This window comes from Rhinolophus sinicus, linkage group LG16 (genome assembly GCF_036562045.2).
Source record: "Rhinolophus sinicus isolate RSC01 linkage group LG16, ASM3656204v1, whole genome shotgun sequence".
NCBI lineage: Eukaryota > Metazoa > Chordata > Mammalia > Chiroptera > Rhinolophidae > Rhinolophus > Rhinolophus sinicus.
This window is the reverse complement of record NC_133765.1, coordinates 1,519,769-1,663,947: the sequence shown is the minus strand read 5'-3', so window position 1 is coordinate 1,663,947 and position 144,179 is coordinate 1,519,769. Positions and strand designations below refer to the sequence as shown.

The 144,179-nt window shown below is 38.8% G+C and overlaps 1 long non-coding RNA gene across 3 annotated transcripts; it reads right to left on the bottom strand.

The window, feature by feature from the left end:
• Window positions 1–83,772: 83,772 nt before the first annotated feature.
• On the bottom strand, window positions 83,773–143,926 carry LOC109438144 (uncharacterized). Of its 3 annotated transcripts, none has more exons than XR_012492670.1 (5): window positions 143,806–143,926; window positions 142,786–142,934; window positions 86,797–88,328; window positions 86,647–86,701; window positions 83,773–86,313 (listed from the first exon to the last, which is right to left on the bottom strand). It is a non-coding gene; the product is annotated as an uncharacterized LOC109438144 (long non-coding RNA). The 3 variants fall into 3 exon arrangements; XR_012492671.1 differs by lacking the exon at window positions 143,806–143,926 and adding an exon at window positions 143,625–143,785; XR_012492669.1 differs by lacking the exon at window positions 143,806–143,926 and adding an exon at window positions 143,023–143,293.
• Window positions 143,927–144,179: the final 253 nt, after the last annotated feature.

Sequence of the window (144,179 nt, the reverse complement as noted above, 5' to 3'; positions counted from 1 at the left end):
AAATTTCCAAGTGTTTATTATTTTATAATAAAATATCTGAAGTCATTCTTTTCCTATCAATTTGTTCAATCATTATCAATTTGTTATGAGAGGACACCCAACAAGTGCTGAACCAAGTGTGGGACCATTGCAGGCATGACGGTGAAGAAGAAGGAATGAAGAGTGCTCACTGCAGACGGTCAGCAAATGCGTAAATCAAGATGTAGTAAGTCATCATCTTGTACATGCACACAAAATAATGAGTCTGTGTTTGGTACTTTGTATGTATTACCTCACTTAAGTCTCATAACCCTGATATAGGTACACACATTATCCTCATTTCACAGAAATGGAAACTTAAGCTTGAAGAGATTTTGAAATTTACCTAAGGTTACATATAGCTAGGAAGTGGCATAAATCCAGGCTCAAAACCATGTTTAAGCACTTCACAACTTGCCTATCATGTTTCCTCCTCCAGCCTTTTAGGAAGATAAATGCCACACTGCTTTTTAATTCTTTTTTTCTAATTTAATTTATGTGTGTTATGAAAAAAGATTATGTTCATGATCACAAGAATATAGATTAATGTCTTTGTAAAGTGAAAAATCAGCAAGTACTATGAATAAAGTAATGAACTAGAAAACTAGCTTCTAATCATAACTTGAGCACCAAGAAGTGTGCAAGTCTTTTAAAATCTCTGGTTTAAAATATAGTTTTAGTGTTTTACCTCTAAAATTTATTTCATCATCACAAAGTGACTCAGACTAAGAGTGGTTTCCTCCTGGATTCAAGGCCTAATTTCACTGACTGTCATAAAATATCTGGGACTGCTCTTTGGTATTGACTCAGAAGGACCAGTAAAACAGAGCATTATCTCATTTAAAGCTCCAATACTTGGCATACTCTTCTTTTTGACATCTTTGCTTTTAGGATTTCATTCGCTGCTTTGGATCTTAAACGTCTCTTCTCCTTGACCTTCCCTATGTCTATCCAGTCTCACCTTATAACCAGAGTATAGTTAAAGAAGCAAATTCTACAACAAAAATCATCTGCTTTGGCTGTCTGAGGCTGAGGACTCACTTTGAAATCAAAGATATTATTAAATTTCTGACTACTCTACCTAAGAGTGATATTCCTTGGCATTTCTGAGAAACCATAGCATAATACTATTAATGGTGATCAAATCATTTGAGATTATTAAGGAGAAAATAAACGCATTTCCAAAGTTGGTCATGGGAAGAGGGTGAAGGGGGGATTTTATCCTAATCAACAATTATCAATGTTCTTTTCCCAGGAAAATAATCTGGTTTTTTTTTTGTTTTGTTTTGTTTTTTATGTTCTGTGGGAAATGTTAACTTCCAACTCTTAATAATGGAGTAAGGGAGTATAAAATGACATCAGCCCTGTGGCGTTATTTTCATTCTCTCCAGTATTACTGGATAGTTTCTTGGCTGATAAAAAAAAAGTCACAGCTTTCAAATTTCCCCAATGGAAAATTGTCTAAATCTGACTTATGAATACACATTAATGTTAATTGAACTGTCTGAACTTGCTGTTAGGTTAAAGCTGATGAACAGACCAATCCCTTACATTGTCAATTTCAAAAAGATTAATACTCATTCTTAGTACAAGGCAATTTTCTGACTGGTAATTGACTACATGGAAAGTCAAAAGATATCACTCCCCCCCCCCCAAATTTTGATAATACCAAATTATTTCCCCCAAGTGGTTCTCAAAGAAGGAAAATAGAAATGCCACAGGTACTACATAGAATAAATTTGAAAGCCAATATTTCAACCATTGCCAAACTAAGAGGAGTTTATTCACTTTTTTTTTTAGATATTATTGATTGCTTACTTTGTGTCAGGTGATATAGGTAGTGCATGCTATTCTTGCCTCAATTTCACAGTGAGCTGAAGGAGATAGTGAAGTAATCAGACAATTCTAATTTTGAGTTGAGTACTCACCAAAACCCAACAATCCCCCAAAGAGTTGGAAAAATTCTAACTTTAGGAATCAGCTCACACCAGCTCCTTGAACAGGTGAATCTGCAACTGGAAACCACAAGATTAGTGGTAAAACTTTATTCAGACATCTGTGTAACAATTACTTAAGCCATCAGAGGCCCATAAGAAAAGACTGGAGCTTTGTTGGAGAGTCTGCTGCCAAAGCTTCTTGCTGTGTCATCAGCATTAACATCATACCTCCTCAGCATCTCAGAGCAAAGTTCAATTCTGATATCTTCCCACTAAGAGCAAGTCAGATACAAAAAGTAATATTTGTGTTACTGACATGTCAACCTCTTGTAACTATCTTACATCAGTCAGTGTGCTGTGCTTTTCCTACAGCACTCCTCAGTGTGAATCACAGGCACTTGAAAAAGAAGACAGAAAGTAACCCTCATGCCATGGAGTCCATCCACAGGAGATGAGTAATTTGTGAGCAAATATTAGGGGTTCTGAATGTCTTCATCCCATCCTCCCCTACTTTCATATATAGTCTTGCCAGCCCATGCATTTGATTTCTTCACACCCTTTGACCTGATGAAGAAAAGCCTATAGAATTTGGCTTTACTGCTCTCCTCAAGGACAGTGCAGCCTTTGGTTCCAATCTACTAGCCCTTCAGTCAGGAAATCACTAATTTGCTTCCATTAGAAGTTTTCCCTTCATAGCTTTAGGGTTTTTTTTATTTTTTTCAAGATAACCACCTGAGGTCCATGAAAGTCTGCTCCAAACTCTTGGGAATGTTCAAACACTGATTGAAAAGACCCAATACACAAGAATCTCTTTAGAAGATACCCAAGAGAAGATGTCTTCCAACTTCAAAATGTACAAAATATTATTCTTCTTCTTCAAGTTAGAATTTTTCATACCTCACCATCTTACAATATCTATGACTATTACAAAAAGAACTTAAGTTTTATATCTATATTAAATGCTTATTTTTTAAAATTTCTGAACATAAAGGTAAAATCGTCAATAATCCTACCTTTCAGAGATAATCAACAATTGCTAAAATTCTGTTTTCTTCTTATTGCCCTGTCATTGGCAGGTAACAACTCATATTGAGGACAAAAAGGGATCAAGTGCCTCATGTTCCAGAGAAAAATGAAATTATTTGGTGTTCAGCACTTCCTCAGGGCCTCTAATTATCTCACATACATACAACAACAACACGCTGCATAGACTGGTGAGTGTATAAGCAAATTACTAAGAAGAAAAAAGACGTGGGTCAGGATTCAAAGAATTGACTAAAAATGTGGTTCATAGGTCTCAAGGTAAGTATGTGGCTTTTTTCCTCTCTTATTTCCCACCGAGCCAATGGAGGAAGCACCAATGACTTTGAGAAAGGAAAAAGAAAAAATAGTTACTTGGGCTTGCTGTTACTGGGGAGAGAATAATTGAAGATAACTAGTATATTGGAAATGAAATTTAAATTTTAAAACAAATTAAATTCAATAGACGAGGCTGTATTAACTAATAACGGAAAGCAAACAGAAGCAGTATCTGTCCAAGATATTGTTGTGAGGTAAAAAAGAGTAGTTTGAACAATACCATACTAAGTTTTTAATGCTCTTGAGAAAGCTTTTGAACATAGAAAATATTATTTTTTGTTTTAAAAATTTGCCTGCTATTCAATTTATTTAAATTATAAATTCAAAAACCTCATTAAGTTCAAGTTACAAATTGTATTAGTCATTTATACATCTGATAAGATTTGATGACTTTTAAGGGTCTATAAATAACGTTTGGTCCCACTTATGAATGTAGTTAGTTGACACTTTAAATATGTTAAACCCAATTTGTAGATATTCTAATTCATTTCTAATATATAGTTGTAAACTCTACAAACAGAATCTTTATGAGTACTAAATAACTCTTATATGTCTTAAACAACTCTTATAATTTAAAAATATAGTGACCCTAAAATCCTGTTAAATGTCCCAATACTTTGCACAAGATTTCAACTTAAACCACAAGTGTAAATTAATTACTCAATTCTATCATTTAAAACTCTCATAAGGCTATTAATCTAAAAAATTCTATAAAACATGTAAAGTTTATGAAATATATAAGCAGATTCCTTATTATTATAAATATACTTATGATTCTTATTCTTTTATATACTTAATTTAACATTGTCCTGGGAATAGAAGATGGACCATCACTCAAGAAAGACAGTTACTTGAGGTTGTCTACACATAGAGCAAGATGCATCCTAGTTAACTGAAATTACTTGTAACTAGAGATTTTGGCATGCTAGAAATCATAGAGCCCTGGACTTCTGAGAGAAATTCTTCTCACCCACTTCAACTATATGTAACACTAAGCTCTTCTTTGTAATATTATAAAATGTTTTGGATTCTGACTACTCTCAGAAATGCATAACTTCCTCCTAGACTAAACACTTGATTAGAATTTTTATTTTTCTTGCTCCCAATTTATGGACATGCATATTTCTTTTTTTTTTTTTTAATTAAAGTTTATTGGGGTGAGAATTGTTAGTAAAGTTACATAGATTTCAGATGTTCAATTCTGTATTACATCATCTATAAATCCCATTGTGTGTTCACCACCCAGAGTCAGTTCTCCTTTCATCACCATATATTTGATCCCCTTTACCCTCATCTACCACCCCCCGCCCCCCTTACCCTCTGGTAACCACTAAACCATTGTCTGTGTCTATGAGTTTTTGTTTCTCATTTGTTTGTCTTGTTTTTTTGTTGTTTTTGGTTTATATACCTAACACATATCAGTGAAATCATATGGTTCTATACTTTTTCTGTCTGACTTATTTCGCTTAGCATTATAATCTCAAGATCCATCCATGTTGTCCTATTTCATCTTTTCTTACCACCGAATATTATTCTATTGTGTATATATACCACAACTTCTTTATCCATTCATCTATCGAAGGACATTTTGGTTGTTTCCATGTCTTAGCCACCATAAGTAAAGCTGCAATGAACATTGGAGCACACGTGTCTTTATTTATAGATGTTTTCAGATTTTTGGGGTAGATACCCAGGAGAGGGATTGCTGGGTCATATGGTAATTCTATTCGTAATTTTTTGAGGAACCTCCACACTGCCTTCCATAGCGGCTGCACAAGTCTGCATTCCCACCAACAGTATATGAGGGTTCCTTTTTCTCCACAGCCTCTCCAACACTTGTTACTATTTGTGCTGTTGATGATAGCCATTCTAACTGGGGTGAGGTGATATTTCATTGTGGTTCTTACTTGCATTTCTCTGATGATTAGTGGTGTTGAGCATTTTTTTATATATCTATGTGCCATTTGTATGTCCTCTTTGGAGAAATGTCTCTTCAGGTCCTCTGCCCATTTTTCAACTGGGTTGTTTGCTTTTTTGTTATTGAGTTGCATGAGTTCCTTGTATATTTTGGATATTAGCCCCTTATCAGAGGCACTGTTTGCAAAAATCTTCTCTCATTCAGTTGGTTGCCTCTTTATTTTGTCGATGGTTTCTCTTGCTGTGCAGAAGCTTTTAAGTTTGATATAGTCCCATTCGTTTATTTTAGCTTTTACTTCCATTGCCTTTGGAGTCAAATTCATAAAATGCTCTTTGAACCCAAGGTCCATAAGTTTAGTATCTACGTTTTCTTCTATGCAGTTTATTGTGTCAGGTCTTATGCTTAAGTCTTTGATCCATTTTGAATTAATTTTGGTACATGGTGACAGATAGCAGTCCAGTTTCATTCTTTTACACGTGGCTTTCCAATTGTCCCAGCACCATTTATTGAAGAGGCTGTCTTTTCTCCATTGTCTGTTTTTAGCTTCTTTGTCAAAAATCATCTGTCCATATTTATGTGGTTTTATTTTCTCCTGGGTATCTACCCAAAAAATTTGAAAACATTTATCCATAAAGACACGTGTGCTCCAATATTCATTGCAGCTTTATTTACGGTGCTCAAGACATGGAAACAACCAAAATGTCCTTCAATAGATGAATGGATAAAGAAGTTGTGGTATATATACACAATGGAATACTATTCGGCAGTAAGAAAAGATGATATAGGAACATTTGTGACAACATGGATGGATCTTGAGAGAGTAATGCTGAGCGAAACAAGTCAGACAGAAAAAGCAGAGAACCATGTGATTTCACTGATATGTGGTATATAAACCAAAAACAACAAAAGAACAAGACAAACAAATGAGAAACAGAAACTCATAGACACAGACAATAGTTTAGTGGTTGCCAGAGGGTAACGGGGGCGGGGGTTGGGGGGGTGGGAGATGAGGGTAAGGGGGATCGAATATATGGTGATGGAAGGAGAACTGACTCTGGGTGATGAACACACAATGGGATATATAGATGATGTAATACAGAATTGTACACCTGAAATCTATGTAATTTTACTAACAATTGTCACCCCAATAAATTTAATAAAAAAAAAAAAATACAAAGAAAGAAAGAAAAAAAAAGAAAAAAAAAGAAAAAAAAAAAAAGAAGTTGTGGTATATATACACTATGGAATACTATTCAGTGGTAAGAAAAGATGAAATAGGACCAATTTTGAAAACATAGGTGGATCTTGCGATTATAATGCAAAGGCTCATTCTTGAGACACACCTGAGTATCTCTCTCCAGATGACACTGAGATGGATTTTATTGTGTTTAGATATTTTTGAAGCAAACTGAGAAAGATTTATCAGCCAGGCCATTTATACTAGTCATATTCTTAGGCACAAGACAATTGTTTGGGATGAAAATTTGGTATTCCACAGCAAATGTAACACAATATAGATACTATTGTTAAGAAAATCTTGTTTTTAAAGTGATCAAAACTTCCAATAATTAAAGGAAATCAAGTAGTATTATTTGGGGTTGCTTTTGGCATAATTTCTCAGTGGATTATGTAGATGAAATATCGCTCTCTTCATAGGATATCTTAGAATTCAGTTTACTGTAAAATATGAACTCTAAAGTTCATAAACAGGGTGGCATTTGGTTCCAAGTATTGAATATTTACTGATAAAATATACAGTAATGAAAAGGATTTTCAAATAGGTGATAAATCATATGGTCTGAGCTTTGTATTAAATATTATTTTCATGATGGGAAAAATGAAACTTAGACCAAGGGAAAAAGTTAACCCAATGTTTTGGATCCTGGGGCTGAACTTGTAAAGATCACGATGTTAAATAAATGACAGAGATATTATTTAATCTTTGAAATGATTCATTTATTTAGTGAAATAAAGAATGCTAACATCCCATACTTCTCTCTGCCATGGTTATTTCTTTATTTCTTTCACAGCCCTCTCCCAACTAGCCTTTCCCATTCCACGCATCTTTTCTACCTTTAGGAATCCTATTGCACGACGGTTAAGAGCATATGCCCTAGAGCTAGCTTGTCTAACTCAGTTTTATTCAAATGTTTACTCTGCCAATTCCTTCTGTGTTATTTAACCTCTCTGTTCTTCAATTCACTCATTAACAAAATGAATATATTAATAGTACTACATCATAGGTTCTATACAGATTAAATATATATACATATGGCTATCCACTAACACATAGATTTTTTTCAGTTGACCTGGGCAGCGCAATTGATCCATGCAGTTCAAACTGGCATTGTTCAAGGGTCAACTGGCAGTTGGGAATTCACCTATGCAGCAGGCTGAATTAAGTTATGTGCAAATTTTGGATGGAACCTGGTGGTCAGTGCCCCTAACCCCCATGCTGTTGAAGGATCAATTGCATATGTGTATATCACTTAGAACACAGCCTAGAAAATAGTAGTCTGCATATTATTGTTTTTCATCCTCCTCTTTAATTATCCACCTTACCCATCTTTCAAAACCTAACTTAATTCTTTAATGAGCTCTTTGATCAATGCAAACCTTCCCTAAATGTGCATAACCTCTTAAACCTGTACCTCTATGTGTTAATATCTAATTGCTTATTATGCATTATTTCAAATTGATTTCTGATTTTCCTAATACATCATTCTCCTAGAGAGAGGGAGAGACAGGGACTAACTTTCTTTTTAAAATCCCTTTCAGCTGCATATACCTCGAGTATAGGATGATATCTGTAGTATGTACCCACAAATTTTGCATTTATGGAGAGCCTACTATGTGCATTCCGCTGAAAACTGAACACAACTCAAAATCCTTTAGCTTGAATAGTAAGGGAGATGGGTGCAAAGTGTAAAGTAGGTTCCCTATGTGCTGGCTAACACTTGGTTTGAATAGATCTGCTCTTGATAAACTGTTATTTAAGTTGGATGGATGGATGGACCAACATGAGACCTGAGGGGAAAAATCCTGCAGAACAAAAGGGAAGATTTTGCCTCTGGAAATGATTTACTACACAAAGCAGAAGTAACTTTCAGAAGATGTCTGTTTCACAATATTTGTAAGGCATAGGAAAAGGCTATGGAAGAAGATTGCATTGAGATGAAAATCCAACAAGCAAGATGCTGGTTAGGAATACTGAGTCAAGAGAATCATTGTGGTAGAGAAGTAGAGGTGGTGGGGGAGAGAGAGAGAGAGAGAGAGAGAGAGAGAGAGAGAGAGAGAAATTGATACTGTAACACTACTCTGCATTTTAATTCTATTTCCTTTAAGTGTTCATAGAGAGCAGCTAAGTGATTTTCTGCAGTCTGAGACTTATGTTCTTAATTAGACTCATTTATGAAACAACATTAAGAACATGCAACAGACTGGTGGAGGCAATAAAAATGGGGAACAGTTGAAGGTCAATGCTTTGCCTAGGTAAATAGAGATAATAAGAATGGCTGAGTGTTATGCTCTCTTTTCTTTATCATTATGGAGACAAGAAGCCATGAACAGAATCTCAGGATCATAGGTCATGATCAAGAACATTTTAGACATGTCCCTGCTTCAGGATAGGGAGGCTTCTTTTAGGTCATATCCAAAAGATAACTTTCCTTCTAAGTCTCCAAAGAAGGAGATTCTGGTCTCATAAATAGGTTCTACAAATGGAACTATTTTGCCAACCATATTTCTGCCTAAAATCCTATTTTCTGCAAAGAGGTTTTCCCAATATGTGAAAGCAAAATACAGACTGGTGGCAAAAGCTCATAATAATCACTAGAGGGAAAGTCGTACAACCTGAATTTTAGTTCCATCTTTTTCTGTTAATTTCTTCAGTGATTCTGTCCAAACCACCAAACTCCTGAGGCTTGGTTTCCAGAGCCTGAAAAGGACAAGCATAAGCTCTATCTCTTGAAATAAAAGTGGGAACCACTACGCATTCATCAGCACTTTATAAGGCACAAAGCACTTTTGGTATGCATAGTATTTCTTCTAAAAATGATAGATTTAAATGTTAAACAGTTAAAAGGTAAGTTTCAAAATTAACAGTGGAAGTTCAAGTGAGGATAGAAATTATGCAAACATGCTAGTTTGCTTCCCCATTCAGCACCACTACCCAGCTCTATCCAATGTCTCTTGCAAATTAAACTCCTATATTCAACCTTATAATTTGATTTGCAAGTTTCCTGGATCCTTTTATACATCCTGTATATACAGTATATCTACTTATTTCTGTTTGACTATATCAGTACACATTCCAAACAGTTTGTCCCCAGAGGGAATATCCCATGGTCCCATAATGACAGCTTAAGTCTACAGAATACATGGCTGAAATGATGACCACAATGATGAGAATGGTGATGCTATGTTGATGACAGTAACACAGAGTGATGGAATCCTATCATGTATTTCCAAAGGAAGGTAACTCTAACATTGCCTGTGTGACCTGAGTTTCCAAATCTTCCTTGAGGTTCCATTTAAACACACAACAGATGAACACAAAGCTTCAGCAAATACCAAATTATGCTATTTTAACTAGCAAACCAAATCTGAAAGCCTTAGACAAAAGTTTTCACAAAGAGCATTAGGAGAAATGCCAGTTTAGATGATCGTAGAAGTTTTCATTAAGGGTTTGCCCTTAAATAAAGGGTTTGCATCTTAAATAAATAGTGACCCTCTATACCACGCAGAATGGTTTTTCCTTGAATGGAATTATTACTCAATGGAAAGACAAACACTGAAATTTGAAGCAGAAGTGTTCTATGCATTGATATTAAACCATAAGAAATAAATCAAGAAAATAAAGAGGTAGCAGCAGCTCCTTGTTTCCTGCTGCTTCTCCTTGGTTCCCACACCCACAATTACCTCATGCCATTTTACAATTACCTCATGCCTTCCTTTTGCCTGGGGTGGACCCCTTACCATTGCATTGCCTCCTGGTAAATTCCTCATCCATCTTCAAATATTCCTTTCTCTATGAAGACTGTTCCAGCTCTCTCATCATTACCCTGTTTTCATAGCCTGCATTTGTGATTCTATCATAGCTCATCTCAGGAGGCAACAGCACTAGTTCTGGAGTCAAAATCCCAGGCTTCAAATCCAGGCTTTCCCTTATTTGGGTAGGTTACTTAACCTTGTATCTCATCTTAATTTAGGATAATAATAATTGACTCCTTGGGATGTGGTGAAGTATAAAAAGACAATATATGTCTAAGATTTTGTGCAGTATGTAATAAAATAATCAAGCAATAAATTGCTTGTGTTTACCATATTTTAAAAAAAATTCTTTCTTCAGGTATATTTTGTTCATCTTTGTATCCCCAGCATCTAGCATGGAACCTAGCACAATGTGGGAATTTTAAAATTATTTTTTTCCATTTAACAGATGAATGAATATTATAGTGCTTCACACTTTAAAAAGAACTTTTGGTGTGTGGTCTCATTGGCAGTTCCTACTAACCCTCAGACAGAGGCAAGGAAGGCCCAGCTTTCCTCCTTGGAAAAAATGCCATTCTCTGTTTCCATATGTACCTGTCAATCATGGGACACCTTCTGAGCTCAAGGATGAGCATAGGACCAGACTGGACCAAATGAAGTATTTCTGGTGATGTTATAATTTGAAGAAACCAAAGGACGAAAAACGGATGGAGCTATTTCAGTCGATGGTGGCACTCCTGAAAGTTTACCAACTCCCGTACTGAAATTTCAGAAGCTGTCCTTATTTGTTCCTTCCTTATCTTGTGTTTCAGTTCTTTCTGAACAATGCTACTGAGTCACATGACACAGTAGATGGAGCGCTGAACTGGGCATCACCAGCCCTGGGTTCTAAGTCTGTCACTACCATTAGTAACTGAGAGCAGATCTCTTCAATTCTCTTAATCTCAGTTTCTATATCTATGGAGTGGAACAGGTGGTAACCTGTTCTGCTTACTTCATTGGCTTGTGGAAGGCACAAATAAGACGATTTCTACAATGAGTTTATAAACTCCAAAAGAAATATAAGGCAGTAGTATTCCCTGATTTCCAGGCAGTAGATCACTTCCCTTGGTGTAAAAGGTAAAAAAAAAAAAAAAAAAAAATAGGTTAGATACAACTCAATTCCATGTGGCCAACACCTACTAAATACAGAATCTCTCACACTCTTGCCAGATTCCCCACCTATGTCCTGAATCCTTTTGCTTCTGACCCACCTCCTAGTCTATTTCCTGACTCATTGCTGATCTTGATCCCTAACCCCTCGATATACTTCAGTCGTAGTCTGAAATTCTCCCCATATAGATGACATTTGATATTGCTCCTCTAGGACTGCTACCTTTGAATAATGAATATGGCAAGAACTTTTTTCTTTTCTGAGTACTTATGTAGCAAGGGTGGGCCTAGAGAACCAAGGCATAGGCCAGTCACACAGTCAAATAGGGGCTCTTCCTTCGGTCACACTTAAATGCATGACCTTTTATTCTCCTTGCTCAGAATATATTTTAAAAAGGATTTCCTATTAGCAAAAACTAAGTCACAATGATATGATCCCAAAACAAAGTCTGGGTACAATTCATGCTGGGAAATCTTATTAGTTTTCTCTAGCTACATTTTTTTATACTTATATTTTTATTTTTTATTCTTTTTTAATTTATTGGGGTGACAATTATTAGTAAAATTATATAGATTTCAGGTGTACAATTCTGTATTACATCATCTATAAATCCCATTGTGTGTTCACCACCCAGAGTCACTTCTCCTTCCATCACCATATATTTGATCCCCCTTACTCTCATCTCCCACCCCCCACCCCCTGCCCCCTTACCCTCTGGCAACCACTAAACTATTGTCTGTGTCTATGAGTTTTTGTTTCTCATTTGTTTGTCTTGTTCTTTTGTTGTTTTGGGTTTATATACCACATATCAGTGAAATCATATGGTTCTCTGCTTTTTCTGTCTGACTTATTTCACTTAGCATTATACCCTCAAGATCCATCCATGTTGCCACAAATGTTCCTATACCATCTTTTCTTACCGCCAAATAGTATTCCATTGTGTATATATACCACAACTTCTTTATCCATTAATCTTTCGAAGGACATTTTGGTTGTTTCCATGTCTTGGCCACTGTAAACAAGCTGCAATGAACATTGGAGCACATGTGTCTTTATGTATAAATGTTTCCAGATTTTTTTGGTAGATACCCAGGAGAGGGATTGCTGGGTCATATGGTAATTCTATTCATAAGTTTTTGAGGAACCTCCGCACTGCCTTCCATAACAACTGCACCACTCTGCATTCCCACCAACAGTGTATGAGGGTTCCTTTTTCTCCACAGCCTCTCCAACATTTGTTACTATTTGTCTTGTTGATGATAGCCATTCTGACTGGGGTGAGGTGATATCTCATTGTGGTTTTTATTTGCATTTCTCTGATGATTAGTGGTGGTGAGCATTTTTCCATATGTCTATTTGCCATTTGTATGTCCTCTTTGGAGAAATGTCTCTTCAGTTCCTGTGCCTATTTCTCAATTCGGTTGTTTGTTTCTTTGTTGTTGAGTTTCGTGAGTTCCTTGTTTATTTTGGATATTAGCCCTTTATCGGAGACACTGTTGGCAAAAATCTTCTCCCATTTAGTTGGTTGTCTCTTTACTGTGTCGATGGTTTCTTTTCCTGTGCAGAAGCTTTTAAGTTTGATATAGTCCCATTCGTTTATTTTAGCTTTTACTTCCCTTGCATTTCGAGTCAAATTCATAAAATGCTCTTCGAACCCAAGGTCCATAAGTTTAGTACCTATGTTTTCTTCTATGTAGTTTATTGTCAGGTCTTATGCTTAAGTCTTTGATCCATTTTGAATTAATTTTGGTACATGGAGACAGACAGCAATCCACTTTCATTCTTTTGCATGTGGCTATCCAATTCTCCCAGCACCGTTTATTGAAGAGGCTGTCTTTCCTCCATTGTATGTTTTTAGCTCCTTTTCAAAAATTATCTGTCCATATTTATGTGGTTTAATTTCAGGTTCTCAATTCTATTCCACTGGTCTATGTGTCGGTTTTTCTGCCAATACCATGCTGTGTTGATTATTGTAGCCCTGTAGTACAAGCCAAAGTCAGGGAGAGTGATACCTCCATTATTGTTCTTTTTTCTTAAGATTGCTTTGGCTATTCGGGGTTTTTTGCAGTTCCAAACAAATCTGATGATTTTTTGTTCTATTTCTTTAAAAAATACCATTGGGATTTTGATGTGTCATTTAGGGCTGCTATTTCATTATTTATTTTCTGTTTGGATGACCTATCCATAGCTGTCAATGATGTATTTCAGTTCCCTAGTATAATTGTGTTTTGGTCAATTTCTCCCTTTAGTTCTGTTAGTAGTTGCTTGGTATATTTCAGTGCTCCCTGTTTGGGGGCATTAATATTGATGGCTGTTATGTCTTCTTGTTGTATAGTCCCCTTTAATATTATGAAATGTCCGTCTTTGTCTCTTGTTATCTTTTTCACCCTGATGTCTGTTTCATCTGATATCATTATGGCTACACCTGATTTTCTCTTTGTACCATTTGCTTGGAGTGTCTATTTTCACCCTTTCACTTTGAGTCTACGCGTGTCCTTGTAATTGAGATGTGTCTCTTGGAGACAGCATATGGTTGGGTTTAGTTTTTTGGTCCAATCTTCTACTCTGTGCCTTTTTATCGGTGAGTTCAGTCCATTTACATTTAGGGTGATTATTGATATGTGAGGATTTCCTGTCATTCTATCTTTAGTTTTCTGGTAAGGCTGTGTCTCCATTGTTTCTTTGCCTTTTTGTTGGTGTCTATTATTTCTGTGTGGTGGTATTCTATGATGTTTCCCTGTGTTTCTTCTTTTATTGCAGTACATATTTCAGTTTGGATTTCTTTTGAGTGGTTATCATTAAGTTTATGTAAAAGAAAGTTTGATATTTAGAGTATTCCATTTTCTTCTGCACGCTTACTTTCTCCATTCCCATATTCCTGTCCATGCCTTTACTCTCCCCCACTTTATGTTTCGGTTGCCACAAATTGTCCCTGTTGACGGTGGTTGAATAGCCTCCTTTACTATTTCTCGTAGTGCAGGTCGTGTATTAGAAAATTCCCTCAGCTTCTGTATGTCTGGAATGGTCTTGTTTCCTCCTTCATATCTAAAGGATACCTTTGCTGGATATATTATTCTTGGCTCATAATGTCTCTCTTTCAATAGTTTGAATATTTGGTTTCAGTCCCTCCCGGTTTGTAGCGTTTCTGCTGAAAAATCTGATGATAATCTAATGGGCTTTCCTTTGTAGGTTACAGTCTTCTTTTCCCTGGCTGCCTTGAGGATTCTTTCTTTGTTGTTGATTTTAGGCAGCTTCAGTACAATGTGCCTTGCGGAAGGCCTGTTGGGATTGAGGTAATTAGGTGTTCTATTTGCTTCTTGGGGTCGAGGATCCAGTTCCGTCCACAAGTTTGGGAAGTTCTCATCAACAATATGTTTGAATATATTCTGTGTTCCCTTCTCTCTTTCTCCACCTTCTGGTCTTCCCATTAGTCTTATGTTGCTCTTTCTGATGGAGTCTGAAAGTTCTTGTAGAGTTCTTTCATTTCTTTTAAGTCTCAAGTCTCTTTCTTCTTCCATCTGTGTAATTTCCAGGTTTCTATCTTCGATGTCACTGATTCTTTCCTCCATCTGGTCAACTCTACTACCTAAGCTGGTTATTTCATTCTTAATTTCTTCTATTGAGTTCTTAATCTCCAGAAATTCTATTTGGTTCTTTTTAAAATTTCAATCTCTTTCGTAAAATGCTCATGTTGTTCTTTGATTGTGTTTCTGAGTTCATTAGACCACCTTGCTGTGTTTTCTTGCATCTCGTTGAGTTTTTTCAGAATTGCAATCTTGAATTCTCTGTCATTTAAGTCACATATTTCCATATCTTTAAGTTCCTCTTCTGGAGACTTTTCACTTTCTTTCTGAGCTGTTTTGTTGCCTTGGTTATTCATGGCAATTACTGATTTACTATTTCTCTTCCCAGACATCTACAGGAGTGGCTTCTGCAAAAGGTTGATAGGAAGAGGTCTTTCTTTTGTTTTCCAGTACTTGGTAGATTGTTTTATTTTTTTTCTCCGACTGCAGCCTTTTTTTTCTCTCTCACACAGTAGTGCTATGTGTTCTCTGCACTATGCCACCTTCTTACACAATGGGGTTATTCCCTGGGAGATGGGATTCTCCTCTGTTAATAGTTCATCTAGGTCACAGGGTGCAGTGTCCGTGTGGGTATGCGAAGAGCTTTTGAAGTTCCAAAGCTCTTCCTGCACCAGATTCAGAGCCCGTATGTTTCAGCAGTTCTGTTTACTGCTGCAGGGATCCACCCAGATAGGTGGGGCCAGGGGTGGGGTGAGTTGTGAGTGGTGGCCTAGCGCAATGGCTGCGACCATCACCACAGACAGTCCTGCTTCCACATCTCCCTCCCCTTTGCCGGAACTAGTTGTTCTGCGAATCTGTGTCTGCAGTCCACAGTTCTCAGAACAGCAAATATTCTGTTCTTTTGATCTGACACTGCTACTCTTCTGTTTCTAGCACCAGCCTGGTGGGGGCGGAGTGAGTTCTGGGAGTGTAGGGAGGGGGCGGCTAGTTTCAGTGCCTAAGACTTCTGTTCTCTGCTTGGCAGTCTGGGTTTAAACCACCGTTTTCAGCCTTCTTCCCTCAGTCTTTTCTCCGAGGTCTATGCCATGAGCGTTGGGTTCAGCCGTGTTATTTGCTGCCCCCTCAGCCCTGTCGGCCATAAGTGGAGCCCTAGCAGTCCGAGTTCTTCCCTCTCCCTCAGCTGCGGTAGTTCCGGGATCCAGCGAGCTCGGAGCTCTGAGCTAGGTCTGAGTCTTGTGCCCACGCGGCTCCGTTTCCGCACTTCTCCCTTCCCTCCTCCCCCGCTCACGCGATTCGCCCTCCTGTAGGTGAATTCTGTAGTGGGCCTCTTCTTCTTGCCTGTCTGCTGTGCAGGGAGTCCTTTGTGGAGTTATTGTTGTTTGATTAGTTGTAAATTCCAGGGGAGATTTGCAGAGGTTCACCTTATGCTGCCATTTTGATGACATCTCTATTTTTATATTTTTGATGAGGAAATTCTGATGAGGTCAAGTCACCAGGTAATGTTTCCAGAGCTCAAGCCATTCTTTTTCTCTAGATAATATTGAATGGAGAGAAACAGCACAGATTCTCTTCTCATGCCTGGGGCAAATATTTCAGTTGCAATTGGGAGCATGTCCCCTTCACCTCTACCAAACATTCTTTCAAAACATTCTTTGGCTTCAAGGATTTTGGCTCATTTCTGCTGGAGACCACAAAACATTTCTTTTAGGTCCTGAGAGACAATCCATAAGTAAGAGGTAGCCAAGGGGTGGTGTTGTCTTAAGAGGATAAAGTCACAATACTCCATAAGGAAATCTATTAAAAAGTTGAATGAGGTCTTGGGGAAATTTGTTCTGTATCTCAGGTAATTTGGTTCTGTAAGTCCTATAGACCAGTTCGTTTCCATCAGATAAATGAGGAAGGCAATGGAGGCCCTGAGAAGGAAATGCAGAAGCAACTCCTCCATACTGACAAGTCTTCCCACATGTGACCTCAGACACTGCAAGCCAGAGTGCACTTCTCCAAGGATCCCATTACAGTACCAGCCCTCCAGCTGTCAGCAGCTCTGTGTCTTCCAGCTCCTCACAGCTGGCTTTTCAGATAAAAATGGACTCTCTCTAAGACAGTTTTCCAGAAGAGATTGTTTCAGATGTACAATGTGGTTAAATGTGATTTAAAATGCAGTTATTAAACTAAATGAATTGCAATGTTGAATATAAAGGTGTGCTTGGCCCAATGCATCACAAGTAGGAGGTACTCACTCAGTGAATACAGATTTTTCTTTCATTCCTTTGGGTCTTCTACTTTTTTCATGCGAAATGAAGAACAGTTGGAAATAGTGTGAAAGTTTTTTCCCTGGGGGACTCGAGAGATTTCATCGCATGTGCTCATTTGTGCTTGCATGGTGCAAACACGTGTGGGTGCCTGAGTTTGATGAGGAAACTACCTGAAACACAAATGTGTGTGCATACATAAAGCATGCCTTAGAGTATTTTCCTAATATAAATCATGTATATTTTAAATTCAAGGTTCAAGACCCTGTAGGAACAGAAGGGGTTTAAAGGACTTTTCCTCATGAAAACAGCCTAGAAGTTGAGTTCCAAGTTTATGAGGTGGATTGGGTTGGTTCAAGGCAATGTCTGAATTAGAAGTAAGTCCTGGAGCAAACAATAGTTCACCCAGTATTCTATTTTCATTTAAATCAGAAGGTTTCATGTGTTCTTATTGACATATATTTTAACTACTGACTTCTTGTTGCTTTGAGTATGAATCTTACATGCCCAGGAAAATTTCGTAGAATAATCAATGGGGAGTTGTTGTTGTTGTCTAAAATGTTTTAAATATTATAAACTTCCAAGCTGCCTGTTTTTAAAAGTTTAGTTCATGTCTATGCTGGGCTGCTTATTCAGAGCTTAGTAATTCGAACAGACAGCAGTGGGTAATTCTGAAACATGCATTTATATTAGTTTTCTCTACTCCCCCCCCAATACTCTTCCAATTTTTGCATCCTCCTGGGACCTCAAACTATGGTGAATTTGCCCGTTTTTCTTTCCTTCCTTCCTTTTTTCTCTTCCCTTCCTTCCTGCCTTTGCCTTACTCTCCTCTTTTTATTTATTTCCTGAGCACTGGCTTCTGTCTCCTGACATAGCCTCCCTTTTGCCAGATTACATAAATACCAGGCAGCCTGTTCTCCATCGCTTTGTGAAACACCTTCTCCAAACAGCATTTTGCATAAGATTTATCTCTACAAAAGTAGTAGGGCTCAGGGGTACTGAGAGACCTAAGAATGAGGAAAGAGAGAAAATAAAGACGCTGTTTGGTAAAATCACAGCCCACTCTCCGCTTTTGCCACCCCCACCCCCAAAAAAACACACTAAATCTCACCAAAGCCCTTTTCAAATCTGGAATTATTTTCATGCAGCTGAAGAAAGTCATGTTGAGTTTTTCCTTCCAGCTTCCTTGATCCTCTCCCCTCTCACACCCTCCTCCACCGCCCACCTGTCTTCCTCACTGAGCAGAGAAACAGAGAACACCGCCAATTAAAAGAAGAAAATGGACAATATAAGAAATGATTTCAAAACCTAAGGAAAAACAATAAAACATTTGAAAAGTTGAAGTCAGGAACAGAACCCAGAAACAAGGTGGTTAATATTTCCCCTGGCCTTGCAAACCTTTTGTCTTTGAGCCACTAGTTCAGGCTGTGAATTCTATTATCCCTGGTAGAGCCCCAGCCTGGGTGGATTCCACCTACATTCCTTCATTGCCCTCGTGGGAAGGGGGAGTCACGGGGGACTCAGGGGAGGAGGAGGCTGGGCAGACCCTGGGGTTTGTCGGACATACAAAACTGCTCTGCACCACAGCTATGACTTCAGCCTCCTCATTTTGAAGTTTACCCAAAGTTGCAGAGTTAAAATGCCTGAATTTAATACCATTTCCCTCACCACATGCTCAGCCTCATGTCCTTGGCTTTTCAATAGACCTAACCTCTTGGTACTATGGAATCTTGATGTTTCGTGTTCTCTTTTTTCAGATTTTTAACCCTCAACTCACCCTTCTCTAACTTACACTTCATGTCACCTAAATGCCTTCCTGGAAAGAGCGCCTGCCTTTCCTCCTCCTACCTCTCCTCCTCTTTCTGTCTCTCCCATCATTTTTTCTTTCTTTCTGTATTTCACTTTTCAGGAGGAGACGAGGAAAGCAATGAAGGAACCCTTGGAAACTCTGCCTGGGGACATGGTATCAGAGTAATGTTTCCAGTGGAGGTGGTGCAATGTGGGGAGGCAGCACCGGTGATGGTTTAGTCACTCTGCCCTGAGAACAGAATCGCCTTTCCCTACAGCTCCCCAATTCCTTTTTGCTATATTTGTTCAAGTAGCTTCAGAAAGCTACAAACTAATCTTTATCCCCAGGGTTGTTCCAGGCTTTGGCACTGAACGTAGTCTTCAAGTGTTGCTCTTGAATAGCAAAAAGGGTTTATTGTCCTATTTTTGTCTTTGATATTGAGTTGTTCCCTTGCATCCTTAACAAATGCACTTCTGTAGACCTCTCGGTCAGTGTTTACTACAACGAAGTCCCTTAGTTTCCTGCCAACCAGGACTAGTGTTAATTTTTTAAAGTTTACATGCTTTTCATAGCTTTGCCTCCACTTTTTAACCATTCTGAGTTTCTTTCCCCTAGAAAGTCCAGTGGACCTGCCAAAGTTCCCAGTCTTAGTGAAGAACAGAGCAGCAGTAAATATTAACATGCACCATATGTGCATGTACACACAGGCCATGTCTCACTGAAGACAGTGGATCAATTATTGTAAGTGAGCCAGAGAGTGTGATTTTATGCATATGAGTATTTTTCACAAAACCAACAAGTTGTGAAATCATAGAATTCATACAATAGTTTTGGAGGATTTTTGTTAGTTTTTCTCATTATAAAGCCTGAATTTACTCTTATACCTCAAGTTGATGTTTCTAGATTTCCATGTCTCTTTAGCAAGAAGCTCCTTCACGGAGTTTATCTGCAACTAGCTTGTTACATTTCATTCTTCACGCATACTATCGATAGTTATTCTTATTGTGCTTCTTGGTCACTTTCTATGTATGACTTCTGACAACTAAGTTAGTGAACTTGTTGCAATGATGCTACTATCCCTTTTTTGATATCAGAGGGATTATTCATTATGAAATTGTAACAACTCGACAAATAGTTAACTAAGTTTACTATTTGGAAGTGCTGAAAAGGCTGTGTGAAAAAGTTAGATGAGAACAACCTAAACTTTTCGCGAACAATTCATGGCTCTTGCATAACGACAATGCACCAGCTCACACGGCACTGTCTGTGAGGGAGTTTTTAGCCAGTAAACAACTATAGCAACACCCTCCCTACTCACCTGATCTGGCCCCAATGACTCCTTTCTTTACACAACGATAAAGGAAATACTGAAAGGAAGACATTTTGATGACATTCAGGACATCATGGGTAATACAACAGCTCTGATGGCCATTCCAGAAAAAGAGTTCCAAAATTGCATTGAAGGGAGGACTAGGCACTGGCATTGGTGCGTAGCTTCCCAAGGGGAGTACTTTGAAGGTGATCATAGTGATATTCAGCAATGAGGTATGTAGCACTTTTCTAGGATAAGTTCACAAACCTAATTGCCAAACGTAGTATTATGCCATACTCTAAGGAACTTATACACACTGTCTTATTTAATCTTCCAAATAATCCTAGTGGGTACTATACTAATTAATTTTACAGATGTGAAAACTGAGGCCCAGATAGGTTATGTCACTTGCCTAATGTCTTTGGTCATTTGCCTATGTCTTCAATTATCTTGTAAGAAGCATAACTTTTCCTTTCTTACCCACTGCCCACCAGATAGCATGTTATCAGCTCTGGACACAAGGGATGCTGCATTAATATCTGTGAATGTCCATTTCCCAAGAAAAAAATTTTAAACTAAAGACCAAGAAACATCAAGCAGAATTGATTAGATCAAAATTGCAGCGTGAGGTGAGCCTCTGTAAATCTCCCCTGGAATTTACAACAAATTGAATAACTCCACAAAGGACTCCCTGCATAGCAGACAGGCAAGACGAAGAGTCTCACTACTGAATTCACCTAAAGGTGGGCAAATTGCGGAAACTGTGGAGGGGGGAAGGGAGAAGTGCGGAGACGGAATCGCGCGGGCACAGGGCACAGGATGCAGAACGCAGATCTAGCTTGGTGCTCTGAGTTTGCTGCATCCCGGAGCTACCACAGATGCAGGGGAGGGAAGACCTCGGACTGTTAGGGCTCCATTTATGGCCCACAGGGCAGAGGGGACAGCATATAACACAGATGAACCCAATGCTCACGTCAGAGACCTCAGCACAAAGACTGAGGGAAGAAGGCTGAAAATGGTAGTTTCAGCCCTCACTGCTGAGCAGAGAATGGAAGCCTTAGGCACTGAGACTAGCCGCCCCCTCCCAACCCTCCCAGAGCTCGACCCACCCTCAATTGCCCAGTGCTAGAAGCGAAACAGTAGCAGTGTCAGATCAAAACAACAGAATATTTGCAGTTCTGAGAACTGTGGACTGAAGACACAGATTCGCAGCCCAACTTGTTCCTGCAAACAGGAGGGAGCTGTGGAAGCAGGACTGGCTGTGGTGGTTGTCGCCACCAGTACTCTGGGCCATCTCTCACAACTCACCCCACCCCTGTCCCCACCTATCTGGGCAGATCCCTGCAGGAGTAAACAGAAATGCTGAAATACAAGGGCTCTGAATCTGGTGAGGAAGTGCTTTGGAACTTCAAAACCTCTCCGCATCCCCACAGGGATACGGCACCCAATGACCCAGACAAACTGTTAACAGAGGAGAAGCCCACCTCCCAGGGAATCTCCCCATGGTGTGAGAACCTGGAATAGTGCAAAGAAAACATAAAATTCCAGTGTGAGAGAGAAAAAAAAGTCAGCAGAAGAAAGGAAATTATAAAAATCAGAGCAGAACTAAATGAAATAGAGAACAAAAAGAAAATAGAAAAAATTAATGTGACAAAGAACTGGTTCTTTGAAAAGATTACCAAAATTGACAAACACTTGGCTAGAGTCACTAAGATAAAAAGAGAGAAGACACTAATAAACAAAATAGAAATGAAAAAGGGGAATTTATCACAGATGCCACAGAAAAACAAAGGATCATCCAAGAACACTATGAAGGACTATATGCCACCAAATTCAATAACCTAGAAGAAATGGACAAGTTCTTAGAAACATATAGCCTTCCTGGGATGAACCATGAAGAACTGGAAAATCTAAACAGACCGATCACCAGTAATAAAACTGAATCAATCATCAAAAACCTTCCCAAAAGCAAAAGTCCAGGACCAGATGGCTTCACTAGTGAATTCTACCAAACCTTCAAAGAGGATCTAATACCAGTCCTGCTCAAACTCTTCCAAACCTTGAAGAAGAGACAGTATTCCTTAACTTATTTCATGACACCAACATTACCCTGATACCAAAACCTGGTAAGGACAATAAAAAAAAGGGAATTACGGACCAATATCTCTGATGAATACCGATGCAAAAATCCTAAACAAAATCCTAGCAAATCGAATACAACAATGCATTAAAAAGATTATTCATCACGACCAAGTTGGGTTCATCCCCGGGGCACAAGGATGGTTCAACATACCCAAATCCATCAATGTGATACATCACATAAACAAAATAAAGGACAAAAATCATATGATTATATCAATTGATGCAGAAAAAGCATTTGACAAGGTACAACATCCATTTATGATTAAAACACTTAATAAAATAGGTATAGAAGGAAAATACCTTAACATAATAAAGGCCATATATGACACACCTTCAGCTAATCTCATAATTAATGGTGAATAACTGAAGCCCTTTGCTCTACTTTCAGGAACACGACAGGGCTGTCCCCTGTCACCTGTGCTTTTCAACATAGTGTTGGAAGTCCTTGCCAGAGCAATCAGGCAAGAGAAAGAAATAAAAGGCATCCAAATTGGGAATGAAAAAGTTAAATTGTCACTCTTTGCAGATGACATGATGCTATACATAGAAAACCCTAAAGACTCTACCAAAAAGGTATTAGAAACAATCAACAAGTACAGTAAAGTTGCTGGCTACAAAATCAACATACAAAAATCCATTGCATTCCTATGTACTAACAATGAAATCTCAGAAAAAGAAATAAAACAAAACAATTCCTTTTGCTCTTGCAGCAAAAAGAATAAAATACCTAGGAATAAACTTAACCAAGAATGTGAAAGACCTATATGCTGAAAACTATGACTTTTCTTTTTATTTTATTTTATTAAATTTATTGGGGTGACAATTGTTAGTAAAATTACATAGATTTCAGGTGTACAATTCTGTATTACATCATCTATAAATCCAATTGTGTGTTCATCACCCAAAGTCAGTTCTCCTTCCATCACCATATATTCAATCCCCCTTACCCACATCTCCCACCCCCTACCCCCCACCCCCCTTACCCTCTGGCAACCACTAAACTATTGTCTGTGTCTATGAGTTTCTGTTTCTCATTTGTTTGTCTTGTTCTTTTGTTGTTTTTGGTTTATATACCACATATCAGCAATCCCTCTCCTGGGTATCTACCCAAAAAATCTAAAACATTTAGAGATAAAGACACGTGTGCTCCAATGTTCATTGCAGCTTTGTTTACAGTAGCCAAGACATGGAAACAACCAAAATGTCCTTCGATAGATGAATGGATAAAGAAGTTGTGGTATATATACACAATGGAATACTATTCGGCGGTAAGAAAAGATGATATAGGAACATTTGTGACAACATGGATGGATCTTGAGAGAGTAATGCTGAGCGAAATAAGTCAGACAGAAAAAGCAGAGAACCATGTAATTTCACTGATATGTGGTATATAAACCAAAAACAACAAAAGAACAAGACAAACAAATGAGAAACAGAAACTCATAGACACAGACAATAGTTTAGTTGTTGCCAGAGGGTAAGCCAAAACAATCTTAAGAAAAAAGAACCATAGTGCGGGTATCACACTCCCTGACTTTAGCTTGCACTACAGGGCTACAATAATCAAAACGGCATGGTATTGGCAGAAAAACAGACACAAAGACCAATGGAATAGAATTGAGAACACAGAAATAAAACCACATAAATAAGGACAGATACTTTTTGACAAAGAAGCTAAAAACATACAATGGAGGAAAGACTGCCTCTTCAATAAATGGTGCTGGGAGAATTGGACAGCCACGTGCAAAAGAATGAAACTAGACTGCTATCTGTCACCATGTACCAAAATTAATTCAAAAAGGATCAAAGACTTAAGCATAAGACCTGACACAATAAACTGCATAGAAGAAAACATAGGTACTAAACTTATGGACCTTGGGTTCGAAGAGCATTTTATGAATTTGACTCGAAATGCAAGGGAAGTTAAAGCTAAAATAAACGAATGGGACTATATGAAACTTAAAAGCTTCTGCACAGCAAAAGAAACTATCGACAAAATAAAGAGGCCACCAATTGAATGGGAGAAGATTTTTGCAAACAGTGCCTCCGATAAGGGGCTAATATCCAAAATATACAAGAAACTCACGAAACTCAACAACAAAAAGCAAACAACCCAATTGAAAAATGGGCAGACGACCTGGAGAGACATTTCTCCAAAGAGGACATACAAATGGCAAATAGACATATGGAAAAATGCTCAACACCACTAATCATCAGAGAAATGCAAATAAAAACCACAATGAGATATCACCTCACCCCAGTCAGAATGGCTATCATCAACAAGACAAATAGTAACAAATGTTGGAGAGGCTGTGGAGAAAAAGGAACCCTCATACACTGTTGGTCGGAATGCAGACTGGTGCAGCCATTATGGAAGGCAGTGTGGAGGTTCCTCAAAAAATTATGAATAGAATTGCCATATGACCCAGCAATCCCTCTCCTGGGTATCTACCCAAAAAATCTGAAAACATTTATACATAAAGACATGTGTGCTCCAATGTTCATTGCAGCTTTACTTACGGTGGCCAAGACATGGAAACAACCAAAATGTCCTTCAATAGATGAATGGATAAAGAAGTTGTGGTATATATACACAGTGGAAAACTATTCGGCGGTAAGAAAAGATGATATAGGAACATTTGTGACAACATGGATGGATATTGAGAGTATAATGCTAAACGAAATAAGTCAGACAGAAAAAGCAGAGAACCATGTGATTTCACTGACATATGGTATATAAACCAAAAACAACAAAAAAACAAGACAAACAAATGAGAAACAAGAACTCATAGACACAGGCAATAGTTTAGTGGTTACCAGAAGGTAATGGGGGCGGGGGGTGTGGGATGGGACATGAGGGTAAGGGGGATCAAATATATGGTGATGGAAGGAGAAGTGTCTCTGGGTGGTGAACACACAATGGGATTTATAGATGATGTAATACAGAATTGTACACCTGAAATCTATGTAATTTCACTAACAGTTGTCACCCCAATAAATTTTAAAAAAGAAATAAAAAAAAGTGTTTAGACTATAATTTCACTGCTCTCCTCCAGTGTATTTTCCTAATAAGGTCACAGTGCTACATTCTCTGACTTCACCTACTCATCCTCCAAGAGTTTTTTTTCCCCATATCCACATGGAATCTTTTTGCCATCCTTCCTTTCAACTGCTATTTCCTGAGGGCCTCTGTGCTCAAGAAAGCTGACATTTGGGATACAAAGTGATCCAGACCTACCTGATGATCAGTTCCTTTTCTATCCCATTTGGGAGCCTTGGGCCTTCCCCCATTCCTTTTGCTGCTCTCCTCACCCAATCAATGGCACAGAGGGAGACATCCTAAGCATGTCTCAAAATGGAATCTCAAAGAAAAGATGCAATGACCTTGAAGAGAAGGCCACACAAATAACAAAAGAAATTGAAAAACAGGAACTGTGATGAAAAACTACTGAAAATAGGATCAAAGGAAAGTCTGGGAAAACTGAGCAAAGAGAACCTAAGAGCTCTGAGATAGAGAAGTAGAGAAGAGAATAAAAGTTCCTGCCCAACAGTTCTGCCTGATTTTACTTCCACTAAAGCACAAAGAAGACTTTTTAAAAAACCAAAACTGGAGTATGAGAACACTGATTATGAGCTCAGGTTCTGCCTGATTCCCAGCTCTGCCTCTCACAATTAGGTGATCCAGGAAGTTGTTGAGCTGCATGTCCCTCTCTGTAAAGTGGGGATAATCATATTTCCTTCAGGAATATTTTAAGGTTTAAACAAGATCATAACATTAGCACTTCTACAGCACTGAATGTGTACCAAGTATTGTTAATTAATTAGTTTGCCCAAGGTCACACAGCTAGGAAGTGGCAAAGTTGTGATTTGAATACAGAAAGGCTAGCTTCAGTCTGTGTTCTCATCTCTCATACCTCTCAATATATGTGTTCTTATCTTCTCTGACTCTCAATATAATGCTCACAAATCACTCTGCCCAATGCCTGGCATGGGAAAATCGTGTTGTAAATGTCAGTTATCATTTTATTATTACTATCCTCACATAGGACATAAGAAAAATCTTTTTGTCAATAGAGATTAAGGAACGGAAATCTGTTCTGGAATGCAATACTTGGAGGTCTGCATGCCCGAGTAGTTTTTCTGGGAGAATTTGGAAAGAACTCATCAAAGATGTGTTGCTTCTCTGTGGAGCTGTGTGGAGCTCACACAAGTATTCTTGGTTTAGTACCATCATCTCTTCTGTTTTCCAAGATTGACTTAGAGCTCTAAGTCTCAGTGGAGAATTATAGGTTATCCTCACCCTTTCATTTTGTAAACAAATAAATTGAAGATCCAAGTTATAGTATTTTATTATAGAAGAAATATTAATACTTGAACAAAAGTCTCTCGATGCCCAGAAAATGTTCCATCTTTTAAATCTATAGCCAACACATACACCAGATTTCTAGATTTCACAATTTCTTGTTCATCATCTGCATAAGTGCAGTTCTATTGGCCAAATAAATGATTCAATTATTGATTTGAAAAATATGGTTACAATAATGATTCATCACATGGAAGGCAGTTACAGAGCTTCTTTCTCTATATACTTCTAATGGCCTGGAATGAGAGTGCAGGGCAGGGAAAATGGTGATGCTTAAATCAAAATGTCTCTAATTACCTACCACAATCTTCTTGGTTTTCAATGGTTTTGAGGTTTAGGAACCTGTTTGCTAATGCTGATACCCAAAAAGCTCACACAGAATTAGGTTGTTCAAGTGCTCCAGACAGGACAAGAAACATTGAAATCGGGACCTCCTCCCACTCCCCCAAAAAGATCCTTTTCCTTTAAGGCTCCTTTTAAAAGGCAGCAAGTTTTCTCTGATCCTCCTTAATAAAATACCCCAGCAGCAGTGCTCCCCTTCCTTATTTCAGATCTGTGCAGTCTCATTAAATTTGATGTGTCGCAGAGGGCTTGGATATGTGAAAGGGAGGCTGTGGGAGCAGAACTGGAGGTTGCCAGCTTTACTAAGGAAATGTAATTCATTACGGCTTTTCAAAATGGACGCCCCTCTGGCTTCCTGCTCCATTGATTTTTTTTCCCCCTTTGCAAGTAACAAGTGAAGGGCCAGCTCAGCCTGCAGATTTAACCCTTATTAACAGCTGTTTAAATTAAAGATGCGGTTTGATGGAGACACAGGAGCCTTCCTATATCCCCACTCAAAGGAAACCCAGAAGAGGTGATTAAAGATGAAAGCGTGAAAACATCTGATGCTAGACTGGCAATGCAGCATCTACCCCCATCAGAGGAGGGCCTAGCACTGCTATTAAGTAGTTTATCCAAATAATGTGCTCCTACTTTTCCCAGATTAAATATTCATGACCTCCTTTTACCTCCCCCTCCTTCTTTGCAATAGTAATGGAGGAAGCAGTATTTGCTGTGCTTATGTGCAGTGATGAATACTAGGACAACAGCAGACTGCCAGCACATTGAACGCTGCCACCTCAGAAAGATTGATCCGGAACAGCTAGGACTACGAGCCTGGCTACAGGCTTCCCCGAGACCTGAGAGTAAAAGTACTGATTGCTTTGGTGCTTCTGAGTGAGGCTAACCTGTTCTGGAAACAGAGCTTGCAGAAAGAAGACAAGATTCATTATGCAAATGCAAGCTTTGCCTCTGCCTGTGGGGACCAGTCCATGCAGGCGCCCCACAAACTAACCAGGAAGCCAAATAGCAATGTCAATGGCAGTGCTTTGATGAAGGGAAGGTGCAGACAGTCCTAGATGAGGCTGTTTATCTAGCCTCTGTTTCTGTTTTATTCAGAGCTTCCTAAAGCCTCAGATTCCTTAAGCCCCTAACCCTATACACTAGTAGGGGTGTTGTCATTGTTGTTCCTCTAAATTTCTCCTTGAGAGAAGAGTGTGGGGATTCACACTGGGTATTTCAGACAAAACAAAACCTACCTGCCCACTGGGAAAATGCACCATGGGAAAAGACTATTTTAAGGAAGGGATGGGGACAAGGTGCCCCCTCGAACATTAAAGCCCACTTTGTTTAGAATTTTGCTCCCCCCATTCATCTAACCATCTTCATCTTCCCTCAAAGATAAATAAAATAATCCCAAGAATTTGGGTCACTCACACTCTTTAGAAAATGCACACAGATATGCTGCTATGAAAAAGAATAGCATCGAGGCACCTGTTTCATGTTCATACTCTATAAATTTATTTTCCTGACTTGCAGAATCTAACTCAAGGAATCTGAAGAGAAATATTCTATGACAGAAACAAAATAAGACAGGACTAAGTAAATCATGTGCTGACAGCACTGGCATTTACATATTAAGTGAAAGAGGATGTCAGCTTACTCCATTCTTATTTTACTTTTAACTAAAGTGTATAGATTTTTTTCTGGAGTCTAAATTTTATCATAGCTATTCAAAGTGCAAAAACCTTAGTATACCCTAGTTTTTACTCAACAAGGAGTAATTCTTCACCACCACCACCACCTCCACGTCCCAAAATAGATAAGAAATATATAGAAAACATGATAGTGCCACTCTCCATCCTCCTCAGTTCACTTCGGTGACTTTTATGCAAATTTTTTTTTTCCCTGGGAGATTCAAAGTATAAACAGAGTTTGTTATAAACAGGGTTTTCTTCAAACTGTTTGAAACAAAGTTTTCAAGTATTTTTAAAGTATTCACAGTGTCAGAGAAACTCATTGCCAGCTTATGCTTGACATAAAGTACGGAACTTTGGAAATATAGACCTTCAACTTTTTTTTATTAACTGACCCCATCATGGAAATTTAAAAAGATGAAGCATTGAGAAAACAAGCTATAAATTTCCAATGCATGTCCTGTCTAGTGACAGATTAAGGGAGGTGCATGCTGTAAGAGCTGCCAAGAACTTTCAGGTTCAGAACAAGTGTCCAAGCACAACGCAGACTTGGCAAAAGCCATTTCCTCTTAATTTCAAATTCACCCATATGTATAGGGAAATGTAATCCCTGTTTCTTCTGAGAAGATTTCCCTTTCTAGAACATTCAAGCCCTGCTTTGCAAGCATTACGGCATGAAAAAGAAGCTAATAACATGGAGGAAACTTGCCTGCCAAACAAGGAAGTTATTTTTATATATGTTATCTCATTTCATATTCACAACAACCCTATAAGATCAATTACCTTGTTTGGTTTTTCACTTACAGATGAAGACACTGAGGACCAGATGAGTTGGGTAACACCACCAAGGTTTAAGGGGCTCAACTAGGACTAAGATCACAATCTAATTTTTTAAAAATTTTATTAGGGAATATTGGGGAACAGTGTGTTTCTCCAGGGCCCATCAGCTCCAAGTCACAGTCCTTTAATCTAGTTGTGGAGGGCACAGCTCAGCTCCAAGTCCAGTTGCTGTTTTCAATCTTTAGTTGCAGGGGGCACAGCCCACCATCCTATGCGAGAATTGAACTGGCAACCTTGTTTTTGAGAGCCTGCGTGCTAACAAACTGAGACATCTGGTCGCCCCTCTGGAAGCTCAGCGCAGCTCATTGTCTTCAATCTAATTGTGGAAAGTGCAACTCACTGGCCCATGTGGGAATCAAACTGGAAACCCTGTTGTTCAGAGGTTGTGCGCTAACCAACTAAGCCATCCAGCCGCCCCACAGTCTATCTAATTTTAAAGTCACTCACTCTATTTACACTATATAAGATTATCTCCAATGGCAAGGATCCTTAGAAACCATAGAAGTAAACATTACCAAAATCATAAAGAGAGTGGAAACCAGACTCTTGATTCTTAGCTCAGTCTCATTTGCCATTATAGCAGAGTGACCAATGCTATGTTTGCTTCAAAATATTTGTTTGCCCCATTAAACTTCTAAAATAAGTCTAGCATTCTGCTGTTACAATTCTTAATGCAATGCAATATACAATCAGACACAAGACATACAAGTACTATATAATAATGATGACAGTAAAAGGGATTCGTTGTATGGATCGATTATTTCAACAAATATTTACTGTGTCCACTGTACTACAAAGCTCTTAAGGTAAAAGAAAAAAAAATCCATACAGGCATAGCCTCAGCCTGGCTTCTTATCCTCACTCACAATACCTTTTGCCTGCCTTCCATCCAATTGTATTATTACCGGGAGCAAAAAAGACATTGTCAAAGCAAAAACATCGTATGTTGACAGATATTCACATAACACATCAGAGGGGATGGCTCAAATTCCCACAATGAAGGTAGAATGAATGCCTAGTCACCACTCTCCTTCTCTAATCACTAACACAGGTCTACAACCGTTCCCTGGACACAAACCCAGTCTAACTTCATTCAGCTCTGGTATACATACTTCCAATCTAAGCACAGACTCCACCTACCTGTCTTCTTCCCCTGCTTTCCCATTCAGTCAGCCACACTTACATCAAAACCAGTTTTCCACACACACATGGCCCCCGTACTCCATACTATCTTCTCAACTAGTCTCTTCTTTCATGTTCTGTGGATTCTTGTTTTCTTTTTAATGAGCAAACTCCCGTAGAATTGCAAACCCTTATACCAACATCCTTTTTGTAGCACTGTCTAAATGGAAATATGGCTTTCCCTTAAGTATGAATAGTTTTCTAACCCCCTTCCTCAAGAAGCTGTTTTCTCTTCCCTGACCTCAACTCATATGTCACACTTGCTCTCAACCTGCCTTGCAGAGCTTTGTTCTGCAGCCACTGCACAAGAGCCCGTCTCCTTTGCATCTCTTCCCTCACTCCTTGATGTAGTCTTCTGATTCGTGATGCCTTTAGCACCTGTTCACCTAAGACTCCATCAGCACCCTAAGCTTTTATTGGTGAATGATGACCTTGAACTTTCAGAATCTTAAGCTCCTCAACATCAATAACTTTCATTTCTTTTCTGTTTCACACAAGGCAGTGGCTCTCAAAGCCTGTCTTTAGACCAACAGCATCAGTATCACCTGAAACTTGTTAAAAGTGCAAATTCTCAGGCCCTACCTTAGACCTGTTGAATTAGAATCTCTAGGGGTTGGGCCAGAAATTTGTGCTTTCACAAGCCCTCTAGGTGATTTTGATGCACAAAAGTTTGAGAACCACTATTTCAGAGGATGGCCACGCCATGAATAATGGCATCAATTGGAGCTTTGCTACTCTAAGTTCTCTCTGCTTCACCTCCTTGTCATCACTTTTCTACTCTTTCAACATTGCTAATTTAATATTTGTCATGGTCAAGAGGTCAAGAACCTCTTCTGGCCTCACCTTTACTCAGTCTAGATGCTGGTCAGTGATTTGCATGATGCCCCTAAGCTTGCAATTGTTGCTTAACTGGTTTCTCCTAAATTTGGACTTTTAGCAAAAGCAATTAAATTGTGCTGATTGAATCCAACCTACATATCTTATCTGGACCATTGCTGCTGGTTTATAATCATATTATTCATTTATTTTGGACTTGCTAATTTGTTCTTTACAATATATATATATTTTTTTAATTAAATTTATTGGGGTGACAATTGTTAGTAAAATTACATAGATTTCAGGTGTACAATTCTGTATTACATCATCTATAAATCCCATTGTGTGTTCACCACCCAGAGTCAGTTCTCCTTCCATCACCATATATTCGATCCCCCTTACCCTCATCTCCCACCCCCCACCCCCCGCCCCCGTTACCCTCTGGCAACCACTAAACTATTGTCTGTGTCTATGAGTCCTTCGATAGATGAATGGATAAAGAAGTTGTGGTATATATACACAATGGAATACTATTCGGCAGTAAGAAAAGGTGATATAGGAACATTTGTGACAACATGGATGGATCTTGAGAGAGTAATGCTGAGCGAAACAAGTCAGACAGAAAAAGCAGAGAACCATGTGATTTCACTGATATGTGGTATATAAACCAAAAACAACAAAAGAACAAGACAAACAAATGAGATACAATATTTTAATACCCACTTTCTTCAAGGTTTACATTTCCACTTAGTCTTTCTCACTTTTGTCAGATGAACTTTACTTTTACTTCATTAAGAACAAAGTTACTGAACTGAGTTCCCTCAATTTTTACCAACTGCTGTCCAAATCATCTCTATAGCTTCTCCTCCTCACTCTGAAGTAGAGGTGACCATCCTCCTCTCTTATGCTCATGAATTCTCCCTTCTCCCTCATGACTCCGCCAAAACCTTGCCTCAGGAATTAGTGGTTACCAGAGGGTAAGGGGGGTGGGGGGTGGGAGAAGAGGGTAAGGGGGATCAAACATATGGTGATGGAAGGAGAACTGACTCTGGGTGGTGAACACACAATGGGATTTATAGACGATGTAATACAGAATTGTACACCTGAAATCTATGTAATTTTACTAACAATTGTCACCCCAATAAATTTAAAAAATAAATTCTAAAAAAAAGAAGTTTAATACCATATCTTGCCAGAGGGTAGAGGAGATTATCAATGATTAATAAAGTTGTATGCCAGAAATAAATCCAAAATGATGAAACTGAGCAAAGGCTATTTTGTTGTGTCCACTACTAGATAATTGAGTTCAAAATTACTGTTTTAGTAGAGAGGTGAGGACAGAAGACAGATTATAGGAGAATGAAGTAAGCATGTGAGGGTATGTGCAGCTCACCATCAAAAGAAATGTATCCATATAGCAAAAGATGACAGTAGAAATGTAGCTAAAGTGACTGAAGACTCAGTGGGCATTCTTATTTCAACCATTGGTGATGTCTATGCTGGGTCTATGCAAAAGGCAAGCAATCAGTAGACAGGGACAGAGTAAAGACACTAGAAGATGGGATATTGAAGGATAGACATCTGGTAAGAGACAGAAAGAGATAGAATAGAGAGCAAACCTGGAGGGACTTATTCATCAGGACTCTTGGTTGCAAGTGACAATATACCTTTATCAATGAACTTAGGCTAAAACAGAAATATATGGACTCACACAACCAGCCAGAGGAGGAGTGTAGCTGAAGATGGTTGTACCCAGAGATTTGATGCTTCCAGGACCAATGTCTCACATCTGTTGGAAAGATACATGCCAGTAAAAGCCCATTGAATGAATCTAGCTTATGTTTGTCTTCATGGGAGAGAGTACAGAGGTTATCTTCCATATTCTCTCCCATGAAGACAAACATAAGCTAGACCCATTCGGTGGGCTTCAACTGGCATGTATCTTTCCAAATTTTTCATCACAAAAGGAAGGATTTCTCCTCAGCTCCAGTTAAATGCTATAAAGTCTCTGATTAGTAGAGTCTGAGCTTGGTGCCCAGCATGATGGTCAGGGAAAGAGCATTAGGGCTCATGGTCTCCATTAGAAAAATATGCATGGATGAAGAAGAAGCTCTTCTTTACTCTCCCACAAAAGGTATGGCACTTTGTCCCACAAGGTAGGGAGAAATGAGGTACAGGGCAGACAGAAACAACCTATGTCAACTTGTCATGGTTAGCCTTGGATAGGAACATAACCTCCTCTTCTGACACCAGGATTGGTATGAATGTATATATGTGTGTATGTATATTTTATACACAGAGGGTGCCAAAAATATATATACACATTTTAAGAAAGAAAAAACTGTATTAAAATTATGCTAATGGTAACCACTTTGAGCACCTCCTGCAATTGCCAAAGTCAAACGTGACTTGTATTCATCTTTTGTTCTTGGAACATATTGAGCATTACAATTTTAATACAGTTTTTCCTTTCTTAAAATTTGTAGACTTATTTTGTCACCCTTTGTATATACATACGAAACACATTTCATCTAGTTGTCTGTATATATACATATATAACGTATTATAATATGTGTATATGTGTATATGTACATGTATATATGTGTATATACAGAGGGTGCCAAAAAAGGTATACACATTTAAAGACAGGAAAACTGTATTAAATTGTAATATTCAATATACACCAATAACAAAAGATGAATACAAGTCATGTTTGACTTCTGCAATTATAAGAGGTACTCAAAGAAGGTACCATCAGCATCCAGACACTTCTGATTATAGCAAACTACGGATTGAGCAACATTGACCAAAGAGTCAACATCTATAAAAATATACATACATTTTTTTGGCACCCTGGTATATAAACACATGCCTACATATACATATGCAGTGTGATCAGAAAATATGGTGAATGTTTAATTTTTTTTTAAAGTTTATTGGGGTGACAATTGTTAGTAAAATTACATAGATTTCAGGTGTACAATTCTGTATTACATCATCTATAAATCCCATTGTGTGTTCATCACCCAGAGTCAGTTCTCCTTCCATCACCATATATTTGATCCCCCTTACCCTCATCTCCCACCACCACCACCCCTTACCCTCTGGTAACCACTAAACTATTGTCTGTGTCTATGAGTTTCTGTTTCTCATTTGTTTGTCTTGTTCTTTTGTTGTTTTTGGTTTATATACCTCATATCTGTTTACGGTGGCCAAGACATAGAAACAACATCAATAGATGAATGGATAAAGAAGTTATGGTATATATACACAATGGAATACTATTCGGCGGTAAGAAAAGATGATATAGGAACATTTGTGACAACATGGATGGATCTTGAGAGAGTAATGCTGAGCGAAATAAGTCAGACAGAAAAAGGAGAGAACCATGTGATTTCACTATTTCATTCTTAATTTCTTCTATTGAGTTGTTAGTCTCCAGAAATTCTATTTGGTTCTTTTTTAAAATTTCAATCTCTTTCGTAAAATGCTCATGCTGTTCTTTGATTGTGTTTCTGAGTCCATTCAACTTCCTTTCTGTTTTTTCTTGCATCTCATTGAGTTTTTTCAGAACTGTAATCTTCAATTCTCTGTCATTTAAGCCACATATTTCCATATCTTTAAGTTCCTTTTCTGGAGGCTTTTCACTTTCTTTCTGAGCCGTCTTGTTGCCCTGGTTATTCATGGCAATTACTGATTTACTATTTCTCTTCCTAGACATCTACAGGAGTGGCTTCTGCAAAAGGTTGATAGGAAGAGGTCTTTCTTTTGTTTTCCAGTACTTATTGGTAGAATGTTTTATTTTCTCTCCGACTGCAGCCTTTTATTCTCTCTCACATGGTAGTGCTATGTTTTCTCTGCACTATTCCAGCTTCTCACACAATGTTGGATTTCCCTGGGAGATGGGCTTCTCCTCTGTTAATAGTTCACCTGGGTCACAGGGCATGGTGTCCATGTGGGTAGCAGAGAGCTTTTGAATTTCCAAAGCTCTTTCTGTACCAGATTCAGAACCCGTGTGTTTCAGCAGTTCTATTTACTTCTGCAGAGATCCGCCCAGATAGTTGGGACCAGGGGCAGGGTGAGTTGTGAGAGGTGGCCCAGAGCAATGGCGGCGACCACCACCACAGCCAGTCCTGCTTCCACAGCTCCCTCCCCTTTGCCAGAACTAGTTGGTTTCTGGATCTGTGTCTGCAGACCACAGTTCTCAGAACTGCGAATATTCTGTTCTTTTGATCTGACACTGCTACTGTTCTGCTTCTAGCACTGGACAGGTGGGGATGAGGCGACCTCTGGGAGGGTGGGTGGGGGCAGCTAGTCTCAGTGCCTAAGGCTTCCATTCTCTGCAGCAGTAAGGGCTGAAACCACCGTTTTCAGCCTTCTTTCCTCAGTCTTTGCTTCAAGGTGTCTGCCGTAAGCATTGGGTTCAGCCGTGTTATATGCTGTCCAGTCAGCCCTGTGGGCCATAAACGGAGACCTAGCAGTCTGAGTTCTTCCCTCTCCCACATGTGTGATAGCTCTGGGGTGCAGCAAGCTCCGAGCACTGAGCTAGGTCTGCATCTTGTGCCTGCGCAGCTCTGTCTCCGCACTTCTCCTTTCCCTCCTATCCCGCTCATGCAAGTCACCCACCTTTAGGTGAATTCAGTAGTGGGCCTCTTCATCCTGCCTGTCTGCTGTGCAGGGAGTCCTTTGTGGAGTTATAGTCCTTCCATTTGTTGTAAATTCCAGGGGAGATTTGCAGAGGCTCACCTCATGCTGCCATTTTGATGACGCCTCTATCCTAAATTTAAAATATATATTACAGTAAAAGACACATTGCCATTTATCCTCAAAATATTCCCCCTTGCTTCCGACATGCTTTCCCATTGTTCTTGCCACTTTCTGAAGCAATTCTGGAATTCCTCTTTCTTGAGTGTCTTTAGTTGTGCTGCCATGGCTGCCTTCATGTCCTGAATAGATTCAAAATATTTACCTTTCATGGTCATTTTGACTTTGGGTAAGCGTCAGAAGTCTCAGTGCCAGATCCGGTGAATAGGTAAATAAGGACACACCATAATGTTTTTATTGGACAGAAATTATCATAGCACATGTAACATTCTCAAGGACAGACCATATATTGGGACATAAAACTACCCTCTGCAAATTTAAGAAGATTGAAATCATACAAGTGTATTCTCTGATCACAAAGCTTTAAAACTGGATAACAACTGTAAAAAAAAAAAAAAAAGCAAGAATAAACACAAATATGTGGAGATTAAACAACATAGTTTTAAGAATGACTGGGTCAAAGAAGAAATAAGACAAGAGATCAAAAGAAACAAATGATGATGAAAATGCATGCTACCAAAATTCTTGGGATGCAGCAAATAGGAGTTTTAACATGGACATTTATATCATTACAATCCTGTCTCAAGAAACAAGAGATATCCCAGATAAATAACCTCATGTTACACACCTTAAAGAACTAGAAAAAGAAGAACAAATGAAACTAGTCTGCAGAAGGAAGGAAATAATAAAAATTAGAGTAGAACTAAATGAAATAGAAAACAAAAAGAGAATAGAAAAAAATTAATGCAACAAAGAGCTGGCTTTTTGAAAAGATTAATAAAATTGACAAACCCTTGGCTAGACTCACTAAGATAAAAAGAGAGAAGACACAAATAAACAAAATCAGATATGAAAGATGGGAAATTATTATGGATGCCAGAGAAATAAAATGGATCATCCAAGAATACTATGAAGGGACTATATGTGAAACCAAATTCAGTAATCTAGAAGAAATGGACATGTTTTTAGAAACATATAGCCTTCCTAGTTTGAATCGTGAAGAACTAGAAAATCTAAATAGACCGATCAACAGTAAGGAAATTGAATCAGTCATCAGAAACCTTCCCAAAAGCAAAATTCCAGGACTAGATGGCTTCACTAGTGAATTCTACCAAACCTTCAAAGAGGATCTAATAGCTGTCCTACTCAAAATCTTCCAAAAAATTGAAGAAGACACAATACTCCCTAACTCATTTTACGAGGCCAACATTACCCTGATACCAAAACCTGGTAAGGATAAAACAAAAAAAGAAAATTATAGACAAATAGATCTGATGAATACAGATGCAAAAATCCTAAACAAATTCTAGCAAATCGAATGCAACAATGCATTAAAAAGATTATACATCGGACGTCATAGGAATGGTGGCAGCGAGGTGGTCTTCTTGGGTTCTCCTCCAGAACTTACAACAAATTGAACATCTATAACCCATCAAAGGACTCTCTGCTCATCACACAAAACAGCTAAGAGACTCGTACAATGATTATTTGAAGGTGGGAAAATTGGGAGAGCAGGAGAAGAGGGAAGGGAGCAAAGTGGAGATGCGGCCCCCATCCATGGCTGCAGAGATGCAGGGGGTCCCAGGACAGAAGAGAGACCACAAGAGCCAGGAGGTGGGCTCTTTCCCTGCATCCCACAGCTGATCTCTCCTGCCAGGAGAACAGCATATTCAGAATTTGAGGCAGTAACCTCAGCTGAGACCTCCAGCTGGGCCCTAGGTCAGACAAAGGACTTAAACACCATACTTGGGCTCCTCCCCCCACTCTCCCAATTTAACACTCACCCTTCCAAAGACTCAAACTGGCCCCTGAACTGAGGAGTAGTGTCAGACTACAGAGGAGCCATAGCACTCAGGATCTGACAAGACCCAGCTTGCAGCTTGGATCCAGGGAAGAGGCTGGGAAGAGTGTGGCACTACTGGGCTGGGAGAGAGAAGACTCCTCCAACCCCAGCCCCCACCTTTTCTGGCCTGCCTAGGGTAGGGCAATTACAACTGTGGTGACACACCCAGTGGTCAGCAGCAAGCAGCAGATGCAGCTCTGGGCTTTCAGCATCTCAGAAATCACCCACCGTCCACACACACACACACACACACACACACACACACACACACACAGAAGGAATGTCCTAAAACTCAGGAGACCCAGGCACAGGGCTGGTTGTGTTACTCTTAGTGCACCTATGTGCAGGCAAGAGCAGAAACTGCACTGACTTTGTAAAAACTACCATCCAGACCCATACCCCCACTCATCTAGAACTGCAGTCCCAGGGTCACTCTGGTTACCACGTGACTGAATCTACCTGTACAAGACGCAAAGGACTCTTTGGTACAGCGGAGGACAACCAATACTGGTGCTGCTTTTTTGTTTTGTTTTGTTTTTGTAATTTTTATATTTTTGCCTGTGTTGAGTGTGGGATATTTTTACATATGAATGTATTTGGTTTTTTTCTTTGCTGCTGTTGTTGTTGTTGTGTTGTTGTTGTTGTGCTTGGTGATTTGCTTTGTTCTGAAATTGACCTACACAAGAGCCCAGCTCAAGAGGCACAAGATTCAACATACCCAGAGGCCAACTCCAGACCAAACCAGAGTATTACAGGTTTGACCTACAAGTGACACACCCAGAGGGAATTCTCTACAGACACAAGAGCCCACAGGGGCCAAGCCTCATTTGAGTAATCAACCCTCACTCAGCAGAACATTCACTGTGGGCAGAGAAAAGTCTCACAACTAGTCAGCCTAGGAGTCAATCCCACCTACTGACAAGCCAAAAGCAATTAAAGATCAACTTTAACAGAACAATATACACAACACAAGAGTCACCTTTGGAGCACATGCACAGAAGAATAAAGAAGTGGTGCAAGTCAACTATAAAGGTCACATACTACACAAGACAACCCAGCAAAAACCAAGAACCCTAGGGGATCTACCTAACACATCAAAGCAAACATAGAGAGTCAGCCAGAATGGGGAAACAAAAAAACATGCCCCAAATAAAAGAACAGAAGAAAGCTGCAGAATCGGAACCAAATGAAATAGAGATAACCAACCTATCAGAGACAGAGTTCAGAACACTGATGATAAGAATGTTTAAGGAGCTTAGCGACAACATAAAGAAGGAGAGAGAAATCATAATGAACAACCAGTTAGAACTAAAGAATACAATAACTGAAATAAAGAACACACTTGAAGGAATTACCACCATGTTAGATGAAGCAGAGGATCGAATCAGCGACTTAGAAGACAAGTTAGCAGAGATCGCCCAAACAGAACAACAAAAAGAAAAAAGAATAAAAAAACAATGAAAATGGTTTAAGAGACCTCTGGGATAACATCAAGCGCAACAACATGTGCATCATAGGAACACCAGAAGGAGAAGAGAGGAAGCAAGGGATTGAGAACATATTTGAAGTAATAATGTCTGAGAACTTCCCTAACCTGATGAAGGAAACCAACATACAAGCCCAGGAAGTGCAGAGTTCCAACCAGATAAACCCAAACAGGTCCACACCAAGACACATTATAGTTAAAATGGCAAAGGTTAAAGACAAAAAGAGAACCCTAAAAGCAGCAAGAGAAACACAGCGGATTATATACAAGGAAACCCATGTAAGACTATCAAATAACTTTTCTACAGAAACACTGAAGACCAGGAGGGAATGGCAGGAGGCACTCAAAGTGATGGAAAACAAAGTCCTACAACCTAGATTGCTTTAACCAGCAAGGCTATCATTTAAATTTGAAGGAGAGATAAAGGACTTCCCAGAAAAGAATAAGCTAAAGGAAATTATTACCACCAAGCCAGCACTGCAGGAAATATTAAAAGGGCTTCTGTAAACAGAAGAAAGATAAAAAAAATCTAACTACAAATAAAAAAAAAATGGCAGTAACGATGTACCTGTCAATATTCACTTTAAATGTAAATGGATTAAATGCTCCAATCAAAAGACATAGGGTGGCTAGGTGGATAAGAAAGCAAGACCCTTGCACATGCTGTATACAAGAGACTCACCTCAGATCAAAAGACAGGCTGAAAGTGAAGGGTTGGAGTAAGATATTTCATTCAAAACAAAAGAAAAGCTGGAAAAAACTGGAGTTGCAATACTTATACCCGACAAAATAGACTTTAAAATGAAGAATATATTAAAAGACAAAGATAAGCACTATATAATAATAAAAGGATCGATCCGACAAGAGGACATAACCCTAGTAAACATCTATGCACCCAACATAGGAGCACCTAAATATATAAAACACATATTGACTGACATAAAGACAGAGATCAACAATAACACTATCATAGTAGGGGACTTCAACACACCTCTGACAATAAGGGGCAGGTCTTCCAGACAGAAAATCAATATGGAAACAACGGTCTTAAGTGACACATTGGATCAGTTGGATTTAATCGATATTTTCAGAGCATTACACCCCAAAGATGCAGAATACACATTCTTCTCAAGCTCACATAGAACATTTTCCAAGATACATCACATGTTAAGCCACAAAACAAGTCTTGATAAATTTAACAAAATTAAAATCATACCAGTTGTCTTCGCTGACCACAGTGCTATGAAATTAGAAATGAACTACAGGAAAAAAACTGGAAGACACACAAATTCATGGAGGCTGAATAACATGTTACTAAATAATGAATGGGTCAACCAGGAGATCAAGAAAGAAATCAAAAGATATCTTGAGACAAACGTAAATGAAAACATGACAACCCAAAATCTATGGGATGCAGCAAAAGTAGTCCAAAGAGGGAAATTCATAGCACTGCAGGCCTACCTAAAGTAACAAGAAAAATCACTAATCAACTGTTCATCTTCACATTTAAGGGATCTGGAAAAAGAACAGCAAAATAAGCCCAAAGGGAGTACAAGGAAAGAGATAATATAGATCAGAGCTGAAATAAATGAAATAGAAACCAGAAAAACAATACAAAAAGATCAATGAATCCAAGAGTAGGGTTTTAGAGAAGATAAACAAAATCGACAAACCTTTAGCCAGAGTCATCAAAAAACAGAGAGGACCCAAATTAATAAAATCAGAAATGAAAGAGAAGTGACAACAGACACCACAGAAATACAAAAAATTTTAAGAAATTACTATGAGCAACTATATACCAACAAATTAGACAACCTGGAAAAATGGACAATTTTCTAGAAGCATACACCCTTCCAAAGCTAACTCAAGAAGAAACGGAAAACCTGAATAGACTGATTACCACCAGGGAAATTGAATCAGTAATCAACAAGCTCCCAACAAATAAAAGCCCTGGACCAGATGGCTTTACAGGTAAATTTTACAAAACTTTCAAAAAAGCATTGTCACCTATTCTCCTCAAGCTATTCCAAAAAATCCAGAAGAAGGGAAGGCCCCCCAACCACTTTACAAAGCCACTATCACCCTGATCCCAAAATTACATGAAGACACTACAAAAAAAGAAAACTACAGGACGATATCTCTAATGAACATAGATGCAAAAATCCTCAACAAAATATTAGTGAACAGAATTCAACAATACATTAAAAAGATCATACACCATGATCAAGTGGGATTCATTCCTGGTGTGCAAGGGTGGTTCAGCATCTGCAAATCAATTAATGTGATACATCACATTAACAAAATGAAAAATAAAAATCATATGATCAGATCAATAGAGGCAGAAAAAGCATTTGACAAAATCCAGGAGCCATTTATGATAAAAACTCTTAAGAAAGGAATAGAGGGACCATATCTCAACATAATAAAGGCCATATATGATAAACCCACAGCTAACATCATATTCAATGGGGAAAAGCTAAAACCATTCCCCTTAGGATCAGGAACAAAGCAAGGTTGCCCACTTTCTCCACTTCTATTCAACATAGTGCTGGAAGTTCTAGCCGCAGCAATCAGACAAGAAAAAGAAATAAAAGACATCCAAATTGGTAAGGAGGAAGTCAAATTGTCATTATATGCAGATGACGTGATACTATATAGAGAGAACCCTAAAGACTCCACCAAGAAACTATTAGGGCTGATAGATGAATTTAGTAAAGTAGCAGGATACAAAATTAATATTCATAAATCAGTTGCATTTGTATATAATAATAAAATATCAGAGGGAGAAACTAATAAAACAATCCCATTTACAATTGCTTCAAAGACTATAAAATACCTGGGAATAAATTTAACCAAAGAAGTAAAAGATCTGTACTCAGAAAATCATAAGACACTGAAGAGAGAAATTAAGGAAGATACAAATAGATGGAAACACATACCATGCTCATGGATAGGAAGAATTAATATCGTTAAAATGTCCATACTGCCTAAGGCAATATACGGATTCAATGCAATTCCTATCAAACTACCAAGGACATTTTTCACAGAAATAGCACAAAGAATCCTAAAATTTATATGGAACCATAAAAGACACCGAATAGCCTCAGTAATCTTAAGAAATAAGAACAAAGTGGGAGGTGTAATGATACCTGACACCAAATTACACTACAAGGCTACAGTAATCAACACAGCATGGTACTGGCATAAAAACAGACACATAGATCAATGGAAAAGAATAGAGAGCCCAGAAACAAATCCATGTCTATATGGTCATTTAATCTACAACAATGGTAGCAAGAATTTATGGTGGTGTAAAGACAGTCTATTCAATAAATGGTGCTGGGAAACCTGGACAGATGCATGTAAAAAAAATGAAGCTGGACCACCTCCTCATACTATATACAAGAATAAATTCAAAATGGCTTAAAGACTTAAATGTAAGATCTGAAACCATAAAATTCCTGGAAGAAAATATGGAAGAAACTTTAAAGACATTACCCAGAGTAAGATTTTTACTGATATATCCCCTTGCATGAGGGAAGTAAGAGAAAAAATAAACATGTGGGATTACATCAAACTAAAAAGTGTTTTCACAGCAAACGAAACCATCAATAAAACAAAAAGTGTATGGGAGAACACATTTGCCAATGATATATCTGATAAGGGGTTAATATCCCAAATTTATAAAAAAACTCACTCAACTCAACTCCAAAAAAACAAACAACCCAATTAAAAAATGGGCGGAGGACATGAAGAGACATTTTTCTAAAAAGGACATACAGATGGCAAACAGACATATGAAAAAATGCTCGACCTCACTAATCATTAGAGAAATGCAAATAAAAACCACAATGAGATACCACCTCACCCCAGTCAAAATGGCTATCATCAATAAATCAACAAACATCAAGTGCTGGCGAGGATGTGGATAAAAGGGAACCCTTGTGCACTATTGGTAGGATTAAAGGTTGGTGCAGCCACTATAGAAAACAGTATGGGGGTATGGCAAAAATCTGAAAATAGAACGACCTTATGACCCAGGAATTCCACTCCTAGGTATCTATCCGGAGAAATCCAGAACTCTAATTCAAAAAAATGTATGCATCCCTATGTTTATCGCAGCACTATACACAATAGCCACGACATGGAAACAATCAAAATGCCCATCAGTAGACGACTGGATTAAGAAACTGTGGTACATTTACACAATGGAGTATTACGCAGCCATAAAGAAGAAGGAAATATTACCATTTGCAACAATATGGATGGACCTAGAGAACATTATGTTAAGTGAAATAAGTCAGAGAAAGACAAATACTATATGATCTCACTTATATTTGGAATCTAAAGCAAAGAATAAATGAATAAATTAATCAGAAACAGTCTCAGAAATAGAGGAAAAACTGAGGGTTGCTAGATGGAAGGGGGGTGGGGATAAGGGGGAAGGTGAGGGGATTAGAAAGCACAGTCCGTAACCACAAGATTGCCACGGGGAAACAAAAGTCAATTTGGGGAATGCAATCAATAATGTAAAGATTTTGTAGGGTATCCGATGGACACTTGTCTCATTAGGGAGATCACGTGAGGGATGACATAGATGCCTGATCACTGCACTGCACACCTGAAGCTGAAGTTAAACAATAATGAATGTCAACTACAATTTTATATCTATCTATCTATCTATCTATCTATCTATATATATGTATGTATATATATATTTACAAGAAGCAGAATACAGCATTAAGAATAGAGACAATGTTTCTCATTTGTTTGTCTTGTTCTTTTGTTGTTTTTGGTTTATATACCACATATCAGTGAAATCACATGGTTCTCTGCTTTTTCTGTCTGACTTGTTTTGCTCAGCATTACTCTCTCATAGACACAGACAATAGTTTAGTGGTTGCCAGAGGGTAAGGAGGGCGGGGGGTGGGGGGTGGGAGATGAGGGTAAGGGGGATCGAATATATGGTGATGGAAGGAGAACTGACTCTGGGTGATGAACACACAATGGGATTTATAGATGATGTAATACAGAATTGTACACCTGAAATCTATGTAATTTTACTAACAATTGTCACCCCAATAAATTTAATTTAAAAAAAAAAAAAAGAATAGAGACAATGGAAATATAATGGCTGTGTGTGATGTCAGATGGGTAGTGGATGGGGGCAGGGGGATTGTCACTGTGTAAGGGATATAAATGATAAATCTCTAACTATTACATTGTTTTGTGCACCTGAAACTAATAACAAAAATGAAAAAAGAAAAAAAAAGATTATACATCATGACCAAGTGGGGTTCATCCCAGGGGCACGAGGATGGTTCAACATATGCAAATCAATCAATGTGATACACCCCATAAACAAAATAAAGGACAAAAATCATATGATTATATCAGTAGATGCAGAAAAAGCATTTGACAGGATACAACATCCATTTATGATTAAAAGTAGAAGAAGATGTAGTATTATATACACAATGAAATACTACTCTGCCATAAGAAAAGATGAAATTGTGCCATTTGCAACTACATGGATGGATCTTGAGATTATTATGCTAAGTGAAATAAGTCAGACAGAAAAAGTCAAGAACCATATGATTTCATTGATATATGGGAAATAAAACTGAAAGCAACAAAGGAACAAGACAAAAAAACAAAGAAACAAAAACTCATAGACACAGACAATAGTTTAGTGGTTACCAGAGAGTAAGGGAGGAGGGGGCTGGTAGATTAGGATAAGCAGGATCAAATATATGGTGATGGAAGTAGAACTCTGGATGGTGAACACACAATGTGATACATAGATGATGTGTTACAGAATTGTACCCTGTGTAGCTTTACTAACCATTGTCACCCCAATAAACTTTTTTTAAAAAGTACCTTCTCTCAACCATAGCTCACACCTAACTCATTGAACTGAATAAGCTGAAACTTATCACACACTATTACTAAGATTCAACACGCCACTTTCCGTATTGATCCCTGCCTTTCCTTTGGATGTCACTCAGCAGCAGCAGTCACTGTATTTTTTTTATCACACCTCGTGTAGTTATATGGTTCAAGAAGTATGTCACAGGCCAAATACTCTCTGAAGGCAGATACTGAGACAGTTTGGCTTGCAAGGTGTTTATTCAGGATCAATGCCTGTGAAAGGTAGGAAGAAGCTGTACTTGGCCAAGAGAATACTGCAAGGCAGACCTCCTCAACCCTGGGAGAGAGAGTGTTGCTAGTAGTGAGAGTTGTCTTGTGTAAGGTAGAAATGGCTGGACCAAAGTGCCTAGACCTTTATATACCTGTGTCACTCAGTCACTGGATGTGAGCTTCCCTATGAAAGGCATGACCTCAGGAGAGAGTATACTCTCCATAGTTGAGGCAGACTCAGAAGATGCTGACAGCTAAAAGTTACTCTCTGCATTCCACAAAACTGGGCAGCAGGTTTTCCATAAAGAGGAATCTAGACAGTGTATATCCATGTCTACCGTATAAGAGTAGAAGAATGCAGAGCACAGAGGATTTTTAGGCCAGTAAAACTACTATGTATAACACCACAATGGTGAATACATATCATTATACATTTGTCCAACCCATGAACACCAAGAGTGAACCTTAATGTAAACTATGGACTTTGAGTGATAATGATGTGTCCATGGAAGTTAATTGATTGTAACAAATATCCCATTCTGTTCGGGAAAGCTATGCATATGTAGGGGCAGGAGGTAAATGAGGAAATCTCTGTAACTTTTTCACAATTGTGCTGTGATCTTAAAACAAGTGCTGTTAAAAAATGAAGTTGTTTTTGGTTTACATACCTATTGATAATTTTTAAAAAATGTATAGCAAAAAATGTCATAACCCAGACCACAGAGCAGAGTGTGGTCCTTTTACTATGTCAGTGCCAGTATGGGAGCAGCAAAGGCAAGCAGAGGGTATTTGGGCCAAAGTTAGCTTCCAATGAATCCGTAGAAAATAAAGTCCAAATTTTAATATAGGTATGTGTAATAAACTAAAACTGCAGTAAATTCTTTGACACACATTTGTGAAGAAGTAGAGTCTATTTCCCCTTCTCTTGAATGGGGCTGCCTTATGATTGTTTTGAATTCTAGAATATGTCAGAAGAGACACTATGTTATTTCCAGGTCTAGTCTTTACAAGAACTAAGTATGTGGGAGACCTGAGGAGTCCAATTACCATGTTGGAGAGATCACATGGAGGGGCTCTGAGATTACTTGAGGATGAAGAGGAACCCAGCTAAGCCCAGCCTTCCAGCCATCTTCACAAGGGTGCCAGGCATAGGAGTAAAGCTAGCTTGGACTCTTCAGACCAACCCCCAGCTTTATAATACCAAATGGCCCAGTTGATGCCAACCAGCCAAGTCCTGACTGAATATATGACAAAATTGTGTGATATGATAAAGCAAAGTTTTTAAAACTTCTAATTTCAGAGGTAATTTGATATGCAATAATAGAGAACAGGAACAGTAGGCAAAAGCAGATTCAAGAATATGACAAGTTCTGGAAGCCATCAACAGAAGACTGAAAAGTCACAATGCAAGGACAACCCACAGAGGATCAGAGATGGACAAAGACTCATAAATAAGCAAGTTGATGAAAGCAACATGTGACAGATCTGATCTGACTCATGCTGAGATGAACACTGCTGGCTTCCAAGCTCCTAGTGAAACAGCAAATGAGACAATCTGCTGATGTTAATAGCTAGGAGAAAATAAGATAGTGACTTGGAGAAGACAAAGAAACTTCGGAAAACTGTAGAGCAACAAGGCCAGGAAAAATGCAAGATATGAATAACAAGGTCACCAGCAAGGGCCCACTGAAGTCAAATGGCCTAGATTTTGGTCCATGTTGTCAGAATTTTGAGACCCTCTCACATGATGCTGTGACACTAAGAAGTAAAATTGTGGTAGAAACCACAGCAGGTCAAAGGAGTGAGGATGTCAAGGGACTGAGATGCAGGAATGAAGATGACCTAGATGTAGTAAAATGGCTAAATGAAAAGGCTGAGGGCATTGGCATCTTGATAAACACAAAGATCAGTGTCTTAGGGAGTGGTTCTGAGTAAAAGAATTCATTCATCATTCATTTATGCATTCAGAAAATACTTATTGAGTATCTACTATGTGTCATGTATAATGCAAAGCTACTCAGTTTCTGTGCTGAGAATAGCAACAACAACAACAAAAAAAAGAAAACATGAAATTAACTAAGTCCACTGAAGAAAAGTTGAAACTAATGGACAATATAAACTTCTGCAACATCTATGGGATTGAATTGTATTTCCACTGCCACTAAGAATAAAGGGTTTACCACTTCCTAATTATTTAAACGCATTGTAAAAGAAAGGGAACTTACAGCCCCTGTTTGGTTCCAAGTATAGGATATAGGCTGGCCTCGGAAATGTATCATATTTAGAAGAATTTCAAATAACTTTTTAAATGGCCCAGGCCCTTTTACAGACCACCTAGAAAACTTGACTTCTGACCAGTGCTGTATAATCAAGAATAAATAACCTTTCTGCACTTCCATGTAATTATCTATGGCAGATAATGATCCTGACCACTCCTGTTCTGAGCATTCGTTAATTACACTCGTTTTGTAAACACTTACTGAATACCTAAGTATGTGCCAGATTTTAGGCTGGGCCAAAAGAAACAATGGTTATTGACACATGTTGCTTATCTTCAAGGAAACCTTGGTTTAGTAGGAGAGGAGGAGGAGAAATTACACTAATTGAATGACTACAATTTACTACATAATTTATATATGTAATCTCATTTATTCCTCACAAGAATTCTACAAAGTAAATATTACTTGCGCCATGCTCTGTGGATCAAAGGAGAAAGTAACTTGTCCAGAGGTAGGTATGTTAAAAATGGTTGAACTGACAGAAAAAGCAGAGAACCATATGATTTCACTGACATGTGGTATATAAACCAAAAACAACCAAAGAACAAGACAAACAAATGAGAAACAGAAACTCATAGACACAGACAATAGTTTAGTGGTTGCCAGAGGGTAAGGGGGGAAGAAGATGGTAGATGAGGATAAACAGGGTTAAATAATGATGATGGAAGGAGAACCGACTCTGGGCGGTGAACACACAATGGGATTTATAGATGATGTAATACAGAATTGTACACCTGAAATCTATGTAATTTTACTAACAATTGTCACCCCAATAACCTTTAATTTAAAAAAAAATGGTTGAACTAGGATCTCTCTCTCCAAAGCCCATACTACTTTATTTATACCCAAAGCCCATTACCCAATAATTCCCCAATATGTGTAGTAGCCTCATAGGGTACTATATTTTTATTCATGTCTATCTCTTAGATTAGATTGTACTCTTTGGGAGTAAGAATCTTGCCTGACTCATCTCTATTTCCTTCTATGCATGCTTATATATTAGTTGAACAAATATGCACTTCGTAACTTAAAATAAAGTACAAGTTTAACAAAAGGATGTTTCCTAGAAGTTTATAATTGGCATTAAGTTATTATTTATAAGAAAAGAATGAATGAAAGAGAGGATGTATGAATGAATAAATGAATGCATGAATGAAAGCCAAATGTGCTATTGTCTCAGAGCGTTTATATTTACTGTTTCCCCTGTCTGGAAAGGTTTTCCCCAAATTGTTACATGCCTTGCTCCCTCAACACTTTCTTTAGCTCTTGGCTCAAATGTTACCTTATTAGCATGACCTTCACTGACCATTCTGTGTAAATAGCAGCTACCCCTCTGGTTGTCACTTCTATATCCTTACCCAGATCCATTGTTTTCACAGCATTTACTACACCTGACCTATTATATATTTGCTAGTCCATTCATCCTGTTTCCCCCACTAGAGCTCATACTCCATGTGAGCTGGACCCTTTTCTGTATTGTGCACTGCTGCAGCCCCAGTGTTGTACTTCTCAATTACTATCTGTGAATGAGTAGACTTGAGTATTAAACATGGAGGGTAAGAGGGGTGGGGGTGGAGGTGAGGGTAAGGGGGATCGAATATATGGTGATGGAAGAAGTGACTCTGGGTGATGAACACACAATGGGATTTATAGATGATGTAATACAGAATTGTACACCTGAAATCTATGTAATTTTACTAACAATTGTCACCCCAATAAATTTAATTTAAAAAAAAAAAAAAAACATGGTCATGTAAATAAAATTTCTTCCTACTTTTCTTTTGTTAGGACTGAAAAATCAAATAATTGCATCAAGGCTTAAAACAGTGCCGTGTTCCGACTGGAGTTCCAGAAAAATGGCGGTGTGAGGTGAGCCTCTGTAAAGCTCCCCTGGAATTTACAAAGACTCGAACAACAAAAACTCCACAAAGGACTCCCTGCACAGCAGACAGGCAAGATGAAGAGGCCCACTACCGACTGAAATCACCTACAGGTGGGAGATTCGCGCGAGTGGGGGGAGGAGGAAACAGAGAAGTGCGCGGAGACAGAGCCGCGGGGGCGCAGGACGCAGACCTAGCTCAGTGCACCGAGCTCGCTGCTTCCCAGAACTACCGCAGCTGGGGGAGATCGGACTGCTAGGGCTCCACCAGGGCTCCACAGGGCTGAGGGGACAGCATATAACACGGCTGAACCCAACGCTCACGGCAGAGACCTCAGAGAAAACACTGAGGGAAAAAGACTGAAAACGGTGGTTTAAGCCCGCACTGCCGAGCAGAGAATGGAGCCTTAGGCACTGAGACTAGCCGCCCCCTCCCTCCCCTCCCAGAGCTCGCCCCACTCCCACCTGCCCGGTGCTAGAAGCGAAACAGTAGCAGTGTCAGATGAAAACAACAGAAAATTTGCTATATTTGAGAACTGTGGCCCACAGACACAATTTCACAGCCCAACTAGTTCCGGCAAAGGGGAGAGAGCTGTGGAAGCAGGACCGGCTGTGGTGGTGGTCGCTGCCATTGCTCTGGGCCACCTCTCACAGCTCACCCCGCCCCTGGCCCCACCTATCTGGGCGGATCCCTGCAGGAGTAAAGAGAACTGCTGAAACATACGGGTTCTGAATCAGGAGCTGGAAGAGCTTTGGAACATCAAAAGCTCTCTGCATACCCACCGGGACACAGCGCCCTGTGACCTAAACGAACTATTAACAGAGGAGAAGCCCGTCTCCCAGGGAATCCCCCCATTGTGTGAGAAGTTGGAATAGTGCAGAGAAAACATAGCACTACGTTGTGAGAAAGGAAAAAAAAAGCCTGCAGTCGGAGAAAATGAAAAACATCCTACCAACAAGAACTGGAAAACAAAAGAAAGACCTCTTCCTATCAACTTGTTACAGAAGTCACTCCTGTAGATGTCTAGGAAGAGAAATAGTAAACCAGTAATCGCCATGAATAACAAAGGCAACAAGATAGCTCAGAAAGAAAGTGAAAAATCTCCAGAAAAGGCACTTAAAGATACAGAAATATGTGACTTAAATGACAGAGAATTCAAGATTGCAGTTCTGAAAAAACTCAACGAGATACAAGAAAACACAGATAGGCAGTTAAATGAAATCAGAAACTCAATCAAAGAACAGCATGAGCATTTTAGGAAAGAGATTCAAATTTTAAAAAAGAACCAAATAGAATTTCTGGAGATTAAGAACTCAATAGAAGAAATTAAGAATGAAATAACCAGCTTAGGTAGCATAGTTGACCAGATGGAGGCAAGAATCAGTGACATCGAAGATAGAAACCTGGAAATGACACAGATAGAAGAAGAAAGAGACTTGAGACTTAAACGAAATGAAAGAACTCTACAAGAACTTTCTGACTCCATCAGAAAGAGCAATATAAGAATAATGGGCATACCAGAAGGAGAAGAAAGAGAGAAGGGAACAGAGAATATATTCAAACAAATTGTTGATGAGAACTTCCCAAATTTGTGGACAGAACTGGACCCTCGAATCCAAGAAGCAAATAGAACACCTAATTACCTCAATCCCAACAGGCCTTCTCCAAGGCACATTGTATTGAAGCTGTCTAAAATCAACGACAAAGAAAGAATCCTCAAGGCAGCCAGGGAAAAGAAGACGGTAACCTACAAAGGAAAGCCCATTAGATTGTCATCAGATATTTCATCAGAAACTCTACAAGCCAGGAGGGAGTGGAACCAAATATTCAAACTATTGAAAGAGAGAAATCATGAGCCAAGAATAATATATCCAGCAAAGATATCCTTTAGATATGAAGGAGGAATAAAGACCTTTCCAGACATACAGATCTGAGGGAATTTTCTAATACACGACCTGTACTACAAGAAATACTAAAGGAGGCTATTCGACCACCGTCAACAGGGTCAATTTGTGGCAACCAAACCTCAAAAAGGGGGAGAGTAAAGGCCTGAACCGGAATATGGGAATGGAGAAAGTAAGCGTGCTGAAGAAAATGGAATACTCTAAATACCAAACTTTCTTTTACATAAACTTAAGGGTAACCACTCAAAAAAATCCAGAACTGAAATAGATACTGTAATAAAAGAAGAAACAGAGGGAAACATCATAGAATACCATTACACAGAAATAATAGACAGCAACAAAGATGCAAAGAAACAATGGAGACACAGCCTAACCAGAAAACTAAAGATAGAATGACAGTATTTCCTCACATATCAATAATCACCCTAAATGTAAGTGGACTGAACTCACCAATAAAAAGGCACAGAGTAGCAGATTGGATCAAAAAACTAAACCCAACCATATGTTGTCTCCAAGAGACACATCTCAGCTACAAGGACAAGCATAGACTCAAAGTGAAAGGGTGGAAATTGACACTCCAAGCAAATGGTACCCAGAGAAAATCAGGTGTAGCCATAATGATAACAGATGAAACAGACTTCAAGGTGAAAAAGATAACAAGAGACAAAGATGGACATTTCATAATGGTGAAGGGGACTGTACAACAAGAAGACATAACAGTCATCAATATTTATGCCCCCAATCAGGGAGCACCGAAATACACCAAGCAACTACTAACAGAACTAAAGGGAGAAATTGACCAAAACACAATTATACTAGGGGACTTAAATACATCATTGACAGCTATGGATAGATCATCCAAACAGAAAATAAATAACGAAATAGTAGCCCTAAATGACACATTAGATGAAATGGACATAATTGACATTTATAGAGCACTTCATCCTAAAACATCAGACTATACATTCTTTTCTAGTGTACATGGAACATTCTCAAGGATAGACCATATATTGGGACATAAAATCAGTCTCAACAAATTTAAGAAGATTGAAATCATACCATGCATATTCTCTGATCACAAGGCTTTGAAATTGGATATCAACTGTAAAAAGAAAGCGGGAAAAACACAAATACATGGAGATTAAACAACATACTTTTAAAGAAGGACTGGGTCAAAGAAGAAATTAGAGGAGAGATCAAAAGATACATAGAAACAAATGACAATGAAAATACATCCTACCAAAATTTTTGGGATGCAGCGAAAGCAGTTTTAAGAGGGAAATTTATCTCATTACAGGCCTATCTCAAGAAACAAGAAAACTCCCAAATAAATAACCTCATGTTACACCTTAAAGAACTAGAAAAAGAAGAACAAGTAAAACCCAAGGTCAGCAGAAGAAAGGAAATAACAAAAATTAGAGCAGAACTAAATGAAATAGAGAACAAAAGACAATAGAAAAAATTAATGTGACAAAGAGCTGGTTCTTTGAAAAGATTAACAAAATTGACAAACCCTTGGCTAGACTTACTAAGATAAAAGAGAAGACACTGATTAACAAAATCAGAAACGTAAAAGGGAAGTTATCACGGACACCACAGAAATACAAAGGATCATCCAAGAATACTATGAAGGACTATATGCCACCAAATTCAACAACCTAGAAGAAATGGACAAGTTCTTAGAAACATATAGCCTTCCAAGGCTGAACCATGAAGAACTGGAAAATCTAAACAGACTGATCACCAGTAACGAAATTGAATCAGTCATCCAAAACCTTCCCAAAAGCAAAAGTCCAGGACCAGATGGCTTCACTAGTGAATTCTACCAAACCTTCAAAGAGGATCTAATACCAATCCTGCACAAACTCTTCCAAAAAATTGAAGAAGAAACAGTACTCCCCAACTCATTTTATGAGGCCAACATTACCCTGATACCAAAACCTGGTAAGGACAACACAAAAAAAGAAAACTACAGACCAATATCTCTGATGAATACAGATGCAAAAATCCTAAATAAAATTCTAGCAAATCGAATACAACAATGCATTAAAAAGATTATTCATCACGACCAAGTGGGGTTCATCCCCGGGGCACAAGGATGGTTCAACATACGCAAATCCATCAATGTGATACATCACATAAACAAAATAAAGGACAAAAATCATATGATTATATCAATTGATGCAGAAAAAGCATTTGACAAGATACAACATCCATTTATGATTAAAACACTTAATAAAATGGGTATAGAAGGAAAATACCTTAACATAATAAAGGCCATATATGACAAGCCCTCTGCTAATCTCATAATTAATGGAGAAAAACTGAAGCCCTTTGCTCTACGTTCAGGAACACGACAGGGATGTCCCCTATCACCTCTGCTTTTCAACATCGTGTTGGAAGTCCTTGCCAGAGCAATCAGGCAAGAGAAAGAAATAAAAGGCATCCAAATTGGGAATGAAGAAGTTAAATTATCACTCTTTGCAGATGACATGATGCTATATATAGAAAACCCTAAAGACTCCACCAAAAAGCTATTAGAAACAATCAACGAATACAGTAAAGTTGCCGGCTACAAAATCAACGCACAAAAGTCCATTGCCTTCCTATATACTAACAATGAAATCTCAGAAAAGAAATACAAAAAACAATTCCTTTTGCAATTGCAGCAAAAAGAATAAAATACCTAGGAATAAACTTAACCAAGGATGTGAAAGACCTATATGCTGAAAACTATAAGACATTCTTGAAAGAAATTGAAGAAGACACAAAGAAATGGAGAGACATTCCGTGCTCATGGATTGGAAGAATCAACATAGTTAAAACGTCCATATTACCCAAAGCAATATACAGATAAAATGCAATCCCCATCAAAATCCAAATTGCATATTTTAAAGAAATAGAACAAAAAAATCATCAGATTTGTTTGGAACCACAAAAGACCCCGAATAGCCAAAGCAATCTTTAGAGAAAAGAACAATAATGGAGGTATCACACTTCCTGACTTTGGCTTGTACTACAGGGCTACAATAATCAAAACAGCATGGTATTGGCAGAAAAACAGACACATAGACCAATGGAATAGAATTGAGAACCCAGAAATAAAACCACATAAATATGGACAGATAATTTTTGACAAAGAAGCTAAAAACATACAATGGAGCAAAGACAGCCTCTTCAATAAATGGTGCTGGGAGAATTGGATAGCCACGTGCAAAAGAATGAAACTGGACTGCTATTTGTCACCATGTACCAAAGTTAATTCAAAATGGATCAAAGACTTAAGCATAAGACCTGACACAATAAACTGCATAGAAGAAAACATAGGTACTAAACTTATGGACCTTTGGTTCAAAGAGCATTTTATGAATTTGACTCCAAAGGCAATGGAAGTTAAAGTTAAAATAAACGAATGGAACTATATGAAACTTAAAAGCTTCTGCACAGCAAAAGAAACCATTGACAAAATAAAGAGGCCACCAACTGAATGGGAGAAGATTTTTGCAAACAGTGCCTTCGATAACGGGCTAGTATCCAGAATATACAAGGAACTCATGCAACTCAACAACAAAAAAACAAACAACCCAATTGAAAAATGGGCAGAGGACTTGAAGAGACATTTCTCCAAAGAGGACATACAAATGGCAAATAGACATATGAAAAGATGCTCAACATCACTAATCATCAGAGAATTGCAAATAAAAACCACAATGAGATATCACCTCACCCCAGTCAGAATGGCTATCATCAACAAGACAAATAGTAACAAATGTTGGAGAGGCTGTGGGGAAAAAGGAACCCTCATTCACTGTTGGTGGGAATGCAGACTGGTGCAGCCGTTATGGAAGGCAGTGTGGAGGTTCCTCAAAAAATTACAAATAGAATTTCCATAGGACCCAGCAATCCCTCTCCTGGGTATCTACCCCAAAAATCTGAAAACATTTAGAGATTAAGACACGTGTGCTCCATTGTTCATTGCAGCTTTGTTTACAGTGGCCAAGACATGGAAACAACCAAAATGTCCTTCGATAGATGAATGGATAAAGAAGTTGTGGTATATATACTCAATGGAATACTATTCGGCGGTAAGAAAACATGATATAGGAACATTTGTGACAACATGGATGGATCTTGAGAGTGTAATGCTGAGCGAAATAAGTCAGACAGAAAAAGCAGAGAACCATGTGATTTCACTGATATGTGGTATATAAACCAAAAGCAACAAAAAACAAGACAAACAAATGAGAAACAGAAACTCATAGACACAGACAATGGTTTGATGGTTGCCAGAGGGTAAGGGGGGTGGAGGGTGGGGGTTGGGAGATGAGAGTAAGGGGGATCGAATATATAGTGATGGAAGGAGAGCTGACTCTGGGTGATGAACACACCATGGGATTTATAGATGATGTAATGCAGAATTGTACACCTGAAATCTATGTAATTTTACTAACAATTGTCAGCCCAATAAATTTAATAAAAAATTTAAAAAAAATGTTATGAGATTGCCTTTTATTTTTTTATTTTATGTCTTTGTGTGTGTGTGTGTGTGTGTGTGTGTGTGTATGTGTATACAATGGGGTTTTGTTAGAATGATATGTTGCTACATTTCCCATCTATAGGATTTAGAGATAAAAGAATGCTGTATCCATTCTCTTCCCAGTGAATTGGACGGTTAAATTGAGTGATTTCCATCTACTAAGAGGAAGGTGTTTTGACTCTCCACGTCTACTTTCCTCCTCTTGACCACTAGATTTTGGTGGTGGTTTAGAAGTTAAGTATTGTTTTATCCACTGTAATATTGGAAGAGGGAAAAGAAGAAACTCTGAAGGTTAATGTTTACTTCATAGAAGGACAAAGGAGATACAAACAGCTCAATCCAGGTTTTCCGTGTCTCCTGCAGATAACTCACAATCAAATACTTTCACTATAAAGGAAGGCCATTCACTCTTTTATGCAGGCTTCTTTTTATTATTTTAGATAATTAGACAAAGTACTTTTTCAGGACAGCATTGAAGCCTAATACTATGATAATATTCATTGCAATGGAATTTTACCTTTATGATAATATACCTAGTGGCAACAATTTCATTTCCCAATTCTCTGTGTTGCTAATTACTTGAGAAAACATTCTAACATTATGATATTTAAGGGTAGGTCCTATGGAACTAAGATATTAACAAACTTTAAAGAAGAACCTTTGGGATTCAAATAAACTATAAAATACTGAGCTCGCACTCAAAGCTGAAATAGTAATAATTCTTTGCATGACTCTCCACATTTTTCACTTTATTATCATCACCTTCTGGGTTAAGGATAAGTCAGAATTGGAATTTTCCCCAACTTACGGATGAAATTCCAAGAAGGTCATCAATGTCTTATGGTCACACAACTGGAGATGATAAAACCAAAACTAAAGCCCAAGTCTGTGGGTTCCTGTGATACCTCTACTTGATTTGAATAGCCCAGAAAAACTGAAACTGCGCCGTGGAACATGACTCCTCCTCTGGACTCTAATTTCTGGATCTCCAAGTCAATTACATGTCACTGTTTGGACCACATCAAAAAAGTAAGAATTTCTAGATGCAATTTATGAATTGTGGAAATTTTGTCCCTAGAAACCCAACCCAGGACAGTGACTACTGGGGGGCGGGGAGGTGAAGGGGGGACTATAATCATATGTGGAGAAGAAGGAAACAGAATCCCCAAATGAGCCTGTCAGAACAGCCAGTTTGAGGTCTGGCCAAGCACTTACTTTGAAACCCTCATGGATTTGGCAATAAACCATTGTTTACCTTCTTAAATTCTCTTTCCGCAATGAGGAGAGTTATTTATTTATTTTATGATTAACAATTCCCTGAAAATATTCATATAGGTGGACTTGTTTATCATCTCTCTCTTCTCTATCTCTCCCTCCCCTTCTCTCTTTTCCCTTTCCATCTCCTACCTCCCTCTTTTCCCTATTTTGTTCTGTCTTTATCATAAGCTTTTAAATTCTCAGTCTTGCTTGAGGTATTACTTTTCTACTGTTGCATTTTAAATTACCACAAAATTAGCACCTTAAAACTACACAAATTTATTGTCTCACAGGTTCTATAGGTAAGTAGTCTAGGCACAGCATGGCTTGATTCTCTGCTCAGGGCCTCACTAAGCTGAAATCAAGGTGCCAGCTGGGGCTGCGGTTTTTATCTGGGTCCTCTTCCAATATTACTAGTTGCTGGCAGAATTTGTTTCCTTGAGGCCATAGGAGAGAAACCCCATTTTCCTGCTAGCTGTCAGCCAGAAACTGCTGTCAGTTCCCAGAGCATACTCATAGTTCCTTGCCATGTGCCCCCATTGGCCATTCACAACAACGGAGTTTGCTTTTTTCCAGAGCAGCTGGACTCTAGCTTTCTGACTTCCTCTTTTGCAACCAGCTGGATAAAACCATTTGCTTTTAAAGAGTCAATGCGATTAGGTCAGGTCCATCAAATTCATATACCACAATCTAATTACAAGAGTAATTCTATCATATCCACAATCCAGGGGATTATGCAGGACATGCCTACAAGGGGCATGGAAAATCTTGGAATTCTGCCCACAACATTTAGCAACAGCATACCTCATTTGTGTGGCATGTAGTTTGCACAAAGTTTTTCCTTTTCTTTCCAAGAGATGATTTTACCCTCCTACTTGAAAAACTACATTTGTCCTCTGAAAAGCCACTTGGATCTCTTCTAACTCCTTTGCAAGCCTTTGTATTGGGTCCTCATCATCTCCCAACTTCTAAATGTTGCAGTTCCCCAGGTCTCCAACCTCTTCTTTTTACCTACATGCATTCCCTAGATATCTCATCCCACCCCAGGGTTTGAAGTACCATCTATATAAAATGGCTCCATAATTTATCTCTGTAGCTCAGCTCTCTCCCCTGAATTTCTAACTCACTTATCCAATTGCTTCCTCAATATCTTCACTTGCTGTCCAATAGGAATATCAAATTAAACATTTCCAAAAATAACTTGATCTGAAACTTCCCCAAACTGTTCCTCTTGAAGTCCTCCTCATCTCGGCAAATGACAACTCATACATTCTACCATTTTTTCAGGACAAAAACCTTAGTGTCTATATTAACACCTCTTGCTCTCACATACCCCAGACACAATACATCAGCAATTTCCTTAGCTCTACCTTCAAAATATATGCAGAATCTGGCAATTGCTTACCTCCACTGCTAATAAGCTACTTTGCCTGGGTTTTTGCAGTAGACACCTAACTACACTATTTGTTTCTGTCTTTCTTCCCACCACTCCCATTTCAATCTATTCTCTACACAACAGCTAGAATCATCCCTTTAAAATATCAAATACTTTTTTTTTAATTTTATTTTATTAAATTTATTGGGGTGACAATTGTTAGTAAAATTACATAGATTTCAGGTGTACAATTCTGTATTACATCATCTATAAATCCCATTGTGTGTTCATCACCCAGAGTCAGTTCTCCTTCCATCACCATATATTCGTTCTCCCTTACCCTCATCTTGCACCCCCACCCCCCACCGCCCAAAAAAAATAAAATAAAATAAAATATCAAATACTCGTATATCATGCCACTCCTCTGTTGTAAATGTGCCAACGGCTTTCCATCTCACCTCCCAAAGAATTCCAAAGTCTTCACTTCATTCTTTAATCCTCTGTTCCCTTTCATCTTTTGTCACAGTGTTCATCTGTCATTCCACTTTACCACAACACCGAACCCAATGCCCTTTGTACATGCCAAGCATGTTCTTTCCACAGAGCCTTTGTACTTGTTTTTCCTCCTACCCTTTTCCCTGATACCTTTCAGGCTCACTTCCTCATTCTTTCCTTCTCTGCTCAAATAAAAATATCAGATAGAATTTTCCTGATGACTTACCTGACAATCATTGGGACTCTCTATCTCCTGTCCCATTTTATTTTCTTAATGGCACTATCACTTCCTGATATATGACATAATACAATGTATGTATTTATTTCCCATAACCATTAAAATGTAAGCTACATGACAGAAGGAACTTGGTCAGTTTGGTGCTATGTCCTAAAGCCTCAATTGGAGTGTCAGGAACATAATAAGTATTCAATGGTTATTTGATAAATAAGAGAAAAGCGATCGATTGCTTACCCATCAGAGAACATAGATTTTCTCTACATGATATATATATATATATATATATATATATATATATATATATATATATATATATATCTCCAGAGATATATACAAAAAACTATATACAAGTGGACACTTTGGTCAATATTGCTCAAGCAGAAGTTTGCCATTATCAGAAGTGTCTGGACACTGATGGTAACCACTTTGAGCACCTCTTGTAATTGCAGAAGAAAAATGTGATTGTACACATCTTTTATTATCGGTACATATTGAGTGTTACAATTTTAATAGTGTATTCCTTTCTTAAAAAGTGTTCCCCATTGTGTGAGAAATTGGACTAGTACAGAGAAAACATACACTACAGTGTGAGAGAGAAAAAAAGGCTGCATTCAGAGAGAAAATAATGCATTCTACAAACATGTACTGGAAAACAAAAGAAAGACATTTCCTATCAACCTGTCGCAGAACCCACTCCTGTAAACGTCTAGGAAGAGAAATAATAACTCATTAATTGCCACGAATAACCAAGGAAACAAGACAGCTCAGAAAGAAAGTAAAATGTCTCAAGAAAATGAACTTAAAGACATGGAAATATGTGACTTAAATGGTAGAGGATCAAGATTGCAGTTCTGAAAAAGCTCAACAAGATGTAACAAAACACACACTGGCAGTATAATGAACTCAGAAACACAATCAAAGAATAACACGAACATTTTACCAAAGATATTGAAATATTAAAAAAGAACCAAATACAATTTCTGGAGATTTAGAAATCAAGAGAAGAAATTAAGAATGAAATAGACAGCTTAGGTAGTCGATTTGACCACATGGAGAAAAGAATCAGTGACATTGAAGACAGAAACCTCGAATTCACAAGGATGGAAGAAGAAAGAGACTTGAGACTTAAAAGAAATGAAAGAACTCTACAAGAACTTTCTGACTCCATCAGAAAGAGCAATATATGAATAATGGCAATTCAGAAGGAGAAGAAAGAGAGAAGGAGACAGAGAGTATATTCAAACAAATACTCTATGAGAACTTCCCAAACTAGTGGAAAGACCTGGATCCTCAAACCCAAGAAGCGAATAGAACACCTAATTATCTGAACCCCAACAGGCCATCTCCAAGACACATTGTATTGAAGCTGTCCAAAACCAATGACAAAGAAAGATTCCTCAAGTCAGCCAGTGAAAAGCAGACAGTAATCTATAAAGGAAAGCCCATTAGATTATCATAAAATTTTTTAGCAGAAACCCTACAAGCCAGGAGGGAGGGGAACCAAATACTCAAACTATTGAAACAGAGAAATTGTGTGCCAAGAATAATATACCCAGCAAAGATATCCTTTAGATATGAAGGAGGAATAAAGACCTTCCCAGACATAGAGAATCTTAGGGAATTTTCTAATACATGACCTGCACTACAAGAAAAACTAAAGGAGACTATTCGACCACCATCAACAGGGACAATTTGTGGCAACCAAAACACAAAAGGGGGGAGAATAAAGGCTGTAATCAGAACATGGGAATTAGAAAGTAAAGATGCTGACAAAAATGGAATACTCTAAAGATCAAACTTTCTTTTACATAAACTTAAGGGTAAACACTCAAACAAAAAATCCAAAACTGAAATATATACTGGAATAAACGAAGAAAAACAGGGAATATCATAGACTACCACAACAAAGAAATAATAGACAATGACAAAAAGGCAAAGAAACAATGGAGACACAGCCTTACCAGAAAACTAAAGATAGAATGATAGGAAATCCTCCCATATCAATAATCACCCTAAATGTAAATGGACTGAACTCACCAATAAAAAGGCACAGAGTAGCAGATTGGATAAAAAAAACTAAACTCAACCATGTGATGTCTCCAAGAGATGCATCTCAGCCACAAGGACAAGTATAGACTCAAAGTGAAGGGTGGAAATTGACACTCCAACAAATGGTATTCAGAGAAAATCAGGTGTACCCATACTAATATCAGATGAAACAGACTTCAGGGTGAAAAAGAAAACAAGAGACAAAGATGGACATTTCATAACAGTAAAGGGGACTATACAACAAGAAGACATAACAGTCATCAATATTTATGCTCCAAATCACGGAGCAATGAAATAAACCAAGCAACTACTAACAGAACTAAAGGGAGAAACCAAAACACCATTATACTAGGGAACCTAAACACACCATTGACAGATATGGATAGATCATCCAATCAGAAATAAACAACAAAATAGCAGCCCTAAATGACACATTAGTTGAAATGAACATAATTGACATTTACTGAGCAATTCATACTAAAGTATCAGATTATACATATTTTTCAAGTGTACATGGAACATTCTCAAGGATACACCATATATTGGGACACAAAACTAGCCTTAGCAAATTTAAGATTGAAATCATACCTAGCATATTCTCTGGTCACAGGGATTTGAAATTGGATACCAACTGCAAAAAGAAAGCAGGAAAAAACCCAAATATATAGAGAATAAACAACACAACTTTTAAAGAACAACCTTGTCAAAGAAGAAATTAGAGGAGAGATCAAAAGATACATAGAAACAAATGAAAATGAAAATACATCCTACCACCATCTTTGATCCCCTTTACGCTCATCTACCACCCTCATGCCCCCTTACCCTCTGGTAACCACTAAACTATTGTCTGTGTCTATGAGTTTTTGTTTCTCATATGTTTGTCTTGTTCTTTTGTTGTTTTTGGTTTGTATACCACATATCAGTGAAATCATACTGTTCTCTGCTTTTTCTGTCTGACTTATTTCGCTTAGTATTATTCTCTCAAGATCCATCCATGTTGTCTAACTCTGGGTGGTGAACACACAATGGGATTTATAGATGATGTAATACAGAATTGTACACCTGAAATCTATGTAACTTTACTAACAATTGTCACCCCAATAAACTTTAATTAAAAAAAAAAAGAAAAAAGAAAATACATCCTACCAACATTTTTGAGATTCAGTGAAAGTAGTTTTAAGGGGGAAACTTATATCATTACAGACCTATCTCAAGAAACAAGAATAATCCAGGAGACGTCATCAAAATGGCAGCATGAGGTGAGCCTCTGTAAAGCTCCCCTGGAATTTACAACTAATCGAACAACAATAACTCCACAAAGGACTCCCTGCAGAGCAGACAGGCAAGATGAAGGGACCCACTAGTGAGTTCACCGAAAGTTGGGCGAATCTTGTGAGCGTGGGAGGAGGGAAGGGAGAAGTATGGAGATGGAGCCGCGCAGGCACAGGATGCAGACCTAGCTAAATGCTCCTAGCTTGCTGTATCTCGGAATTACCGCAGCTGCAGGAGAGGGAAGAACTCGGACTGCTAGGTGTCCACTTATGGCCCACAGGGCTGAGGAGGAAGCATATAACACAGCTGAACCCAACGCTCACGACAGACACCTCGGAGAAAAGACTGAGGGAAGAAGGCTGAAAACAGTGGTTTAAGCCCTCACTGCCGAGCTGAGAACGGAAGCCTTAGGCACTGACACTAGTCGCGCCCTCTCTACCCTCCCAGAGCTGGCCCTGCCCCCACCTGCCCAGTGCTAGAAGTGGAACAGTAGCAATGTCAGATCAAAAGAACAGAATATTTGCTGTTCTGAGAACTGTGGACCACAGACACACATTTGCAGCCCAACTAGTTCCGGCAAACGGGAGGTAACTGTGGAGCAGGACAGGCTGTGGTGGTGGTCACCGCCATTGCTCTGGGCCACCTCTCACAACTAACTCCGCCCCTGGCCCCACCTATCTGGGCGGATCTCTGCAGGAATAAACAGAACTGATGAAGCATAAGGGGCTCTGAATCTGGTGCAGGAACAGCTTTGAAACTTCAAAAGCTCTCCACATACCCACACGGACACTGCACCCTGTGACCTAGGCGAACTATTAACAGAGGACAAGCCCAATCCCAGGGAATACCCCCATTGTGTGAGAAGCTGGAATAGTGCAGAGAAAACATAGAACTACCGTGTGAGAGAAAAAAAAAGGCTGCAGTCAGAGAATAAAATAAGAAATCTACCAACAAGTACTGGAAAACAAAAGAAAGACCTCTTTCTATCTCCTGTTGCAGAAGCCACTCCTATAGATGTCTAGGAAGAGAAATCATAAATCAGTAATTGCTATGAATAACCAAGGCAACAAGACAGCTCAGAAAGAAAGTGAAAGTCTCCAAAAAGGAACTTAAAGATATAGAAATATGTGACTTAAATGACAGAGAATTGAAGACTGCAGTTCTGTAAACTCAAAGAGATCAAGAAAACACAGAAAGGCAGTTGAATGAACTCAGAACACAATCAAAGAACAGCATGAGCATTTTACGAAAGAGATTGAAATTTTAGAAAAGACGAAATAGAATTTCTGGAGATAAAGATCTCAATAGAAGAAATTAAGAATGAAATAACCAGCTTAGGTAGTAGAGTTGACCAGATGGAGGAAAGAATCAGTGACATCGAAGATAGAAACCTGGAAATGACACAGATAGAAGAAGAAAGAGACTTGAGACTTAAAAGAAATGCAAGAACTCTACAACAATTTTCTGACTCCATCATAAAGAACAATATAAGACTAATGGTCATACCAGAAGGAGATGAAAGAGAGCAGGGAACACAGAATATATTCAAACAAACTGTTGATGAGAACTTGCCAAACTTGTGGACAGAATTGGACCCTCGAATCCAAGAAGCAAATAGAACACCTAATTACCTCAATCCCAACAGGCCTTCTCCAAGGCACATAGTATTGAAGCTGCCTAAAATCAAGGACACAGAAACAATACTCAAGGCAGCCAGGGAAAAAAAGACGGTAACTTACAAAGGAAAGCCCATTAGATTATCATCAGATTTTTCAGCAGATACTCTACAAGCCAGGAGGCAGTGAAACCAAATATCCAAACTATTGGAAGAGAGAAATCATGAGCCAAGAATAATATATCCAGCAAAGATATCCTTTAGATATGAAGGAGGAATAAAGACCCCTCCAGACATACAGAAACTGAGGGAATTTTCTAATACACAAACTGCACTACAAGAAATACTAAAGGAGGCTATTCGACCACCATCAACAGGGACAATTTGTGGCAACCAAAATATAAAAAGGGGGAGAGTAAAGGCCTGAAGCGGAATATGGAATGGAGAAAGTAAGCATGCTGAAGAAAACGGAATACTCTAAATATCAAACTTTCTTTTACATAAACTTAAGGGTAATCACTCAAAAAAAAATCCAGAACTGAAAATGTACTGTAATAAAAGAAGAAACAGAGGGAAACATCATAGAATACCACCACACAGAAATAATAAACAACAACAAAAAGGCAAAGACACAATGGAGACACAGCCTTACCAGAAAACTAAAGATAGAATGACAGGAAATCCTCACATATCAATAATCTCCCTAAATGTGGATGAACTGAACTCACCAATAAAAAGGCACAGAGTAGCAGATTGGATCAAAAAATCTAAATCCAACCATATGCTGTCTCCAAGAGACACATCTCAGCTACAAGGACAAGCATAGACTCAAGTGAAAGGGTGGAAATTGACATTCCAAGCAAATGGTACTCAGAGAAAATCAGGTGTAGCCATACTGATATCAGATGAAACAGACTTCAGGGTGAAAAGATAACAATAGACAAAGATGGATAGTTCATAATGGTGAAGGGGATTATACAACAAGAAGACACAACAGTCATCAATATTTATGTCCCCAATCAGGGAGCACTGAAATATACCAAGCAACAACTAACAGAACTAAAGGGAGAACTTGACTAAAACACAATTATACTAGGGGACTTAAATACATCATTGACAGCTATGGATAGATCATCCAAATAGAAAATAAATAACAAAATAACAACCTTAAATGACACATTAGATGAAATGGACATAATTGACATTTATAGAGCACTTCATCCTAAAACATCAGACTATACGTTCTTTTCTAGTGCACATGGAACATTCTCAAGGATAGACCATATATTGGGACATAAAATCAGCGTCAGCAAATTTAAGAAGATTGAAATCATACTAAGCATATTCTCTGATCACAAGTCTTTGAAATTGGATATCAACTGCAAAAGAAAGCAGGAAAAAACGCAAATACATAGAGATTAAACAATATACTTTTAAGCAACGACTGGGTCAAAGAAGAAATTAGAGTAGAGATCAAAAGATACATAGAAACAAATGACAATGAAAATACATCCTACCAAAATTTTGGGGATGCAGCGAAAGCAGTTTTAAGAGGGAAGTGTCTATCATTACAGGCCTATCTCAAGAAACAAGAAAAATCCCAAATAAATAACCTCATGTTACACCTTAAAGAACTAGAAAAAGAAGAACAAGTAAAACCCAAGGTCAGCAGAAGAAAGGAAATAACAAAAATTAGAGCAGAACTAAATGAAATAGAGAACAAAAAGACAATAGAAAAAATTAATGTGACAAAGAGCTGGTTCTTTGAAAAGATTAACAAAATTGACAAGCCCTCGGCTAGACTCACTAAGATAAAAAGAGAAGACGCTAATTAACAATATCAGAAATGAAAAAGGGGAAGTTATCACGGACACCACAGAAATATAAAGGATCATCCAACAATACTATGAAGGACTGTATACCACCAAATTCAATAACCTAGAAGAAATGGACAAGTTCTTAGAATCATATAGCCTTCCAAGGCTGAACCATGAAGAACTGGAAAATCTAAACAGACTGATCACCAGTAATGAAATTGAATCAGTCATCCAAAACCTTCCCAAAAGCAAAGGTCCGGGACCAGATGGCTTTACTAGTGAATTCCACCAAACCTTCAAAGAGGATCTAATATCAATCCTGCTCAAACTCTTCCAAAAAATTGAAGAAGAGACAATACTCCCTAACTCATTTTATAAGGCCAACATTACCCTGATACCAAAGCCTGGTAAGGACAACTCAAAAAAAAACTACAGACCAATATCTCTGATGAACACAGATGCAAAAATCCTAAACAACATTCTAGCAAACCGAATACAACAATGCATTAAAAAGATTATTCATCACGACCAAGTGGGGTTCATCCCCGGGGCACAAGGATGGTTCAACATACGCAAATCCATCAATGTGATACATCACATAAACAAAATAAAGGACAAAAATCATATGATTATATCAATTGATGCAGAAAAAGCATTTGACAAGATACAACATCCATTTATGATTAAAACACTTAATAAAATAGGCATAAAAGGAAAATACCTTAACATAATAAAGGCCATATATGACAAACCCTCAGCTAATCTCAAAAATAACAGTGAGAAACTGAAGCCCTTTGCTCTACATTCAGGAACACGACAGGGCTGTCCCCTATCACTTCTGCTTTTCAACATAATGATGGAAGTCCTTGCCAGAGCAATCAGGAAAGAGAAAGAAATAAAAGACATCCAAATTGGGAATGAAGAAGTTAAACTGTCACTCTTTGCAGATTGAATGATGCTATATATAGAAAACCCTAAAGACTCCACCAAAAAGCTATTAGAAACAATCAACGAATACAGTAAAGTTGCTGGCTACAAAATCAATGTACAAAATTTCATTGCCTTCCTATATACTAACAATGAAATCTGAGAAAAAGAATTACAAAATCAATTCTTTTGCAATTGCAGCAAAAAGAATAAAATACCTAGGAATAAACTTAATCTGGGATGTGAAAGACCTATATGCTGAAAACTATAAGACCTTTTTAAAAGAAATTGAAGAAGACACAAAGTAATGGAAAGACATTCCGTGCTCAGGGATTGGAAGAATCAACATAATTAAAATGACCATATTACCCAAAGCAATATACAGATTTAATGCAATCCCATCAAAATTCCAATGTAATTTTTTAAAGAAATGGAACAAAAATATTCATATTTGTTTGGAACCACAAAGACACCGAATAGCAAAAGCAATCTTAAGAAAAAGAACAATGCTGGAGGTATCACACTCCCTGACTTTAGCTTGTACGACAGGGCTACAATCATCAAAACAGCATGGTATTGGCAGAAAAACAGACGCATAGACCAATGGAATAGGATTCAGAACCCAAAAATAAAACCATATAAATATGGACAGATAATTTTTGACAAACAAGCAAAAAATATACAATGGAGAAAAGACAGCCTCTTCAATCAATGGTGCTGGCAGAATTGGATAGCCATGTGAAAAGAATGAAACTGGACTGCTATCTGTCACCATGTACCAAAATTAATTCAAAATGGATCAAAGACTTAAGCATAAGACCTGAAACAACAAACTACATGGAAGAAAACATAGGTACTAAACTTATGGACGTTGGGTTCAAAGAGCATTTTATGAATTTGACTACAAAGGTAATGGAAGTAAAAGCTAAAATAAATGAATGGGACTATGTGAAACTCAAAAGCTTCTGCACAGCAAAAGAAACCATTGACAAAATAAAGAGGCAACAAACTGAATGGGAGGAGATTTTTGCAAACAGTTTCTCCGATAAGGGGCTAATATCCAAAATACATAAGGAACTCATACAACTCAATAACAAAAAAATGAACAACCCAGTTGAAGAATGGGCAGAGGACCTGAAGAGAGATTTCTCCAAAGAGAACATATAAAATGGCAAACAGAAATATGAAAAAATGCTGAACATCACTACTCATCAGAGAAATGCAAATAAAAACCACAGTGAGATATCACCTCACCCTAGTTAGAATGGCTATCATCAACAAGACAAATAGTAACAAGTGTTGGAGAGGCTGTGGAGAAAAAGGAACCCTCATACACTGTTGGTGGGAATGCAGACTGGTGCAGCCGCTATGGAAGGCAGTGTGGAAGTTCCTCAAAAAATTATTAATAGCATTACCATATGACCCATCTGTCTGTCTCCTGGGTATCTATCCATAAAATCTGAAAACATTTATTCATAAAGACACGTGTGCTCTAATGTTCATTGCAGCTTTATTTACAGTGGCCAAGACATGGGAACAACCAAAATGTCCTTCGATACATGAATGGATAAAGAAGTTGTGGTATATATACACAATGGAATACTATTTGTGGCGGTAAGAAAATGTGAAATAGGACCATTGGTGACAACATGGATGGATCTTGAGTTTATAATGCTGAACGAAATAAGTCAGACAGACAGAAAAAGCAGAGAACCATATGATTTCACTGATATGTGGTATATAAACCCAAAACAAAAGAACAAGACAAATGATGAAACAAAAATTTCATAGACACAGACAATAGTTTAGTGGTTACCAGAGGGTAAGGGGGGAGTGGGGTGGTAGATGAGGGTAAAGGGCATCAAATATACGGTGATGGAAGGAGAACTGACTCTGGTCGGTGAACACACAATGTGATTTTTAAATGATGTAATATAGAACTGTACACCTGAAATCTGTATAACTTTACTAACAATTGTCACCCCAATAAACTTTAATTAAAGAAAAATGTGTTTACATTTTTGGCACCTTCTGTGTGTGTCTGTGTATATATATATATATACACACACACATATGTATATATGTGTGTCTATATATACACATGTATATATATATATATATACATAAACATATATATGTATATATATTAGAAAATAGTATGGTGGAAATAAGAAGACTTAGGATAACCTTAAAACTCCCTGTAGAGAATGAGCAAAGTCAACACATACAACATCAGGTTGAGGACTAAGGATGAAAGGCATTCAAGGAAGCTATATGTTTTCTTCCATCTCAAGGGCTATAGAGTAAGTTCACATGAAGTGTACTGAGCCATGATGGAAACCAGAGGATGTTTTGCCTCTCTACCCTTTTTTCCGCAAGCAAACTAGATTCCCACCTCCACATCATGGTTCCTAAGGCTCTCTCTGTCCTGCCATCACCTCAACTACTGTCCATCTTTGAGGATCCATATGAAACACAATCTTCATTATCAAATATCTCTTGATTCTCCCATGTCATGTGTGACCACTTCTACCTAAAGCCTCCCACAGCACCCTATCTTAGATGATGATCTCTGTGTACTTTCTTCCCTTCCTCCTCCTGTACTTCCCAAGCTTAGAGGGTGTGCTATTGTGTTATTATCTATCATCCATAGCACTTAGCACCATCTTATTACCAGAGAAGATGCTCATTATATATTTATGGGTTGAAACTGAACTGATTCAACTTATTGAATTTAATTGGGAAATTAAGTATTTAGCTAGCAGACTAGTTTATTGCACTTTCATGCCTTAGGGACTGAGCAACAGTCACCTGCACCTCTGGCAGTTGGCTCAATGGCTTGAGACTTCCTAAAAGGCAGGCAGCTATCAGTAAATGAGGATTCTAGGATTTTGTCAGATGCAAGGGGCAGTCAACTATGGTCTGGGGAAAAAAAATCTTATTTATAAGTACATTGAACTCTACCTATTTTCTATTTCATGCACACTAACTGTATTTTTTAAATGTATTTTTAAAAGCTTTATGAAAAGCAACATCTTTTCTATTCAAGTGGAATAACACAATCCACCCTGACGTATGGACCCTGCTAATGCTCCAGGGAAGTATGGCAAAGGGCTGCTTTCCTTTACAGCCTCTGATTTGTTCTTCCTACATCCTGTAATTTCCATCCACACCAAAGAGCCAAGTGCTGTGTGGGACTAATTAAACACTGTAATTATCCATGAGCTATGGCCCAGAAGCAGAGAGAAAATCTAACACATGTCTGATTTTAGTATCAGGTAAATACTTAAGATGTGTGACTGGTGAAATGCAAAACATTCTATTCACTTAATATTCTTGATGAATAGTGAGTTAGTGTAATCACATTAGCTATTCTATTCATCTATTAAGTGAGAGTGATTAGAAGTGAATAACTGCAGGAAAAATCCTTCTCGACTTGCAAAAATTAGACTTCCATAGCTTTATTATGTTTATTTTCAACTGAGGGTAATTGTCTGTAGATTTTCCTGAGACTCATCTATGTTCCTCCCCTGTCTTGTGCCTTGAAAGACTAAGTGCTGGTTTGGAGTGCAGAGAGAACTGGTAAGACAACACAGATCTGGCATACAAATACTCATATAGATTATAGAAACATGTAAAAATATTGATTACAAACATTGTACTTCTAAGGACATAACCATGCTATTTTTTCTCTTTATTTTTAATTGAGGTATATGAAGTATGATTTAAAAAAATATAGTGAATATTTAAATTAAAAAATGTATTACAGTAAAAGATACATTGCCATTAATCCCCCTCAAAATACTCCCCTTCACTTTGAACACAACTATCCCATTGTTCTTGCCACTTTCTGAAGCAATTCTTGAAGTCCTCTTTTGTGAGTGTCATTAGTTGCACTGTTGTGGCTGCCTCCAGGTTCTGAGTTGATTCAAAACGTTTACCTTTCATGGTCATTTTGACTTTGGAGAGAGCCAGAAGTCACACAGAGCCAGATCCAGTGAATAAGGTAGATGAGGTCACACCATAATGTTTTTATTTGACAAAAATTGCTGAATACCAGAAGTGACACATGACATTGAGCTTTTTCATGATGGAGGATGATTTATGGCACACTTTAAAACACATCTTCTCTCAACTGTAGGTCACACCCAACTGACTGCACTGCACAAGTTGAAACTTGTCACACACTGTTACTAAGGTTCAACGTACCACTTCCCGTATTGAAGATTGGATGGCACTTTCCATTGGATGGCACTCAGCAGTAGCATTCATCAGTAGTGCTTGATTATGACCAAAGGCTGTGTGTCACACATTGCTTTTGGTACGGCAATTTCTGTCCAATAAAAAAATTACAGTGTATCCTCATCTACCTTATTCACCGGATCTGGCATCCTTTGACTTCTGGCTCTTCCCTAAAGTCAAAATGAGCATGAAAGGTAAACATTCTGAATCGATTCAGGATATGGATGCAGACATGACAGTGTAACTAAAGACACTCATGAAAGAGGACTTCCAGAACTGCTTCAGAAAGTGGCAAGAACTATGAGATAAGTGTGTTCAAAGTGAGGGGGAGTATTTTGAGGGGGGATTAATGGCAATGTGTCTTTCATTGTAATAATTTTTATTTAAACATTGACAGTATTTTTTTATCACACCTCATAATTTACATACAATAAAATGTGTAATTTTTAAGTGCACAGCTCAGTGAATTTTTACCTATATATATTCTCATGTGATCACCACACAGTTCAAAATACACATTTCTTAGAAAGGATCCCATGTGCCCTTTCCAGTCAATACCCAATCCCTTCCCAGAGATAACCACTATTATAACTTTTCTCACCACACACTGAGTTAGCTGGTTCCTAACTTCATACAAATAGAATCATACGGTCCCATATTAATTTTTAAAGAACAACATGAAGTAAATTTAATACAGAAAAGTAAAACAAAGGTGTGTCCATAATCCCAACAACACCACCCAAAAAAAGGCAGAAATAATTAATAAAAATAATACACATGTATCACTAGATATTTCAGACATGAGAGGAAAGTACCCAGGAAAGCCCTCACTTTTTCAGAAGTTGTTCATTATTAAGCAAACACTCCTGAATCTTCTGCATTGGTTCTAGTCAAGGTCATAAAACACTATCCATGGTTTTATTAATATCATCCATATACTAATAATTCCCCAATTTATAGATCCATCTAAGACCTCTCTCCAGAAATCCAGACTCATATAGCCATATAACCAGTGCCTACTTAATATCTCTGCTTGGATGTCTAATAGACATCTAAAATTCATCATGTCCAAAAGCAGACTCCTAATTTTTCCCTGAAATCTGTTATTCTTAAGCTTTTACTATTTCAATAAATGACAGTTACATTCTACAATTTACTCATCTCTAAAACCTTGGGATCATGTTGACACATCATTTGTTATCATATCCTGCATCCAATCCAATGGCGAATGCTATACACTCTACTTTCAAAATATATCCAGAATCTAACCACTCCTCATCTCTTCTACTGACATACTGAGTCCAGTCCAATTCACCATCCTTTGTCATGTGGATTATTTTAAGTCTCCTGTTTCCTTACTTCCCCTCCACCCGGTTATAGTTTATTCTCAATACAATATCCAGAGTGATCATCTTAAAACATTAGTAATTTCGTGTCTCTTCTCTGCTCAAAATTTTTCGATAGCTTCTCATCTCAAAGTAAAAGATAAGAACGATTAATGGTCCAAAGCCCTACACAATCTATCTCCAGAGGAAGCTTAGTTTCTACTCTTTTCCCTATCCACCCCTGGGTATGATCATCTGGCTTCAGTCACAATCTCCTTGCTATTCCTCAAACACGGTGAAATATACATCCACCTCAGGACCTCTGTAGATCCTGTTCCCTCCACCAGAGACATTTTTCTCCTGTGTATCCACATGAATCTCACCCCCATCCCCACCCAGATGTCTACATGGAGCATTCCCTCTCTTGAGAGAAGAGGCCTCCTCAGAGAAATGAACCAGACCGCATCATATAAACGGGAGCAGCATCCCTAATCTCTTTATAGCCTCTGTACCCCGCTTTATTTTTTATGGTACTTATCAATACCTGACATAGTATATAGTCTTTTGTTTATTCACTTATTTTCTGTTCTATGGTATCAAGAGCTTTGTCTCTTGTTCACTGTTGTATTTACCAGCATTGAGTAAATGATTTTTCCAAAGCACCTATATATACAAGGTCTAAACTTGCAACAGGAGAGATGTAGGCATAGAGCTAATTATGTTCAAATGCTAAAAGCTTCAAGATAGTGTATTACAGACTTTGGGTCACTTGTTGTGCTTAAAGATCAGGATGAGTTAGAGGTGCGGGTGATGTAAGTGTACTTTGATTAGAAAGAGTTGGCTAATAAAGAGCTAATATGGAGCACTGTAAAGCCTATGCACATAATAGATGCAAAAATATTTCTTATAAAGTTTATTTAAAATTTTATATGGATGGTAATCAGAGGCAGAAGATAGGCAGCACATTCAAATGGAGCAGCTGAGGAGAATTTAATAAAGGGGCTATTTATAAAGGTGTGGGAAGGATTAAGGAAAACCAACCAGAGGTGTTAAAGCAACCAGGGATAGCCAAAGCTGGAAATTGTGACCATCTAGGCCTGAATGGTCAAGGGAAGGAAGCATTCCTACTCCTGGAGAGAGTAGCTAGCTTTAGCAGAAGGTTGTCTAATGTACAGCTATCTCAAAGCAACCCAGCAAGGAGAGATTCAGGTGAATGAACACCTCCTAACTCACTGCTGCCCTCCCTTCTACAGCTAGTGCCTCCCTTGACAGTTTTCACACTAGGGAGCCAAGGAGCCATTGATGAAGCCCACAACAGTCATCCTCTAGGGGCCCAGAGCTGGGTGCAGAGGGATACAGCAAGGATCTGAGGAGTCAATGCAGAATATCCATCAAGGTTTGCTTAGCAATAAACAACTTCTGAAAAAGTGAAGGCTTTCCCAAGTACTTTTCTGTCATGTCTGAAATATCTAGTGATACGTGTGTATTATTTTTATTAATTATTTCTGTTTTTGTTTTTTCAGTGGTTTTGGTATTATGGACTCCCCATTATCTTTTCTGTATTAAAATTACCCCATGTTGTCCTTTAAAAATTAATATGGGACTGTATGATTCCACTTCTATGAAGTTAGGAACTGGCTAACTCACTGTATGGTGAGAAAAGTTAGAATAGTGGTGACCTCTGGGAAGGGATTGGGTATTGATTGGGAAGGGATACAAGGGAAACTTTCTAAGAAATGTGTATTTTGAACTGTGTGGTAATTACATGAGCATATATATATGAGTAAAAATTCATTGAGCTGTACATGAATTAGATGAAAACTTCTTTCCTCTCCCAAGTGTGTATAAATTGAGAACTGAGGCCTGTGGCACTCAAAAATTTAGAGGTCAGGCAGATGAGAAGGAACACACACACACAAAGAAATAAATTTGAAAAATTGAGGAGGAACCGCCAGTGAGGTGAGGAGAACTCAGACAGAGTGGTACCCCAGATGCTAGTGAAGAAAATACTTCAAGGTGAACGTATGATCAACTTTGGCTAACATTGCAGATAGACGAAGCAAAATGGTGGCTGAGAATGAACTGTAACTCCTGGCAATGTGATTGTCATCTGTGACTTTGAATAGATCTGTAGTGGAGTAGTGGAAACAAGATGCAACTGGAGTGGTTTCAAGAAGTAACAGGAGTCAGGTGATATCACATTTTGGTTTTTATTTGCATTTATCTGATGATTAGTGATGTTGAGCATCTTTCCATATGTCTGTTGGCCATGTCTTCTTTGGAGAAGAGTCTATTCAGATCCTCTGCTCATTTTTCTGTTTTCGGAGTCAAATACATAAAATGCTCTTTGAACCCAAGGTCCATAAGTTTAGCACCTATGTTTTATTCTATGCAGTTTATTGTGTCAGGTCTTATGCTTAAGTCTTTGATCCATTTTGAATTAACTTTGGTACATGGTGACAAATAGCAGTCCAGTTTCATTCTTTTGCACGTCGCTATCCAATTCTCCCAGCACCATTTATTGAAGAGGCAGTCTTTGCTCCATGGTATATTTTTAGCTTCTTTGTCAAAAATTATCTGTCCATATTTATGTGGTTTTATTTCTGGGTTCTCAATTCTATTCCATTGGTCTATGTGTCTGTTTTTCTGCCAATACCATGCTGTTTTCATTATTGTAGCCCTGTAGTACAAGCCAAAGTCAGGAAGTGTGATACCTCCATTATTGTTCTTTTTTCTTAAGATTGCTTTGGCTATTCGGGGTCTTTTGTGGTTCCAAACAAATCTGATGATTTTTTGTTCTATTTCTTTAAAATATGCCATTGGGATTTTGATGGGGATTGCATTGAATCTGTATATTTCTTTGGGTAACATGGCCATTTTAACTATGTTTATTCCTCCAATCCATGAGCACAGAATGTCTTTCCATTTCTTTGTGTCTTCTTCAATTTCTTTCAAAAATGTCTTATAGTTTTCAGCATATAGGTCTTTCACATCCTTGGCTAAGTTTATTCCTAGGTATTTTATTCTTTTTGTTGCAATTGCAAAAGGAATTGATTTTTGTATTTCTTTTTCTGAGATTTCATTGTTAGTATATAGGAAGGCAATGGACTTTTGTGCGTTGATTTTGTAGCCGGCAACTTTACTGTATTCGTTGATTGTTTCTAATAGCTTTTTGGTGGAGTCCTTAGGGTTTTCTATATATAGCATCATGTCATCTGCAAAGAGTGATAATTTAACGTTGTCATTCCCAATTTGGATGCCTTTTATTTCTTTCTCTTCCCTGATTGCTCTGGCAAGGACTTCCAACACGATGTTGAAAAGCAGAGGTGATAGGGGACATCCCTGTCGTGTTCCTGAACGTAGAGCAGAGGGCTTCAGTTTTTCTCCATTAATTATGAGATTAGCAGAGGACTTGTCATATATGGCCTTTATTATATTAAGGTATTTTCCTTCTATACCTATTTTATTAAGTGTTTTAATCATAAATGGATGTTGTATCTTGTCAAATGCTTTTTCTGCATCAATTGATATAATCATATGATTTTTGTCCTTTATTTTGTTTATGTGATGTATCACATTGATGGATTTGCGGATGTTGAAATATCCTTGTGCCCCGGGGATGAACCCCACTTGGTCGTGATGAATAATCTTTTTAATGCATTGTTGTATTCGATTTGCTAGAATTTTATTTAGGATTTTTGCATCGGTATTCATCAGAGATATTGGTCTGTAGTTTTCCTTTTTTGTGCTGTCCTTACCAGGTTTTGGTATCAGGGTAATGTTGGCCTCATAAAATGAGTTAGGGAGTACTGTCTCTTCTTCAATTTTTTGGAAGAGTTTGTGCAGAATTGGTATTAGATCCTCTTTGAAGGTTTGGTAGAATTCACTAGTGAAGCCATCTGGTCCCGGACTTTTGCTTTTGGGAAGGTTTTGGATGACTGATTCCATTTCGTTACTGGTGATCGGTCTGTTTAGATTTTCCAGTTCTTCATGGTTCAGCCTTGGAAGGCTATATGTTTCTAAGAACTTGTCCATTTCTTCTAGGTTGTTGAATTTGGTGGCATATAGTCCTTCATAGTATTCTTGGATGATCCTTTATATTTCTGTGGTGTCCGTGATAACTTCCCCTTATACGTTTCTGATTTTGTTAATCAGTGTCTTCTCTCTTTTATCTTAGTAAGTCTAGCCAAGGGTTTGTCAATTTTGTTAATCTTTTCAAAGAACCAGCTCTTTGTCACATTAATTTTTTCTATTGTCTTTTTGTTCTCTATTTCATTTAGCTCTGCTCTAATTTTTGTTATTTCCTTTCTTCTGCTGACCTTGGGTTTTACTTGTTCTTCTTTTTCTAGTTCTTTAAGGTGTAACATGAGGTTATTTATTTGGGAGTTTTCTTGTTTCTTGAGATAGGCCTGTAATGAGATAAATTTCCCTCTTAAAACTGCTTTCGCTGCATCCCAAAAATTTTGGTAGGATGTATTTTCATTGTCATTTGTTTCTATGTATCTTTTGATCTCTCCTCTAATTTCTTCTTTGACCCAGTCCTTCTTTAAAAGTATGTTGTTTAATCTCCATGTATTTGTGTTTTTCCGCTTTCTTTTTACAGTTGATATCCAATTTCAAAGCCTTGTGATCAGAGAATATGCATGGTATGATTTCAATCTTCTTAAATTTGTTGAGACTGATTTTATGTCCCAATATATGGTCTATCCTTGAGAATGTTCCATGTACACTAGAAAAGAATGTATAGTCTGATGTTTTAGGATGAAGTGCTCTATAAATGTCAATTATGTCCATTTCATCTAATGTGTCATTTAGGGCTACTATTTCGTTATTTATTTTCTGTTTGGATGATCTATCCATAGCTGTCAATGATGTATTTAAGTCCCCTAGTATAATTGTGTTTTGGTCAATTTCTCCCTTTAGTTCTGTTAGTAGTTGCTTGGTGTATTTCGGTGCTCCCTGATTGGGGGCATAAATATTGATGACTGTTATGTCTTTTGTTGTACAGTCCCCTTCACCATTATGAAATGTCCATCTTTGTCTCTTGTTATCTTTTTCACCTTGAAGTCTGTTTCATCTGATATCATTATGGCTACACCTGATTTTCTCTGGGTACCATTTGCTTGGAGTGTCAATTTCCACCCTTTCACTTCGAGTCTATTGTTGTTCTTGTAGCTGACATGTGGCTCTTGGAGACAGCATATGGTTGGGTTTAGTTTTTTGATCCAATCTGCTACTCTGTGCCTTTTTATTGGTGAGTTCAGACCATTTACATTTAGGGTGATTATTGATATGTGAGGATTTCCTGTCATTCTATCTTTAGTTTTCTGGTAAGGCTGTGTCTCCATTGTTTCTTTGCCTTTTTGTTGTTGTCTATTATTTCTGTGTGGTGGTATTCTATGATGTTTTCCTCTGTTTCTTCTTTTATTTCAGTATATATTTCAATTCTGGATTTATTTTGAGTGGTTACCCTTAAGTTTATGTAAAAGAAAGTTTGATATTTAGAGTATTCCATTTTCTTCAGCACGCTTACTTTCTCCATTCCCATATTCCGGTTCAGGCCTTTACTCTCCCCTTTTTGAGTTTTGGTTGCCACAAATTGTCCCTGTTGATGGTGGTCGAATAGCCTCCTTTAGTATTTCTTGTAGTGCAGGTCGTGTATTAGAAAATTCCCTCAGCTTCTGTATGTCTGGAAAGGTCTTTATTCCTCCTTCATATCTAAAGGATATCTTTGCTGGATATATTATTCTTGGCTCATGATTTCTCTCTTTCAATAGTTTGAATATTTGGTTCCACTCCCTCCTGGCTTGTAGAGTTTCTGCTGAAAAATCTGATGATAATCTAATGGGCTTTCCTTTGTAAGTTACCGTCTTCTTTTCCCTGGCTGCCTTGAGGATTCTTTCTTTGTCGTTGATTTTAGACAGCTTCAATACAATGTGCCTTGGAGAAGGCCTGTTGGGATTGAGGTAACTAGGTGTTCTATTTGCTTCTTGGATACGAGGGTCCAGTTCTGTCCACAAATTTGGGAAGTTCTCATCGACAATTTGTTTGAATATATTCTCTGTTCCCTTCTCTCTTTCTTCTCCTTCTGGTATGCCCATTATTCTTATATTGCTCTTTCTGATGGAGTCAGAAAGTTCTTGTAGAGTTCTTTCATTTCTTTTAAGCCTCAAGTCTCTTTCTTCTTCCATCTGTGTCATTTCCAGGTTTCTATCTTCGATGTCACTGATTCTTTCCTCCATCTGGTCAACTCTACTACCTAAGCTGGTTATTTCATTCTTAATTTCTTCTATTGAGTTCTTAATCTCCAGAAATTCTATTTGGTTCTTTTTTAAGATTTCAATCTCTTTCGTAAAATGCTCATTCTGTTCTTTGATTGAGTTTCTGAGTTCATTTAACTGCCTATCTGTGTTTTCTTGTATCTCGTTGAGTTTTTGCAGAACTGCAATCTTGAATTCTCTGTCATTTAAGTCACATATTTCTGTATCTTTAAGTGCCTTTTCTGGAGATTTTTCACTTTCTTTCTGAGCTATCTTGTTGCCTTTGTTATTCATGGCGATTACTGGTTTACTATTTCTCTTCCTAGACATCTACAGGAGTGACTTCTGCAACAGGTTGATAGGAAGAGGTCTTTTTTTTTTTTATTTTCCAGTACTTGGTAGAATGTTTTACTTTTTCTCCGACTGCAGGCCTTTTTTTTTTTCTGTCTCAGAAGGTAGTGCTATGTTTTCTCTGCACTACTCTAGCTTCTCACACAAGGGGGGGATTGCCTGGGAGACGGGCTTCTCCTCTGTTAATAGTTCATCTAGGTCACAGGGCGGAGTGTCCCGGTGCGTATGCAGAGAGCTTTTGAAGTTCCAAAGCTCTTCCAGCTCCTGATTCAGAGACCGTATGTTTCAGCAGTTCTGTTTACTCCTGCAGGGATCTGCCCAGATAGGTGGGGTCAGGGGCGGGGTGAGTTGTGAGAGGTGGCAGAGCAATGGCGGCAACCACCACCACAGCCAGTCCTGCTTCAACAGCTCCCTCCCCTTTGCGGGAACTAGTTGGGCTGTGAATTTGTGTCTGCGGTCCACAGTTCTCAAAACAGCAAATTTTCTGTTGTTTTGATCTGACACTGCTACTGTTTCGCTTCTAGCACCGGGCAGGTGGGGGTGGGGCGAGCTCTGGGAGGGGAGGGAGGGGGCGGCTAGTCTCAGTGCCTAAGGCTCCATTCTCTGCTTGGCAGTGCGGGCTTAAACCACCGTTTTCAGCCTTTTTCCCTCAGTCTTTTCTCCGAGGTCTCTGCGCTGAGCTTTGGGTTCAGCCGTGTTATATTCTGTCCCCTCAGCCCTGTGGAGCCCTGGCGGAGCCCTAGCAGACCGAGTTCTTCCCTCTCCCGCAGCTGAGGTAGTTCTGCGAAGCAGCAAGCTCGGAGCACTGAGCTAGGTCTGCGTCCTGCGCCCGCGCAGCTCCATCTCCACACTTCTCTCTTTCCTCCTCCCTCCACTCACGCGAATCTCCCATCTGTAGGTGATTTCAGTCGGTAGTGGGCCTCTTCGTCTTGCCCGTCTGCTGTGCAGGGAGTCCTTTGTGGAGTTTTTGTTTTTCGATTCTTTGTAAATTCCAGGGGAGCCTTACAGAGGCTCACCTCACGCCGCCATTTTTCCGGTCTCCCCTCTGCCCATTTTTTAATTGGATTGTTTGGGTTTTTGTGGTGAGTTGTATGAATTCCTTATATATTTTGGATATTAGCCCCTTATCTCCGGTGTTGTTTGCAAATATCTTCTCCCATTCAATTGGTTGCCTCTTTATTTTGTTGATGGTTTCTTTTGCTGTGCAGAAGTCTTTTAGTTTGATATTGTCCCATTCATTTATTTTAGCTCACACCGTTTATAATGGCTATCATCAACAAGACAAATAGTAACAAGTGTTGGAGAGGCTGTGGAGAAAAAGGTACCCTCATACACTGTTGGTGGGAATCCACATTGGTGCAGCCGTTATGGAAGGCAGTGTGGAAGTTCCTCAAAATTTTAAGAATTACCATATGACCCAGCAATCCCTCTCCTGGGTATCTACTCAAAAAATCTGAAAACATTTATACATAAAGACACGTGTGCTCCAATGTTCATTGCAGCTTTATTTATGGTGGCCAGGGCATGGAAACAACCAAAGTGTCCTTCGATAGATGAATGGATAAAGAAGATGTGATATATATACACAATGGAATACTACTCTGTCATAAGAAAAGAATAAATAGTGCCATTTGTGACTTGAGATTATTATGGTAAGTGAAATAAGTCAGACAGAAAAAGTCAAGAACCATATGATTTCACTGATATGTGGGATGTAAAACTGAAAGTAACAAAGGAACAAAAACTGATAGTCATAGACAATAGTTTAGTGGGGTAAACCACTAAATAGTTTACCAGAGGTAAAGGAGGAATGGGGTGGTAGATAATGGTAAATGAGGTCAAATGTACGGTGATGGAACGAGAACTGACGCTGGGTGGTGAACACACAATGTGATTTATAGATGATGTAATACCTAATTGTACCTCTGAAATCCATGTAACTTTACTAACCATTGTCACCCAATAAATTTTAATTAAAAGAAAATAACAGGAGGTGAGATTATGGCGAAAGAGTGTGTAGACCACACTGTCAGTGAGTTTTGCTGTAAAGAAGACAAGAATGGGGTGGCAACTGCAGGGTGGTGTGGAGTGAAGGAAGATGGTTGGGTTGGTTGCTTGGTTTAAGAACTATTCCATCATGTTTCAGGTTAGCATGAATGGTGCAGTAGAGCAGTGTTACATGTTGACACAGGAGACAGAGAGAGAAAGACCTGCTGAAGGAATTTCCTTGAATAGGATAAAGGATAGACTTTCCAATGCACAAGTAGGAGGGTTTCCTTAGAGCTGATCAGAGTAGTTCTTATCTGCTTTGTATTTTGCAGCTCCACGGTGAATTTCATAAGGGAAATCATGTATTTTACTGCTAATGTTTAAAAAAAAAATTGTAACTACTTGCTTTATTTATCCCTCACATGTTCCTATGAGTTACTTTACCCCATTTTATGAATTAGGAAGGGTCATAAAAGGTATATGACTTTATCAGATTCTCAAAACTTGTATTCATATGACAACCAGGTTTCAAACTATGTCTGCCTGATTCCAAAGGCCATAAATATTCAACAACATTAGAGCCATGATTCCCCCAAAGGGTCCACTAGCTAATGAGAAAAGGAGAACATTATCTAAAGATGCCAGGCAAAAAAAAAAAAAAAAAAAAGCACAACTAACATAAAACTGAGGAATGCTATGTACAAGTGCTAAGGGGCCAAGAGAAGATTACATGCCTGGACCCTCTGCAGTGAGGCCTTTGTGGGAGATGTGACTTTTTTTATAGCTTTTAACGGCAGAGAGGATGAGGGCATCAGTACTGGACAGTGTTATGAGAAGGTTCTGAGAAGACCTGGACACCGAAGTAGGCCTGAGTAGTCAGTCCTGTGTGAACAAGAGGGAACAAAGATATCCACTTGAGCTGAAAGCGAAGGGGCATGAGTTAAGAAAAGCTATATGGGGTTTCCTTGGGTTCTTTTTTTTCCCTAATTAAAGTTTACTGGGGAGACAATAGTTAGTAAAGTTACATAGGTTTCAAATGCACAGTTCTGTAATACGTCATTTATATATCACATTGTGTGTTCACCACCCAGGGTCAGTTCTCCTTCCATTAACATATATTTGATCCCCCTTACCCTCATCTACCACCCCCCTGACCGCTTACATTCCAGTAACCACTAAACTATTGTCTGCGTCTATGAGTTTTTGTTTCTTTGTCTTGATCCTTTGTTACTTTCAGTTTTATATCCCACATTCTTTATCAGTTAAGTCAATGAACATTTATTATTTTCCTACCATGAGATGACAGTGTCGTACAGGGACTCATGCGGGGTCTCAGCTCCCGCTCCCCACATAAGAACGCAGGATATGGTGAGGCCAAAAAGGAACACCCACGGAGCCATAGATAGGGGAGTCATACCACAATAGTCTTGCTGGAGGCTGGGTTGGAGACACAGGAAGCAGGAGCCACACTATCCACACTCCGCCGTCTGCATCTCTGCAATCCGCGCTTGCCAGCCTCCATATTCTTGCTAGCCTCCCATTTTCTGCTAGCATAGCCACGGCAGTTATATTAGTCGCCAATGGCTCACTGGTTGCAGCTGATGGTGAACTAGCCACAGATGATGGCCATCCAGTCACAGTTGATGGCCACTTACTACCTGAATAAGCACCATTCCACGTGAGAGCGAGAGCCTGGAAACTGCACTCCTGGCTCTGTCCCCACACAGTTTTGGACCAAGGAAATAAAAGTAGTCATCCTCCCTGAAGTTAGTTACACAGTGAATAATTTCAATTCAGTATAAGATTTCTAAATACCTGTATCAACCAGGGTTCTCCAGAGAGACAGAATCAATAATATTAATATAGAGATCTAATATAGGTGATATAGATACAGATACAGGTACAAATATAGTCATAGATATTTATTTCTATATGAAGGGATGTATTTAAAGGAATTATAGGAGCTGGCAAGTCTGCAATGTGTAGAGTAGGGCAGCAGTCTGAAAACAGGTAGAAGTTGATGCTTCATTCTTTTTTTTTTTTAATTTTTTTTATTATTATTATTCTTTAATTTATTGGGGTGACAATTGGTAGTAAAGTTACATAGATTTCAGGTGTACAATTCTGTATTACATCATCTAAAAATCACATTCTATGTTCACCACCCAGAGTCAGTTCTCCTTCCATCACCATATATTTGATCCCCTTTACCCTCATCTACCACCCGTCACCACTTACTCTCTGGTAAACACTAAACTATTATCTGTGTCTATTTTTTGTTTCTCATTTGTTTATCTTGTTCTTTTGTTGTTTTTGGTTCATATACCACATATCAGTGACTTCGTACAGTTCTCTGCTTTTTCTGTCTTACTTATTTCGCTTAGCATTATAATCTCAAGATCCATCCATGTTGTCACAAATGGTCCTATTTCATCTTTTCTTACTGCTGAATAGTATTCCATTGTGTATATATACCACTTCTTTATCCATTTATCTATCGAAGGACATTTTGGTTGTTTCCATGTCTTGCCACCGTAAATAAAGCTGCAATGAACATTGGAGCACACGTGTCTTTATGTATAAATGTTTTCAGATTTTTTGGGGGTAGATACCCAGGAGAGGGATTGCTGGGTCATAGGGTAATTCTATACGTAATTTTTTGAGGACCTCCACACTGCCTTCCATAGTGGCTGCACCAGTCTGCATTCCCACCAACAGTGTATGAGGGTTCCTTTTTCTCCACAGCCTCTCCAACACTTGATACTATTTGTCTTGTTGATGATAGCCATTCTAACTGGGGTGAGGTGATATCTCATTGTGGCTTTGATTTGCATTTCTCTGATGATTAGTGATGTTGAGCATTTTTTCATATGTCTATTTGCCATTTGTATGTCGTCTTTGGAGAAATGTCTCTTCAGGTCCTCTGCCCATTTTTCAATTGGGTTGTTTGTTTTTTTGCAAGAGTTCCTTGTATATTCTGGATACTAGCCCCTTATCGGAGGCACTGTTTGCAAAAATCTTCTCCCATTCAGTTGGTTGCCTCTTTATTTTGTCGATGGTTTGTTTTGCTGTGCAGAAGCTTTTAAGTTTGATATAGTCGATGTTTCATTCTTGAGGAAGAACATTTTCTCTTCTGGAAAACCTCAGTTTTTGCTCTAAGACTGTCAACTGATTGGATGAGGCCCACCCACATTATCTAGGGTAATCTATTTAAATTCAATCAACTGTAGCTGTTAACCATATTTACAAAAATACCATCACATCAACACCTGGATTAATGTTTCATTAAATACCTGGGTACTATAGTCTAGCAAAGGTGCCACATAAAATTAACCATCACAGCATCCTGTTAGTTCCCAGATTTATTCCATAGAAACCAAAAACAGGTACTTTATTTTAGAGACATTTGCCTTTGAGAATTATTTCCTAATCAGATGTGAAGCTATAGACCAGTGAAAGGGCAGAGTAAAGACTGTAACAGAGCCATTGTACCATTAGGGGTGGCTTATAAAGGATCTGGTTCATTGTAATTAGTTTTCACATTGCCAAGAAGGCTGGAGGAGTGAAGGGGGGGAGATAATTTCACAAGTCAAAATAACAAATAAGTAAATACAAATAGTCCCCAACTTCTCAATTGCAGATCGCTGTCTCCAGGTCTCACCCCTCTGAATGAAACACAGATCATAGCCTCTGTTGCCCCACAGCAGCCTGCCCTCTTTGTTCCTCCTTCCCTCCCCTTTTCCAGCAAGCTAACTTGTTTTCAAATGATCCCAGCTCTCATAGCCCCTTGCCTCACCTACAGGAGACAATATCAGGACCCCTGTGAATCAGATGGAGTGCACATTTAGGGTGTTGAAACAGAACCACCCCCCTACACACACACACACACACACACACACACACACACAAAGATGAGGATTCGCCACCGGTCAGGCTGGGAAGAGAAGCCCTGTTGGTTTTGCTTGTTCAGACAATGAAGCATCTGCACGGAGGTTCTTTGTTCAGCTGCACACTCAGGAGCCCTGGCAGGCTGAGCAGTGCCGGATATTAAGTCTTATTTGACAGAGGCTGCTGTGGAGGAATGATGTGGCAGCCGCTGTGTCCAGGGAGTGGGAGTCTGGGAACCACTCTGAGCATCAGTGTGGAGGGGTGGGAGAGCGGAGATGGAGACAAGTCTCGTGCTGTGGTGCATTTTCGTTCTCAGCGGGTGAGGGAGGAAAGGGGGACTTGACTTTCTTGGGCAGGAAACCCTGTGTTGGGTCCTTAGGAGTCTTGAGTAATGACCAGTGTAGGTTTCTCATGGAGGACTCATTTATCTGGGTGCCAGTCGGTGAGTCTAGCTTCCCAAGCTTGAAAATGTAGATTTATTGGGTGCCAGAAATTGGACTGGACACCATTTAATAGGACCATGCACCATGAAGGTGAGGGTAGGGGGATTAGAGTCAAGAGGGCAGAATGGATAGGGAAGGGACGCAGTGTGAAGGAAAACAGCAAAATCTGATTAGCACCATAAAATTCTAGCCGCAGCAGGCGGGAAATACAAAACTCTGGAGAAGCTGGAGGTTTATGAACATACCCCAGATCAGATAAACCTGTGGGAAGAAAGAGATAGAGGAGGGTAAACAATTAGTCTCTCTGAACTTAAAGAAGGGGCCTGCTGGAGAGAGAGAGAGAGAGAGAGAGAGAGAGAGAGAGAGAGAGAGAGAGAGAGAGAGACTCTTGCTCTGAAACAGAAGAAAAGCTTTGGGATTTATGGAATGTGGATTTACATGGAGAGGCCCTGGAATATATAATACTCAGCTGACTTCTAATATGAAGAGAAGGGCTGAGGGAGGCACATTTGCAGGAGGGAAAGAGAAGAGGGAAGTGAAACCCAAGCCCTGGCTCTGGGACTCATTCCACAACTGAACACAAAGCATTCATACCCCTTCTCCTGGCGCTTCAATGTCTTCATCGTTTTCATTGATGTTCTCCCTTGGGCTAGGACGAGCAGTGTAAAAATGACATGTTAGGCTTTGAGACATTTAAACAAAAAACTGTAACGCAACACAGCTGATCTGAATCTTTCTACTCACAAATGTTGATGTTCATTCAATATTTGTTTCTTCTCTATGCAAGGCACTACATTAGGTTCATATGTGCAGAAGTGCATGGTAGGCACTTCATTCATTCATTCATCAACAAATATCTGGAAGTAAAAAAGGTGAATAAGATATATCACATCCCGCACAGTGATCCCATCCTGTGGGGAGAGAGGGACAAGTAAATTCACATGTATAGTACTCTGGAGTTATCAAGCAGGACCAGCTGAATTACACAGAAGAATCACAGATGCCTTCCCAGAAGTTATGAATGGCATACAGGTTGTCACCTGGAACTCAGTGGTCTGCTAAAAATCACATTTCTCAATCAACATTCCAGATGTTTGGGCTTCATGTAAAATTGCCTGGACTTCCGGTGATTATATCTAAATGCCCAACAGCATTTGTAGACAGGAGAACATAAATATACCTTGCAAAAAATAATTATTCTTATGAGCCATTCTTCTTCCACTAGGACACAGGCCATCAAAATTCTTTACTATTTATTATACATTAGTTTATTACTTCCCCTCAATTACTTGGCGAAATTTATATCTTTTCACATGGTCAAAGTGGTAGGCCCTGTGGCCCAAAACAATTAGATAAAGCCTTAAAGAAATAAGACTCTGAACAAGGCAGAATTTTAATAAAATTCGGAACATACAGCTGTCAAGTTACATGATGGCTCAAGCTCACAAATGTCAGGCAAACATCCCGACAGAATCGGTTAGTGTAAGAAGCACTGGCAACAATTTTGCATCCCATTTTGGTGACAGATTTAAAGACTATGTATGTGTGTGCGCATGCACGCATGTGTGGGGGGTGTCAGTGTGTATGTTTGTGTGTACACAGAAGCACTCATGCATGTATATGTATACATGCAATACATATGGTTTACTTATTTGCATATTGATATAGGGATGTGCTATCGGGAGGAAAGCGACATTGCAAAGGCAACGTTTCCTGCTAGCAGTCCTGTTCCTGGTTCTCTTCTCCTTTCTCCTCTGCCTAATCAACTTCTTATCCCACACAAACCCCCGGAACGCTTCTTATCCCCCCACCCCCATGAATGCTTACTCTCTTATCCTTTACGCACGAATGTATCCTTTCCATGGAACATTTAAATTTAAACAGCTAATATAGCCTAAAGCTGAAAGGTAAAGTCTTGATACCATGTTTCTCTGAAAATAAGACCGGATCTTCTATTCATTTTCCTCCAAAAGACATGCATTAGGGCTTATTATGTTCAGGGGATGTCATCCTGAAAAATCATACTAGGGCTTATTTTCCGTTAGGTCTTATTTTCGGGGGAACACGGCAGCAGCAGAACTTCAGGAATGAATTGGCAGTAACTGAAGGGTAGATGTGGGGGAGGGAAACAGAAGAGGGACTTTCCTGATCAGGAGAAAGGCACGATGCAGAAGGGATGACCAACCGTTCCAGGGCTAATTCTTACAACCTCCGGCAAGTCACACTGGCGTCCTCTTGCTTGTCGTCAGTTTCTCTTTTCTGTCTTCCAGAGTCTTCTGTAATCGGTTCAAACAGAGAACTTATCACACTACACAATCACTTATTAATTACATATTCCTGGCTAGACAGTGAGCTCCTAAAACAAGGGGGCCATGTCTTCCCAGGGTCTAGACAGCGCCTGGCATGTAGCAAGTGCTCTATGCTGAATGCTTTCTAATGAACTTCACTAATCTGAATCTGTTTGTCACCTGCAAAATGCAAATTTGCCCACTCATCCATCCATGATCGTGTGTATAAATGAGCTATGGAACATGTATGTGCTCCCTGAGTTAAGGATGATTGTTATTCTTACTTATTGCCTGTGTCTGCTGATGCTGTGTGCTCTCCTGGCCCTGTAAGGGTTATTTTTTCAGTTTCCCCCAGTCCCCCTTCTCTGTAGCTCCCAGTAGATGTATTAAGTGTAATCTTGGAATTGTTCCAGGTTCCCTCTTTAAGACTCAAAATGTTCAGTACTTCCTGCACACAGCAGGCTGATCTGGCTTGGCATGATGCCAGGGACTCTGAAGAGTTGACTCTCCAAGCACCATGGGTGTTTTGGCCCCAACCCCAACTTGTCCAGGTTCCAAGGTGTTTACTTGGGAAGCAGGGACAAAGCTCCAGCAGAGGCTGCCACCATCACCCGACGAGCTTGCATTCAAGATTACCTGCTCTCCGACTCAGAGCACCAGCTGAGGAAGGGAAGCCCCACTGCCCACTGCCTCTCTGCTTCCTGGAGCACTCTGAGCCCACAAGAGGCAGGTAGGGTGTCTGGGCTGCCCCGAGACTCTGGTTAAGGGTAAAATTAGTACTTCTGAGAGGTTTCCACAAGAAAATGAAGGAACAACAGCAAACTGGGTCCCTGGACACTTGCTAGGCTAATATAACAGGAATGACCCCGCCTGCACTGTGTGGGTGATGAAACCCCATCTGGTTCTGTAGTGAAAACTGCCTCCCTGTGACTGCTCAAGGCAAAAGCCTGTTCTTTCTTACAGCAGCAGCACAAATGGAATCCATACTTTACTCCAAACACCTCTGAGAAAGGAAGGGACTCTAAGGGATCTTTGAGAGCACTTCCATCTGGACCCATTGTCCCTCTCCTCCCTCTTTTTAATCAATTTGCATAAGCACAGGCACAGGCTGAACATGTGACACACTCTGGACTCATGCTTGCATTTAAACAGGAATCAGATTTGTGCTTTTAAATATGATTCTTTTCCATCTTTTCCTCCATTCTTTGTCTTTCATTTCACTTACTCTCCCATCCCCTCCTGGCATTTCTTTTTTCTCTTACCCTCCCATACTTGGTGGACTACATGGTCACTGACAATCTCCCTCCTTCAATTACCCACCCACCTCCCTAACCCCATCACTTCAATCAAATAAATACATTCTGCAACAGAAAGGAAGGAAACTAAGATTCATTGAGCTCCTGGGAGGCACAAGGCATAGTCTGAAAACACAGACTACAGACAGACAACCTTCCTGCACCCATAGAGCTCACCTGGAGCCTGGAGGCCCAAGCCAGTGCTAAAACACCTATCAAACGCACAGACCTACTGAGGCAGTGAAGGCATATCATACAAGTATAACATAAGAGTTACAGAGGCCCTTCAAGAACATGAGATCCAAAGCCCAGTCAATGAGGAGATTCTCCCACAGGAAGGTCATGGAGAGATGAGCACCTGCCCTTGTGGAAAGTACTGCAGTCCCAGGTACCACTTCAAGCTCTGTCTGTAACTGACATTTGCTAAGCTGTAACCTCTTCTCACCTCAGTTTCCTCATTTATAAACCAGGACAATTGAACTGAATAAACACTTAACCACTTGTCTCCAGACTCTGAAATGTTCTGAGTCTGTGAATCCTTCACTGATCTTTGTTTTGTGACCCACGTCATGATAAAACTGTATTAAAATGGACTGTGGATACAGGTGAATTTCAGCTGTATTTTTTTCAGGAGGCCAGAGCTTGAATTCTTCTCATAATGGTCTCAAGTAGGGGCTATAATAGTCTATAATCATTCTAGGTATATATTCTGTGTCTGACTACTAAAATGAAGTGTTCCTATAAGCATTTGAGTCCATGTTATTTGGAAAGACTGGCTGATATTCAGTCGGTAGCTATCCTTACTGAAATTCCATTTAGACAGAGATTGAGTTGCTTGAGCTAATGAGAGAGACATTTTATTAAACCCTGGAGGTCAGCAGATGTAGTCTTTATGGGAAAAGTGAAAAAATGGTCATGAAAAGGCACTTACAGTAAACTCTGTTATCCATTAACGGAGAGTAATAAGTCGTTCTGGTAGGTGACGAATAGAGAACATTCATAGGTCCTATACGAATAATCAATTTTCAAATTTTGAAAGGGAACACGGAAATACACCAAAATGTTGTTATAAATGGGATTTATAGATGATGTAATACAGAATTGTACACCTGAAATGTATGTAATTTTACGAACAATTGTCACCTAAATAAATTTAATAAAAAAATAAAAATTAATTAATTAATTAATTAATTAACCCTCTTTGCAGATTCCAAAACCCTTTGCACCAGCATTATATAGCCTGTGAAAATTATCAGACTTAGAATATAATTTTTGCTAGTTAGGGCTCCTGTTTAACAATATTACTACTTTTGAAAACAAAATAATAGTGACGTCATAAAAATGGCGGCGTGAGGTGAGCCTCTGGAAAATTACAACAAATTGAACAACTATAACTCCACAAAGAACTCCCTGTGCAGCAGAAAGGCAAGACTAAGAGGCATACTACAGAAATAACCTAAAGGTGGGAAAATTGCACAAGCAGGGGAGGAGGGAAGGGAGAATTGCAGAGACGGGGCTGCAGGGCACAGGACACAGACCTAGCTCAGTGCTCCGAGCTCGCTGCATCCCGGAACTACCGCAGCTGCAGTAGATGAAAGAACTCGGACTGCTGGGGCTCCGTTTATGGCCCACAGAGCTTAGGGGACAACATATAACACCGCTGAACCCATGCTCACAGCAGAGACCTCAGAGCAAAGATTGAGGGAAGAAGGCTGAAAACAGTGGTTTCAGCCCTCACTGCTAAGCAGAGAACTGCTAAGCCTTAGGCACTGAAAACAGCGGCCCCCTCCCTACCCACCGAGAGCTCATCCCACCACAATCTGCACAGTTCCAGAAGTGGAAAATAGCAGGGTCAGATCAAAAGAACAGAATATTTGCAGTTCTGAGAATTGCAGTCCACAGACATGGACTTGCAGCCCATCTTGTTCCAGCAAAGGGAAGGGAGCTGTGGAAGTAGGACTGGCTGTGGTAGAGGTCACCGCCATTGTTCTGGACCACCTCTAACAACCCAACCCGCCCCTGTGCCCACCTATCTGGGCGGATCCCTGCAGGAGTAAACAGAACTGCTGAAACATATGGGCTCTGAACCTGGTGCAGGAAGAGCTTTGGAACTTCAAAAGCTCTCCGCATTCCCAAACACACCCAGGATCCTATGACAAGGCTAATTGTTAACAGAGGAGAAGCCCACTTTCCAGGGAATCCCCCCATTGTGTGAGAAGCTGAAATAGTGCAGAGAAAACATAACAATACAGTGTGGGAGAGAATAAAAGGCTACAGTAAGAGAGAAAATAAAACATTGTACCAACACTTACTGCAAACAAAACAAAGACAACTTCCTATCAACATGTTGCAGAACACAACCCGGTAGACATCCAGGAAGAGAAATAATAAACCATTAATAGTCATGAATAACAAAGGCAACAAGATACCTCAGAAAGAAAGTGAAAAGTCTCCAGAAAATGAACTTAAAGATATGGAAATCTGTTACTTAAATGACAGAATTCAAGATTGCAGTTCTGAAAAAACTCAACAAGATGCAAGAAAACACAGACAGGCAGTTTATGAACTCAGAAACACAATCAAAGAACAACATGAGCATTTTACGAAAGAGATTGAAATGTAAAAAAATAGAGAGAGAGAATTTCTGGAGATTAAGAACTCAATAGAAGAAATTAAGAACGAAATAACCAGCTTAGGTAGTAGAATTGACCAGATGGAGGAAAGAATCAGTGACATTGAATACAAATCTGCAAATGACACAAATAGAAGAACAAAGAGACTTGAGACTTAAAAGAAATGAAAGAATTCTACAAGAACTTTCTGACTCTATCAAAAAGAGCAAAATAAGAATAATGGCCATACCAGAAGGAGAAGAAAGAGAGAAGGGAAAAGAGAGTATGTTCAAACAAATAGTTGATAAGAACTACCCAAACTTGTGGAAGGAAATGTATCCTCGAAACCAAAAAGAAAATAGAAAACCTAATTACTTCACCCAAACAGGTCTTTTCCAAGGCACATTGAATTGAAACTGTCAAAAATCAATGACAAAGAAAGAATCCTAAAGGCAGCCAGGGAAAAGAAGACAGTAACCTACAAAGGAAAGCCCATTAGGTTATCATCAGATTTCTCAGAAGAAACTCTACAAGCCAGGAGGGAGTGGAACCAAATATTCAAACTATTGAAAGAGAAATTATGAGCTAAGAATAATATATCCAGCAAAGATATCCTTTAGATATGAAGGAGGAATAAAGACCTTTCCAGACATACAGAAGCTGACGGAATTTTCTAATACACGACCTGCACTACCAGAAACAATAAAGGAGGCTATTCGACCACCATCAACAGGGACAATTTCTGGCAACCAAACCACAAAAGGGGGAAGAATAAAGGCGGGAACCAGAACATGGGTATGGAGAAAGTAAGGATGCTGAGGAAAATAGAATATTCTAAAGATCAAAATTACTTTTACATAAATTTAAGGGTAACCACTCAAAAAAAAAAATCCAAAACTGGACTTCCGGATCAAAATGGTGGTGTGAGGTAAGCCTCCGTAAAGCTCCCCTGGAATTTACAACTAATCAAACAACAATAACTACACAAAGGACTCTCTGCACAGCAGACAGGCAAGACGAAGAAGCCCACTACTGAATTCACCTAAAGGTGGGGGAGTCACGCGAGCAGGGGTGGAGGGAAGGAAGAAGTGCGGGGACTGAGCCGCCCGGGCGCAGGATTCAGACATAGCTCAGTGCTCCAAGCTCGCTGTATACAGGAACTACCGCAGCTGTGGGAGAGGGAAGAACTCAGACTGCTAGGGCTCCGCTTATAGCCCACAGGGATGGGGGGCAGCATATAACAGGGCTGAACCCAACGCTCATGGCAGAGACCTCAGAGAAAAGACTGAGGAAAGAAGGCTGAAAATGGTGGTTTAAGCTCTCACTGCCGAGCAGAGAACTGAAGCCTTAGGCACTGAAAACAGCCACCCCCTCCCTTCTCTCCAAGAACTGGCCCTGCCCCCACCTGTCCGGTTATAGAAGCGGAACAGTAGCAGTGTCAGATCAAAAGAACAGAATATTTGCTGTTCTGAGAACTGTGGACTGCAGACACAGATTCGCAGCCCAACTAGTTCTGGCAAAGGGGAGGGAGCTGTGGAAGCAGGACCAGCTATGGTGGCGGACACCACCATTTCTCTGGGCCACTAATCACAACTCACCCCGCCCCTGGCCCACCTATCTGGGCGGTTCCCTACAGGAGTAAACAGAACTGCTGACACATACTGGCTCTGAATCTGGTGCAGGAAGAGCTTTGGAAGTTAAAAAGCTGTCCTCATACTCAAACAGACACTGTGCCCTGTGACACAGGTAAATTATTAATAGAGCAGTAGATCGTCTCCCAGGGAATCCCCCCATTGTGTGAGAAGCTGGAATAGGGAAGAGGAAACATAGCACTACCGTGTGAGAGAGAAATAAAAGGCTACAGTCGGAGAGAAAATAAAACATTCTACCAACAAGAGCTGGAAAACAAAAGAAAAACCACTTCGTATCAACCTGTTGCAGAAGACACCCTTGTAGATGTCTAGGAAGACAAATAATAAATCAGTAATTGTCATGAATAACCAAGGCAACAAGACACCTCAGAAAGAAAGGGAAAAGTCTCCAGAAAAGGAACTTAGAGACATGGAAATATGTGACTTAAATCATACAAAATTCAAGATTGCTGTTCTGAAAAAAACTCAATGGGATGCAAAACAACACAGGAAGGCAGTTTAATGAACTCAGAAACACAATCAAAGAACAACATGAGCATTTTACGAAAGAGATTGAAATTTTAAAAAAGAACCAAATAGAATTTCTGGAGATTAAGAACTCAATAGAAGAAATTAAAAATGAAATAACCACCTTAGGTAATAGAGTTGACCAGATGGAGGAAAGAATCAATGACATCGAAGGTAGAAACCTGGAAATGACACAGATGGAAGAAGAAACACACTTGAGACTTCAAAGAAATGAAAGAACTCTACAAGAACTTTCTGACTCCATCAGAAAGAGCAATATAAGAATAATGGGCATACCAGAAGGAGAAGAAAGAGAGAAGAGAACAGAGAATATATTCACACAAGTTGTCGATGAGAACTTCCCAAATTTGTAGACAGAACTGGACCCCCGAATCCAAGAAACAAATAGAACCTAATTATCTCAATCCCCACAGGCCTTGTCCAAGTCACATTGTATTGAAGCTGTCTAAAATCAATGACAAAGAAAGAATCCTGAAAGCAGCCAAGGAAAAGAAGACGGTAACCTACAAAGGAAAGCCCATCAGATTATCATCAGATTTTTCAGCAGAAACTCTACAAGCCAGGAGTGTGGAACCAAATATTGAAACTATTGAAAGAGAGAAATCATGAGCCAAGAATAATCTATCCAGCAAAGATATCCTTTAGATATGAAGGAGGAATAAAGACCTTTCCAGACATACAGAAGCTGAGGGAGTTTTCTAATACACGACCTGCACTACAAGAAATACTAAAGGAGGCTATTCTACCACCATCAACAGGGACAATTTGTGGCAACCAAAACTCAAAAAGGGGGAGAGTAAAGGCCTGAACCGGAATATGGGAATGGAGAAAGTAAGCGTGCTGAAGAAAATGGAATACTCTAAATCTCAAGCTTTCTTTTACATAAACTTAAGGGTAACCACTCAAAATAAATCCAGAATTGAAATATATACTGAAATAAAAGAAGAAACAGAGGGAAACATCGTAGAATACCACCACACAGAAATAATAGACAACAACAAAAAGGCAAAGAAACAATGGAGACACAGCCTTACCAGAAAACTAAAGATAGAATGACAGGAAATCCTCATATATCAATAATCACCCTAAATGTAAATAGACTGAACTCACCAATAAAAAGGCACAGAGTAGCAGATTGGATCAAAAAACTAAACCCACCCATATGCTGTCTCCAAGAGACACATCTCAGCTACAAGGACAAGCATAGACTCAAAGTGAAAGGGTGGAAATTGACACTCCAAGCAAATGGTACCCAGAGAAAATCAGGTGTAGCCATAATGATATCAGATGAAACAGACTTCAAGGTGAAAAAGATAACAAGAGATAAACATGGACATTTCATAATGGTGAAGGGGACTGTACAACAAGAAGTCATAACCGTCATCAATATTTATGCCCCCAATCAGGGAGCACCGAAATACACCAAGCAACTACTAACAGAACTAAAGGGAGAAATTGACCAAAACACAATTATACTAGGGGACTTAAATACATCATTGACAGCTATGGATAGATCATCCAAACAGAAAATAAATAACGAAATAGTAGCCCTAAATGACACATTAGATGAAATGGACATAATTGACATTTATAGAGCACTTCATCCTAAAACATCTGACTATATATTCTTTTCTAGTGTTCATGGAACGTTCTCAACGTTAGACCATATATTGGGAAATAATATCAGCTTCAGCAAATTTAAGAAGATGGAAATCATACCAAGCATATTCTCTGATCACAAGGCTTTGAAATTTGATATCAACTGCAAAAAGAAAGCCAGAAAAACACAAATACATGGAGATTAAAGAACATACTTCTAAAGAACGACTGGGTCAAACAAAAAGTTACAGGAGAGATCAAAAGATACATAGAAACAAATGACAATAAAAATACATCCTACTAAAATTTTGGCGATTCTGAGAAAACAGTTTTTTTGTGTGTGTGTTTTTTTTTTGTTTTTAATTAAATTTACTGGGGTGACAATTGTTAGTAAAATTACATAAATTTCAGGTGTACAATTCTGTATTACATCATCTATAAATCCCATTGTGTGTTCATCACCCAGAGTCAGTTCTCCTTCCATCACCATATATTCGATCCCCCTTACCCTCATCTCCCACCCCCACCCCCGCCCCTTACCCTCTGCCAACCACTAAACTATTGTCTGTGTCTATGAGTTTCTGTTTCTCATTTGTTTGTCTTGTTCTTTTGTTGTTTTTGGTTTATATACCACATATCAGTGAAATCACATGGTTCTCTGCTTTTTCTGTCTGACTTGTTTCGTTCAGCATTACTCTCTCAAGATCCATCCATGTTGTCACAAATGTTCCTATATCATCTTTTCTTACCGCCGAATAGTATTCCATTGTGTATATATACCACAACTTCTTTATCCATTCATCTATCAAAGGACATTTTGGTTGTTTCCATGTCTTGGCCACCGTAAACAAAGCTGCAATGAACATTGGAGCACACGTGTCTTTATCTCTAAATGTTTTCAGATTTTTTGGGTAGATACCCAGGAGAGGGATTGCTGGGTCATATGGCAATTCTATTCGTAATTCTTTGAGGAACCTCCACACTGCCTTCCATAACGGCTGCACCAGTCTGCATTCCCACCAACAGTGTATGAGGGTTCCTTTTTCTCCACAGCCTCTCCAACATTTGTTACTATTTGTCTTGTTGATGATAGCCATTCTGACTGGGGTGAGGTGATATCTCATTGTGGTTTTGATTTGCATTTCTCTGATGATTAGTGATGTTGAGCATTTTTTCATATGTCTATTTGCCATTTGTATGTCCTCTTTGGAGAAATGTCTCTTCAAGTCCTCTGCCCATTTTTCAATTGGGTTGTTTGTTTTTTTGTTGTTGAGTTGCATGAGTTCCTTGTATATTCTGGATACTAGCCCCTTATCGGAGGCACTGTTTGCAAAAATCTTCTCCCATTCAGTTGGTGGCCTCTTTATTTTGTCAATGGTTTCTTTTGCTGTGCAGAAGCTTTTAAGTTTCATATAGTCCCATTCGTTTATTTTAGCTTTTACTTCCATTGCCTTTGGAGTCAAGTTCATAAAATGCTCTTTGAACCCAAGGTCCATAAGTTTAGTACCTATGTTTTCTTCTATGCAGTTTATTGTGTCAGGTCTTATGCTTAAGTCTTTGATCCATTTTGAATTAATTTTGGTACATGGTGACAAATAGCAGTCCAGTTTCATTCTTTTGCACGTGGCTATCCAATTCTCCCAGCACCATTTATTGAAGAGGCTGTCTTTGCTCCATTGTATGTTTTTAGCTTCTTTGTCAAAATTATCTGTCCATATTTATGTGGTTTTATTTCTGGGTTCTCAATTCTATTCCATTGGTCTATGTGTCTGTTTTTCTGCCAATACCATGCTGTTTTGATTATTGTAGCCCTGTAGTACAAGCCAAAGTCAGGAAGTGTGATACCTCCATTATTGTTCTTTTTCCTTAAGATTGCTTTGGCTATTCGGGTCTTTTGTGGTTCCAAACAAATCTGATGATTTTTGTTCTATTTCTTTAAAATATGCCATTGGGATTTTGATGGGGATTGCATTGAATCTGTATATTGCTTTGGGTAATATGGCCATTTTAACTATGTTGATTCTTCCAATCCATGAGCACGGAATGTCTTTCCATTTCTTTGTGTCTTCTTCAATTTCTTTCAAAAATGTCTTATACTTTTCAGCATATAGGTCTTTCACATCCTTGGTTAAGTTTATTCCTAGGTATTTTATTCTTTTTGCTGCAATTGCAAAAGGAATTGTTTTTTGTATTTCTTTTTCTGAGATCTCATTGTTAGTATATAGGAAGGCAATTGACTTTTGTGCGTTGATTTTGTAGCCGGCAACTTTACTGTATTCGTTGATTGTTTTTTTGGTGGAGTCTTTAAGGTTTTCTATATATAGCATCATGTCATCTGCAAAGAGTGATAATTTAACGTCGTCATTCCCAATTTGGATGCCTTTTATTTCTTTCTCTTACCTGATTGCTCTGGCAAGGACTTCCAACACTATGTTGAAAAGCAGAGGTGATAGGGGACATCCCTGTCGTGTTCCTGAACGTAGAGCAAAGGGCTTCAGTTTTTCTCCATTAATTATGAGATTAGCAGAGGGCTTGTCATATATGGCCTTTATTATGTTAAGGTATTTTCCTTCTATACCCATTTTATTAAGTGTTTTAATCATAAATGGATGTTGTATCTTGTCAAATGCTTTTTCTGCATCAATTGATATAATCATATGATTTTTGTCCTTTATTTTGTTTATGTGATGTATCACATTGATGGATTTGCAGATGTTGAACCATCCTTGTGCCCCGGGGATGAACCCCACTTGGTCGTGATGAATAATCTTTTTAATGCATTGTTGTATTCGATTTGCTAGAATTTTATTTAGGATTTTTGCATCGGTATTCATTAGAGATATTGGTCTGTAGTTTTCTTTTTTTGTGCTGTCCTTACCAGGTTTTGGTATCAGGGTAATGTTGGCCTCATAAAATGAGTTAGGGAGTACTGTCTCTTCTTCAATTTTTTGGAAGAGTTTGTGCAGAATTGGTATTAGATCCTGTTTGAAGGTTTGGTAGAATTCACTAGTGAAGCCTTCTGGTCCCAGACTTTTGCTTTTGGGAAGGTTTTGGATGACTGATTCAATTTCCTTACTGGTGATCGGTGTGTTTAGATTTTCCAGTTCTTCATGGTTTAGCCTTGGAAGGCTGTATGTTTCTAAGAACTTGTCCATTTCTTCTAGGTTGTTGAATTTGGTGGTATATAGTCCTTCATAGTATTCTTGGATGATCCTTTGTATTTCTGTGGTGTCCGTGAGAACTTCCCCTTTTACGTTTCTGATTTTGTTAATCATTGTCTTCTCTCTTTTTATCTTAGTAAGTCTAGCCAAGGGTTTGTCAATTTTGTTAATCTTTTCAAAGAACCAGCTCTTTGTCACATTAATTTTTTCTATTGTCTTTTTGTTCTCTATTTCATTTAGTTCTGCTCTAATTTTTATTATTTCCTTTCTTCTGCTGACCTTGGGTTTTACTTGTTCTTCTTTTTCTAGTTCTTTAAGGTGTAACATGAGGTTATTCTTGTTTCTTGAGATAGGCCTGTAATGAGATAAATTACCCTCTTAAAACTGTTTTTGCTGCATCCCAAAAATTTTGGTAGGATGTATTTTCATTGTCATTTGTTTCTATGTATCTTTTGATCTCTCCTCTAATTTCTTCTTTGACCCAGTCCTTCTTTAAAAGTATGTTGTTTAATCTCCATGTATTTGTGTTTTTTCCGGCTTTCTTTTTACAGTTGATATCCAATTTCAAAGCCTTGTGATCAGAGAATATGCATGGTATGATTTCAATCTTCTTAAATTTGTTGAGACTGATTTTATGTCCCAATATATGGTCTATCCTTGAGAATGTTCCATGTACACTAGAAAAGAATGTATAGTCTGATGTTTTAGGATGAAGTGCTCTATAAATGTCAATGATATCCATTTCATCTAATGTGTCATTTTCTCCGAGGTCTCTGCCGTGAGCTTTGGGTTCAGCCGTGGTATATGCTGTCCCCTCAGCCCTGTGGGCCACAAGCAGAGCCCTAGCAGTCCGAGGTCTTCCTTCACTCGCAGCTGCGGTAGTTTCGGGAAGCAGCGAGCTTGGAGCACTGAGCTAGGTCTGCGTCCTCCGCCCGCACGGCTCCGTCTCCGTGCACTTCTCCCTTTCCTCCTCCCTCCACTTGCGCGAATCTCCCACCTGTAGGTGATTTCAGTCAGTAGTGGGCCTCTTCTTCTTGCCTGTCTGCTGTGCAGGGAGTCCTTTGTGGAGTTTTTGTTGTGCGATTCGTTGTAAATTCCAGGGGAATTTTACAGAGGCTCACCACATGCCGCCATTTTTCCGGAAGTCTTGAGAAAACAGTTTTAAGAGGAAAATTTATGTCATTTCAGACCTATCTCAAGAAACAAGAAAAATCCCAAATAAATAACCTCATGTTACACCTTAAAGAACTAGTAAAATAAGAACAAGTGAAACCCAAGCTCAGCAGAAGAAAGGAAATAACAAAAATCAGAGCAGAACTAAATGAAATAGAGAACCAACAGACAATATAAAAAATTAATGCGACAAAGAGCTGGTTCTTTGAAAAGATTAACAAAATTGACAAACCCTTGGCTAGACTCACTAAGATAAAAAGAGAGAAGACACTAATTAACAAAATCAGTAATGAAAAAGGGGAAGTTATCACGGACCACAGAAATACAAAGGATCATCCAGGAATGCTACGAAGGACTATATACCACCAAATTCAATAACCTAGAGGAAATGGACAAGTTCTTAGAAACATATAGCCTTCCTAGGCTGCACCATGAGGAATTGGAAAATCTAAGTAGATCAATCACCAGTAATGAAATTGAACCAGTCATCCAAAACCTTCCCAAAAGCAAAAGTCCTGGACCAGATGGCTTCACTAGTGAATTCTACCAAATCTTCGAAGAAAATCTAATACCAATCCTGCTCAAACTCTTCCTAAAAATTGAAGAAGAGACAGTACTCCCTAACTCATTTTATGAGGTCAACATTACCCTGATACCAAAACCTGTAAAGACAACACAAAAAAAGAAAAATACAGACCAATATCTCTGATGAATACAGGCACCAAAAATCCTAAACAAAATTCTTGCAAAGTGAACACAGCAATACATTTAAAAGATTATTCATCACGACCATGTGGCATTCATCCCCAGGGCACAAGGATGGTTCAACATACGCAAATCCATCAATGTGATACATCACATAAACAAAATACAGGACAAAAATCATATGATTATATCAATTGATGCAGAAAAAGCGTTTGACAAGATGCAACATCCATGTATAATTAAAACACTTAATAAAATAGGTATAGAAGGAAAATACCTTAATATAATAAAGGCCATATAAGACAAACCCTCAGCTAATCTCATAATTAATTGTGAAAAACTGAAGCCCTTTGCTCTATGCTCAGGAACATGACAGGGCTGTCTGCTATCACCTCTGCTTTTCAACATAGTGTTGGAAGTCCTTGCCAGAGCAATCAGGTAAGAGAAAGAAATAAAAGCCATCCAAATTGGGAATGAAGAAGTTAAATTGTCACTCTTTGCAGATGACATGATGCTATATATAGAAAACCCTAAAGACTCCACCAAAAAGCTATTAGAAACAATCAATGAATACAGTAAGGTTACCAGCTACAAAATCAACGTACAAAAGTTCATTGCTTTCCTATATACTAACAATGAAATCTCAGAAAAAGAAATACAAAAAACAATTCCTTTTGCAATTGCAGCAAAAAGAATAAAATACTTAAGAACAAAGTTAACCAAGGATGTGAAAGACCTACATGCTGAAAACTATAAGACATTTTTAAAATAAATTGAAGAAGACACAATGAAATGGAAAGACATTTCATGCTCATGGATTGGAAGGATCAACATAGTTAAAATGGCCATATTACCCAAAGCAATATACAGATTCAATGCAATCCCCATCAAAATCCCAATGGCATATTTTAAAGAAATAGAACAAAAAATCATCAGATTTGTTTGGAACCACAAAAGACCCCGAATTGCCAAAGCAATCTTAAGGAAAAAGAACAATAATGGAGGTATCACACTTCCTGACTTTGGCTTGTGCTACAGGGCTACAATCATCAAAACAGCATGGTATTGGCAGAAAAACAGACACGTATACCAATGGAATAGAACTGAGAACCCATAAATAAACACACATAAATATGGACAGATAATTTTTGACAAACAAGCGAAAAACATACAATGGAGAAAAGACACCCTCTTCAATAAACGATGCTGGCAGAAGTGGAAAGCCACGTGCAAAAAATGAAATTGGACTGCTATCTGTCACCATGTACCAAAATTAATTCAAAATGGATCAAAGACTTAAGCATAAACAATAAACTGCATAGAAGAAAACATAGGTACTAAACTTATGGACCTTGGGTTCAAACAGCATTTTATGAATTTGACTCCAAAGACAAAGGAAGTAAAAGCTAAAATTAATGAATTGGACTAACTCATACTTAAAAGCTTCTGCACAGTAAAAGAAACCATTGACAAAATAAAGAGGCAACCAACTGAATGGGAGAGGATTTTTGCAAACAGTGCCTCGGATAAGGAGCTAATATCCAATATATATAAGGAACTCATACAATTAAATAGGGAAAAAGACGAACAACCCAATAGAAAAATGGGCAGAGGACCTGAAGAGACATTTCTCCAAAGAGGACATATAAATGGCAAATAGACATATGAAAAAATGCTCAACATCACTAATCATCAGAGAAATGCAAATCAAAACCACAATGAGATATCACCTCACCCCAGTCAGAATGGCTATCATCAACAAGACAAATAGTAACAAGTGTTGGAGAGGCTGTGGAGAAAAAGGAACCCTCATACACTGTTGGTGGGAATGCAGACGGGTGCAGCCATTATGGAAGGCAGTGTGGAGGTTCCTCAAAGAATTACGAATAGAATTACCATATGACCCAGCAATCCCTCTCCTGGGTATCTACCAAAAAAATCTGAAAACATTTATCCATAAAGAAACTTATGCTCCAATGTTCATTGCAGGTTTATTTACAGTGGCCAAGACATGGAAACAACCAAAATGTCCTTCGATAGATGAATGGATAAAGAAGTGGTGGTATACATACACAATGGAATACTATTCGGCTGTTAGAAAAGATGAAATAGGACCATTTGTGACAACAATGATGGATCTTGAGAGTATAATGCTAAGTGAAATAAGTCAGACAGAAAAAGCAGAGAACTGTATGATTTCACTGATATGTGGTATATAAACCAAAAACAACAAAAGAGCAATACAAATGAGAAACAAAAACTCATAGACACAGACAGTAGTTTAGTGGTTACCAGAGGTTAAGGGCGGTGGGGGGTGGGAGATGAGGGTAAAGGGGATCAAATATATGGTGATGGAAGGAGAACTGACTCTGGGTGGTGAACACACAATGGGATTTATAGATGATGTAATACAGAATTGTACCCCTGAAGTCCATGTAGCTTACTAACAATTGTCACCCCAATAAACTTTAATTGAAAAAAAAGAAGAAGTGATTGGGTCCTGGATATATATTTGGAGGTAGAGCTATAGGCTTTGCTGAAGGATTGTATATAACATCTAATCCTTTCTCTCAGAGAAAGAACTCCAGGTTTCTTAGCCTGATCAATTAGAAGAAGAGTTGCAAGTTACTGAGATGGAGTAGATTACGGGAGTATGTTTTTTAGGTGAGGGAGTTCAGCTTGAGATATGTTAATTTTGCGACACCTATTACTCATCTAAGTAGAGATGCTGAATATGCAATTAGACATATGAGATTGGAGTTCAGGAAAAACATTCAGGTTGGATGTATAAATACAAGTTATCAACAAATAGTATTTGTATTTGTCTGCTCAGGCTGCCATAATAAAATACCATAGACCAGATGGCTTAAATAACAGGAATTTATTTCTCATAGTCCTAGAAGCTGGGAAGTCCAAGATCAAGGTGGCAACAAATTTGGTTCCTTGGTGAGGACTCTGTTCCTGGCTTGTAGACAGTCACCTTATCTCTGTGTCCTCAAATGGCAGAAGGGAAGAGAAGAAACAAGAGTTTTTGGTGTCTATTCTTATAAGGGCACAAATCCGATCATGAAACTTTCACTGTCATTACTGAGTCTAAACCTAATCACTTTCCATAGGCCCCATTTTCAAATACCATCACACTGGGGTGTAGGAGTTCAACATATGAATTTGGGGGGGATGCAATTCAGTCCATAGCAGTATTTAAAGCCATGAGAAAAAAGGAGAGAGGAAAGAAGGGAAGGAGAGGTAAAGGGAGGGGAGGGGAGGAGAGGGGAGGTAAAGGGAAAGGAGGGGAGGAAAGCTTTAGAGAACTGAGCCCTAGAGTGGTGAAAGAAGATGAGACAGGACCAGCAACACTCACAGAGAAGGAATGACATTGAAAGAGAGGAGAAGAACCAGGAGTGCAGTGTCCTGAGAGTCAAGTGAATAAAGAGTTTCAAAGAAGACAGATGATCACCTGGGTTAAATGCCACTGATAGATCAATTAGGACTGGTATGCAAATTGACCGTGTATTTAGCAACTGACAGGTCTTGGTGACCTTGACAAGAGCAATTTTCTGTCAAGTGATGGGGTGAAATTCTGACTATGGTGGTTTCAAGAGAAAGTGAAACAGAGGGAACTGGAGCAACAAATATCTATCACTCTTTCAGGAAATTTGTCAATGGAGGGGAACAGAGGAAGGCATGATAACTTGAAAAAACCAATTGTTTTCTGCTTTATCTGGAGAGAACTCACTGCCTTCTGAGTGAGAAGAAGCTCCAAAAGCTGGTTGACACACTCAGAGAATGTGCCTATGGTCTAGGACCTCTGGAAACTGGTACTCCATCTACCCACTACAATCACAGAAGATACAGCCTCCCTGAAGGCTCCAAGTCAGCATCCCTTATCAGTTAGAATGACTAAACACCACCTAACACCTCCCCTTCTCTTCCTGCCTCGGTCTGCAGGTTCAGTTGGGTCTGGTCACCAGCACAATGACAACCTGCTGTAATTTTGTCAGAAAACCTGCAAATAACATGAGATATAAAAAGGTCAAGAACACGAAGCTGATTGGAAAATCATATTGTGAGCCAATCTTTGGCTAAATAGGAAGGAAAAAAGGAAGGGGAGACAGGTATAAATGAATCCCTAGTTTCCTGAATCCTAGTGTTTGGGCACCTTACGGCAGTCTTGGATAGTTTCAATCACTTCTAATTTTACATCATGTGATGCTGTGAACATATATTCTTTGCTCACAAGTGTTTCTTCATTGAGCCTGGGCCTACTTAACAGCTGCAACATACTTTGTCTGCCTTTCAGTCTGATCTATTGAACTGAGGCTTAAAGTTGGTGGGGGGTGACTCTTATAGCAAAGGAATATTTCACCCAACTAACTTTTATTGAGCACCTACAAGGACTGGATACTATGCTAGTTGGTGCAAGGACACAACTTAAAAAAAAAGAATAGCACTTTTCATGGATCTCACCATCTAAGTTGGAGGTTCCCAAATGGGGGTGATTTTGCTCCCCAGGAGACATTTGGCAAAGTCTGGATACATTTTTGTTTGTCACTACTAAAGGAAGTTGCTACTGGCATCTAGTGGGTAGAGGCCAGGGATGCTGGTAAACATTCTACAGTGTACAGGACAGTCTCTAACCTCCAACAATTATCTGATCTAAAATATTGATAATGCCAAGATTGAGAAACTCTGATTTAAGGGATACAATAGCACATGTACAAATAACCCTAACACAAGAAAGTCTATGATAAGTAATAATACATGCTTCCAGGAATTTTTCAAGCTATGTAGAGAGACAGTATCTTATGTTCAGTAACTAGACTCCACTAGCAATCCTGGGAACAACACTTTGGGAAAAACAAAGCTCTAGCAAGTTCCTGCATGTTATTTATAGGCATTTATATGACCTCTTAGTGCTAACAAGGCTGTTTTGTATATACTATCATATTCGATCCTTGCAACAATCCCATTTAGAGGTCCTCCATCTAGTCTGTATAACTGTGACTGACGAACAGTCCTCTTCTATTTCGAAAAGCAATTCTCTCTAACTGAGAGAGAAGTGGGGACCTCAGCCTAGCCAATAAAACAGACAAATTGACACTGGCAGTCATTGATGACAGATGCCCCACAGATTTCCACCACTCCGCAACAACCATCTTAAGCTAACAGAATTGTATATCTCCATTTTTAGATTTGGAAACTGAGGTTTAGTGACATGACTAAGAACTCACTGTTCCTAACTTACAGTGATTTGGCTCAAACCTAAGATTTTGACTCTAGATGCAGAAATCTTTCTACTACGAGAAGCTGCCTCTCTCCATAGTAACAACAATAGATATCTACACCCTTATGGAGCTTAACAATTCACAGAGTAATTTTCATGTACATTCTTTTTCTCTTCAGGTATTTCTCTGGGAAAATGCATGAAAAGGAGTGGAAAATACATTTGGGGTTTATATTGAAGGAGAGAAACAGTTATCACTTGTATTTTTATCAGCGATGTCGCATCTCTTTATGTTCATATATTAATCATGGAGGAAGTTCAGCAGCAGAGCCACCTTGTATCAAAATGGAGTCAGAATAAAGGGTTCATCCAGTAGCATTATACACCAGATTTATGTACTCTTAAAAAAAATAACCACATAGGGGAATTCATTCAAGTAGAGTATGGCTTAAAATGACCAAGCTAAAACTGAGCTACATGCTTTTATTTAAATACAGATGGTCAAGTTTTGTTTATATACGTCGGCCAACTGCTGATACAAAGTGGTGTCCTATACATATAAACCAGCAAAACCATTTTAGAACTTTTAGAACCTGGAGTTTGAAAGAGTCTATATAAATGTAAATTACCAACCAAAGGGAACATAAAATATATGGATGTGAAAATGAGACTACTATCTTCCCTCATCGAGCTTCAATTGGCCAGTGTGGGTTCACATGGCTTTCTCTCATTTTGAAAGTCTCTGGAGCATGGATTTCGCTGAGCTTCTGTGTGCCAGCATTTCAGCTGGCAGTGATTGGGTGACCTGTGTTTCCTCTGCGGTGAATGCCAGGTTTGTGAATGCCAGGGTTTTTCCCAGATCTTGCACAGACACCCCAGCACTACTGGGAGTCCTTGGAATCTCTCCAGCAGGGATCTTCCAGGTGAACACTGGGAGTGGCTTGGTCAAATAGTTCAGCCTAATGGCTAGTGAGCCAGCTTTGTTCAGGGCCAAAACTGAGCTATAGTTGGAAATGAAATGCTTCTGGAAGCTGCATTAACTCTTTTATACCACTAACAGTTTTTATTTGGGGACCTGCAGTAGCAATTCCTTAAAAGGGACTCTGGGCGATGAAGGATGTTAGTGAGCTTCTCCAAGTCTGTCCTTCCCAACAAAAAATGATGTGGCTGACAAGGGGTAGGGAAGTGACGGAATAAAGGAGAATGCAGATTGCTTGGGGCTCCGTGCAGGCAGAATAGTCCAGCTAAATGAAATTTTTGTAGTTTTTTTTCCTTTCAAACCATGGTATATTAATTGGGTACAAATCAGTCCACTTATTGCCAATTGACATTAAGCAATTTACCATTTAATGGCAATTGAAAATCCATGCTTACTGCTCTTAACCCTCCTCATTGTTCCAAATAGTTTTCCCATCCTAAAGGGAAAATGATTTAATTTTATGTCCTCAGTCTGTTCACTGTTATGTGTAAAACAGTGATATTGGTACCAGGAAATCAGCAGCTACCTGAGGAGTGGAGTGTTCAAAATGAAGATGTTCAGTCACTGATGAAAATTCAAAAGCAAGAGTCACTATATAGTTGTAATGATCGCTACAAACCTGGGGTAGCACGAGTGTTCTCTCTTCGCCGTTATTGTTGCTGCTTTCTCATTGTTTCGATTTCTCTTTTTTTTTTTCCTGTTTCTTTAACACCAGAGAAAGTAAAGTTGAGAAAAGTCCTAGAGAGCAATTTTCATGCAACGTCTCAGCTCCACGCTCCCTGCACAAGAATGCAGGATATGATGAGGCCAAAAAGGATCAACAATGGAGCCACAGACAGAAGAGTCATACCACTATATTCTCGATGGTGGCTGGTCGAGACACAAAAGCAAACATCCGCTAGTACCCCAACGAGGGGTCTTCCTGCTCCCTCATCTCACGGACAGCCAGGCGAGACACAGGAAGCAGGATCAACAGGATCCACAACCCACCGTCCGCTTCTCTGCCAACCAACCAACCAACCCCCTAGCGTAGCCACAGCAGTTATATTAGTGGCTAATGGCTAACTGGTTACAGCTGATGGCCAACTAGTCACAGCTGATGGCCATCTACTACCTGAGCCAGCACCTTTCCACGTGAGGTCGAGAGCCTGGAAACTGCTCTCTGGGACTCTGTCCCCACAGCAATCTAGCTCAGTTCTGTCACTTAACTTCTCCAATGAGAAAATGGAGGCCAAAGGAAGTTACATGACTTGCCCAAGTAATTAAAAAGAGTAATCTGTTCTCTCTTTCTCATTCCTATGTCTTCTTTATTCTTATATCACCCCCTCCTGCCCTCAAGATTCTCAGCTCAGAGCTTTCTGAGTGCAGAGGTGATGGAAAGAATGCATGATCTTGTAACTGACTTGAGTTCAAGGTATGCACCAGAGTCACTTAACTTCTCAGGACCTTGGTTTCTATGTCAATGAAACGGGAATAAAGAGCCACACCTCCTAGTGGTTTTGCAAGGACTGAATGAAATAACTTATACACAAGCATTTTGAAAACTGCAAAGGAATGTGAGATGTAATATGTTGTTTGACTAAAACCCAGCTTAGACAGGAGAGGGACTGAATAGGACAAAGGTGGAAAGCCAGGCAAGGAACAAACTTTGAGCAATTGACAATAAGAACCAAAGCACTCTGGCACTCTCCGCTCATACCTGAAACCAAGGAAAGATTAGGGATCAGAAGCCTGAAAATATTTGCAGATGTTCAGCATGGATGTGATTAGCCTTTTGACTTGTGGAACAAGTAACACCTAGTGACATTTCTTCCACTTGTTATTCTTTTAACTAATTATCAGCATATTATTTGAAAAAATTTTGAGTTCTAGAGATCTATTTTGCAGAAAGATATCGAATCACTTATCTAAACATAAATGCAAACATGACCTTCTGGACTTGCCCTGTCATTATACATTAAAATCAAATACACAGCCTTAACCTATATTCTGCTGGCAAGGACCCAAATCCTTTATGAATGTGTTTACAGAAATATGTGCCATTGGCACTTTCACGAGGATAGGCATAAATGAAACAATGTACTGCCAGGTCATACTAGAGGAAGCCCTGATCTAGGAGACACAAGTGTTGCTCCTTGTTAGCCATGGGATCTGGAGTGAGTCACTTTACCTCTCTGAGCTTCCAAGAGGTAAATATGGATGCAAAATGGGGATAACAAATCAATCCTAAGATTAAATGGAATCACATCATCCAGGTCTCAGTTCAAGTGTCCCCTGCTCAGAGGGGCAATAGTGGATGCTATAGGGTGTCACTCAGATACCTCTCCTTTCAAGACTGAAGCATCATTCCCCTAGTTGCTTAGCATGCTGGCAACTGGCAACTTCCAGCTGGACCCAGTCATAGATTTCTCTCAGCTGTTCACCTCATCCAAGATCTCAGTCACCACTACCCTCAAAGGTAGCCAACATATAATACTGGCCAATAAGAAGGTATAAAGCCCAGCCCTCTACCTCCAACTCAGGATACTCTGCAGGGCTACTCCAGCTCCGGAGTTTCTTGTGGCTTTGGAAGCTGAGGCTTTGCTGTTACACAGTAACAAAATTCCTCCCTCTTCCTAATCCTGCTTCCTACACTCCTCCAGGGATGTTGGTCCTAAAAGAGCTCCACAATAAACTGTGTACAAGCTAATCTCCACCTCAGAGTCATCCTCCCAAGGAATATGATTTGCAACAAGAGGCCCTTCCTGGCCAAGTATTTTAGAACTATCCCTCCTCTGGTCACTCTCTATCCCATTGCTCTTGTCACCATCTGAAAAAACACCATTAATTATTTTCATGTTTATTGTCTGCTTCCTCACTGCTTAAATATATGTTCCATAAGGGCAGGATCATTGTGTGCCTTCCCTACTGTTGTATCCCCAACACACAAACACAGTAGGCACTAAGTAAACACTTGCTGAATAAAAGTGTGTCAGATAATAAGAGCTTCCAGTTTAGTAAATACAATGAGCTGTACAAATGTTAGCTGCTATACTTTTTAAGAATTCAATTTGTGCTTCAGAAAGAATAAAGATACTTGATAAATATGCCATAGGACTCATCTAGTGAATCACTTATCAACAAATTAATGGATACTGTCTCGGTTGACATTTCTGTTTCCAAACTAATGGCATACTTATTTAACTGTCTCCCTTATGGGCCCCAAATTTCCAAAGAGTATTTTTAAACATAAAAAAAAAAGCAACTTAAAAAAATTTAACACAATCACAGTGTGTTTGTAGGCACCAGCAAATATCATCTGGATAAACTAAGTAAACAGCATCAATAAAATGAACAGATTATTGTTCAAAAATAGAAACTGTTGTCATAGGCAATAGCAATTCATGTGTTGATTATTATAAGCTCTGGGTATCAAAGTTTCAAATCAGGTGATGTAGTCTCTACTCCACATTCTGTTTTCAACTCATCAAGTGACCTGGGTCAAGTTACTCTACCTCTCTAATCCATAGTGTTCTCCTGTGTGACATGAGAAAGATGCTTTCTATCATTCCTTTTAACTATAAAATTGGAGATGTCATCAAAATGGCAGCGTGAAGTGAGCCTCTGTAAAGCTCTCCTGGAATTTACAACTAATCGAACAACAATAACTCCACAAAGGACTCCCGGCTCAGAGGATGGGCAAGACAAAGAGGCCCACTGCTGCATTCACCTAAAGGTGGGCGAATCGTGGGAGGGGAGGAGGAGGGAAAGGAGAACTGTGGAGATGGAGCCCCGGGGGCGCAGGATGCAGATCTAGCTCAGTGCTCCGAGCTCGCTGCACCCCGGAACTACCGCAGCTGTGGGAGTGGGAAGAACTCGGACTGCTAGGGCTCCGCTTATGGTCACAGGGCTGAGGGGGCAGCATATAACACGGCTGAACGCAACGCTCACGGCAGAGACCTCAGAGAAACGACTGAGGGAAGAAGGCTGAAAACAGTGGTTGGACCCTCACTGCTGAGAAGAGAATGGAAGCCTTAGGCACTGAGACTAGCCACCCCTTCCATACCCTCCCAGAGTTCACCCCTCCCCCACCTGCCCGGTGCTAGAAGCGGAAGAGTAGCAGTGTCAGATCAAAAGAACAGAATATTTGCTGTTCTGAGAACTGTGGACTGCAGACACAGATTCGCAGTCCAACTAGTTATGGCAAAGGGGATGGAGCTGTGGAAGCAGGACCAGCTGTGGTGGTGGTCGCCGCCATTGCTCTGGGCCACCTCTCACCCCACCCTTGGCCCCACCTATCTGGGCGGATCCCTGCAGGAGTAAACAGAACTGCTAAAACATACTGGCTCTGAATCTGGTGCAAGAAGAGCTTTGGAACTTCAAAAGCTCTCCGAACTCCCACAGGGACCCTGCGCCCTGTGACCCAGGTGAACTACTAACAGAGGAGAAGCGCGTCTCCCAGGGAATACCCCCCATTGTGTGAGAAGCTGGCATAGTACAGAGAACACATAGCACTACCATGTGAGAGAGAAAATAAAGGCAGCAGTCAGAGAGAAAATAAAACATTCTACCAACAAGTACTGAAAAACAAAAGAAAGACCTCTTCCTATCAACCTGTTGTAGAAGCCATTCCTGTAGATGTCTAGGAAGAGAAAAAATAAATCACTAATTGCCATGAATAACCAAAGCAACAAGACAGCTCAGAAAGAAAGTGAAGTCTCAAGAAAAGAAACTTAAAGATATGGAAGTATGTGACTTAAATGACAGAGAATTCAAGATTGCAGTTCTGAAAAAACTCAACAAGATACAAGAAAACACAGAAAGGCAGTTTAATGAACTCAGAAACACAATCAAAGAACAGCATGAGCATTTTACGAAAGAGATTGAAATTTGAAAAAAGAACCAAAGAGAATTTCTGGAGATTAAGAACTCAATAGAAGAAATTAAGAATGAAATAACCAGCTTAGGTAGTAGAGTTGACCTGATGGAGGAAAGAATCAGTGACATCGAAGATAGAAACCTGGAAATGACACAGATAGAAGAAGAAAGAGACTTGAGACTTAAAGAAATGAAAGAACTCTACAAGAACTTTCTGACTCCATCAGAAAGAGCAATATAAGAATAATGGGCATACCAGAAGGAGAAGAAAGAGAGAAGGGAACACAGAATATATTCAAACAAATTGTTGATGAGAACTTCCCAAACTTGTGGACAGAACTAGATCCTTGAATCCAAGAAGCAAATAGAACAAGTAATTACCTCAATCCCAACAGGCCTTCTCCAAGGCATACTGAACTGAAGCTGTCTAAAATCAACGACAAAGAAAGAATCCTCAAGGCAGCCAGGGAAAAGAAGACGGTAGCCTACAAAGGAAAGCCCATTAGATTATCATCAGATTTTTCAGCAGAAACTCTACAAGCCAGGAGGGAGTGGAGCCAAATATTCAAACTATTGAAAGAGAAAAATTATGAGCCAAGAATAATATATTCAGCAACAATATACTATAGATATGAAGGGGGAATCAAGACCTTTCCAGACATACAGAAACTGAGGGAATTTTCTAATAAACGACGTGCACTACAAGGAATACTAAAGGATTATAAATCACCATCAAAGGGACAATTTGTGACAACCAAAACATAAAAAGGGGGAGAGTAAAGGCCTGAACCAGAATATGGGAATGGAGAAAGTAAGCGTGCTGAAGAAAATGGAATACTCTAAATCTCAAACTTTCTTTTACATAAACTTAAGGGTAACCACTCAAAAAACAATTCAGCACTGAAGTATGTAATGTAATAAAAGAAGAAACAGAGGGAAACATCATAAAATACCACCAAACAGAAATAATACACACCAACAAAAAAGCAGAGAAACAATGGAGACACACACTTATCATAAAACTAAAGATGACAGGAAATCCTCACATATCAATAATCACCCTAAATGTAAATGAACTGAACTCAACAATAAAAAGGCACAGAGTAGAAGATTGGATCAAAAAACAAAACCCAACCATATGCTGTCTCCAGAAGACACATCTCAGCTACAAGGACAAGCATAGACTCAAAGTGAAAGGGTGGAAATTGACACTCCAAGCAAATGGTACACAGAGAAAATTAGGTGTAGCCATAAAGATATAAGAGAAAACAGACTTCAGGGTGAAAAAGATAACAAGAGATAAACGTGGACATTTCATAATGGTAAAGGGACTTTACAACAAGAAGACATAACAGTCATCAATATTTATGCCCCCAATCAGGGAGCACCGAAATATACCAAGCAACTACTAACAGAACTAAAGGGAGAAATTGACCAAAACACAATTATACTAGGGGACTTAAATACATCATTGACAGCTATGGATAGATCATCCAAACAGAAAATAAATAACGAAATAGCAGCCCTAAATGACACATTAGATGAAATGGACATAATTGACATATATAGAGCACTTCATCCTAAAACATCAGACTATACATTCTTTTCTAGTGTACATGGAACATTCTCAAGGATAGACCATATATTGGGACATAAAATCAGTCTCAGCAAATTTAAGAAGATTGAAATCATACCAAGCACATTCTCTGATCACAAGGCTTTGAAATTGGATATCAACTCCAGAAAGAAAGCAGGAAAATCAACAAATACTTGGAGATTAAACAACAGACTTTTAAAGCACAACCTGGTCAAGGAAGAAATTAGAGGAGAGATCAAAAGATACACAGAAACAAATGACAATGAAAATTCATCCTACCAAAATTTTTGGGATGCAGCAAAAGCAGTTTTAAGAGGGAAATTTACATCATTACAGACCTATCTCAGAAACAAGAAAAATCCCAAATAAATAAGCTGATGTTACACCTCAAAGAACTACAAAAAGAAGAACAAGTAAAACCCAAGCTCAGCAGAAGAAAGGAAATAACAAAAATCAGAGCAGAACTAAATGAAACAGAGAACAAAATGACAATTGAAAAAAATATTGTGACAAAGAGCTGGTTCTTTGAAAAGATTAACAAAATTTGCAAATCCTTGGCTAGACTCACTAAGATAAAAAGAGAGAAGACACTAATTAACAAAATCAGTAATGAAAAAGGGGAAGTTATCACGGACACCACCGAAATAAAAAGGATCATCCAAAAATACTATGAAGGACTATATGCCACCGAATTCAATAACCTAGAAGAAATGGACAAGTTCTTAGAAACATATAGCCTTCCAAGGCTGAACCATGAAGAACTGGAAAATCTAAACAGACCGATCACCAGTAACAAAATTGAATCAGTCATCCAAAACCTTCCTAAAAGCAAAAGTCCGGGACCAGACGGCTTCACTAGTGAATTCTACCAAACTGTCAAAGAGGATCTAATACCAATCCTGCACAAACTCTTCCAAAAAATTGAAGAAGAGACAGTACTCCCTAACTCATTTTATGAGGCTAACATTACCTTGATACCAAAACCTGGTAAGGACAGCACAAAAGAAGAAAACTACAGACCAATATCTCTGATGAATACCGATGCAAAAATCCTAAATAAAATTCTAGCAAATCGAATACAACAATGCATTAAAAAGATTATTCATCACGACCAAGTGGGGTTCATCCCTGGGGCACAAGGATGGTTCAACATCCGCAAATCCATCAATGTGATACATCACATGAACAAAATAAAGGACAAAAATCATATGATTATATCAATTGATGCAGAAAAAGCATTTTAACAAGATACAACATCTATTTATAATTAAAACACTTAATAAAATAGGTATAGAAGGAAAATATCTAAACATAATAAAGGCATATATGACAAACCCTCAGCTAATCTCATAATTAATGGAGAAAAACTGAAGCCCTTTGCTCTATGTTCAGGAACACGACAGGGCTGTCCCCTATCACCTCTGCTTTTCAACATAGTGTTGGAAGTCCTTGCCAGAGCAATCAGGCAAGAGAAAGAAATAAAAGGCATCCAAATTGGGAATGAAGAAGTTAAATTTTCACTCTTTGCAGATGACATGATGCTATATATAGAAAACCCTAAAGACTCCACCAAAAAGCTATTAGAAACAATCAACGAATACAGTAAAGTTGCCGGCTACAAAATCAACGCACAAAAGTCCATTGCCTTCCTATATACTAACAATGAAATCTCAGAAAAAGAAATACAAAAAACAATTCCTTTTGCAATTGCAGCAAAAAGAATAAAATACCTAGGAATAAACTTAACCAAGGATGTGAAAGACCTATATGCTGAAATCTATAAGACATTTTTGAAAGAAATTGAAGAAGACACAAAGAAATGGAAAGACATTCCATGCTCATGGATTGGAAGAATCAACATAGTTAAAATGGCCATATTACCCAAAGCAATATACAGATTCAATGCAATCCCCATCAAAATCCCAATGGCATATTTTAAAGAAATGGAACAAAAAATCATCAGATTTGTTTGGAACCACAAAAGACCCCGAATAGCCAAAGCAATCTTAAGGAAAAAGAACAATAATGGAGGTATCACACTTCCTGACTTTGGCTTGTACTACAGGGCTACAATAAGCAAAACAGCATGGTATTGGCAGAAAAACAGACACATAGACCAATAGAATAGAATTGAGAACCCAGAAATAAAACCACATAAATGTGGACAGATAATTTTTTACAAAGAAGCTAAAAATATACCATGGAGGAAAGACAGACTCTTCAATAAATGGTGCTGGGAGAATTGGATAGCCATGTGCAAAGGAATGAAACTGGACTGTTATCTGTTACCATGTACCAAAGTTAATTCAAAATGGATCAAAGAGTTAAGCATAAGACCTGACACAATAAACTGCATAGAAGAAAACATAGGTACTAAACTTATGGACCTTGGGTTCAAAGAGCATTTTATGAACTTGACTCCAAAGGCAATGGAAGTAAAATCTAAAATATACGAATGGGACTATAGCAAACTTAAAAGCTTCCGCACAGCAAAAGAAACCATCGACAAAATAGAGAGGCCACCAACTGAATGGGAGAAGATTTTTGCAAACAGTGCCTCCGATAAGGGGTTAGTATCCAGAATATACAAGGAACTCATGCAACTCAACAACAAAAAAACAAACAGCCCAATTGAAAAATGGGCAGAGGACTTGAAGAGACATTTCTCCAAAGAGGACATACAAATGGCAAATAGACATATGAAAAAATGCTCAAAAAAAATCTATTATATCTTTATGGATAAATGTTGTCAGGTTTTTGGGGTAGATACCCAGGACAGGGATTGCTGGGTCATATGGTAATTCTATTTGTAATTTTTTGAGGAACCTCCACACTGCCTTCCATAACGGCTGCACCAGTCTGCATTACCACCAACAGTGTATGAGAGTTCCTTTTTCTCCACAGCCTCTCCAACACTTGTTACTATTTGTCTTGTTGATGACAGCCATTCTAACTGTGGTGAGGTGATTTCTCATTGTGGTTTTTACTTCCATTTATCTGATATTTAGTGATGTTGAGCATTTTGTCATACGTCTATTGGTCATTTGTATGTCTCCTTTGGAGAAATCTATTCAGGTCCTCTGCCCATTTTTTAATTGGATTGTTTGTGTTATTGTTGTTGTTATTCAGTTGTATGAGTTCCTTAAATATTTTGTTTATTCGCCTGTTTTCATAGGCGTTGTTTGCAAAAATCTTCTCCCATTCAGTAGCTTGCCTTTTTATTTTGTCGATAGTTTCTTTTGCTGTGCAGAAGCTTTTAAGTTTGATATAGTCCCATTAATTTATTTTAGCTTTTGCTTCCATTGCCTTTGGAGTCAAATTCATAAAATGCTCTTTGAACCCAAGGTCCATAAGTTTAGTACCTATGTTTTCTTCTATGCACTTGTTTCAGGTCTTAGATTTAGGTCTTGATCCATTTTGAGTTAATTTTCGTACATGGTAACAGATAGCAGTCCAGTTTCATTCTTTTGCACATGGCTATCCAATTCTCCCAGCACCATTTATTGAAGAGGCTATCTTTTCTCCATTGTATGTTTTTGGCTTCTTTGTGAAAAATTATCTGTCCATATTTGTGTGTGTTTATTTCTGAGCTCTCAATTCTATTCCATTGGTCTGTGTGTCTGTTTTTCTGTCAATACCATACTGTTTTGATTATTGTTGCCCTGTAGTACAAGCTGAAGTCAGGGAGTGTGATACCAACAGCATTGTTCTTTTTTCTTAGGATTGCTTTGGTTATTCGGGGTCTTTTTTTGGTTCCAAAAAAATCTGATGATTTTTTGTTCTATTTCTTTAAAAAAAAATGCCATTGGGCTTTTGATGGGGATTGCATTAAATCTGTATATTGCTTTGGGTAATATGGGCATTTTAACTATGTTGATTCTTCCAATCCATGAGCGCAGAATGTCTTTCCATTTATTTGCATCTTCTTAAATTTCTTTTTAAAATGCCTTATAGTTTTCAGCATATAGATCATTCACATCCTTGGTTAAGTTTATTCCTTGGTATTTTATTCTATTTGTTGCAATTGCAAAATGAATTGTTGTTGTTGTTTTTAATTTCTTTTTCTGAGATTTCATTGTTAGTATATAGGAATGCAATGAACTTCTGTATGTTGATTTTCTAGCTGGCAACTTTACTGTATTTATTTATTGTCTCTAATAGCTTTATGCGGAGTCTTTGGGGTTTTCTGTATATGGCATCGTGTCATCTACAAAGAGTGACAATTTAACTTCTTCATTCCCAATTTGGATGCCTTTTATTTCTTTCTCTTGCCTGATTGCTCTGGCAAGGATTTCCAACACTATGTTGAAAAGCAGACGTGATAGAGGACAGCCCTGTCATGTTCCTGAATGTAGAGCAAAGGGCTTCAGTTTTTCACCTTTAATTATGAGATTAGCTGAGGGTTTGTCATATATGGCCTTTATTATGTTAAGGTATTTTCCTTCTATACCTATTTCATTAAGTGTTTTAATCATAAATGGGTGTTGTATCTTGTCAAATGCTTTTTCTGCATCTATTGATATAATCATATAATTTTTGTCCTTTATTTTGTTTATGTGGTGTATCATATTAATCAATTTGTGTATGTTGAACTATCCTTGTGCCCCTGGGATGAACCCCACTTGGTTGTGATGTATACTCCAGTGTTCATTGCAGCTTTATTTACGGTGGCCAAGACATGGAAACAACCAAAATGTCCTTCGATAGATGAATGGATAAAGAAGCTGTGGTATATATACACAATGGAATACTATTCTGCCATAAGAAAAGATGAAATAATACCATTTGCGACAACATGGATGTATCTTAAGATTATTGTGCTAAGTGAAATAAGACAGAAAAAGTGAAGAACCATATGATTTCACCGGTATGTGGGATGTAAAACTGAAAACTACAAAAGAACAAGACAAATGAAGAAACAAAAACTCATAGACACAGAGAACAGTTTAATGGTTCCCAGACGGCAAGGGGGGAGGGAGGTGGTAGGTGAGAGTAAAGGGGATCCAATATATGGTGATGAAAAGAGAACTGACTCTGGGTGGTGAACACACAATGTGATTTATAGATGATGTATTATAGAATTGCACACCTGAAATCCATGTAACTTTACTAACAATTATCACCCCAATAAACTTTAATTACAAAAAAAATCATTTAAAATGTAAGAAGTCAAGTTACGGATTAGGAGAAGATATTTACCATTTATATAATCATAGAAAAATTAGAAATATATATATATATATATATATATATATATATATATATATATATATCAACTAGGAATAGAAAATGCAATTTTGAAAAAGAGCTGGCAAATATTACAAACAGGTAATTTACGAAGAAAACCTGAAGAAGCAAAAATAAACATCTAAAAGACAACCAATCTCATTGTAATCCAGAAAATGTAAATTAAAACCACAATAAAGTACCAAGTGTTACCAGAAAAAAAGTTAAAATTTTGATCACACCAAATGTTGGCAAGAATATGGAGCAACAAGAATTTTAAACACTGTTGGGTTAACTATAAATAAGTACACTCCTTATGGAGGACAATTTGACAATACTGAAGATGTATATTTTTCATCTTCCCTCTTATTCCATTTTTACATCACCCACTTATTCTATTTCTACACACACACACACACACACACACACACACCTTGCAATTCTCACACATATTTCACAGAAAAATCAAACATGAACATTCATAATAATAGCTGGTTTTGATGTCAGAGACTTAGATTGAGTCTTGTCTAAACCATTTATTCTTTGAGTAGCCTTTGGCAAAAGTTCTTCTAAATCTCTTTCAGCTTTAATTTTTTCATTATTAAAATGGTGATAACCACATCTGCTCACCAAAAATATTGTGCAGATTAAAAGATAAAAATATATTTTTTAATTTTATTAAATTTATTGGGGTGACAATTGTTAGTAAAATTACATAGATTTCAGGTGTACAATTCTGTATTACATCATCTATAAATCCCGTTGTGTGTTCATCACCCAGAGTCAGTTCTCCTTATAAACAATGTAGCACACTATTTGACACTAAAATTTTTAAGAACATTATTTTCCCTCTCTTAGTGTACTAAATGAATGTTCATATCCTTAACTTACTAGAGGTAATTCCTTAATTGTAAGCAAGGCAGGACCCTATAGTGAAGGCAAGTGGGTTCTTTCAAAATGTTTAAACTCCATTTCCTCTCACCTGAGGTAATTAGAAAGTGCATTACACCACACCTCCCAAAGAATTTAGAACCAGAAGCAAAAGGTATGTTATAGAAAAATGGAGGCAGGGACACTGAGGCAGTTACAAGGTTAGAAAACCATTCATTACAGCCTTTCTATCACCTTGTCTCAGTATGAATTAAATATAGTTATGCTTGGTTTAAAGTAGCATCTGCATTATATTCAAATGGGTCTCAGTAGCTTAAAGGGTAAATATGGTCCTGTATGTTCAATGGGACACACAAATTCCTGGTTCTTACATCCTTTGAAGATCTTCTTAGTTTATCTTCCTAAAAAAGACCAATTACATTATGGAAGTCAAAGTAAAATTTTTGACCCTTTCTTATTTAATTTCACAAGGAAGCTCATGACAAATGAGTTTAAAATGTGGTTTCATTTATAAGTATGATAGGACATCCTACTATTACAAATAGATGTCAGATTAGAACTCTGATTGGTCTGGGTGAGCACTAACTAAAAAGAATTGTCCAAATGGCCAATCCAGACTCAGGTCAGAATTTGAAATGACACAGAGCCAGCAGGAACTTTAAGTAGAATAGAATGCCATAGACAAGAAGGAAAGAATCCAAGGCTCGAATCCAGGCTTGGTCATTAACTTTCTGTGTGACCTGAATATGTCCCTTCACATTTTTCAAGGTCTCTATAGACTCAGTGATCTGCCTGTTCTAGATCTGGGATTCTGAGGCTTATCACCTGTTTCTCAAACCCTATTTGTGAAAGTTATATTCCTTTGAGTCTATTAAGATCCCCTGAGAAGAGAGAGTCCTGTACTGGACATATAAGACTGGGCAAAAATGAGGTATAGGAGACAGGGAATGAAAAAATGAATTAACAGGTGAATAAAAACACATAAAATTAGAAATGCATGAAAAATAGAAATGCATTTTTAAATGGCATTTTACATAGATTTCAGGTGTACAATTCTGTATTACATCAACAATTGTCACCCCAATAAATTTAATAAAATAAAATTTTTTTTAAAAATGGCATATTACTAGAGTGGATGCATTAAATCAAACTAATGCCTTCACAAGTTCAAGAGGGTATAGGTAGCATACCTACTTTCTAGTCTTAACTCTTGAATTGACTAGCTGTGTGACTGGATCAGTCAGCAACCTCCCTTTAGTCTCCATTTTCTTCTCCACAAAACAAGCGGTTTGAGCTAGATGGTTTCCAGGCAAAATAATTTGATGAATCTGTTTATGGGTAAACAGAACATAATGTACTTGTAAATATAAGCCTTGAGGGATCTTGGAAGAACCAAGGCACAGTTAGAAGTGGGCAGGGTTTCCATCTTAGAGCCTTTCCATTCTCCAGAGTGTGCCCCTCCCTGTCAGACTGTCCAGACTTCACTGGCGTCTCCAAAGGGCTCCTGGGAATTTCTTTGCACAGCCTTGTTCCTAAATGAACTCCCAGGAGATTGGGGGATAGAGGAGGGTGCCAGTTTAAAGCAGGTCTGATATGATCCAGGACCTGATAGAGTTTCAGCTGCCTGCTTTCTGGTAATTTGCAGAGAAATTAAAGAGATTTTTGTGGAGGTTAAATGGCTCTAATCCTAGGGAGGGGACACTGTTGCTCAGAAAGAAACACAAAGATGAGATTCATCTTGCTCAAGAATTATAAATAGAACAGTCAGATTAGATTCGGCAGAGGAATGGGGGCACTGTGAAGGAGCCAAGTTCTCTCCGAATGAAGAGGCAAGGCTCCAAAGATGCCCAAAGCAGGCTTTCAAAAGGGAAAAAGAAAAGATGGGACAGAAGAAAACTTCAAAAAATGGGCCCTTTCTTTTAACCTACAACTTCTTTCAGGCAAGAGGCAAAATCATAAGTTCCTGAAAGAGAGATTAAAAGTAACTTATCACCCCATAAGGAGTCGTTCACTGTAAAAGGAAAGAAAATACTGCTCTTTGGAAAATGTAAGCTGCTTCCAAACTTTAGGTTAAAAACTTGGCAAAGGGATTTTGGCCTCCCTGTGTTTCTGTCTTGGAGATGTTTATCCAGCGGATGGAGATATTGAGATGGGCCTGGTTTTCAGGTTTGTTTTTTGTTCCGCATAAGGTTTCCATCAGATAGTCTGCAAACTAGAGCAAGCCAGAAGGCTTCTGGAGGAAAGGCCCTAATTTAACTGCAGCAGGCTCTGCCTATACCAGGACTCTGCTTGGTAAGAAAGCGGTAGTGCAGACACCAAGCTGGAAGCAGTGCTGGGAGCTGGTGGAACACATACTGGCTCCTGAAAGAACTTTCTTGGTCTGCTTCCAGCATTAAAAACCACATGGTTTTAAATAAGTCACCCACCTTTTTGAGCTACAGATTCCCCATCTGACCTTTAGTGAATCTGGCTTAGATTTACATCTCAAAGTTCTTTTAAGTAAGCAATATAAAATACAAGTTCTGTAGAAATACATCAGTAGTCTAGGAGAAAACAGATCCCTTCAAGGGGACCCTAAGTGCTTTCTACAGAGCCACAGATAATGGGGGCTGCTCAGTCACATTTTACATATTCTGGCTTCCACAAGATGTCACCTAAATACTTCCAGTCTTCCTTCTTCTAAAAGAAAGTCCACAGAGGAAATGAAAAACAGAGATTTGGGGTTTTGGATTAAGACAGGCTAGAGTGTGAATCCCTCCTGTCTTACTCATTAAATATATAACGTTGGGGGAAAAAGCAATCTGTATCTCAGTTTACTTCATTATGAAATGGAAAAAATGCTAGCCTCACAGTTTTGCTGTAAGGATTTATAAAAATGGGAGAATGTATGAAGTCTGGCAGTTAAATTTGCAGATTCATCCTAGAAAAATTGCTACACACCTCATTGCTGAATTTCACTATAGTCATCTTTGAAGTACTCTCCTTGGGAATCTATGCACCCATGCTAGTGTCTAGTCCACCCTTCAAAGCAATTTTTTTTCACCTTTCAACTCTTTTTCTGGAATGGCCAGCAGAGTTGTCATCATATTACCCTTGATGTCCTAAATGTCATCAAAATGTCTTCCTTTCAATATTTCCTTTATCTTTGGGTAAAGAAAGAAGTCATTGGGGGCCAGAGGAGGTGAGTAGGGAGGATATTACAATACAGTTATTTATTTACTAGCTAAAAACTCCCTCACAGACAGTGCCATGTAAGCTGGTGCATTGTCATGATGCAAGAGCCATGAATTGTTGGCGAAAAGTTCAGGGCGTCTAACTTTTTCATGCAGCCTTTTCAGTACTTCCAAATAGTAAACTTGGTTAACTGGTTTGTCCAGTTGGTACAAATTCATAATAAATATCAAAAAAGGTTAGCAGCATCGTTGAAACAAAGTTCATGAACTTAATTATCGGAACTTGTATGCAAGGCACATAGCCTGTGCTCAATAAAATATGGCTCTTGTTTTTAATCATCACCCACTATTATAGTCACCCATTTCATACTTTCTGATTTAAACCAGGCAGCACTCCCTGACTTACTGAGACACCTCTACCTGCTATTTAAGTCTTTCTGTTTTGTTTTGTTTTGTTTTGTTTTGTTTTGTTTTGTTAAAAATATATACTTTTACTTATACAGATAATACATAGATATACTTCAACTTCCAAGAAGATGGGATGGTGCTTGCTTCAGCAGGACATATACTAAGAAAATGGGATAGACATATATTTTCATACATTTTCCTATTCCTTCACTGAGTACAACCGAAAAGCTTGGACATTATATATAAAACAAACATAAGACTCTGAAAGGTGGAAGACTGGCTAGGGACCTCAAGACCCAAAACAACAGTGTTGGGTTCTGTGTGTTTTCTTTTTGCTTCATATACCCTAGATTTGGAGCTGAAGAAACTAGAAACTCAAGGATGGCAATGGGCACAGATTCAATACATCCTCAACAAAGCCTGTTCTCCCTACAAAAGGACCAGGAAAGAGGCAGCATAGCAAGACAGAAACTTTTGGAAAATAATTGCTTTATTCCTGCCAAAAGCACAAAAAAACATTGTGGCTCCATCCCCACCCATGCCAGCAAGGTCCAATGGGGAGCCTACATTTGTATCCTGTCAGGCTGTAATGAGACATCCAACACACCATCAGATGTTGTCAGCAAAAGCCAAGCAGATAACTGCAACTTTCATCCCTGCCATCAGCAGCCACCCCTCATTGCAGTGTCAGTGGAGACCATGTGGAGAGCCTGGACTTTTAGTCCCACACAAAATATTGAGGTACATTTTCCCCTCTCCATTGGGATAATGTCAGAAGTGTCCAAGAAGGACTAGTGGAGTCAGAATTTTCACCACTGCCCAGCTGTACTGAGGAAATTATATCCCAGTGTGGCCAGATGGGGAGCAGTAATAAAGCACATCTACCTCTCCTAGCCAGGAAGGTATCAACATAGGCCTAGTGGGGAGCCAGTACTCCCATCTCCATGCAGCTTTAGAAAGGATCCCCTGACATTAGATATTAAAAGAGGCTCAATGGAGAGCTGGTATGTCTGCCTCCACCTGGCAGTATCAAAAGGGACCTTCCTTTCCCCTGCTGAAGTTTTATCAGATAAAGCCAAATAAAATAAAATGTTGAAATGAGATCCAGAATATCATGATATAATGCAAAAATGTTCAGATTTCAATTGAAAATTGCTCATCATAGAATTCTAAAGGGGCCATGATAAAAATGCTTCAGTGAAGAGTTAGAAACAGTCTTAAAACAAACAAAACAGAGAGAAACAAAGAAAGCCTCAGCAAAGAGAAACTCCAAGCAAATTAAAGAAAAAAAACATAAAAAGAAGAATCAAATGGAAATTTTACAACTGAAAATAAATACTTAAAAATAAAACTCGTGATCTGTTGGAGTTATGGTCAAGATGTTGGTAAACTCTCTGCTTGCCTCCTCCCACAACCACATCAAAATTACAGCTAAATTACAGAACAACTCATTGAGAACCACATGAAAATTAGCTGAATAGGAGTCCCATAACTAAGGATTTAAAGAAGAAGCTATGCTCAGACTGGTAGGAAGGAAGGAGATCCAGAATGGGCAGGTCCCACACCCACAATGTGGCAGTTAAGAATAAGGAGGGATATCTTGGCTGCCAGTCTCCCCTTGAGGAAAGAGGGGTCCCAGCCCTACAGCAGGCTCCCCAGCTGAGGGCAACAGTACCAGAAAGAGGAGTTCCCATAATATCTGGTTATGAAAACTAGTGGGGATTGTGTCTGAGGAGGAAAAGGGGATGCTGGAGACTGAGGCAGACCTCCAAAGGGGCCCATGCACAAACAAGCTCAGTCACAAACTCACCCACTTTAAGCTCCAATGCAGGTACACCAGATCAAAAAGCATCAGGGGCATACAAGGAGGAACTAAATTGACTAACTTCAGGGCGAGGGCTGGAAGAGTGGGAGTCAGAGTAACTCACTCTGGTGACTAAGCCCTGGCAGAAACCATTGTTCCTTTGTGGAGCTATCCTCCCACTAAGCTAGATGAGCATGGGTGGAAGCCAAATCTGTGCTCTCCATTAACCTGGCTAACACTATTTCACCCAACCCTACTGATTCTCTAACACCTCACCACATCTAATTGGTCCATACTGACCAAGCTTCTTACAGGGGTTCCTCTGCACAAGTGACTTGCTTCAGATCCCAATACAGACTTCCCCAAAATCTCTCAACTTTCATTATAACTCTCATCAAGTTGTTGTAAGCCTAGCACAAGTGGCAAGCTTCAACTAAGCAGCCACAAGGTTGACACAAATGGCAACTGGCCTAAGCTCACACTGTGGTGCCTCCAAAGGGGCCCAAACATGGCACAAGTGGAAGCTGGCCTCCATTCACAGTATAAGATCTCTCAGGTGCCTCCAAGTGCAGCACAAGCAGCAACCAACCAAGGATCACTTTGTAGGTTCTATCAAGATGCCTTAAGCCAGGCACAAGTGGCAGCTGAACTTGGCCTGCACTGAAGAACCTGCTGAGAGGCTCAGAACCAACACATCCAGTGGCCGACTTGAGACCATATCAGAGCACTACTCAATCAGTTTCACAAAAGGTGGACTGGGCTGGAAACAGAGCCCCACTAAAGTAGCTCTCACTCTGTGGAGTCAACTCCTGACACAACATTTTGTCTACTGTAGTCACCACCAACCGACAAAGCCAGTCAGGCTGAGGGTCAAACCCATATACCGACGTGCCAACAACAATTGAGACTCAACTACAACAGAAGGTCACACACAACCCACAGTGGGGAGATGCTGGAGCACCCAATTCAGGTGACTATAGAGACTGCACTACTGGGCCCTACAGGACACCTTCTACATTAGGCCACTGTGTCAAGTCTGGGAGATGTAGCAGATCTACCTAATAAATAGAAACAACTAGAGAGTCAGCCAAAATAAAGAGACAAAGAAACATGTCCCAAATGAAAGAACAGGACAAAACAACATAAAAAGATCTAAATGAATTAGAGACAAGCAATCTTGCAGACACAGAGTTCAAAACACTGGATATAAAGATGCTCAGTAAACTTAGGGAAAGAAGTGATGAACTCAGAGAAAATCTCAACAAGGAGATAGAAAACATAAAAGAGGAGATGGAAAACAAAAAAAAAATACCAGTCAGAAATGAAAAATACAATAACTGAAATGAAGAATACATTAGATAAAATCAACAGCAGATTAGATAAAACCAAGGGTCAAATCAGTGATCTGCTAGACAAAGTAGCAGAAAACACTTCAATTATAATAGCGAAAAGAAAAAAGAATTCAAAAAATGAGGATAATTTAAGAAACTTCTGGGATAGCAACAAGCATACCAAAATTTGCATCATAGTGATATCAGAAGGAGAAGAGAGAGACAAAGGTATTGAAAACCTATTTGAAGAAATAATGACTTAAAACTTCTCTAACCTGGTGGGGGGAAAAAAAGACATACAAGTCCAAGAAGAAAAGCAGAGTCCTAAACAAGATGAACCCAAAGAGGACCACACCAAGATACATAATTAAAATGACAAAAATTATCAAGGGAACTCCCATAAGACTATGGTAACTAAGTTTTCAACAGAAACTTTGCAGGCAAGAAAGGACTGGTACAAAATATTCCAAGTGATGGACAGCGAAGACCTAAACTAAGACTGCTTTACCTAGCAGGCTATCATTCAGAATCAAAGGAGAGATAAAGAGTTCCCAGACAAGAAAAAAACGAAAGCAGTTCTTCACCACTAAACAAATATTACAAAAAAAAAAAATGTTAAAGGGACTTATTTAAGAAGAAATAATTTTCAAAAATATGAAGAAAGTATAGTAAAGAAAAAAATTATCGGGCTGGCCCAGTGGCTCAGGTGGTTGGAGCTCTGTGCTTCTAACTCCGAATGCTGCCAGTTCAATTCCCACATGGGCCTGTGCCCAGATGGCTCAGTTGGTTGGAGCACAGGCTCTCAACTACAAGGTTGCTGGTCCGACTCCTCGACTCCCGCAAAAGATGGTGGGCTGCGCCTCCTGCAACTAACAATGGCAACTAGACCTGAAGCTGAGCTGTGCCCTCCACAACTAAGGTTGAAAGGACAACAACTTCACTTGGAAAAAGTCCTGGAAGTACACACTGTTCCCCCCCAAAAAAGTCCTGTCACCCTTCCCCAAAAGTAAAAAAGAAAACAATTCTCACTACCAAAGGGAAACACCTAGAAAAAGCAGAGGATCAGCCAACTATAAAGCTAGTACAAATGTCAAAAGACAAAAGTAGGAATATCATGAGTAATTACAACCATAAACTAAGGGATACACACAAATATACACACCCACACACAAAAGAAGAAAAAATGACAAAAACATAAACATGGGGGTGAGTAAAAATTATAGTGATTTTAATATGTGTTTGAACTTAAGCAACCATCAATTTAAAATAGACTACTATAAACAAATCTGGGTATATATGAAGCACATGGTTACCAAAAACTAAAAATATACAAAAGATATACAAGAAATAAAAAGAAAGAATTCTAAAGATAGCACTATAGAAATTCATCAGCATACAAGAGAAGAGAGTAAAGGAATAAAAAAGAAACAGAATAACTACAAAATCCATCTGAAGACAATTAATAAATTGGCAATAACTACGTACTTTTCAAAAATTATTTTAAATATAAATGAACAAAATCTTCCACTCAAAAGACACATAGTGGCTGAATGGAATTTGAAAAAACAGTACCCATATATATACTGCCTACAAGAGACCCACTTCAGGTCAAAAGACACACACAGACTGTAATTAAAGGGATGGAAAAACTTATATCCATACAAATGGGAAAAAAGTTTGTGGCAGCGATACTTATATCAGGCAAAATAGACTTTAAAACAAAGGCAGGAACAAGAGACAAAGAAGGGCATTCCATAATGATAAAGGGATCAATTCAACAAGAGGATATAACTCTTGGGGGGAGAGCTGTCTCAGTTGGTTAGAGCGCGAGCTCTGAACAAGAGGGTTGCTGGTGCAATTCCCACATGGGCCAGTGAGCTGCGACCTCCACAACTAGATTGAAGACAAATAGGTACCACTGAGCTTCCAGAGGGTCAGCCAGATGGCTCAGGTGGTTACAGCATGAGATCTCAACCACAAGGTTGCTGGTTCCATTCCCACATGGGATGGTGGGCTTGCCCCCTGCAACTAAAGATTGAAAATGGCAACTGTGCCAAGAGCTCATCAAAATGGCAGTGTGAGGTGAGCCTCTGGAAAGCTCCCCTAGAATTTACAACTAATCGAACAACAATAACTCCACAAAGGAATCCCTGCACAGCAGACAGGCAAGACGAAGAGGCCCACTACTGAATTCACTTCAAGGTGGGCGAATCTCACAAGTGGGGGAGGACAGAAGGGAGAAATGCGCAGACAGCGCCCCGCGGGTGCAGGATGCAGACCTAGCTCAGTGCTCCGAGCTCGCTGTATCCCAGAATTACTGCAGCTGCAGGAGAAGTAAGAACTAGGACTGCTAGGGCTCCACTTATGGCCCACAGGACTGAGGAGGCAGCATATAACACAGCTGAACCCAACGCTCACGGAAGACACCTCCGAGAAAAGACTGAGGGAAGAAGGCTGAAAACAGTGGTTTAAGCCCTCACTGCTGAGCAGAGAATGGAAGCCTTAGGCAATGAGAATAGCCACACCCCCCTACCCTCCGAGACTCGCCCCGCCCCCACCTGCCCAATGCTAGAAGTGGAACAGTAACAGTGTCAGATCAAAAGAACAGAATGTTTGCTGTTCTGAGAACTGTGGACTGCAGACACAGATTCCCAGCCCAACTAGTTCTGGCAAAGGGGAGGGAGCTGTGGAAGCAAGACCAGCTGTGATGGCCGTCATCAATGGAATGGGCCACCTTCACAACACACCACACCCCTGGCCCCACCTATCTGGCTGGATCCCTGCAGGAGTAAACAGAACTGCTGAAACATACAAGCTCTGAATCTGGTGCAGGAAGAGCTTTGGAACTTCAAAAGATCTCCGCATACACATGGGAAAACTGCGCCCTGTGACCCAGGCAAACTATTAAGAGAGGAGAAGCCCACCTCCCACGGAATCCCCAATTGTGTGAAAAGCTGGAATAGTGCAGAGGAAACATAGCACTACCGTGTGAGAGAGAAAAAAAAAAGCTACAGTCAGAGAGAAAATAAAACATACTACCTACAAGCACTGGAAAACAAAAGAATGACCTCTTCTTATTAACCTGTTGTAAAAGCCACTCCTGTAGATGTCTAGGAAGAGAAATAATAAACCAGTAATTTCCATGAATAACCAAGGCAACAAGACAGCTCAGAAAGAAAGGGAAAAGTCTCCAGAAAAGAAACTTAAAGATATGGAAATATGTGACTTACATGACATAGATTCAAGATTGCAGTGCTGAAAAAACCCAACGAGATGCAAGAAAACACAGAAAAGCAGTTGAATGAACTCAGAAACACAATCAAGAACAGCATAAGCATTTTACGAAAGAGATTGAAATTTTAAAAAAGAACCAATTAGAATTTATGGAGATTAAGAATTCAATAGAAGAAATTAAGAATGAAATAACCAGCTTAGGTAATAGAGTTGATCAGACGGAGGAAAGAAACAGTGACATCGAAGACAGAAACCTGGAAATTACACAGATGGAAGAAGAAAGAGACTTGAGACTTAAAAGAAATGAAAGAACTCTACAAGAACTTTCTGACTCCATCAGAAAGAGCAATATAAGAATAATGGGCATACCAGAAGGAGAAGAAAGAGAGAAGGGAACAGAGAATATATTCAAACAAATTGTCGATGAGAACTTCCCAAACTTGTGGACAGAACTGGACCGTCAAATCCCAGAAGCAGATAGAACACCTAAATACCTCAATCCCAACAGGCTTTCTCCAAGGCACATTGTATTGAAGCTATCTAAAATCAACGACAAAGAAAGAATCCTCAAGGTAGCCATGGAAAAGAAGACGGTAACTTACAAGGAAAGCCCATTAGATTATCATCAGATTTTTCAGCAGAAACTCTACAAGCCAGGAGGGAGTGGAAACAAATATTCAAACTATTGAAAGAGAGAAATCATGAGCCAAGAATAATCTATCCAGCAAAGATGTCCTTTACATATGAAGGAGGAATAAAGACCTTTCCAGACATAAAGAAGCGGAGGGAATTTTCTAATAAACGACATGCACTACAAGAAATACTAAAGGAGGCTATTCGACCACCATCAACAGGGACAATTAGTGGCAACCAAAACTCAAAAAGGGGGAGAGTAAAGGCCTGAACCGGAATACGGAAATGTAGAAAGTAAACGTGCTGAAGAAAATGGAATACTCTAAATATTAAACGTTCTTTTACATAAACTTAAGGGTAACCACTCAAAAAAATCCAGAACTGAAATGTATACTGTAACAAAAGAAGAAACAGAGGGAAATATCACAGAATACAACCACACAGAAATAATAGACAACAACAAAAAGGCAAAGAAACAATGGAGACACAGCCTTCCAGAAAACTAAAGATAGAATAATAGGAAACCTCACATATCAATAATCGCCCTAAATGTAATGCACTGAACTCACCAATAAAAAGACACAGAGTAGCAGATTGGATCAAAAAACTAAACCCAACCATATGCTGTCTCCAAGAGACACACCTCAGCTACAAGGACAAGCATAGACTCAAAGTGAAAGGGTGGAAATTGACACTCCAAGCAAATGGTACCCAGAGAAAATCAGGTGTAGCCATAATGATATCAGATGAAACAGACTTCAAGGTGAAAAAGATAACAAGAGACAGAAATGGACATTTCATAATGGTGAAGGGGACTGTACAACAAGAAGACATAACAGTCATCAATATTTATGCCCCCAATCAGGGAGCACCAAAATATACCAAGCAACTACTAACAGAACTAAAGGGAGAAATTGACCAAAACACAATTATACTAGGGGACTTAAATACATCATTGACAGCTATGGATAGATCATCCAAACAGAAAATAAATAACAAAATAGCAGCCCTAAATGACACATTAGATGAAATGGACATAATTGACATTTATAGAGCACTTCATCCTAAAACATCAGACTATACATTCTTTTCTAGTGTACACAGAACATTCTCAAGGATAGACCATATATTGGGACATAAAATCAGTCTCAGCAAATTTAAGAAGATTGAAATCATACCATGCATATTCTCTGATCACAAGGCTTTGAAATTAGATATCAACTGCAAAAAACAGCGGGGAAAAAACACAACTACATGGAGATTAAACAACACACTTTTAAAGAACGACTGGGTCAAAGAAGAAATTAGAGGAGAGGTCAAAAGATACATAGAAACAAATGACAATGAATATACATCCTACCAAAATTTTTGGGATGCAGCGAAAGCACTTTAAGAGGGAAATTTATCGCATTACAGGACTATCTCAAGAAACAAGACAACGCCAAAATAAATAACCTCATGTTACACCTTAAAGAACTAGAAAAAGGAGAACAAGTAAAACCCAAGGTCAACAGAAGAAAGGAAATAACAAAAATTAGAGCAGAACTAAATGAAATAGAGAACAAAAAAGACAATAGAAAAAATTAATGTGACAAAGAACTGGTTCTTTGAAAAGATTAATAAAATTCGCAAATCCTTGGCTAGACTCACTAAGATAAAAAGAGAGAAGACATTAATTAACAAAATCAGAAACGAAAAAGGGGAAGTTTTCACGGACACCACAGAAATACAAAGGATCATCCAAGAATACTATGAAGGACTATATGCCACCAAATTCAACAACCTAGAAGAAATGGACAAGTTCTTAGAAACATACAGCCTTCCAAGGCTGAACCATGAAGAACTGGAAAATCTAAACACACCGATCACCAGTAACGAAATTGAATCAGTCATCCAAAACCTTCCCAAAAGCAAAAATCCAGGACCAGATGGCTTCACTAGTGAATTCTACCAAACCTTCAAAGAGGATCTAATACCAATCCTGCTCAAACTCTTCCACAAATTTGAAGAAGAGACAGTACTCCCTAACTCATTTATGAGGCCAACATTACCCTGATACCAAAACCTGGTAAGGACAGCACAAAAAAAGAAAACTACAGACCAGTATCTCTGATGAATACAGATGCAAAAATCCTAAACAAAATTCTAGCAAATCGAATACAACAATGCATTAAAAAGATTATTCATCACGACCAAGTGCGGTTCATCCCCGGGGCAAAAAGATGGTTCAGCATCCGCAAATCCTTCAATGTGATATATCACATAAACAAAATAAAGGACAAAAATCATATGATTATATCAATTGATGCAGAAAAAGCATTTGACAAGATACAACATCCATTTATGATTAAAACACTTAATAAAATAGGTATAGAAGGAAAATACCTTAACATAATAAAGGCCATATATGACAAGCCCTCTGCTAATCTCATAATTAATGGTGAAAAACTGAAGCCCTTTGCTCTACGTTCAGGAACACGACAGGGCTGTCCCCTATCACCTCTGCTTTTCAACATAGTGTTGGAAGTCCTTGCCAGAGCAATCAGGCAAGAGAAAGAAATAAAAGGCATCCAAATTGGGAATGAAGAAGTTAAATTATCACTCTTTGCAGATGACATGATGCTATATATAGAAAACCCTACAGACTCCACCAAAAAGCTATTAGAAACAATCAACGAATACAGTAAATTTGCTGGCTACAAAATCAACGTACAAAAGTCCATTGCATTCCCATATACTAACAATGAAATCCCAGAAAAAAAAACTACAAAAAACAATTCCTTTTGCAATTGGAGCAAAAAGAATAAAATACCTAGGAATAAACTTAACCAAGGATGTGAAGGACCTATATGCTGTAACTATACGACATTTTTGAAAGAAATTGAAGAATACACAAAGAAATGGAAAGACATTCTGTGCTCATGGATTGGGAGAATCAACATATTTAAAATGGCCATATTACCCAAAGCAATATACAGATTTAATGCAATCCCCTTCAAAATCCGTGTGGGAGATGAGGGTAAGGGGGATCGAATATATGGTGATGGAAGGAGAACTGACTCTGGGTGATGAACACACAATGGGATTTATAGATGATGTAATACAGAATTGTACACCTGAAATCTATGTAATTTTACTAACAATTGTCACCCCAATAAATTTAATTTAAAAAAAAATCCAAATGACATTTTTTAAGGAAATAGAACAAAACATGATCAGATTTGTTTGGACCACAAAAGACCCCGAATAGCCAAACAATCTTAAGAAAAAAGAACAATAATGGAGGTATCACACTCCCTGATTTTAGCTTGTACTACAGGGCTACAATAATCAAAACAGCATGGTTCTGGCAGAAAAACAGACACATAGAGCAATGGAATAGAATTGAGAACGTGAAATAAAACCACATAAATATCGACAGATGATTTTTGACAAAGAAGCAAAAAACATACAATGGAGAAAAGACAGCCTCTTCAATAAATGTTGCTAGGAGAATTGGATAGCCACATGCAAAGAATGAAACGGGACTGCTATCTGTTACCATATACCAAAATTAATTCAAAATGGATCAAAGACTTAAGCATAAGACCTGAAACAATAAACTGCATGGAAGAAAACCTAGGTACTAAACTTATGGACCTTGGGTTCAAAGAGCATTTTATGAATTTGACTCCAAAAGCAATGGAAGTAAAAGCTAAAATAAACGAATGGAACTATGTGAAACTCAAAAGCTTCTGCACAGCAAAAGAAACCATTGACAAACTAAAGAGGCCACCAACTGAATGGGAGAAGATTTTTGCAAACAGTGCCTCCGATAAGGGGCTAGTATCCAGAATATACAAGGAACTCATGCAACTCAACAACAAAAAAACAAACAACCCAATTGAAAAATGGGCAGAGGACTTGAAGAGACATTTCTCCAAAGAGGACATACAAATGGCAAATAGACATATGAAAAAATGCTCAACATCACTAATCATCAGAGAAATGCAAATCAAAACCACAATGAGATATCACCTCACCCCAGTCAGAATGGCTATCATCAACAAGACAAATAGTAACAAGTGTTGGTGAGCCTGTGGAGAAAAAGGAACCCTCATACACTGTTGGTGGGAATGCAGACGGGTGCAGCCGTTATGGAAGGCAGTGTGGAGGTTCCTCAAAAAATTACGAATAGAATTACCATATGACCCAGCAATCCGTCTCCTGGGTATCTACCCAAAAAATCTGAAAACATTTATACAGAAAGACATGTGTGCTCCAATGTTCATTGCAGCTTTATTTACGGTGACCAAGACAAGGAAACAACCAAAATGTCCTTCGATAGATGAATGGATAAAGAAGTTGTGGTATATATACACAGTGGAATGCTATTCGGCGGTAAGAAAAGATGATATAGGAACATTTGTGACAACATGGATGGATCTTGAGAGTGTAATGCTGAGCGAAATCAGTCAGACAGAAAAAGCAGAGAACCATATGATTTCACTGATAGGTGGTATATAAACCAAAAACAACGAAAGAATGACACAAACAAATGAGAAACAAAAACTCATAGACACAGACAATAGTTTAGTGGTTACCAGAGGGTAAGGGGGGTGGGGGATGGGAGATGAGGGTAAGGGGGATCAAATATATGGTGATGGAAGTAGAACTGACTCTGGGTGGTGAACACACAATGGGATTTACAGATGATGTAATACAGAATTGTACACCTGAAATCTATGTAACTTTACTAACAGTTGTCACCCCAATAAACTTTAATTTAAAAAAGTTTAATTTTAGAAAATTAATATACAGTACTTTTAGAAAATCTGTAAAATATATATGCAGAAACACATACAGAAAAATAATAAAAATCATGTATACTGCTGGTGGCCAAAAAATGTACATAAGTAGACACTTTAGTCAATGTTGCGCTAGCACTAGTTCACCATAATCAGAAGTGTCTGGACTCTGATAGTTACCACTTTGAGCACCTTTTGTAACTGTAGAAGTCAAATGTGACTTGTACTCATCTTTTGTTATCTGTATGTATTATTACAATTTTAATAGTTTGTTTTTCATTTCTTAAAATGTGCACACATTTTTTTGGCACCCTCTGTATTTCCACTACTCAGAGAAAACCACTTTTTAATAGTGAGGCTTTTTTTTTTAATTTTATTTTATTAAATTTATTGGGGTGACAATTGTTAGTAAAATTACATAGATTTCAGGTGTACAATTCTGTATTACATCATCTGTAAATCCCATTGTGTGTTCATCATCGAGAGTCAGTTCTCCTTCCATCACCATATATTCGATCCCCCTTACCCTCATCTCCCACCCCCCACCCCCCGCCCCCCTTACCCTCTGGCAACCACTAAACTATTGTCTGTGTCTATGAGTTTCTGTTTCTCATTTGTTTGTCTTGTTCTTTTGTTGTTCTTGGTTTATATACCACATATCAGTGAAATCACATGGTTCTCTGCTTTTTCTGTCTGACTTGTTTCGCTCAGCATTACTCTCTCAAGATCCATCCATGTTGTCACAAATGTTCCTATATCATCTTTTCTTACGAATAGTATTCCATTGTGTATATATACCACAACTTCTTTATCCATTCATCTATCAAAGGACATTTTGGTTGTTTCCATGTCTTGGCCACCGTAAACAAAGCTGCAATGAACATTGGAGCACACGTGTCTTTATCTCTAAATGTTTTCATATCTTTTGGGTAGATACCCAGGAGAGGGATTGCTGGGTCATATGGCAATTCTATTCGTAATTCTTTGAGGAACCTCCACACTGCCTTCCATAACGGCTGCACCAGTCTGCATTCCCACCAACAGTGTATGAGGGTTCCTTTTTCTCCACAGCCTCTCCAACATTTGTTATTATTTGTCTTGTTGATGATAGCCATTCTGACTGGGGTGAGGTGATATCTCATTGTGGTTTTGATTTGCATTTCTCTGATGATTAGTGATGTTGAACATTTTTTCAGATGTCTATTTGCCATTTGTATGTCCTCTTTGGAGAAATGTCTCTTCAAGTCCTCTGCCCATTTTTCAATTGGGTTGTTTGTTTTTTTGTTGTTGAGTTGCATGAGTTCCTTGTATATTCTGGATACTAGCCCCTTATCGGAGGCACTGTTTGCAAAAATCTTCTCCCATTCAGTTGGTGGCCTCTTTATTTTGTCAATGGTTTCTTTTGCTGTGCAGAAGCTTTTAAGTTTCACATAGTCCCATTCGTTTATTTTAGCTTTTACTTCCATTGCCTTTGGAGTCAAATTCATAAAATGCTCTTTGAACCCAAGGTCCATAAGTTTAGTACCTATGTTTTCTTCTATGCAGTTTATTGTGTCAGGTCTTATGCTTAAGTCTTTGATCCATTTTGAATTAACTTTGGTAGTTGGTGACAGATAGCAGTCCAGTTTCATTCTTTTGCACGTGGCTATCAATTCTCCCAGCACCATTTATTGAAGAGGCTGAGAAAGACCTATTTTTCAATTGAAAATAATCTTATATCCCATCTTCTCAGCACGAAATTTATTTTACTTCCAAACCTCCTTCTCCTACAATGGCCTGTGTTAATCAGTGTTCTCCAGAGACACAGAAAATAATGTTTTTTAATTATATTTAATTTACATTTACATACATATATAATGCTAAGTGAAATAAGTCAGATATATATATATATATATATATATATATATTTGCCTCATGTGATTATGGAGGCTGAGAAGTCCCAAGATCTGTAGTCAGCAAGCTGGAGATCTAGAGAGCCAATGGTATAGTTTCATTCCAAAAGCCAGCAGCCTCAAAACCCAAGAAAAGCCAGAATTTGAGGTTGAATCCAAAGGCAAGGAAAAAACCAATGCCCCAGCTCCAAGCAGTCAGTAAGTAGGAGCTCCCTCTTACTTGTGGGAGGGTCATCCTTTTTGTTCTATCCAGGCCTTCAACTAATTGGATGAGACCCACCCATATTAGGGAGGGCAATCTGATTTATTCAGTTTACTGATTTAAATGTTAGTCACATCCAGTGACACCCTCACAGGCACACCCAGAATAACTGCTGACCAACTATCTGGGCACACTGTGGCCTAGTTAAGCTGATACACAAAATTAATGATCACATGGCCTGACGACATTTCCTGCCTCATTAGTGAATCATTAACCTTCCTCTGCCAACATTTTGGTCAATTTCCTGAGAGTTTTCTCATATAAATACAGACAAGACCAAACTCAGCTTTGTTTATAAGAACGAGTGAGATCATAGCAGTGATGCTGTGGAATTTTCTGATACTTTTCAGCCAAATATGCTATATCTGGGATGCGTCTCAAGGGAGTTACTAAGTGGTAGTACCAGGATGAAATGACCCAAAGGGAATAGGGTATTAGTTTTGTGATGATGAGATGAGTGATGTGGGGAAGCAGAGAAGTTATAGCACATACACATACTCGAAGGGACCTTGTGACCTGGAATGCCTGTTGTTTGCTCACTTGTTCTGTAGTGACCATCTCAGTCTGGATGGTGCAGACTAATGTTGAAACATTGTAGATGGGTCTAATCTGCACAGGAATTACTGGCCTTCCTTCTGCCACTTGGTGCTTCAACTTACCCAACCATAAAATGGGTATCTTTGATCTGTCTTTGGTTCATGGAAGTATTAAGAAGTATAGTGATGTCTCTATGGTACTTCAACCCCATTAAAAAAAAAAAACTGCGTAAATAAATTAAAGGTCACTCTATAAGAAATTATTTCAAGTTAATTAATGGCCCACATGTTTGTAAGAGTCTGTAAATATTTAATAAAAGTACACAAATGGCTGGCAACATGAGGATTCAGCTTATAACAGAGTTCAAAAGGAAAAGAACACAGAGAAAACTAAGACCCGAATGGAGCACCTGATGAGTGATTCTGTTTGACCACACAGTTCTACTATTCAACAAACCAACTTCCCACTGGCATATTTTTCATCACACATTCATTTACTCTATGACCCAGCAATTCTACTACTGGTTTTTACCCAAAATAAATAAAACATGTGCCCACGAAAAACTTGCACAAATATATTAATAGCAGTGTTACTTATGGTAGTCAAAATCTAGAAACAACCGAAGTGTCTATTAACAGGTGAAGAGATAAACAGATTGTGGAATACTCATACGTTAGAATACTTAGAAATAAAACAGAACTACACAACAATGCAATGTGATACACAATAGAAAAGGAATACAGAGACTACCGATACAGGCAACCACACAGACAAGTCTTAAAATCATTATGGGGAGCCAAAAAAACGAGACACACAAGAATTTTGTTGAATCATTGGGTTGTACACCTGAAACTAAGATAATATTGTGTGTCAACTATAATGAAAAATAAATTTAAAAAATAAACGTAGTACATACTGCATAAATTCATTTATATGAAGCTGTGAACAGTCAAGATTAACCTATTATAAGAGAATAGACACTGCCAACAGTGTCTAGCAGTGGGGCTGGGGTTAGTGCTGGTGGGAAAGTAAATAACTAGAAAGAGGACTTAGGGTACTTTCTGGAGTGATGAAAATATTTTGTATCTTGTTTAGGGGTGGTGGTTTCACAGGTGTATAGAGTTCTTGACCTCATCAAACTGAACACTTAAGATCTATGTGTACTGCTGTATGTAATTATATCTTAATAAATAAATAGTTTTTTAATATTGTCAAAACTCCCATATCCAGTGGCAGGAAAACTTTCTCCCCACTGAATAAATTTTGAATGGGCACTGGGAGAACTTGCTCAAGTTCTCACAGCTAACAAATGCAAAACTAGACTTAGTTTTCGTTTGATCATATCCTTTGTGCTTGTTAAAGATATCCATTAAATACATTACTTACTACTTATTTTGTAGAAGAAAGGTGGAAAGGAAGACAGAAAGGGGATGTCTGACACCCTCCCTGACTTTTGCTGTTTAATACATTTACTTCCCTTCCTCTCAGCTCTATTGTTTTATCCATTTAACATTTCCACATCTGTCTCCACCCAGATGCTTGCTGTGCTCATGGACAGCCAACCCTGAGGTGGTTAGCTGACTGGAAATAAAGCCCTGGAGCAAGCAGAGAATGACACAAGACAGTATATAATTGAGGGTTCATTTGCATGGTACGCGCTCCAAGTGCCAAAATTAGAGAAAAACCTTTTCAAAGGGAAGCTGGGCAAGGAGTAGGTTTCACTAAGGCAATGGGATGAGTGTACTCTGAAGAAATGGGAGTATTTTGATCAGTGGAGACACAGAAGAGGGCATAAGGGGGTATCATAACCAAAGGCACAGAATAATCAGAAAAGCACCAAGCACATTAGAGAAATAAAAAGGATTAACTTAGCTACAATTTGTTGAATATCTTTGTTTTGTCACCAATAGATGTAAGCATCTATTTCCTTATTTAGACTTCGGGACATCTCCTCATTACACAGATAAGAAAAAGGAAGACATAGGGAAATTGGGGAACTTGCTCAAGTTCTCCCAGCTAACAAATGCAAAGCTAGACTTTGAATCCAGGTCCATAGCTCACGTACTTGCAAACAACACCAGGTTCATGCAGATGAGGTTGCAACAAGGGTTTTAAGGCATTTTTTAGCAAAAGGCAGGAAATTAGTTCATTAATTCATTAATTCAAAGGTAGGGGTTGTTTAGAAATATTGAGGTGACATAGAATGAAAAGTTGGGGAACCCGAACATAGAAAACCTTGAATAACAAGTTAAAGAGTATCAATCTCATTGCAGGTACAGAGAAGTTATTAAAATTCGTAGAGCAAAACCACGTGAATATGAAAGAAATGTTTGAAGAAGATTGTTCTGGCCATGATGAACAGGATGAACTGGGTGGGAGGGAACCAACAGCAAGAATAGCAGGTAAAAGAATATCAGGATACTGTGTTAGTTCCAATAAGGTGCCATTTAATGGACAGTGGTGAGACTATAATAAAAAAATACTCAAGAGACATTACAAAAGAAATATGCTCCAGGTCTAGTGTCTAATAGGATGAAAGGGTGAACGAGGTAAGCTAGGATAAAAGACAGTTCTGGAGGTCAAGCCTTGATCCTGGAAAAATTATGTCTGTGTTAGAGAAGTCAGGAAGGAGAGCTGGAAGGAGTGGAGGGTGGACAAGCTAATCAGTTCAGCACATTCAGGGTTTGAGATCTGGTGGGACAGGCAAACATGATGAGATCTGCATGGCAATGGTACAAAAACAGACTGAGTCACAGAACCAAACCTTGAACAATAGAGCCGCCTGGTTAAGGGCTTGGACTAAAGCCAGAATAGACCAGGAATTGATACCTACCAGCTATCTTACCCCGGTTCTTCCTCTAAAAATGAAATAAAATACCTGGTGTACAGGGTTGACAGAAGGATTTGAATATACAGTAAGTACTCAATAAATGTCAGCTCTGGTGATTGAGGGACACATGGATTGGGGGAGAAAGAAGAGAAAGGAAAGCCTAGAAGACCCAGATGAGGAAAAATCAGAGAAATTCAGAAACGACTAGAAAAGTGCCATATGACATATACCCAGAGCCTCTTAAGGAGAAATTGATAAGCAAATGAGGGTGGGGTCAGAATGGGCCACTGATGTTGGCAATCAGGAGATTTAAAGGAGGCAAAGTCAAGCTTCAGGGGATTAAAGAGACACTGGAGAGTGTCACAGTGGAGATAAGAGATGTAGACAAGACAGGTAGTAAGAGGAAAGAGAGATCTAGAAAAAACAAATTCAATGAAGATTTATTTTCTTTTTTTTTTTTTTTTTAAATTAAATTTATTGGGGTGACAATTGTTAGTAAAATTACATAGATTTCAGGTGTACAATTCTGTATTACATCATCTATAAATCCCATTGTATGTTCATCACCCAGAGTCAGTTCTTCCATCACCATATATTCGATCCCCCTTACCCTCACCTCCCCCCCCACCCCCCCACCCCCCTTACCCTCTGGCAACCACTAAACTATTGTCCGTGTCTATGAGTTTCTGTTTCTCATTTGTTTGTCTTGTTCTTTTGTTGTTTTTTCAAAATCAAGCAGACTGGGCCAACCAAGTAACGGTCAAGTGAACAAAGAAACAAAATACATTTAGGAGAAAAATGATAATTAAGGGACAAAACCACAGATAGAGGCAGAAAGTAATGAAATCAAAGGAAAACACCGATGAATTAGCCTGAGAGATAGAGGGAAATCTCTTATCTGGAGAGTATGGAAAGGAGACAGGAGAAAATGAGGTAAAAGAAGGAGAAAAGACTGGTGTTCTGAAGCTCTGTGGATGGTGGAGAAAGATTTGACCCCAAACTTAAGCCAACCCAGTCTTTTGGATTCATCTGTGAGAAGGGAACCCCATAGCCTGATGCCACAGGAAGGGAGCTGAACTCACCCCTCATTCCCACTGAGCCCCACCTTGAATACATACGCATGGTTTTACTGTCAAAGGGAGAATATTTGTGTTCCATATAAGTAAATGGAATCCACACAGGCTGTCTGAGGAGTTACTTTCAGTTGCTACCTCTCCAAAGGATCACCATGTATTCCCATGACACTTAGTAGAAGTTGAAAAGTTTGGGTTGTAGACTTGATGAGGGTGTGCTCTCATCAAGCTCCCTGTGCATCAATGATTTCTGTGAAAATTCTAAATGCTCTAATTCTCTGATGTATGTGGCTTTGAAAACTTAGTCTCACTGGGGCCTAATTCAACATTTGGCAATCCACTGGCATACGTGGTACTTGGCATTTTCATTGCTTTGTTATTTAAAGGGCAATTCATTATGTGCAATGGAAACAAATAAAACTCTATTTCTGACATTTCTAAATCTGAACCCTGAACTCTCAATAAATCTTCAGTTTCAAAATAATTATTTAAGCAAAACCCTGGTGTATTCACTTTAAACCATTGAGTAGTGATTCTAATGGTTAGTGGTTCAGTCTCTGATCTTGAGACTTGAGTATTGGAAGTTCCCTAAAGAATATTAAACAGTCCCCTATGCTGCAACCCATTAAAGGCAATCTTGTCCTCACAGGCCTCAATTACATTTGCACAGCAATTAGTCCTGCACAGGGTTTCATACATTTCTTAATTATAAAACAAGTTTGTACTCTATTGGCCCTTTCAGATGGGTTAAAGGAACATTAATTACCTCCTCTTGAGACATCAAAGAGTTGGTTTTCTTTTTTTAAATCCCTATCTTAGGTATGAACAAAGCAAGACATAGAGATGAACTAACATCTATTGAGCACCTACTATGTGTTAAGCTCTATCTGGGGTGATTTACTCATGTGTGAATGAGCTTATGGGCAAAATTTTAAATCCTGTTTTGCAAATGAGAAAAACACCCTTGGAGAACTTACATTACCTTTCATTGGTCACATTGCTGCCTGAAAGTGAGCTTTGTATCATGGTGCCTCTTGAGGTTGATTGCCATGATGATGATGATGATGATGATGATGATGACCCATCATGTATTTGTTATCACCTTCTGTATGCCAGACAGGGTGCTAGGAGCTGTGAAGAATAAAATGACTGGGTCCCTGTTCACGGAATAGACGAGGAACAGATAACTCCTCTCTGGAGCTTCTCTAATCAAACCAACCAGATTGCTGTGGGACGACCCAGCCGGCAACCACCAGCTCCCAGGTGGGTAGGCGCTGCGCTAGAGTTCACACAATCTAAGGTGGGGTTCCTTGGGATCCAAATCCCGGGAAATCGCCACCTCTCTCTTTCATCCTAGTTTGAGGCATCACACAGAGAAGGAAGTTAAAACACATCAGAAACCAGCCCCCCTCCCTCCACCCCCAGGAAAAGCACCTAAGTATCCTCGTGCCTAATTTTGGCATCAGAATACGCCAATCGCTTTCTTCCCTTCGTTGGACTCAGGCAACCCAGCCCCTGCCCTCCGTCTAGTTTTGTTTTGTTTTGTTTTGTTTTTTCATTGTATTATAATCTTCTAAATTGCGCATTTCATAAAACCTTCAGGAAAAAGACAGGAAATGAGGTTTAGAGGAAGACAGAGGAAAGTAGGGGCTGGGAAGGGAGGGCGGAGGGGGAAGCAAACTATCGGATAGCAAGTCTTGCGTTACCACGACCTGTTAGGCGCACTTCCTCTCCCTATCCCTGCAGCACCTCTCGCGGGATATGAGCCACCCTCCGGGCTAATGAGCAGAGCGCAGGAATAACTAATCCTAATGCAATTACCGCTGCCCATTACACTGACAGGTTTGAGGCCCTCCCCGCATGCCCTGCAGCCTGAGACAGCCTCCTGCAGACGTGCCTGAGCCTCCTGTTTGAGCCTTTTGACAGCTGTATACAGTCCCGGCCCCTCCCCCTGACAGCGTCCGGGGAGAGTGATCTTTTAACAGCGAGTCCCCCACGCAACCTGTCGGAGGTGAAATGAAATCTTAGCCGTTTGTGGGAAGCTTGGCCGGGTGTGCATGTTCGGCAGCTATTTCCAGAGCGGTGCTGGAAGAAGCAGGAGAGACAGGCCCCCTCTGTCGGGCCGCAGACCGAAGCTTATGGGGTGAAAAATTATAGCGCGCAGGCCCGGCCCTCTCCTGGCAGTGCTGGCGCCCCAGTGATAGGGGGATGGTTTGCAGCACACATGTTCCTTTGTTTGGCCGGATCACGTGCTCTGCTTGCACCGCAGCATGTGGTACCACTGGAGGAAATCGAACCAACACTGAAAGTTCAAGGAAAAGCTAAGTTCTGCTGGGAAGCGGCTGGGCCACAGCGGGGTGAAGTAGGCCGGGTGAA